The 125,520-nt window shown below is 44.6% G+C and overlaps 1 protein-coding gene, 2 long non-coding RNA genes and 2 pseudogenes across 3 annotated transcripts; all 5 read right to left on the bottom strand.

The window, feature by feature from the left end:
• Window positions 1-7,133: 7,133 nt before the first annotated feature.
• On the bottom strand, window positions 7,134-10,890 carry LOC131401954 (uncharacterized). Its single transcript, XR_009218147.1, has 3 exons — window positions 10,841-10,890; window positions 8,548-8,698; window positions 7,134-7,198 (listed from the first exon to the last, which is right to left on the bottom strand). It is a non-coding gene; the product is annotated as an uncharacterized LOC131401954 (long non-coding RNA).
• A 1,775-nt stretch (window positions 10,891-12,665) lies between these two features.
• LOC131401955 (uncharacterized) lies at window positions 12,666-15,690 on the bottom strand. Its single transcript, XR_009218148.1, has 3 exons — window positions 15,620-15,690; window positions 13,083-13,118; window positions 12,666-12,712 (listed from the first exon to the last, which is right to left on the bottom strand). It is a non-coding gene; the product is annotated as an uncharacterized LOC131401955 (long non-coding RNA).
• A 12,490-nt stretch (window positions 15,691-28,180) lies between these two features.
• On the bottom strand, window positions 28,181-31,936 carry LOC131401944 (ral guanine nucleotide dissociation stimulator-like). The gene is made up of 4 exons (XM_058536994.1): window positions 31,901-31,936; window positions 28,921-29,042; window positions 28,619-28,719; window positions 28,181-28,312 (listed from the first exon to the last, which is right to left on the bottom strand). The coding sequence occupies exons 1-4, from the start codon at window positions 31,934-31,936 to the stop codon at window positions 28,188-28,190; spliced, it is 384 nt and encodes a 127-aa protein (XP_058392977.1). The 3' UTR covers window positions 28,181-28,187.
• Window positions 31,937-43,563: 11,627 nt separating this feature from the next.
• LOC131401943 (olfactory receptor 2V2-like) lies at window positions 43,564-66,023 on the bottom strand (annotated as a pseudogene).
• On the bottom strand, window positions 65,254-117,749 carry LOC131401951 (butyrophilin-like protein 9; annotated as a pseudogene).
• Window positions 117,750-125,520: the final 7,771 nt, after the last annotated feature.

The raw sequence follows: 125,520 nt of genomic DNA, 5'->3' as shown, positions 1-125,520 counted from the left end.
TGAGATTCATGCTTGTCATTGCATGTACTATGAATTCATTCCTATCCCCAACCCTTCCCTGGCAGCACTGTACACAAGCCCGAGCACTTTCCAGGTTGGCGTGAGATCCAATAGTACTGCTGCATCCCCAAAAGTGGGAATGCACCTTGGTGCAACTCTGGGAGGGGTTGGCGGCAGCCCTGGACCCACACATGAATGCTTTCCTGGATGGCTGGAAAGCCCACCGTGCCACTGGAGTCCCAATGATCGGCCAATGCTCAGACCCGTGAAGAAGCCCCACCCACCAAGCACAGAGGCTGCCATGAGCATAAGAAAAGGCAGCAGCAGATACACGCGCACATGCAGATGCTTTCCCAGATGCACACACACCCATAGCAGTGCTGCGCTCTCACAACTGGGTACTTGCCTCCGTGTGGCGGGAGCTCTGAGCCCAGTGTGAATGCTTTCCCAGCTGGCTGGAACACCCACTGTACCCACACAACTTCCAGCATATGGGGGGGATCAGAAACACAGCTCATGCTTCCCCCACAGCAGTAGCAGGTGGAATCTGCGACCTGATACTACCACAAATACTCAGGCAAAAGATTAGTTCATCAAACACCATAAGAAACTACAGTAACAATTCAGAGCAGAAGGAAATGACAAATCTCCAGAAACCAACCTTGAAGTCACAGAAATTTACAATCTAAATGACAGAGAATTCAAAATAACTGTCATAAAGAAACTCACCAAGTTACAGGAATGTTCAGACAGTTCGATGAACTCAGAAATAAAATTAATGAGGAAAAGGAATACTTCATCAAAGAGACTAAAACTATTAAAAAAAAACAAGCAGAAATTCTGGATATGAAGAACATAATTAGTGAGATAAAAAAGAATCTAGAATCCTTAAAAAATAGATCTGATATTATGGATGAAAGAATTAGTGATTTAGAGGATAGAAATATAGAAATGCTTCCAGTGGACAAGGAGAGAGAAGTCAGATTTTTTAAAAATGAAGGAATTCTTGGAGAAATATATGACTCAATTATAAAAGCAACATAAGAATTATACGTATTCTGGAGGGAGAAAAGAGGGAGAAAGGAGCAGAGAGCTTGTTCAAAGAAATAATAGCTGAGAACTTCCCAAACCTGGGCAAGAACCGGAGTTATAAATACATGAAGCCAACAGAATGCCTAATTACATCAATGCTAAAAGACCTTCTCCAAGGCATATAATAGTAAAATTGGCAAAAGCCAATGACAAAGAAAAAATATTAAGGGAAGCGAGACAGAAGAAAATAACCTACAAAGGAACCCCTATCAGGCTTTCAGTATATTTCTTGGCAGAAACTTTACAGGCAAGGAAAGAATGGAATGATATATTAAAAATAGTGAAAGACAGAAACTTTCAGCCTAGAATACTCTATCCAGTGAAACGATCCTTATGATACAATGGAGAAATAAAAGTTTTCCCAGATAAACAAAGTCTGAGGGAGCTCATCGCCACTAGATCTCCTCTACGAGCAATGATCAAGAACGCCCTCATACCTGAAACAAAAAGAAGGCAAATGTCTACAAAGCTTTGAGCAAAGAGATAAATAGACAGACAAAATCAGAAAGCTACAGCTCTGTTTCACAATAGGGTAGCAAATACTTAATTATAACTTAAAAGAAGAAGGGAAGGGAAGCATCAAAAGTAACTATAAACACTTCAGCTTAGTCACAAACGCACAACACAAAAATGAATAACTTGTGACAACAATAACTCAGAAGGAGAAGAGGAAAGGGATGGAACCTGCTTAGACTAATGGAGACAAGAGGCTATCAGAAGATGGACTATCTCATCTATGAGATCTTCATACAAACCTCACAGTAACCATCAAACAAAAAATCAGAGCAGAGCCATACATCATAAAAAAAGAGAAAACCTCCACAGACAACCCCCAAAATGAAATGGCAGTCAGAAACACAAAGGAAGAGAAACAATGGAAATATAGATTAGGTGGGATTAAGTCCTCATGTATCAATAATCACTCTAAATGTAAATCGATTGAATTCTCCAATCAACAGACACAGAGTTGTGGGGTGGATTAGAAAACAAGACCCAACAATATGCTGCCTCCAGGAAACACATCTCAGCTCTAAAAACAAACAGGCTCAGAATGAAAGGATGAGAGACAATACTCCAAGCAAATGGCAAATAAAAGAAAGTATGTGTTGCCATACTTATATCAGACAAAGCTGACTTCAAGATAAAAAAGTCTATGAGATACAAAGAGGGGCGATATATAATGATAAAGGGGACTTTCCACCAAGAGGACATAACACTTATAAAGATATATGCACCTAACACAGCAGCACAAAAGAATATATAGCAACTATTAATAGACCTAAAGGGAGAAATTAACAGCAACACAATAATAGCAGGGGACCTGAACAACCCACTTACATCCATGGATAAATCATGCAGAGAAAGACAACAAGTAAATAGTGGAATTAAGTGAAACATATGATCAGATGAACTTAATCGATATATATAAAGCATACCCGCCCAAAACAGCAGAATACACATTCTTCTTCAGTGCACATGGAACATTCTCAAAGATAGACCATATGTTGTGAAACAAGGCAAGCCTGAATAAATTTAAGATGGAAATCATATCAAGCTTCTTTTCTGACCACAATGCTATGACACTAGAAATCAACTACAAGAAAAAAGATGGGGAAGTCACAAATATGTGGAGACTAAAGAACACACGACTGAAGAACCATTGGATCAATGAACAAATCAAAGGAGAAATCAAAAAATACCTGAAGACAAATGAAAATGAAAAGACAACAAAACAACTCTTATGGGATGCAGCAAAAGCAGTTCTAAGAAGGAAATTCATAGCAATACAAGCGCACCTCAACAAACAAGAAAAATACCAAATAAGTAACCTTAAACTACACCTAATAGAACCAGAAAATGAAGAACAAATGAAGACCAAAGTCAGCAGAATGAGGGAAATAATAAAAATTAGAGCAGAAATAAATGAAATAGAGACTAAAAAAAACAGTAGAAAGGATCAATGAAACAAAGAGCTGGTTCTTTGAGAAGATTGAAACAAAATTGACAGACCCTTAGCCAGACTCACTAAGAAAAAAAGAGAGAAGGCTCAAAGACATAAAATTAGAAATGAAAGAGGAGAAATTACAACAGATACCACAGAAATCCAAAGGACAATCAGAGAATACACTGAACAACTTACATGCCACCAATTTCAATAACCTAAAAGAAATAGATAAATTCTTCGATTCATACAACCTCCCAAAACTGAATCAAGAAGAAATAGAGAAAATGAACAGACCAATCACAAGTAAAGAGATCAAAATGGTCATCAAAAACCTCCCAAAAAACAAAAGTCCAGGACCAGATGGCTTCTCTGGAGAATTCTACCAAATATTCAAACAAGATTTAATACCTATGCTTCTCAAACTATTCCAAACAGTTGAAGAAGATGGAACACTTCCTAATTCATTCTATGAGGCCAACATCACCCTGACAGCAAAAGCAGGCAAGGACAGCACAAAGAAGGAATATTACAGGCCAAAATCACTGATGAACACAGATGCAAAAATCCTCAACTAAATATCAGCAAATCGAACACAGCAATATATTAAAAGGATCATATACCATGATCAAGTGGAAATTATACCAGGGATACCGGGATGGTTCAACATCCACAAATCAATCAATGTGACACACCACATTAAGAAAATGAGGAATAAAAATCACATGATCCTCTCCACAGATGCAGAGAAAGGATTTGACAAGATCCAACATCCATTTATGATAAAAACTCTTAATAAAATGGGTATAGAAGGAACGTACCTCAACACAGTAAAGGCCATATATTACAAACCCACAGCCAACATCATACTTAATGATGAAAAATTTAAAGCCATTCCTCTGAGAACAGGAAGAAGACAAAGGTGCCCACTCTCGCCACTCGCATTCAACATAGTACTGGAGGTTTTGGCCAGAGCAATTAGGCTGGAAAAAGAAATAAAAGGAATCCAAATTGGAAAGGAAGAAATGAAACTCTTGCTGTTTGCAGATGACATGATTGTAAATATAGAAAACCCTAAAGAATCCATCAGAAAACTATGAGAAATAATCAACAACTACAGCAAAGTTGCAGCGTACAAAATCAACTCACCCCAATCAGTTGCAAGTCTATACTCTAATAATGAACTAACAGATAGAGAACTCAAGAATACAGTCCCATTTACAACTGCAACAAAAAGAAAAAAGTGTCTAGGGATAAATTTAACCAAAGAGGTAAAAGACCTATACAATGAAAACTATAAGACATTATTAAAAGAAATCAATGATGACCTGAAGTAATGAGAAGATATTCCATGCACATGGATTGGAAGAATAAACACAGTTAAAATGTCCATATTACCTAAAGTAATCTACAGATTCAATGCAATCCCAATCAGAATCCCAATGACATTCTTCATAGTAATAGAACACAGAATCCTAAAATATGTGTGGAATAACAAAAGACCTCGAATAGCCAAAGCAATCCTGAGAAGAAAGAACAAAGCTGGAGGCATCACAATCCTAACTTGAAAATATATTACATAGCTATAGTAATCAAAATGGCATGGTACTGGCACACAAGCAGACTCATAGATCAATGGAACAGAACTGAAAGCCCAGAAAGAAAACCACACATCTGTGGTCAGTTAATCTCTGACGAAGGAGCCAAGATCATACAATGGAGAAAGGAAAGTCTCTTCAATAAATGCTGTGGGGAAAACTGGACAGCCACATGCAAAAGAATGAAAGTAGATCATTATCTTCCACCATACACCAAAATTAAAACGAATTGGATAAAAGACTTGAATCTAACACTTGAAACATAAAACTCCTAGAAGAAAACATACGCAGTACAGGATTTGACATTGGTCTTAGCAGCATCTTTTCCAATACCGTGTCTACTCAGGCAAGGGAAAGAAAAGAAAAAATATACAAATGGGACTACATGAGACTAAAAGGATTCTGCAAGGCAAAGGAAACGATGAATAAAACAAAAAGATAGGGCCGGCCCCGTGGCTTAGTGGTTAAGTGCGCGCTCTCTGCTACTGGCGGCCCAGGTTCGGTTCCCAGACGCACATAGACGCACCTCTTGTCCGGCCATGCTGAGGCTGCGTCCCACATACAGCAACTAGAAGGATCTGCAACTATGACATACGACCATCAACTGGGACTTTGGGGAAAAGAAAAAGGAGGAGAATTGGCAACAGATGTTAGTTCAGAGCCGGTCTTCCTCAGAAAAAAAGAGGAGGATTAGCACGGATGTTAGCTCAGGGCTGATCTTCCTCACAAAAACAAAAAAAAATGAAAAGACAACCCACCAACTGGGAGAAAATATTTGCAAATCATATAGCTGACAAGGGGTTAATCTCCAAAATATATAAACAACTCAAACAACCCAACAACAAAAAAAACAGATAATCCAATCTAAAAATGGGCAGAGGATATGAACAGACATTTTTCCAAAGAAGATATACAGAAGGCCAACAGACACATGAAAAGATGTATAACATCACTAATTATTAGGGATATTCAAATCAAAACTACAATGACAGATCACCTTACACCTGTCAGAATGGCTATAATTCCCAAGACAAAAAATAACAAATGTTGGAGAGGATAAGGAGAAAAGGGCACCCTCACACACTGCTGGTGGGAATGCAAACTGGTGCAGCCACCAGGGAAAATAGTATGGAGATTTCTGAAATAATTAAAAATAGAAATACCATACCTTTCAGCTATCCAACTACTGGGTATTTATCCAGAGAAATTGAAATCAACAATTCAAAGAGATTTATGCACCCCTGTGTTCACTGTGGCATTATTCACAATAGCCAAGACATGGAAGCAACCCAAGTGCCCTGCTACAGATGAATGGATAAAGAAGATGTGGTATGTATTATATACAATGGAATACTACTCAGCCAGAAAAAAAAAAAAAGACAAGATCATCCTGTTTGCAACAACCTGGATGGACCTTGAGGGTATGATGTTAAATGAAATAAGCCAGACAAAGACAAATATGCATGATTTCACTCATATGCAGAAGATAAACATACACAGGGATAAAGAGAACAGATTAGTGGTTACCAGAGGGGATGGGGGCTGGGGGTTGAGTGAAAGAGTTAAAGGGGCACATATGCATGGTGATGGATAAAAGTCAGACTACTTGTGGTGAGCACGATGCAGTCTATACAGAAATTCACAAATAATAATGAACACCTGAAATTACACAATGTTAACACCCTTTATAATTTCAATAAAATAATGAAAAAAAATAATTCATTCTTTTTTATGGTTGAATAGTATTCAATTGTGGGGATATACCACAATTTGTGTATCCGTTCACCAGTAGATGGACATTTGGGTTGTTTTCAGTTTTTGTCTACTATAAATTGGTTGTTATCAACATGTGTGTACAAGTCTGTGTATAGACATACGGGTTTATTTCCCTTGGATGGATTCCTAGGGGAGGAATGGCTGGGTAGACGTACGTAATTATTAAAGACGCATCCAAGCTATTTTTCACCAGCACTCGATGAGAGTTTCAGTGAATTGACATCTTCAACAACACTTGCTATAGTCAGTCTTTTTAATTTTAGCCATTCTCAAGTATGGTGGAATCTCATGATGACTGTCACTTACATTTCCCCAATGACTCATGTTGTGAAGGAGAAGGCAAGCCACACACAGACTGGGAGAAAACATCTGCAAAACATATCCCTAGAAAAGGACTTGTATTTATAATATATAAAGAGCTCTTACAACCCAATAGTAAGAAGACAATCAACACGTCATGGCTTACCAGCAGACAGCAGATCAGGCCTGTGATGAGCACCAGGATTCCCGCCAAGCAGATGAGGATGAGGGCCCAGACGGGGTGGTCTGGGGAGACAAGTGCTGGGGTGAGCCACCTCCTGTCATCGCCCCAGGGCTCCTGCTGACCCCACTGTGCCTCAACCGTCCTTGACAAGGGTTGGCCAACTTTCCTCATCATCCAAAACCCTGTGTGCATGGTTCTCTTCGATGAGGCACAGCATCAAGATACTCGTCCCCTATCATGGGCTGGGGCTTCCTGCAGGTTTACTAGGCTTCTCAGTCAAGGTGTCATCTCTGTTGGCAGAATATTCTGGAAGTGAATGAAATGGAGAATGCATGTGAATGTGTTTCACTCTTTTTAATAAAACTTTTTAGACACAGAAAAATAAAGGGAGAGTCTCACAAACATCCATCATCTAATTTAACCATGTATATTCCATCCAATTAAAACAATATTTCATCAATGTATAAATTATTAACACTTGCCACCCTTGATTCATCCCATGTTTTCAACGAAATATTAAAGTCAAGTAAACATCATCATGTTTCACCCCATTTTACTTTCCATCTCTAAAAAGTGAGCACACTTTGCTACAAAATCCAAGACCATTATCACAGAACAAAAGTTTAATAAATTAAACCAAATTCATACCTCTGGGCACAGAGGACTGAATTTGGGGTGGACTATCTTATGACGGCCGGGGGGAGAATGGGTCATCACAGTTGGCAAGCCTATGGGATCTCTCTAAATTTGTAAATTCCCACTCAAAATTGTTCTTCCGTGCCTAGAAACACATTCATCCCCTTCTCCTTTATCTATCTGCTTAATATTCATTTTCTAGGATTAACCTACAATGTAATATCCTGCAGGAAGTCTTCTCTGATTTCCACCTGCAAGTATGAGTTTGTTCACATCAAATAATTGATAATTTTCAATTTTCTATTCTTGTTATTGCCAGCTACAACATAAACTCCAGGAGGGTAGGACACGCAGCACCCAATGGGCATAGGAGGAGGGGTGCAGGTCCCCCTACTTGTACCTCTACCCAGACAACCTCTTAGAGGAGTGCTGTCTGATATGGAGCAGCAACAAGTCTCTTTTTGAATTAAAATTAATTTTAGTTAAATAAAAGAAAAATTCTAGTACCTCAGTAACATTAAAAATCAGTAACAATAAAGACCAGTCACAATACCATCCTTCAAGCACTCAACAGCCACATGCAGCTATGCACTGGACAGCACAGATAGAACATTCCACCACTGCAGAAAGTTCTAGCGCATTGCTGCTCATCTAGAGCGGGACTTGGCAAACTATAGCCTGTGGACCAGAAACCACATCCACCCCCAAACCTGTAAGTCTGCTTCACACACAGCTGGAGGCCCTCACTGACCATCCGGCCAGTGGCTCTCAGTGCAGAGATGAGGAAACAAAAGTCCAGAAAGAGGAGGTGACTAGTTTGAGGTCACAGAGCTGTCTAGGAGAAGGTGAGGGCCTCCCATACTACACTGGTGTCCTTTTCTCTCTCTCAATGGTGGCTAAAGACTGGGGGACTATGCCACCTCCTGCCAGCCTGAGCAAGTTCAATGTTCTCTCAGCCCCAGGCCTCCAGAGTCCCCAGAAAGGCCTCACTTCCTTTCCCAATGACCAGGGAGCCTTACCATCCCCAAGGACACTCTTCCTGTCCAGGGTCAAGTTCTGCAGCTGGGTACCATTCTGGGTCAGCCACAGGAATTCCTCATAGATGGCAACTCTGTCCAGTCTCTGTGCCAAGGCGGCAAGGTACACAGGGAGTCCACTCCAGTGTGGTTACTGTGGGGGACAGACCTGGAAGGGCACAAAGGATAATCAAGGGTGTCTGGAATTCTACCCTGAATCTAGATTCCCTGCTTCTGGGTCCTGTCCAAGAGAACTTTCTGCAATAATGTAAACATTTGTCTGCACTACCAAATACACTCATTATTAGCCTCATGTTGTTATCGAGCACTTAAAATGTGGCTAGTGTGTGTGAGTGAGGAACTGAATTTCTCATGTAATTTCATTTCAAGTAATTAATTTATAAATAAATAACTACAGGGAGAACATTTTTAAAACTTTGGAGTAAGGACTTCTGCAAATGCATAAAAACAATGAGAACACTGGTAAAAATGGTCGAAATCATCTTTTCAGAAGTCTAGAAATTAATCAAAGGCTTGTAAGAATCTGAGGAGGGTTTAGTGAAGACACACGGTGGAATCTTGATACAGGGAGCAAACTTTGTGGCACTATAACTTGCACTATTCCCATCCTGCTCTCACAACATCCTCCATGACTGTGAAAACCGTCAGTCTCAGAACCATGGTGGCTGAGACAACCCGCAGCACAGCAGCCATAGTGGGTGTGGAGCTCTGAAAAGACCCCTCCCCACCCAACTGCAACTAGCTGACCTGCCTGGCAGCTCCCCGAAAACGCCCCATGTTCAGGGCTTGTCGTTACTTGAGTCAGAGCTTGCCCAGGATGGAAAGTCTGTCCCCAAGGCACTTGCTAAAAACAATCAGGGCTAATTGTTTTCTATTGTAGTTGCCAGAGGGAGTGATACCAGGAGAGGCAGGCAAGAGGTGAGCCAACAACTTAGAAGAAAAATTGGGGGAATGAGATGTCCACAGGGGGCTTTGAAAAGCTCCAGTGTATTTGTGGGCCTCTAGAAGGCCACAAGGGCTCAGGGATGTGGCACGCCCAGGACAGACTTGAGAACGTCTGAATCTCTCACCTCTAGTTGGAGGGGTGGCTTAATATCTGAAAACTGATTATGTAATACACCATATTAATAGAATAACCGCCAATACCACGTAATCTCGGCCATATACATAGAAAAGAATTTCACAAAATACAACACCCTTCATGCCTAAAAAACAAAACACTCAACAAATTAGGAATAGAAAGAAACTTTCTCAACCTATAAATAGCATCGATGAAAAACCCACGGTTAACACCATATTCAATGGTGAAAGACTGAAAATTTCCCCCTAAGACCAGGGACAAGACATTGATGTCTTCCCTCATCTGATATGTTAATCACAGGTACTAGAGGTTCTGATGAGGGCAATTAGGCAAGAAAAAGGAATAAAAGAAACCCAGATTGGAAGGGAAGAGGTAAAACTATTTGTTTTGCACAGGAGAAGATATTGTATATAGAAAAACCTAAAAAATACACCCCCCGACACACACACAATATGTGAATCGTATCCCAAGAGGTGTGTAAATAATTTAAATTGCCCCATGTGGTTAGTGGCTCCACTATTGGAGAGCACAGTTAGACTGCTGATATTTGTTGAAAGTCTCCAGAAGAGGAGGAGGAGGAGGATGCTGGAGGTTGGTGGCCCCAAATGTTAATGCTTTTCTCAACTCCCGAAAACCTATGGAAGGAGATGGTAGGATTAGCTGACAGGGATGTGGGGGAGACTGGGCACCATGTCAGTGACTTCCAGATCAAGGATATGTTACGGGAGCTCAGAGCCATCAGCCACCAACTCAGCCAATGCTTCCAATCTCCTCAACCTACACCAAGTCGGTGACCAGGCAGGAGTGGAATATGTCTCACAGCTGGCTGCATCTGTAGAGCTTGGTGACCTAGAACAAACGCGAGGGAGAGTGGGTGAGAGGTCTCCTGGGGATGCAGGGGGCCACTGGAGCCAGTGAAAGATCACAGATCTTGGGGCAAGGGAGACCTGACTTCAAATCCTGGCTCTGCCCCTAACACATTGTGTGATCTTAGGCACAATACTCCCCTTTCTGAGCTTCAGTTTACCCATGTGAGAAATGGGGAAGGCAGCTAGGACATCACCTCTGGAAACTGAGAGAACCCAGACACGCAGGGAAAGTGAAGGATTGAAACAACCAGGTAACAAACGTAAGTCAGGCGGAGGAATGAGGGTGCCTTCAGGGCAAGGAGAGACGGGACAGGGGAGACCCTACCTGGTCCTGGGTGTCCCTCAGCAGGGCGGCGTACTCCGAGGATGTGGGCTCCGGGTTGCTGAGGTTCCAGCTGATGCTGGGGAAATGCAGCTGGTGTTCTCTCTGCATGCATAAACTCCAGGGTGCAGAGCCTGGAGCCACCGAGAGGAAGAGCAGACACGTGGAGACTCTCAGCTCCCAGCACAGAGGCATGGAGGCCCACGGGGTCAGGGCGGTGGGTGCAGACAACGTCCACACCGGTGGCTTCCCCATCCTTCTCAGGCCTGGGGAGAGAGGGACGTGGGGACTCTAGAGAGAGGTCCTGAAACCTCTGGGGTGGGGGCCAGAACAGGAAGGAGGAAATGGGAGGACAGGGGGGAGACAGAGAGGGGTGGTCACAAAAGTGGTCATTAGGGGCAAATGCTCAGGGGAGGGTCTCACCTGAGGGAGAACAGTCTGCAACTCAAAGAGAAGAGGCCCAGGCTGCTCTTCTTGAACAAGGATCCAGCTGGGGAGGAAGGAGGAGGAGGAGCAGGAGGGACAGGGGTTGGGGGAGGGGCTGGTTGGGATTTAACCCAAAAGGAGCTGCTGGGACCAGGGTCTCCCCAGGCTCTGCAGGACCCTCTCAGTGGAGTGGAACGTGGCTGAGCCGTTGCTCCTGTCTGATGAATACCAGAGGGTGGAGATGGGGAAGGTGACTGTGAGGGTCTTCAGGTTGTGCCCCAAAGCTGCAAGACGAGAGGGAGAGCGATGGCCATCACTGAGAGCTGGCCTGAGACCACACCAGAGTCCTGCACTCATTATCATCTGTCATCTTCTCTCCCAGTGGCACCACCACCCACCCGTGTGGTCACCCAAGTCAGAACCAGCACATCTGCTCAGCTCCTCCTCCCTCCCTGTAACACAAATTCCAGTTGCACACTGGTCCTCACATACACTCCCTCTCCATCCCTGTCCCAGCTTAGGTGTTAACTTCCTTCACCTGGACCAACACCCCAGCAGGCTCACTGGATGCTCTGTCTAAAGGATGTTCTACATGGACTACTAGAAGGATCTTTCTGAAATGAATACCTCACTAGGACCACCACTGCTCTAGTACCACCCGTGGCTCCCTATGGCCTTCAGTGTTTAGTTCAACCTTCTTGACCTGGCACTCAAGGCTCTACTCAATCTGTCTCCTGCTGACCTTTCAGTCTCATTTTATCCATGTACTGCGGGTTAAACTTCATGCTTCATGCAACCCAAATTCGTTTCAATTCTCCCCATATGCCATGTTGTTTCTGGCTGGAGCCTTTGCTCATGGAATCCCCTCTGCCAGGAAAACTCTTCATCCTCTATTTGCCAGGGTCCCTCCTAGTCATTCTTAAAGACTCCATTCAGGTGAAACTTTCTCTAGCAAGCTCTTCCCCTACAAATGATGCCAGGTGCCTCTCCCCGAAACCTCCCACATTGTACTATAATGGTGTGTTAATTTCACAAGGCTAGGGGCTCTCTGAGGGCTGACCTTAGACTGAATCGTTGGTATAATCTATAATCTATAATTTGTGATCAGCATGATTGCCCTAAAACCAGAATTTCACACCCTGGCTTCCCAGCTCCTGGATCACAACTGGCTGGTGGAGGAGTGGGGCCGGAGAGCTTCTCTTGGGAAGGAAAAGGGGCCCCCAGATACCTGTGGTGGCTTCTGGTGGCACAGGTGATGATGAAGTATGCAGGGACGTGGTGGCTGGCTCGGGAGCTGTGGCGAGGGCTGTCTCAGGGAGGGACAGAGTGGGAGGAGCCCCCAGGCTCACCCGGGCTCCAGCAGTGGCTGTGCCAGGACCACCATTCACAGGTGAAGCATACATGAGAGTGAGGGGAGGGGTGACTGTGTGAGTAGAGGGATGAGCAAGCCTGTGGATGAGAGGAGCCCAAGAGAGAGAGATAGGTGAACAAGAGAGACTGAACACAGAGGAGAGACAGATGGACGGGAAGAAAACTGGACAGACGGATGGGATACCTGGAAAAGGAGGACCAAGGGCGGGGCTTCAGGAGAATTAAAGTGAAAACCACGTGGGGTCAGAATGTGGTGGAGAACACGTCTGTGTCTAAGGCTTTCTCACACTGGGCTGGGACTCTCAACCAGAACCCGGGAGGGAGAGAAGGGATGAATTAGGGCCCTTCCAGGTGCTTCCCTCACCAAGGACAGTGGGTGCAGGAGAACAAGTGCTCCCCAGCCCCAAATGCGGACGGGACCCAGGATGTCAGGGCCAGGAATACTCACTGGTGGTAGTCGGGGCTGCAGCTCCATAGGTGTAATCTGTGGAGAGAAGGCGAGAGGAGCTGAGCAAGAGTTGGGGTGAACATAAAGGATTAAGGGAGAGGGAGGATGTAGGGAGCTTGGTGGGGAAAGCAGAGGGGAAGAGGGGAGTGGTGTTCAGGGGGGGAGGCAACGAGATGGAAGGTGCCTGGACCCAGTGATCACACAGTGATGAGAAGACTGATCCCAGACCAGGAGCATAGAGAGATGGATCATAGCTCACTTTAGAGCAACGGAGGCAACACAGAACTCTGACTGGGAGAGAGAGTGTGGCTGTAGCACAGCCCCTCACCACTGATGTAGAGGCTGTCCCCGTCCAGGGTGAGGGAGCCCAGGTGGGTGACGCCCTGGGTCTCATGGCTCGGCTCCCAGTAGAGTCACTCTCTGTCCAGCCCTGGACCAGCCACCTTCCATCTCGTTGCCTCTCTGAAGTGGAAGGTGCAGATGATGTCCACCCCAGTGGCTGCCCCACCCTTCTCAAGCCTGGGGGAGGGAGAACCTGGGGACATGGAATACTGAGCAGGGGTCCTTCTGGGTGTGGAAAGCGAGAGAGTGGAAGGGAGGAGTCTGAGGGAGAGGCTGAAGGGGCTGCTCTGATGTCTGGAGAGGCTCTCCTCGGTGTCTCCCATGTGAGACAACCCCCTCACAAGTAAGGCCTGACTTCCTGTAGGATGTGGAGCGGGGCCTGTGAGTGACAAAGAGGGGTGAACACACAGACCTGAGTGAGGGGGCGCCTGCAGGTCTGCACGGACAGCAGCAAGGAGCACAGTCACTGCCCTGTGCCATCAGACACATGCAGGCAAGAAAGTACCGTTACGTTCTCTCGGTTCTACACTCCAAGGTCTTTTCTTTCTACTTCTTTCCTACTCCACAGCCATCACCCAGGCCTAGGGAACAATCATCTTATTCCTAATCTTATTCCCAGTACCTTGCATCTTGCCTCTTAAGTCTACATTTAAACATGAAGTCCATTTGAACCAAGGTGCTTAGACCAAACGCTAATCACATCATCCTTCTACTCGCATCTCTCCAGAGTCTTCCCACTGGTCTTAGAACAGAATCCCAAGTCACCCCTGATCTGGTCCTGCCTGTCCCCCATCGCCGGTGTGGCTCACACCCCTCCCCCTGTGTTGACTCGGCTCAGCCATCCCTCTTCTCAGTTCATGGACACACCAGGCTCTCTGCTTCAGGGGTGTCCTCATGCGGGTCCCTCTGTCTGAAACGCTCTCTTGAACACACTCCCACACCCTCACTCCAGTCTAACCCTCCAACTAGCTAAATCCAGTCCCAACTCTAGCTCTCAAGCTAAATATCAGTCCTTCTCAAGAGCGCTTCCCTGCCCCCTCAGGTTGAGACCCCTTGTGCCAAACTCCCACATCACTCTCATCATTAACTGTCTAAAATCCAAATTCCCAAATACAATATAAATTCCACGGAGGTGGGACAAGGTCTCTCTGGTTCTCCAGGTCCCCATGCATGTGGCCCAGGGCCTGGCTCATCAGATGAGGAACCATCCCGGTTTGTCTAGGACTGCCCTGGTTTGAACACTAAACGTCCTGTGTCCTGGAAAACCCCTCTGTCCTGAGTAAACAAGGATGGAGGGTCACCATAAATTATACACTCAAAGACTATCTATTGCATGACAAGCACACATTCCCCTCAAGAACCTCACAGGAAAGCTAGAATGAAAAAGGCACACACACATACACACACAATTAGTAGAGGCCAACAACTAAATACAAAATTACTTAACAAGATTCTCTGCAACGTGAATCACCAGACCGTTATTTCAGAAAAGTTTCAAGAAACAAAGTTAATTCCCTTTAGAAGGCAAGGTGATGAGGACAGTCTTTTTAGAGACTAGTGCCCTGCCCTTCAATCTACAGCGTTGCTTAGTACTCCTCCAAATGATTTGAAATGTCATAAAGAAAAAAATGTTCAAAATAAATCTGGCTACTGGCAAACTCAATGTTAAATTTGTTATTAATACAAAGAAGTTTCAATCATCTTTTTCCCTGAATGCTCCTATATTTCAAATTTTTGTGGAGGATTTATAGGACTTTAGAAGTCAAGTTGAATGGGTCTAAGGAATGTTGCTGAGTATCCCTGCTAATATTTCATGGGATGTGTTCTAATACTACATACACACGCAAAACTTTTCTGTATTTATATTATATATAAATCCTGACTATTGAGTATTATGCAATGCAAGTAAATCTATATTTTCTACTATAATACACATTTGCAGTTATTTACATTTGTTTTATGTGTTCTTATTTGCATATAACTGTACTTACTGAAATATTTACCACACACAACCACACACAGCTTACCATCTTTCCCTTGAATATAATCCATCCAACATCAATAATTTTTCTCAAGATACCCTCACTCTCAGTGTCCATGTGGTGACAACCTGAGCCCAGGAAAGCCCACTAGCAGGTCTTCTGCACAGCGGAGGCTGCCGGAACCTGTTGGTACCAGGTCCACAGGGTACTCACCTGGTCACACAGAAATCCATGGATCAGCGAGCACAGGTGGACTCTGAGCCTGCTTTCACCTCAAACTTGAGCTCCACAGATGCTTTTCGTGTCTGAGGGGGGAAAAAAAGCGCAAACAAGCTTTTGAAGCCTTTTATAGGGTGTTGGATGGAAAGGTCACCCAATTCACTTTTCTTTTTTGTATTTACTGATTTAACTGTAACTGTTGGCTGAGACTGGATTTTCCCGATTCCTATCCAGTCACCTGCTCCCCAAGATGGGAGGAAGTAGCTTCGTGCTGTGTGCACTTGTGTCGCTCAACTCACTTGGCTGGACAGAGACTTTTTGGTGACTCTGGACCCTTTAAACAAGCTTGTCCTTTAGGGACCCTGTAAGTGACTCGCTGACTTGTAAACAATTTTCACACTTCATTCAGGGCCCGGGAGATTTTCAGGCCCTGGAGCAGCTTTCCCAACCTCGGCACCACTGACATTTGGGGCCGGATGATTCTCTGTCGGGCCGTCCTGGGCCCTGGAGGACGCTGAGCAGCATCCCTGCCTCCCCCTCTAGATGCCAGGAGCGCCCCCATTAGTAACAACCCAAACACCGCCTCCAGACGCGGATAAGCCCCCTGGGGACAAAATCACACGGAGGACGGTGACGGGGACTCTGAGGAGGGGCCGGCGGCGCCCGGAGCCGGGAGGAACAGCAGCCTCGGGCGCCCTGAGTGAACAGCCCGGGGAAACGGGGCTCCGGGGGGACGCGGGGACGCCGGGCCCTGACAGGGCTGCCCGCGGCCCAGGCCCCTCCGTCGACCGCGACTGGAGACGGGACCGCCCGCCACGCACCGCGCATCGCCCCTTCGGCCGAAGGTCCACGGGAATCCCGTCCGCGCCGAGAAGACTGGACACACCGCGCAGACCTCCCGCTCCATCCAGGGCGCCGCCCGCGCTTCCGCTTCCGGTCTCGGGCGGGCGTTCTGGGAGGACGGACGTTTGGGGGCTCTGGGTTGAGGCGGCGTGGGGGGCGGGGCAGGGCGGGGCCGCGCACCCCAGCCTCGGGGGAGGTGTCTAGTTTCTAGAGTTAATGTGAGGCCGGGCCTCGGGCTGGGTCAGCACCAGGGACAGGGACCAGGTCTAGGGGCGGGGCTGTGGGTGGAAACCAGTTCTAGGGGCGGGGCTGTGGGCGGGGACAAGGGTGCGGGCGGGGCAAGGGGCGGGACCAGGCTGTGGGCGGAGCCAGGCCGGAGCCTTGTGTGGAGACCAGTTCCAGGGGCGGGAGGAGGCGGGGGTGGGGCTGGAATAAGTCAGGCCGACTTCACAGTGGGAGGAAATCAGCTCCAGGGGCGGGGCTGGAGGCGGGGCTTTACGTGGACCCTTGACTATACAGGTAGCTGGATGTTGAACAACTTTTCTTCATTCCTTTCCTCACGTTTATACAACCTCATAGAATGATGTACCCATATTTAGAATTACAAATTTTTTGTGCGTGTTTGCTGTTCTTAATTTCGTTAAAAAATTGGATCATATATTCACATTTCTCTACAACTTGCTGTCCCAAGCCAGTAGATAAGGATATAATGCTATTTTAATTTTAAAAATCTGGGGGGAGGGAGGCCACTACGTCGTAGATACACGTATAGGATAACTTCAAATAGTGGTGCAAAGTCAGTAAAATATTCTCACTCTACCACTGTCTCCCAGTCCTTTTGCACAGAGATAAACATCCTTTTCTCCTCTATCCTTCCAGACATACTGTGTATATGTGGGCCTGTGTATATGTTCAAGCCCAAGAGGGATGTCCCCAAGCAAAACCTGAAGCCCATGAATTGTCTCATGCGTCAGAAGTTACTGAAAAGAGATTTAAATTTCTGGTGGAAGGAGATGAACCAGTGATGAATCCATAGGAAGACAACAAAGAAATAAGAGAATTTTACCATTTAAAAGGTCAAAGGACAAAGTGAGAAAGAAAATGTGTTCATAATATCTGATGTAGCACATCTCTGGATAAGATTCGTATGCTATAAAATGGTAAACACTTATGTCATAAAACAGTAGACATTGAATTTTGATTTATCCTAATTCATTAAATAGTTATATTGGGCAAGGGGAATTATGTTTTTAATGTATGTAAGAACTCTTCATGCTGATTGTTTCAGAGAAGAAAGAAACTATAAATAGTCAAAAGATGAAAAATGAAAAAGTGTATGAGTAGCTAATATAGAAATATAGATTTTCAACCAGAAAATTAAAGTTGTTTTTGGAACCAGAGTCAAGAGTGGGGAAGGTAGATTTCATTATAAGGCTTGAAGTATTATTTGAGAGATGTGCGTATAGACACACACACACACACACACACACACACACACACACACACGGAAGCCTGAATTTGTATTCCAAAGTGATCATCCAACTCTACAAATAATTTGTAAAAAGGAATCACTTTACAACAGTAGAACATATTTTGAAAACTACCAACTTCAAGCATAAAAAAAGCTCTCATCATCCCGGTAGAAAAATGAGTGGGGCATCACTTTCCAACTGACATGGTGATAGGCATTTGACATATATTACTCTTAAGTATTTTCACAGCAACCCATAGGAAGATGGTATTATCTATCTCCATTTTGCAGATGAGGAAACTGATGACAGCATATTGCTAAAATTTTCATATAATTTCTCAATAGATGTTGTTTTATGTTAAAATTGTTTATTGAATTTTCTTTTCATTAATAAAACGATATATGCCATTCTTACAAATAAGCAAAGAGTGTGTAAAAACAATTTAGCAAAACGACAGTTTTCTTTTGATGTAATTAAATATGACAATCACTTTATTATTTTTCTGCTCTCTGCCTCACATCTAGGAAGATACTTCCTATCCTAAAGGCTTACTAGAAAACTCTACTAAAAATCAAGTATCAGGGAATACCCATATTATGCAAGGTTCCTGAATACATGCAAAAAAAGCCATTATAACAACTTTTTGTACAAAAATCTAAGATCATTCATGAACTGATAACAACACAAATCATGATTAGGCAAGGTATTTCTGTAGAATGACAAATATTTAAACTTTAGACACTTAGAAAGTAGTTCATTACAGTAACTAATGTGTAGAAGGAGAATTTTTTCAAACTCACTAAGTGCCAGGAAAACGTTTGACAAAATGCACTGCAATATTATTCACAATAGCCAAGAGATGCAAACTACCTAATTGTGCATCTGTGGGTGAAATGATGAAGAAAATCTGGGGCATCTGTACAATGGAATATTATTCAGCCTTAAAAAGGAAAGAAATCCTGTATTCAGAATTGCTTGCCCGGATCATTTCAGTAGTCATGTGCTTTCTTGCTTAGTCCCCTCTGGTCCATTCGCCAACCAGAAACCAGGGTGATCCTTTTACAATGTAAGCGCCACGACCTCTAATGGATCCCTAAAAGAGACTTTGGAGGTAGGCTGCCTGGGTACCAGCTGCGTGACCTTGGACAATTATATAACCTCTAATATTCCTCATCCATACAATAGGGGTTAATAGTATTGTCTCCATAGCATTGTTGTGAGGATTAAATGAGTGAATACATGTCAGATGCCTAGAATGTGCCTGGCACATGGTAAGGCAACATGAAAAATTTAACTGTAATTATAACCAAATTAAATATTGTGATGGCCTATTAATTAAGTTGAACCATATGAAATTTCTAATATTCACCCATTTTGACCCATTATTATTGTTGAATAAATGATAAAACTCAGTCTAGGCAGGTTGTGTAGAGTCCAAAAGGATTGGATAAATGAAAATATTATTAGAAAAAATAAGCTGAAATAGATGGCTTTGCAATTTACAAAGCAGTTTCTCATACTTTGTTTCATTTAATCTCTATAGAATGCTTTTCAGGGTATTATTACCACTGTCTGTGAAGGAGTAACTGACTTGCCCCAAATCACACCACATTAAATAACACAATTAGAGTGGAAACATCATTTCGAGTATAAATCCCATATGATATTTTGTTTTCCTTTCGTAATATCATCCGTCCTCTCAAGAAAGTGATGAAATAATGCAGATTCATAGGAACTTAGTCTTAAGGAGACATACTCTCAGATTATCAACACTATGTCTTTGAAACAGGGGTGTTGCGAGAAGAAACATGGGACCCATGCTTTCTGGGTTTTCAAGTCCATGCTTAGAGTTCTCGGAAAGAGTAAAAGAAGGGAAAGAGTGAAAAATAGTCCAGAATGAAAAATGTTTGACATATATATAACTTTATTGATCACCTCAGGATTCTCTTTTTGTTTATGGTCTGTGTCACCCTACTAGAATATAAATGCTCTTAGGGTAGATCACTGATATCTTGCAGCAAGTGGTAGGCGCTGAGTAAATATTTATCAAAGGAATGAAAGTGGCCTTGAATACATCTGCTCTTGACTCACCAGAGAACAGCCCATACTAGGCAAATGGCATCATTAGTAAAATTTTAAAAATCATATCTTTATTAACTCGTAACCATGGATTCAAGGCTCCCATTTATTTCATACTTTCAAAGTACGGAAGAATTCTGGTGTATTGGGGAATGTTTCCACAGCCTTGCTGTAAAAAAAAGCAAGACATTGCTTTAAAGCATTGATTGCTGGTTCCAGCAGGGCCCATCTCTATACTTACCTCTAAACAATTAACTATAGATTTGTTATCCCAATGAACAGCGATTTGGTATGGAACCTGTTTTATCAGTGTCATGCAAAAGTAGACATTTGATATGTCTTTAAGTGGTGATATGGATAATAATGTTGATGCAGAAGAAGACAACTAAAAATTCTCTCTGATCTTTGTTAAGTGTATCTGGGTGAAGGATATCTTGGAATCACTGGATTTCAGACCTCAAAAAGACTCATCCAACTCTTCATGTTACAGGTGAAGAAAACGAGGTCTAAAGAAGTTGAGAGATTTGACCAGGACTAATTCCTGGGACTAGAGAGAGATGCTCTGATTCTCAGCTGGCTACATTGTCATAGCATCTCCAGCTCCAAACAGCCAAGAGAAGCAAGTCTGTTGATTTCCAGATGGAAGTGATTCCCCTGCACGTTTTTACTTTCTCTCTCTTAGATGCCTGCTCTGCCCTGACAAGGAATTTATCTGGTGTTTACGCTACACTTAAGAAGAGGAAAATGCTCCTGGCAAACATTATTGTGATTCAGTGTGGCACTGGAGAGCACAGTCATGAAAAAATGAGAATCAAAAAGTAAGAGGTAAGTAATATTAGAGAAGAAGAGAAAATCTATTATTTGAGTGGGACATAACTTATAAAGTTTACAACTGGTAAATAAGTTGAGGAATGTGAAAGAAAGATATATTCCTATATGAAACATCAAAAATACTGTTATATGAGCAAGAATTAGTTTAAACACAAAGGAAAAGAAAGGGTGAGTCCACTCTCTCCTCCTGACCTGGGACGCCCATTGTTTCCTGCCCTTGGACATTAGAGGTGCTGGTTCTCAGGCCTTCAGACTTCAGCTGAGTTATACCACCAGCTTTTCTGGTTCTCCAGCTTGCAGATGGCAGATTGTGGGACTTCTCTGCCTCCATAACCTCGTGAACCAATTCCTGTAATACATCTCCACATCTCTATGTTTATATATATTCTATTTCTATTTCTCTAGACAACCGTGACTAATACATGTGGATGACAAAGTCCATAGTAGGTGCACGGAGAGGAACTTTCCCAAAGCAAAGGAGGCTCCCCCACCCCACAGGAGAAAGCAACTCATCCTATCCTGGCAGCATGCATCAGCACATGCACGCGCGCGCACACACACACACACACACACACAAACACAGCTAGCCTTGAAAATGTACTCAAGCTCAAACTCTCTCTCTCTGCCCTATTGTTCATCACAATGGTTATTTCCACATGGCATGTTATAAATTCTTTGCAGTTTATTATGTCTTTCCTCGCGTTAAGACTAGGTCAAACAGGGGCGGTGAGTCTGTTTAGCTTTTTTGTAGATCACAGGTTTTACACCAGAGTTTTGCATGTGGTAGGTGCTCTATAAATAGAATGACCAAATAGTTTTCTCTCCAAACTGGAACATATTGAGGAATGAAAAGGGTAGTATTAATAATTATGATAGGACAACAGGAAAAATATCTGCTGAAGACAGAAATTGAGGATTTAAAAGGTAAGGTGAACTGATCAGTTTTACATTTTAAACAGATCACTGTAACTAGAATCTCGTTGGCTGATTACAGGGAGAGAGGATTTGGAAATCTTAAGCTGTAATTGCCAATTTATTGCAGTATACCAAAAAAACTTGATATCTTTGCATAAATGTAGTTAAGTGGATGGGTTTAAAATATTTCAGGAAGTGAACTTTTAGTATTTGAATTAGATAGGTAGGTAGGTAGGTAGATAGATAGATAGATGGATATAATATATGAACTCTTTTTGTGTGAAAAGCCATATGAGAACACTGTGGAGGGAAACATCTAGAAAATCTACATTAGTCATGTCTATATGGAGTATCCCATTTAGTGAGAACTGAATATTGAAAGAAAGAGATGATGCACATATAAGTAAAGTGGAAAAAAATATCAACAAAGAGGAAAAATGGAGTTTTGTAATTTAGGTTGCTAGAGCAGGAGAGTTCACTGTGTGGGAATGGTATTTTGTGTCATTTCTGAAAGGTGATTAGAAATAATCCAAAAGTGAAGAATCTGTAGGAGGATTCAGGAGGGTGGATGGATGGGTCATTGATATGAATGTGGGGTGGCAGAGCGTCCAGAATGACACTCAGGGACAGACAGGATATTAGCACAAACAAGTGAATTTGGGAACACTGAGAGAGAAGTGAATTATTTGGGAATGTGTTTTTTTCAATTTGGAACCTGGACACTGTGAGTCGAGTCATCACTGATGGGCTGAGTGGGCAGGTAGATATTTGGGTCTGGGGGGCAGAGTCAGATCTGTGCTGATTCTTTGAACATTTTTAGCTCATTAGTGGTATTTGAAGCCAGGGAAATGGATATGATTGCCTAGTAGGAGGGTGCAGGTGGACAGCAGATGTCAGAGCAGGGCTGACTTCTGGGAAGCATCAGGCATTGTGGGTTGGTTATAAAGAGAAGCCAAGAAGTGACTCAGGAAGTTTGCAGCAGGAGAAGGACAGTGTAGCACTGGTGGATCCCAAGGACAAATGAGCTTTCTAAAGGAACTTGAAGGCCACAAAGTCACATGCTACTGCAGGACATGTCAGACAAATAATGAAAAGGCCACATTGGAATAGTAAGACCCCTGACCTGTGAGCTTAGCAAGAGAAGCATCCACAGAATGGGGACATGGGATCAGTTGCCAGTGTGGAAACAGAGGCATTGGGATGTAAGTGAACTTTTCACAATGAGTCCCTGGCAGGAGGAGGAGAGGGAGGACATCGAGGGTGAGGGGCATTAGGAACAATGGATGAGGGATTGGTTTGTAGATGGTAGAGATTTGTGCATATTTGAAACATGAGGCATGATCCCAGTAGGGAGGTGATTGAAAGTACTGCGAATATTGAAAGCATAAGGTCATTGAAATGGAAAGATGAGATGAAAATCAGAATGGTTTTACCTAAGAAAGAAATATATCTGTATAAAACAACAGAAATGCTGTGATAAATGAATTGCTTATGAGGAAAATTTCTAGATCTGATGACTAGAGTGTGAAATAGTTCTTGTGTGGTGGTTAACAATTTGTCTGTGAGATATGAAGTAGGTCAAGAGAAAATAGTTGTATGGAACTCAGGAAATGGAAAGAAATTAACAGAGCATTCAGGAAGCGTTAGAGAATGCATGGAGGCCCATTGGTTGCTGCTGATTCTCTGTTGGGACCCCCAGGCTCCTCGTGTGCTCTCTCTTCAGCGGCGATCCTCAGTGCAGGTGTCAACATGGCATGGCAGGAATTTGGAATCATCCAAAGTCAGAGGCTTGCAGGGCAGATATGATGAGAGTAAAGAATTAGGGAGCATTGTCAGTGGGTTATTGAAATGATGGACCACAGAATCCAAGATTAATAGGGAGGAGTAGGAAGAGAGAAGGAAGAGAGCCTTGTTAAGATACTCTAACTGGAGTAATCTATTTTCTTAAAGAATGGTTATATACAGTAGAGTTCTTTGTGTAAAAACTAGAAATGTGGAAATGTGTGGTGGGAATGTGGTGTTTCTGAGTTACTGATTTGCAAGCAGGAGAATTTTGGTTGAAAACAGGCTCTGGGTGTGGAAGTGAGTATCTAAGGGTGGAAGAGTGCGTGATTTCATTAGAGATGGGACACTCAAAGGAGTTATGGAGTCCTTGGATCTCTGTGTCCCAATAACGTAAGTTACAGGGTACCAGCATGTGTATAGTTGACAATGATAGAGAATGGAAGAGAATAACACCCTTAAGCAAGATGGAGGAGGCAAATTGGTCTGGATTTGCACTGATAGTGACACATCAGCTTGATAGTGTCCCAGAATCCCGTTCTCAACGTGTGATGCCTATATCAGCAGCATCAACATCAGCTGGGAACGTCTTAGAAATGAAAATTCTCCGTTGCCTCCCCAGACCTACTTGGGTTGAGTTCCAGCAATCTGAGTTATAAAAACTCTGCAATGATTGTAATGGACAGTATGATTTGAGACACATTTCTCCAGGGAGAGAAAGAGGGTGCAATATCCAAATGAGCTGCGAACATTCTCCATGGATGGTAGTCTTCATGCTCCTCTTTGTTCCAATTTTGCATTTTATTCTGTTTTTAAAGAGAAAGCTCAAAAAATATGTCCTAACTTCATAGTAGAAACAATGAGACCATGAAACTAAAACCAAGTAGAAAACTGAAGTTCTATACAGTCTGAAGGCTGAGCAGCTGTATATTCCAGATGTCAGTTACTAGAATCACTTCCCATCCTGGCAGTGAGGTCATGTGCAGTCAATGGGAGGAGACCTTGGAGAATCCCCAGCAAGTCTGTGGATACAGGGGTCTGCAGGGACTCCAGGCCTGCAGCAGTGAAGGAGAACTCTTAAGTCCTTTGGATTCACAAATACCTTAAAAACAGTTGCACTGGGGGGTCCAGGTGAATCCCTGGGCTGTGGCTGGAGCTGAGGGGTCTGCACACCAGCCCTGAGCCCACCCCTGGCCAGTGTCCATATTGGGCAGAGATGAGTCCTGGTTTGGGTGTGGGTCTCTCATAGCCCCTCTGCAGGCAACGAGCATCTTTTGGAGATATCAGGAGACAGACACAGAAAGTGAAGAAAAGCATGGGAGGGAGTGACTGTGGCCTCGAGGACAGACGAGATTGCCCAGGAGGCAGAGAGAGCAAGGAGCCAAGAAAGGCATCCTGAAAACAGAGTGAGGAAAGCAACAACGGTGCTGAAGAAAAAGAGAGTGATGTGGTTGAGAAATTCCCCATGAGACAGGCTTGACTTTCACAGCATCTCTTTGTAATGTCCGTCGTGATCTTAACCTTTCATGATAACATCAATTTTTATTTACCATGATTTTTCTTCCTTTTTATATTAAAATTGATAGGATAATTGATGCTGAGGAATTAGTGTTTTGAACTTATATCTGTTTTTTCATTAAGTGTTAACTCAATGAAGAGATGATACCTACTTGAATGAGATTTATCTTTTAATATATATTAAATCTGATTCCATAAATTATTCTCATTTTGCATGTAATTTTATTTTTTTTTAGCTGAGGGAGATTCACCCTGAGCTAACATTTGTTGCCAATCTTCCTCTACTTAGTATGTGGGTCACCGCCACAGCATAGCTGCTCAGTGTTGTAGGTCCACACCTGTGAACAGAACGTGGGCTGCCAAAGCAGAGCTTGCCAAACTTAACCACTAGGCCAGGGGCCAGAACTATGATTTTGCATCTAATTTTAACATAAAATCCATCAATCTTTCTCTTCTTTGTCACATGTTAATTCAGACATAGGTCATTTCTGTATCATGAATTAAGTATCTCTTGTTCGTTACCTGGCAAACCTGTGTAGCTTTGATTTTGGAATCTTAAAAATGAGCACACCCCCTGGGGGCATTATTTTCCCCGTAGAGAACCTTGGCAGCAGACTCATTGCCTTCCTTCCCACACGAGATCCAGAGTCGTGGAAATGTGTTCGCCTTGCACACAGCACAGAGCACATAGGAATTACTCCACAAACATGTGGTAAGTGAACAGTTGGTGGCATCATCAGGTCATTCACAGAACGAGACTGAGAGAGAGCTTCCTTAGGTCAGGAAGGAGAAGCATTCCTTTATATTTTCAATCAATGTTTTAATTTGTAACATTGTAACGTGAACACCGAGTATACTATTTGTATCAAAATTGTGTTCTGAAAGTTTTCAAAAATCTCTAAATCTCAGAGTAGAGAAAAATCAACCTCTGTGAACCTGTCACTTGCTTCAAAAATTGTCAACTCGTATACCATCTGGCTTCGTTTATCCTCACACCCACCCCGCTAGAGGTAACCAGCTGAGATGGCTGAGAGCACATCATTTCAGCCGTAAATATTTTCAGTTTCTCTTACAGATGAGGGATTTTTTGAACACAAACACACTAATGTTATCACACACAAAAATAAAAGTGTCATTCCTATAATCAACTATCTGGTCAGTATCCAAAGTCCCCCAGTTTTCTCAAGGTGATTTCCTGGTTTTGCATTTTATTTGAGTCAGGATCTTTAAAAAACCCTTTTTTTGCAATTGGTTGATGTGTTTCTGAAGCGCCTTTTACTCTCTTACTAGTTCATGCATCTTGATGTTTGGGTGGGATATGCCTGTGTGTGTTTACATGTCTACACCGAGGTGTGAATTCTTTCTTTCCTGGATGGCAGTGCCCTGGCAGGAAGGGCCTGGGCTGTGGGAACAAGGATTTCTACTCTGCATCTGGCTGAACTGAAAAGGCCTCCCTGGGTGACACTTGCAGCCTTCAGAAAGGAGAGGGAAGAAGTACCAAGGAATTCAAGACAATGGCCCTTGTCTTACAGGGTGTTTCCAGGGCATGATGTTCAAAATGCCGGGTGGTAACCCTTTAGCTCCTAGTCGTAGGGTGGGTTCTGGGGGTGAGCTCAGAGTAGTGTCTGTTTACCACCCATGTGGGAAGCGTTTCAGTATTTTAATTGGTAAGTTTGTGTCTGTTGTGTCTGTGTTGTCTAAGATGGGTTGCATTCCCCTGCTGGACCCACTCCTATACCTGCCGCTCTCGTGCCTCATCTTTAAAAACACCCAACAGGCGAGATTCACAGCCCTGTAACACACATCCACATAACCACAGCACAGACTGGGGAAAAGAACACAGTCATCCCAGGGGCTACGTGCTCTATGCGCTCAGGCCCAGCTGCCCCTTTGGGACAAGTCAGTAACAACACGACTGAGTGTGTAAACTAGTGATTGTCTGAGACCATGGACCTCAGAACACCAGGGTCCCAGATGTCACCCTAGGCAGCAATGGACAGTGTGGGTCATTCAGTGGCCAGGATTAAGGTCTGTTATCTTGGCAAACCAGAGCTCACCCCTGATCCATCAGGCCCAGCCAGGGAGGAATGGCCACGATGTACCTGACAGAGAGGCTGGGGGCCTTCTAGGGAATTTCTGCCCAAAAAGAATCATATAAGGAAGTGCGGGGATGCTGGAAATCCTAGTTCACGGGGAGTGGTGAGGTTTATGGAAGAAAGTCCTGTTGTAGGTTTAAAAGCTGCATCATGAATCTTTTCCTCTGGATATGAAACAAGTGGGAAAAGGACTTCCATGGCATGGGCCAGGATCCCAGGAGGATTCCAGTCTAGGCGAAGGGTGAACAGGGAGCCCTAGAGGCGTCCTGATGGGGATATCCTGTCGGCCCTTATTCCATCAGCACATGGTCTTCCTCTGGCCTTGTCCTTTCCACATGCAAACTTTTATCTTTTTACATTTTTTCCTCATTTAGTGTTGATGCAAATCCAGAGACTGATTAGAAAACGGTAACTTCCAATATTTGATCAAAAGAAACCTCAATGGGAGATGCAGAAAACATTCCTTCTTCCTGGAAAGCTGTAGAAAGACAGCCGCTGTCCTGGGGACGGACATGGTCCTGGCAAGTGGTATTTGAAAGACACCCACATTTCAGTGGTTGTTGCTCTGCCTGGGAAAGTCCCTCCAACCTCTACATCCAGGGAGATCTGAGGGGCTGTCTCTGCTCCTGGCCCAGGTGAACCACACTGAAATGCACCTGTCCTGTGAGGAAGGGGGACTTGAGAGTGTCATTCAGTAGCCAGGGAGGGGACTGGCCATCCTCCCTTCTCCCACATACCATGAGCTCTGACCATACATGAGTTCTTAACTCAAGGCAGAATGTGAGATTCTGTGTCTCATTTACATGAGCATGAGAAGTGAAAGAACCACACCACAACACCCAGGCTGTGACAGAAACAAAACTTACTGCAACATTCAAATCTGATATTTACTCTTAAACATATACTAATGCTCTTCCTCAATGGATAAACAGTCCCTGGGGTGGAGATGTCAGGGATTTGGAGGGGGGTCGTGCCCTCCATCTGGGGCTTTAGTGGAAACCAGGGAAAGTCGTCAGATGTCCTCCTTTACTTGGGATGGGGGGGGAAGAGCTGACCCGGTGCACCCCGAGGGTCCCAGTGGCCCTGCTGCTCAGGAGGAGCTGAACTTGTGGTCTCCAGAGGGTTATGGCTCATCGCCAAGGGCACGGTGGCTGAAGAGAAGAAACAGACTATTTTGGGGTGCCTCTCTGAGATTCACGGCACACCTCCCTGCCCCCCTTCACTCTTATCCAAACCCTGTGCCGAGTGCTCAGTCCATCAACAGCACCCTGTTTGTCCCTGATGCAGGAGGCATCATTTAGCATCACCCATTTAAGAGGAGGCAACCGAGTCCCAGAGAGGAGAGGGGAGCGGCCTGTCCCAGGCCTGCTCAGCACTGGAGCTGGGATCCAGGCCCATGCTTAGCCCGAAGCTGTACTGAGCCCCTGGATTCAGTCGCTGCTGCTCCTGACACTCACTCGGCCCTAAACTGGAGGATGTCCGGTTCCTCTTTCTCCTGAAGAGCCGCATTTTGCTCGCCTTCTGGTGTGCGGGCTCCAGCCGGCAGGAGACCCAGTAGCTACAGGACAGAGTGGCCTGTGAGCTACCAGGAGCCACACCTCAGGTGCCCCTCCCAGAGCCTGCCAGCAGCTGAGTCCTGGTGCCCCATGGGTCACCACGCTACGAGTTCTGAGGCTGATCAGCGATCCAGGCCACAGGCTCTGGAGCTGGTCATCAGAGAGAGTCTGGCCTGCCCTCACCCAACTCCTGTCCCCCTCACCTCTCATGGACACTGATGGGCTCCATGGCCTGGAACCAGGCCCCAAATCGCTCATCGGGCTCCAGGTCATATGAATTTGCAGCCTGCTGGAGCAGCTGGATCCTATGGATGACTTTAAATTTCTGGGAGGAAGGACAGGATGCAGACAGGGCTTGGGTGGGGAACGCTGCCAGGAACTTGTGCGGAGTGGGGATCTGGTCTGGGGTCTGTGCTCACTCGGGAACCCTCCTTCCTTCCCACTCCATTCAGGACTTGCCTGTCCTCACAGTTGGCTTGAATTAGTTCCTCATCCAGGAAGGTGTCCTTGATGCCAGCCCCTCCCGCACCCGCCAACGTGATGGGATTCCCAGCTTTGTGGATCTGACTCTCCCAATAAATGTAAGACCCAAGGGATGAGGCCAGAGAAAGTCTTGCCAGGGGAGGTCTCTGATTTCCACATCCCCACCCTCCCCATAGCTGCTCACGTCACACCATTTCTGGAAGTTGACCCAATTTCCCTGGAAGGGAGACAGCCAATGTCCATCAGAAACAGCCCCCTAAGCCCATAACCAACCCCCATCCCACCCCTTCTCAGGCTGCAGGAATGTCAGGGCCCAGCAGAGGGCAGACCTTCCACAAAGAGAACTTGACACTGGGCCAGGCTCTGGGCTCCAGGGCAGGAGGGACAGGGGAGCTGAGGCCAGAGACCTTATGTAGCACACCCTCTCTGATGACAGACGGGGAGACTGAGGCCTCAGGGAGGAAGGGACAGCTGGAACACAGAAGTGCTTCCTCACTTGCAGGGGCTGATGGCACTTCCCCAGGGGCAGGGCCCGAGGGGGAGGCTGAATCCATCTCAGACACAGCCTCCTGCAGCTCTGCAGGCAGGCAGCTATGAGCTTCCCCAGCCCAGGTAGACTGGTGGGGGGCTTATGCGGAGCGTCTATTCACGCATTGCTAAGATGGGCCTGACTCCCCAGCTCCCAGGGGTGGCTATGGGGCTCTCATGAGAGGAGGTTTGCCAGATACTGAGAGCTCAGGTCCCAGTGCAGGGCTCTCGCCACCCAAACCTCAGGATCCTGCTCCCTGGCCCCACCTCCAGGCTCACTCACTTCCAGATCATCCTCCATCCCAATGTCCAGCAGCTTCAGGTGATTGAGGAACGTGCCCAGGAAGGGGACGACACCCTGTGAAATCAGGGTGGGAGTGGTGAGATGAGTCCCACCTCTCAGGTGCCCCCATGGACCCTCCCCCAAATCCCTTCACCCCAGCCTCCTGCCCACCACAGACTCCCACAGAGAACAGCCTAGGACCCTCAGCGGCCTCCCCCCAGTTGCCCCCTCCAGGACCACCCAACTTCCCCAGTCACCTCCCAGGGGCGGCTTTTGGCAAATCCCAGGGTATGTGGTCCCTGCCCCTCCCCTCCCTAACACATCCTGGGCCCAGCCCTTCCAGGCCTCCTCCTGGTCACTTCCAGGGCAGGCATTTCAGGCTCTTGGGCTCCTGGAGCTGGGCTGGAGGAGGAGGGACCCCTCTCTTAGGGAGGCCTCCAGCCGTGAGGAGAGTGACCCCTCCTCTGACACCTGGACCCTCCCCCTCAGGCCACCTCACCTGCTGCTGCTGCCTCTCCTGGGCTCCCTGCGGATCCATCTCATGGGTGGCCTTCACAGATGACACCTCCTGCAGGGTCAAGGACAGGCTCAGGGAGGCCATGTTCCCTTCCTCGTGTCTCCCAGGGCCCTGATCTTGGACCCTGGCCATCTGGTGTCTATGGCTGCTCCCATTCCAGGGTGCCCTGATGCTAGATCACTCCCAGCTCCAACACTCCCTCCTCTGTGCCCTTAGGCCTGCCCAGGCCCCTAAGCCTCTCTCCTCATCAGGAAAGTGTGACAAGGACTCCCCATGCCTCCCAGGGTCCCCTGAGGACTCAGTGTCATCTGACTGTCACCAGTGCTGTCCCCTCCCCCATCGAGGAGGAGGAGCACAAAGCTGCTGTACATTCCTCTCCCCCTTGTACCTCATCACCCCTGTGAGGCCTGCACCACAGATCATCTCCCTCCATTTCCCAGATGAGGAGACCGAGGCCCACAGAGGGGCAGTGAATTGCTAAGGGGCCCACAGAGGAGACCGCTGCCCCTCGCAGCCAGAGGCCCTGGCCCCCGGCCTTCACTCCTCCTCCAGACACACCTCTGACCAATGTCCTGTCCTCTGGACTTTCGGGGTGTGTTGAAGCCCTCAGTCAACCTGAGCCATGGATGGAGAGGCACAAGGTTTCTCGGTGTCCCATGCAAGTGGCTTCTGTGTTTTCCAGCCCCCAGGGATTTTCTGACACCAGGCTGGACCTGAGGCCATGCCAAAGGCCTCAGCTCCCTAGAATCCCCTCAGGATGGTCCCTGCACAGAACTCCTCCTTCATTCACTCAGGAAGGGGACCCCATTGTGCCACATCTGAGTGACAGTGTAGGGGGTGACCATGGCACTGTGTAATGGTGACATTTGCATCCTTTTTCACTTGGAAACTTCTAATGTCCCTTCTCCTTTCTCAGGTCTCATGTTTGAAGTCTGTGGTCTGAGCCTTTGCACAATCCTTAGGCCCCTCCTGCCAGGGCCTCGATGGAGGCCATTAAGAATCTGTCAGGAAGGTCCATTAAGAATCTGTAGGTTCCCTGATAATTCTCATTGCCATCTGGGGCGTATCCTTGACGACAACGCCCTGGGGGAGACTCACTGGTTTGTCAGCAGTGACCACTATCGGGCTAGAGTGCACAGTCCCAGAGAGCACACAGTTCTGTCCCAGATCCACCATTTGGCCCAAGGCTGTGCAGCCCCTATGTTCACAAGGCCTGTGTGACCTCACAGTGCCCATCCCTGGGACAGGCAGAGTGCCCTCCCCTGTGAGGTGCAGTGAAGACAGAAGGAGCAGCAGGGGCCTGGCTTCCTGAGGACAGACTGGGCTGCTTTAGGAAGAAAGGAACCCCCACCCATTCCATCCACCCGCCAGCCTGGAGGATGATGAGGGTCAGCTGATGGGTTCCCATGGAAGCCAGACACCTGCTCATTCTGCCAGCTCCTCACCTCTTGGAACAGTCCAGGCGACACCACTGTATCCCGTGACCAAGGCCTCCTGCCCCAAACAGTCCCCACCTGCCCCTGCAGCTCACACCCCCGCTTCCTGTCCAGCTGGACAAGACAGACCATTATTTCTCGGGGAACCTTAAGTGAAAAACTTACCAAAGCACATCCTGCCTGGTCCCTCCCCACCTCACCTCCCGTCCTTCCAGATTTCCAGCCTCCACTCACCTCCTTGAGAAGCTTCCTGCTCTCCCGGTGGCATGTTTGGAAGATCTTTTCAACTATTTTACAGTTCTTCCTGAGGAGGGAAAAAATGAAAGAAACACTGTGGAGTGGTTTTAGGGTAAATCCCTTTTATTTGAAAACCCAGAAGACCCAGAAAGCCTGGATGAGCATTTTCACTGTGTCCTCTGAGCCCTGAGGTGTCTGGGACTGGGGAGGGGCTCTCCTGTTGTCACCTGGGGCCTCCATTCTCTTATTTTCTCAGCAGATGTGTTTTAAACAGTCTTAATTTCACGTGGACAGAGAGTTCTGTTGCTGCAAACACTTGAAAATCTTCAATTTGGTTCAAGACATGATCTGTCACTTAGGGAAACTGATTCCTGAAGCAGAACCACTGGCCTAAGTTTTCAGAAAGACTTGAAGCCTGCCAACCAGGTCAGACCCTAACCCCAGGGTTTGCTGTCTCCCAGGAGGTCCCAACTGACTGAAGGGCAATGCCAGCCCTGTGGGGGGTGTCTGGTCCACCCAGGTGGTGCTCGCATGGAGAGAGGCCTACCCACCTGGACACCTGTCTCCACGACTCTTTTAAACGTTGAATGGAGGGGCCCTCCAGAGCCCAGAAGATTGCATGGAGAGAGGAAAGGTTCCTCAGTCCGTGGCATTCCTGGGGAAGGGAAGAGGATGAGCTGTGAGGGGGAGCTGGAGCCCTGCTTCTTCTGGCTTCTGTCCCCTCATTGACATCTCCTGTCCTGGATGAGACAGCGGCTCAGGGAACCCGGAAAAGGCACAGCTGGAACCTGATGAGGAATACTTCCAGGGAGGAGGATTTTAGCTCAAGCCAAGAAAGGAGCCCAGGAAGAGGTGAGCTTCCTACCACTGGGACCAGGAGTCAGGTCATCGAGGCCTGGCAGGAGGGGCCTAAGGTTTGTGCAAAGGCTCAGACCACAGACTTCAAACATGAGAGCTGAGAAAGGAGAAGGGGCAGTTCCCCCGACTCCAGAGAGGGGCTCCCAGGGCTCCCACATCTTACCTTGGCCACCTGGATCCAGAGCTCCACCACCCTGGCCCTGTCCTGGGCCGTCATGCTCGGGTCCCCAATGCAGGTGGTGATGATACATTCGACCACTCTGTTAAAGTGGGTCATGGTGGCATGGATGGTCGGTGCCAGGTGCTGAATGCCCCTGTTGTCACCCTGGGACCAGATGGAGTCCAGGAATTCGTGGGGCCTCACTGTCTTGAACAGCTCCTGGGGAGGACAGGGAGTGTCACCCAGCCCTGCCACAGCCCAGCTCAGTGTCCACAGCCCCCAGTCCCAGGCTGGGTCAGTGGTGAGAGCTGGAGCTCAGGAAGCTGAGAATGTGGCCTGAGGCTTGTGGGAGTCCCTGGGTGTTGCCTGTGTTCCCTGAGGGCACCCAGCACAGGATGACCCAGGAACCGATACTGTGGCGCGGGATAGTGACATTTGCTCCCAGCCCAGTCTCACTTCCTCCAAACACCAGAACTCGGCTCCTGCATGACCATCTCTAGGGGCATCTTCCACCCATTCTGACCATCCTAGGGTCTGACTCCTCTTTCAGATGCACATTCCCCCAAGGCAGCAACAACCAGGGGCTTTGTTTGTCTGCCTTGTAGTCATGTACACATTAAGTGCCTAATTAGTGTTGAGGCTGTTGAGGCCTCCTGGGCAAATGAGTGAAGTACCCAAGGACAAGACAGCACTTCAGTGTGCTCCCCTCCCCCACCAAAGCGCAGACTCTGCCCAACTTCCTCTCTGCTCCACCTCATCCATCTGCACAGCCACTCTGCATGGCAGCTGCTCTCAGTGTCAATCTCTCCTGTCCACATGAGGACAGCAAAGGCTCGAGAGTTAAGAGGGCTGCTCAGGTCACATGAGGGTATGTGGGGAAGCAAGAGGTTGGACCGAGATCATGGGATTCTGGATCAGGAAATGGCAGGTCTGGGGCAGCTGATGGCACAGGGAAGGCCTGCCCCACCTGCCCTGAGAGCCCCGCTGCTCACCACATCCATCAGTGTCAACTGCTCTGCCACCAGCCAGGGAGGGAACTCCAAGAAGTCAGGCTTCTCCTCCCTCAGCAGCTTCTTGGTGGTCACGTCCCAGGGGCAGGCGGGCTCTGGGACTGGATCTGGCTCTGCTGTTATCTCTCCAGGTGGAGGGAGGATTCTCCCTGGAGCCAATGGTGCAGCTGGCTCCAGCTCAGGAGCTGGCACTGGGGCTGGAGCTGATGGTGTTGGTGGCTCTGGCCCTGGAGGGACAAATGGAGGTGACACTGGCTCCAGCTCTAGCACAGGTGGTGGAACTAGAGCTGGAGCTGGATCTAGCCGTGGAGCTGGCCCTTGCTCTGGCGCTGGAGCTGGAGGGAGCTCTGGAGATGGTACTGCAGGAGGAGAAAGAAACAGTGTCACTCAAGTAGCTGACTTCCCCTGTGCCTGTCAAAGCCAGGAAAGACCCCACTGCCTTGAAGTGAACCAAGCCTCTGAACATTCTGCAAATTGTCATCCGAGACTGCAGTCGCCTCACCTTCCAGCTCTGCCTCAATGGGCCGTGGATGCTCCAGCTGGACCTGGAGAAGGTAGGCGTGGCCCTGCAGCCCCGAGCCAGGCAAGCTGAGATGCAGAGAGGCCAGCTTCATGCTGAAGCAGAGATAGTGCAGGAGCTCGCAGAAATCCTGCCCTGGGTCCGGGCAGGTTCCCACCAGAGAAGAGATGGCACTGGGGGAGGCAATTGGGCAACAGAGTCAGAGGCCTGGCCTTTCCCTCCACGCTTCTCACCCAAGGCACCCTGGCTTGTGACTGGACCCTATGCCTGCCCCTCTCCATCCAGGTGAGAGCCACATGGCAGCCCTGACCCCTGTGAGGCTGTCCTGGCAGTGGCAGGCCTGCTTATCCAGCAGGTTGACACAGAGTCTGTTGTGACTCTCTTCCCACTGACACTCTTCTCCTGAAGGTCTGGGACACAGCCCACCCCAGCCCTCCATGCACTTGTGCAACTGGACTGAGCACTGAGACAGATGTGTGACCAGGTTGCTCACACACCTCCTGTTCTGGGCCTGGAGGCGGTGGTCAGAAGAGGTAGATGTGGAGAAGGGGAGGCAGATTCAAATGGGTCTGTGGTGGGAATGGGTTTCTAGGGGAGAACTCAGCCCAGCCACCCTTCTGGTTCCCAGGGGTCCTGGCACCCATCCATAGCTCTTTGACTCCTGTCCTCCTGGAGTGGAAGCCACCGGGCCTCTGCCTTCCCATGGGAATCAAAAGATGCGTGAGATGCGGCTGCTGACAGGCTCCCCTCAGCCACAGCCTCCATCTCTCCCCCCACAGCTTGTTCTTTAGAGACAGGAGGCCGTCCTTCTACACCCAAAGACCACTCACTTTTTTAGGTGGTCCTGCGCTCTGCCCTCCTGGCTGGAATAAGGGGAGATGCCTTCAGAGGTAAAGGAGGCTATGAGGGCATCCCTTGGGATGGACGGTGGATGACAAGACCTGCGAATGATGTCGAATGTCAATGTCTGACTCTCAGATGGAAATTGAGGCCACACATTGTGTCTCCTTCTTTCACTGAGTTTACTGTCTCCAAATGTCCTGCATGCAGTAGGTGCTTAATCTACATGGTTGAATGAATGTAATCCACCCAGAACCATCCGAGACACCTGAGTGGGCCTAGGGCCTCTCTGCTGCCCCAGAGATCCTTGACTGGCTACCCCAAGGAAAAGGACCAGGACCAGCTGGATGGAATCTCCAACTCCTTGACAGGGTGGTTTCCATGTGCTTTTCCAAACTCAGAAAGGCCGCATCTCAGACATGGGTGAGGCAGACTACTTTTCACGGGGAAGAGAGAAATAAACACCATGAACAACCACAGCACGTCCACAGTCCTCTCTGCAGAGCCAGGCACCAGGTAAGCACCCACCATGGCTGATCCCATTAGTTCCTGCAAGATCCCCATGAAATTTATCCTCTCCCACCCCACTTTTCAGAGGAGCAAACTGAGGCTCAGAGAGATTTGGTGACACTCCCAGGACATACAGCTGGCAGGGGGCACAGTCACCACTGTGTTGAGGAGGGAGTGGGCACTCACCTAGTAAACAGCTGGTCCAGGACCTGGTGGGATGTGTCTAAGGCTGAGTAGTTGACCATGAAGGTGGTGAAGCTAGAGATGTTCCTCCTCAGGAAAGCTGGTGCGATGGACTCTGTCAGCTTCTCCATCACGCCTGTCTGAAGGGCCCGCATCCTGCAGGCCTCATTTAAATTCACGGTGGACTCATCCTCGCACTGAGGGAGAGGAGGAGGTACATACACTCAATGACATCATGGTGAACCAGCGGGAGGATTGAGGTGACTTTCTACCCTCCTGTGTAGCTGGTGGGAAGGAGTGGAGGTCCAGATTCCTTTGGGAGTGGGACTGTGGAGCACTCTAATGAGAAAACCCTGGGGGGTTCCAGGGGAGACTCAGATTTGAGTCTGCATTCTAGTAGTGCCTTGGTCATCTCAGAGTCCTGGGTATGAAGACCCCTCTGCACCCACACTCACCTCAGACCAGCCCTCTTCATTGATGGACTGGTGCACCTGTGTCCTCTCCAGGGAGATGGCGAACTGGAAACCATCTACCAGCTCCTCAACCATCACTTGGGTGCAGCTCTGCAGTGACAGTGCCCAGAAGTCAGGCCAGGAGGCATCAGGGGCCTGCCTGGACTTCGTCACAGAGGGAAACCCCACCACAGTTCAGGCACAGAGGGGCATCTGCATAGTCTCCATCAGGGAAGGAATGTGAACACCTCAATGGCCTGGGATTCACATGTGGGTAGAAGAGCTTGGTCCCCAACACTCATCATCCTCTCCTGCAGCCAAGATCTTCAGTGTGAACATGACACACAACCAGATCTCCACCATTTAGCTACCTGCTCCTGCTCAGAGTGGTTCCTCCTCATACTACCTTCTCTAACTCCACCTCCCACATACACACACACACACACACACACACACACACTGAGGGTCAAGGGGTGTGGGGCTGTCCATTTGGGATCACAGTTGTGGCCTGATCTAGAGTGGCCTGCCCTGGGTTACGCTGTTACCTGATGGTTCCTCCTGCCAAAAGGCCACAGACATTCGAGGTGAGGGCTGAGCCAATGTCTAAAGCGACTTAACATGCTCTCATTCTTGGCTTTCCGGGAGCCAGAGCCTCGGAAAGTCACGGGACAACACGAGAACATCCTGCTGTGTCGAGTGTCTCCACTCAAATGAACTGGACAGGAGGCTGTGGTTACAATGTGAGTGCCTGGTAACCAGAGTTCTAAGTTCTGTTGGGGGCTGTCACCAAGGAAGTGAGGTCACTTCTTCAAGGTTCTATTACTTGGCCCCTTCCTTCAATCAGACCCACCCAAAGCCCCCGCTAGGCTGTTGGCTGCTCTCCCTCCTTGCCCATGTCATCTCCATCACTGTACACAAATATCCATCACCACCCTCCCCACAGCTCCTTGGGAGTGGAACCAGTGGCCAGCTTTGAGGAGACAGAGCTGAAGTCACACCTCTTTTATCCTACCAGTTCTGTGTCCTGGAAAAGCCACTGTGCCTCTCAAGATCTCCCCAGTCTCCCAACCTGCACAATGGGGATGGTGCTAAAAACAGCTTTCTAGGAACATCGTCAGGTGTATATGAGATAATACCTACGACACCTGTGGATTGGTGTCACATGTATCTAATGCTGAACCTCCCATCTATGTCAGTTCCATCTGTGCAGCCTCCACAAACCCCCACTCCATACTTCTTGTCACACATCATTGGCCTGAATTTGGTCTGGTCACTCTTATCTGCAAGAGGGGTTAGGAATTTTATCTTTTAGTTTGTTGAATTGACACCCAAAATAAAACTGATTCTCTGTTCTGAATATTAAGGGAGAAGGTGAACAGTGGAAACTACCCGTGCTCTCGCCCTACACTAACCTTCAAGTTGAAGGGGAGGAGATGAGCTTTTCAGATAAATCAATCAGTATTTACCTACCACAGGCTCTCTTTTCTTGTTGTTTATTCATCCACAGAGAACAAGTAGTCTTGCTTCCAAACCAGAATGTATGAGACGTCCACTGCCCTCTGTTCCCAGCAGAGTAACCAGAACCAATTTGTTGGCTTTTATTTGCCTGGCCCTTGTAAGTAGATCTGAGAACATTGTTTCTATGTCCTTCATAGAGTGGGTCTGGGAGGGTCTGAGGTTGTAGAGAATTGTAGGCAAGTAGCAGGCTCCTGAAAAACTGAGTCAAATTTGAATCTCTGTAATTCGAAGAAGGAGAGTGACATCAGCATCATGGTGGAATAAGACACCTCCTGTTTTTCTACTCCTGCACTAACAATGCTTTGGCATCCATCCATAGACAAAAGTGCCTTTGTGGGAGAAGTGGGATCCAGCACCATATGCCAAGGGACCCAGAAGGAGTCTCACCCACTCATGCATCTGGTAATAGGCAGACAGACCTCGGTCCCAGCTCTGGACCCTGCAGTGGCCCGTGAACCAGCTCAAGCTCCTTTCAGCTGCTGCACAGAAACCCCTGAAAACACTGTCTTAGATCATGACACACAGAGGAGAGGGCCTTTGTGGAAGTCCAGGTTTCAAGAAGAGAAGTTCCAGCCCTCTGTTGGAGCACAAAAATATGAGTGTGGATGGGTTGAAGAGTTTGGGGGCATTGGCAGATAGGTACTCTTAGAGGGCTTTAAAGGATGTGGATCCTGTAACTGCACTGAGCACTCCATCAAGAAGTCACCCATGACTTGTGGGGTATGCCTCACCCATGGATCTCCCCAGCTGGCCTTTAGGCACCCACAGTGCTCTGCGTGCCTCACATACACACACCTCCACCCTAGGGCTTCTTCCCTGTGTATGCTCCCAACAGTGGTGGTTAGAGTGAATTTTGGAGGACAAAGCTAGTGAGCACGTGCAGAAACATAGTCCAAATCCGCAGGCCAGAGAGAGACCACAAACTTGAGTTTTGTGGAATACAAAAGGGAGGCTGTCAGCGCCCAGCCTATTACATCACAGCATCAAGAGAATGCATACAAGCTGGAGAATTCTGCCATTAATGAACAAATTAAAAATGCTGAGATTATACTGGTATAACACATTAAAATACAAATGTATTATTGAAACATACATTAAGTTTAAAAATTGACATTTCAAATGTTGGAAAAATTAAGTTTGAGAAACCTTGTAGGTGGTCAGTAAACATCTGTCCCTCCCTCCCTCGCCAGAGCAGCCGTATGTATATGTATAGATACACACACACACACACATATGTACCCCCTATAAGTTATATATATAGAGAGACGCATATGTGCATGTGTGTCCACAAACACTCATACATATATATAATGCATGTACCTATGTATATCATATACATCTATGTATACATGATAGAATACTCACATGCACATGTGTGTATCTCTACAATTTCACCTTCAATAAGGTAAGTTTCCGGTTTGTATTGACTCTAAATATCTCTGCTTTTTAACTTGTTAGGTCTGTTTCGGTTTGTTTTCCCCAAACTTTCTGGTTAGTCCTCTGGGCACTTCTCAATTGGATAACTGTTATGGTTTTCATTCGTTGTTGTGCTTTCATTTTCTCTTTTTAATAAACATATTTGTTGGAATATGACATACAATCAGAATAGAGCACAAATCCAAGTGTAAAGTTTGATAAGTTATCAAAAAGTGTACACATGTGTTAACAACACCCAGGCCAACAAACAGAACATGACCAGTTCTATTTACAGTAGATTATACATGATGTATATAATAGATAATAACCACAGTTACCCAGATTATTATTTCTCCTTTTTCAGGAAGTAGCACACTGAATGGCAATGCATAAAGGAAATTTGGTCATGATGTGGCCTCCTTCAAAAATATAGCTGGATTTGGAAGGTTAATTTTTTTTTAGGAATACATGAGTTTAGTTCCAGAAAAAAAGAGGCTTGTAAATTTCCTTTCCTGTAATGACCTTGTAAAATTTTTGTAGCAACGTTAAGCTATTCTCATAAAATGAATCAAAAAGTTTTTCCCACTTTTCCTGTTCTGTGGAAGAGCTAGACTCAATGTGTATTATTTCTCTCCTGAATGTTTGGTGGAATTTGCCAGCAGAGGTGTTGGCCACGATGAAATGTGGGAATGTTTTAAACTATGGATTCAGTTTCTTCTTTAGATATGGGACTATTCAGATTTCTCATTTCTTCTTGAGACAGTTTTGGTAACTTTCATTTTCCTGGCAATTTGTGAATTTCATCTAATTTTCAAATGAATTGACATGTTATTTATGATGACACGTGTGTTGTCAGGGAAGGTCTGGGGTGACTCTCCTGGGGGCAGATGTCAAGCTCAGCTCATGTGTCCCCGAAGCTTCAGGCACCTGGATGCTGGAGGGAGAGCTTGTTCTCATTGCAGGACGAGAGGCTGAATGCTTTTCTTCTCGCCTTCTGCTCTCCATTCACACCAGCTCAGGAAACCTTGTTCCTGGGCAAGTTGGCGTGCAGGCAACACCCCATGTAAATTCTTCCAGGCCTGGTTGATATTTGGAATTTTTTTCTCAGATGTCCTCTTGAAGCCACATGGCCACTTTTGTATAATATTTTCTCTTTATGTTATATTTTAGTCAGTTTTTGTAATCACATTTTCAATTTTTACACCGTACAAGGCTGTCTCTTAGACTCCTAAGTGTTTTCAGTTTTAACTCCTTCATACTTCTCCCGGATGTGCCTGCCTTACGGTGATTCCTCCTTCATGGGAGCTCTGAAGCTCATCCTAGCTGCCTGGTTGTTGATGGTGGCAGATACACAGGTTTGATGGGGCCGAAGGTTAGGCAGTTTGATTGCCTGCCTTCTGCTGCACCATTCTCAACCCACAGACGCCATGCTTCTCTGCTTGTCCCAGAGCCTTCAGGTGTAATTACTCTTCCTCCCCAGCGCTACCTCCAATCTCATGTTGATATTATTGCTGTTCTCTGAAGCATTTGATGATGTGTTCAAATGAACAAGCATTTTGGATCCTGAACCAAAGAACCATTTACAAACCGCACTCTGAATGTGATCTGCTTTTCCATTCATTAAACTTTTCTCATAAACTTAATCACTTTTCTCCATGTGTGTGGAATTCACTAAGGATGTTCCAGAGCCCCGGTGATGTTACTTGATTTAGCTATAAATGCTAAGGCTTCAGGAGAGCTGTTGCCACAGATGGAGTGAGTTGGCTGGGCATTCTTCCTTAATTAAGTGATTGCATTGGATTTGAAGATAATTGTGGTTTGAGTCTGTTCCCTAAGGAGCCCCATCCCTCTCAGCAGGTTTCAGTACAAGAACTAGCAGTATGTTCTGGCCTTGGTTTTTGCCATTGAGGAAATCAACAGAAACTCCCATCTTTTACCCAACATATCTCTGGGAGTTGATCTCCATAATGTCCTGCACAGTGAACAGAAGGCACTGGAGAGTTCCCTCATTTGGGTCTCAGGGCTGCGCAAAGACAACCCAAATTACACCTGTAGGAGAGAGAGCAAGTCTCTAGCAGTCCTTACTGAAACAACATGTGCAATTTCTGCCCAGATGGAACACTGCTGGAACTGTACAAATTTCCACAGGTAAGGCTGTGTGGGATGGGGAGCCATGAAACCATGTCTACTTTGATGCCATTCTCAGGTGCCTGAAAAGGAAGAAAGGAGGAGACTGTGTTTATGCATCTCTCACAGGATGTAATCTCCAAGGACGAGTGTATAGAGTCTTGGTGAGGTATGCACATTTCCTTTATTTGGCAGCCCTAAGCACTATGATTTCATCCGTGTCCAATGATAACAAGGTTCCAGGGACCATCTGCTCTTGGCCAGGTTGGGTCCCAATCCTGAGTCAAGTCATTTGCATGAACAACATTTGCAGTGATGCAAATGAACTGCATCAGAGGAGGCAATGTCAGGTGTAAGGTGCAAGTGTCAGAAAGGGCCCATGTCACTAAGGGCTCAGACAAGAACATTCCAGCATCACAGCCTCCAAAGTGCAAGATAAGGAGGGACAGCCTCACACACCCAGGGCCCAGGGCAGCCACAGGACATTCTATGTGTGACCCATGCAGGGCTGCACACCAATCATGAGTGCAGAAACACCACAAGCCCATGAGGCCCTGCCTGGGGAAGCAAAAGTCATGCTGAATTTATAAGATTCCAAATCAGTAACTCAAGATCAATGCAGAAATAAAGTTGCATTTTTGATTTTCTAAAAATTGACCTCATTTCCTTTTCCTCAGTTCTTTTAACCATGCTCATTCCGGGATCAATATGTTGTGATGATCCACTTCTGCACCCTCAACATTGGTTTCCTCCATTATTAATGCCGTTGTGAGAAATTCCTCCCTTTCCTCACCCTAAAGCAGAGGATACTAGCTGGAAGGAATCTTTGTATTCACCATCACCCCAAACATCTATGACTTTGACAAAGGTCACACACACCTCTATGGCCCTGGAGCAAAGGGGATTTTAGGGCAGTGAAACCATAGTTCTATATGAATCTGTAATGGCGGATACATATTACTATGTATTTGTCAAAACCCATAGAATGTACAACACAAAGAGTGACCCTAATTCATTCCCTTTTAAGCCTTGGTATTCATTTGTTGCAATTTTTCTCTTTTTTTGAACATTATTACTAGGATTTTATTGAGTATATTTGTCATTTATTAGAATCTAATTTAGTTTTATTTATCCTTTCGATGTTTGTCTTTTAGTTTGTGAAGCCTTCCTCTAATATTTATCATTTTGTGTCGTCTATTTTCTTTGTGTTTAATTTTCTGCTCTTTTTCTAGCTTGTGATGAATGCTTAGAACTTAGAAATTCAACTTTTCTATATTATACACAATAATATATAAATATATATAATCTAGGATTATACATTTCTCTCTAAGGATAGTTTTAATTCCACCCCAAAAGATTTGATGAATAGTATTTTTAATTGGAAATACATTCTAATTTCCATCGTAGTTTACTCATTAATCATGGGTTGTTTACAAATGTATTTATTAATCTCCAAGCATGTAGGAATTGACGTTAGCAATAAGAATTAAGAAGTTAAGCTCAGGGCATCCTCTGATAGCAGATGTAGTTCCAATTTTGAATAATAAGTAATAGCAATCCCAATGCGTTACTTCTGCACAGATCTTGAGTTCACAAAGTCCTGTATTCCATTTTAATGTATTTTACAAAAGAATTAGTCCAAAAAAGACTGAGGGGAAAAAGCTGGTTTTTCATCAGAGCTATAGAGTACTGCTTTAGGGTTTAAAAAGACCTCTGCAAGTCTTGGGTGTCATAATCCTGATTATTAATGAGGAAACTGAAACTCACATAAAGTAGATTACTTACCCAACATCACATAGCCAGGAGGTGGCAGCACCAGGCACAGGATGCTCTGGACCTTCAGGCCTGCCTGCCAACCCTGCAATGGTCCAGCCTCTTCTTCGGGGTCCCCATCACCTCCCGGTTCCTCAAGCTATAAATGAGAGGATTGAGCATAGGAGTAAGGTCCGTGTAGAGGATAGAGACCACCTTGTCATGGCAGGGGGCCCGGTAGCGCCTAGGCCTCAGGTAGATGAACATGGCTGCCCCATAGAAGAGGGAGACAGCTGTCAGGTGGGAGGTACAGGTGGCCAGAGCCTTTTCACCATCCTGAGCAGAGTGCATCTGGAAAACAGCCCTCAGGATGCGAGCATAGGAGGCCAAGATGATGGAGAAGGGAAGGAACAGCATGAAGACACAGCAAGAAAATATCACATTCTCAAAAAGGGATGTGTCTATACAGGCCAGCTTCAACAAAGATAGCATCTCACAAAAGAAGTGGTCCACCTCCCTCAAACCACAGTAGGGAAAGGTCATTACTACTACCGTCTGGATCAAACTGTCTATTATCCCAAAGGCCCAGGAGCTCCCAGCAATCCCAAACAGATTCTCTGACTCATGAGGATGGGATAGTGAAGTGGGTGGCTAATGGCCACACAGCGATCATAAGCCACAAGTCCCAGCAAGAGCCCCTCCGATCCCACGAGACAGACAAAGAAGCCAATTTGTATACCACAACCCACAAAGGAGATGGACTTCCTGCCAGACAGGAAGTTGACTGCCATCTTTGGCGCATTGGTACAGACCAACATGAGGTCCATGAGGAAGAACTGAGGAAGAAGTACATGGGTGTATGAAGTCAAGCATCTGTGTAGATAAGGAAGATGAGGAGGACATTCCCACAGAGGGCCACTGTGAAGACTATCATGATTGCTGAGAAAAGTACAAGGTCAGTTGGACTGTGGGAAAAGATGCCCAATGGGACAAAGTCATCTGTGGATGATTGGTTCAACCACGTCTCCGTGGCTCAGTTGATGTTTCCGGTAACCTGTGAACATGGACAAAAAATATTGGTTGGACTGACATTTCTTTAACCTCTGCATTCCACATCTTCAGCTAGCTGTTTTGTTTGTAACTCATGAGGCCTCAGCAACAAAAGCTTTGGGACATAGAAGAGGACACTCCTTCATATCTCTATGACACAGCAATAGGAGTTCTCCCAGCTCATGGAATTGGACCACATATCTGGACTGGTGTGTATCCTTATCTAGATGAGTAGAAACTGAGTTATTTTATGTGTCATGGGACCTTTGGAGAATCCCCTTTAGCAGGCAAAGTCTTGGCTTTACTGTATGATACAGAGTCTACTGTCTGAGACCACATGGACTTGGTAAACTATCTCTAAGAGGGCTTAGGCCATTTCACTCCCATGAGATAATTTATGTGTTACAGAAAGGGAAGGGAATCAAGCATAATTTTCTCTTTAGTCTGTATATCTTTCTGTATGTGCTGAGAGTTTATCATGCTGGCCACTCTGTTATGTTTGTAATATCAATTATGGAAGTGCTCTCTAGTGCCCCATATGAGAAAGAAGAGCTGCAGTTGGATGCCATTGTTGTCAATATTGGGTTGACAAAAAGTCACAATCCAATGGGGAGCAACAGTGACTTGGTTCCCAAACCTCTTAAGAACAGTGAGGTCTTTAATTGTGCTGAGACTTTTAAATAACTCCAGGATCAAGGCTTCAGTATAAGTGGGCTGGAATCAAGTACAGTTAATACCTACTTACAAAGTTACTTTTAGTAGAAATCAAAGAGCCTTCTTTATAAAAACCTTCTGACTGAAAACTTGCACCTGGCTTTCTGAACCTTTTACTCACTGCCTTATAAAAGTTTCAATCAATTTATTTGGAGCGTGTCACTGAAAAGGGATTTTCCTTGATCTTTGGTCAAGAATTTTTTCTAAATATGTTACTATGGAATGAAACAGGAGGCATGGCCTGATTTTAGACGGACAAAACTAAATCGAGGAATAAAAGTCATGCATATTAAAAAAGATAAAACTCCCTTGATGATATGATAGTTGCAGTATCTGAACCCAAGGCAAATAACAGAATAAATAATTATAAACAACTGAGTGGAAAACACTGCCATTATTTAGGCACAACTGTTTTATTGTTGTCCTCACACTCACCCAGTGAACCTTGTTTTCACTGTCTAAGGCCTTTACGGTTTTTATAGGATTCTCTGTCTTCTCTCTCATCAGCCTCCTTCTAATTTCACTTGTCTCATGATCCATCCAGGGCTGAACTATCAGGCATTTTCATGGTTCTGAAGGTAGCACAGCAGTGAATATTTTTTCCTTAAGTTTGTATGAGCTATCTACTGCTGTGGAACAAATAGCTCCAAAATTTAGCAGCTTGGAATAAAACAGGGAACATTTGTTATCTCACAGTTTCTGTGCATCAGGAATGTGGGTGCAGCTTAGTTGTTTGCCTCTGGTGTTATGTCTCTCAGGAGGTTACCGTCAGCTGTTGGCCAGATGATAGTCCTCTCAGGGCTGGACTGGAGGAGGCTCCACTCCAAGATCACTCGTGCGGCTGTTGGCAGACTCAGGCCCTCTTCAAAGGCCCCTCACAGCATGGCAGTTGACTTCTCCCAGGGTGAGTGATGGAAGAGAGAGGGAGAGCAAAAGCACCCCACACAGAAGCTGTGGTCTTATAACCTGGAATTGGAAGTGACACTCTGTGAGCTCTGCTGAGTTCTAGTCTTTAGAAGTGAGTCACTAAATCCAGCCCATGCTCACTGGGAAGGGAGCCCACGAGGGCATGAATACCAGGAAATGGGGACCAATGGGACCATCTTAGAGGCTGTCTGCACAGCCTTTCATGTTCTAGTCTCATACCCTGATTGCTGATATAAATAAATGGGACTCAGATAATTTTAACAAGTGATCTTGTCATGTAAGAAAGGTGGTGCCATGCAAGTTGCCTAGAAAACAAAGAATCAAAGATTTTGAGTTTGTCAGTCTGTTTCTCATCTGCCTGGTCTAGTGACAGGCAATACACAATCAGTAAAAATAATGTTTGACTTTTGCATCGCACAGTGCTCATACCTATTCCTCATTTGACCTCATAGTGATCCTGCAATGAAGGTACAGTGATTATTAAATTAGCCCCTCTTTTACAAATGAGGAAGTTGAGGCTCTGAGGAGCTGGCTGAATTGTCCAAGGTTACATGGTGAGTAAGTATGGGCCCCTTCCCAAAACTTGAGAAGGGGCCTTTGGAATGTAAGTTCCAGATACTTTATACCTGGCTGTTTGAGGGAAAAATATCTTTAGAAGGGCAAGCTACCTTATCTTGGAGAAATTCTCAGATAGGAAATTACAGTTCCCTTTCTGTAATTCTTAGCTCTCTCAGCAGGCTTCTGATCCATAATCTGTACTCTTAAACATTAGAGATCCTTTTACTGAAGGGCAGTACTGGTTTCCTTTCGGATATAACTCTCATCACTGTTAAATTAATTAAACAAGGAGGCCAATAGGCTGAGTGGCTTTAATGCCTTACCATCCTACCAAGCAAACCCAAACCTAAGCCTGTAAATGTCTCAAGACAAAGATATCAAAACCTAAGGACAATCAACCAAAAATAGCCAACTAGGATTTCCAATAAGTCAAATGCTTAAGTATAGCCAATCAGATAACTTCCTTGCTTTTCTTCTGCCTTTTCTCTATAAAAGTCTTTCCCTTGGTTCCTGTCAGTGGAGCACTCCTAAGCACTTCCAGTTTGATGCTGCACAATTGGAATTGCTTTTTGCTCAAATAAACTCTTAAAATTTTTAATGTGCCTCAGTGTATCTTTTAACATCACAGATGAATACATGATCATTTATGGTTAAGTTTCTGTTTTTTGTGTTGGTTAGTAGAAGTGGAATTCGTAATCATAGATGAAAATCACAATTACATTTCTGGCCCTGTGAAACTCAGGGAAAGATCTCAGGGTGATGACCATGAGGCTGAGGTGGAGGAGTCAGAGAATCTTTCTGTCCTCCTGTCTCTCCAAATGAGACCAAAATCCCCATTGGATCCCAGACACCCCTCCCAAGCCTCAGCCCCAACTCCAACTTCCAATTGCCTGCCTGAATATATGCAATCACATTTCTTGCTGACACCTCAAACAGAAAACAATTTAAGCTTTAATTCTTACCTGCATGTCCCAGAAAAACAATATTTCCTATTCCCATCTTATTTCTTTAAAATGATACCTATTGCCCCATTCAAGCTCAATAAGATCCATGCTGGCTACCCCATGTACCCCAAATCAAACACTCTCCTGGTCCTGTTGGTTTGTCTTAACACAGACTCTTGCTTCTTACAACCAGCCCTCTGTTTTCATCCTTGGTGTCACCACTGTGTTCAGAGCATCACCGTTGCCAGCATGCATGTAATGGCCCTGACTGTACCTCTCCTTGCGTACTGCAGCGTACTGCAGTGTGTACTGAGAGCCTCTCTGTGGGTCTCTTCACAGGTCAGACTTTGAGCCCACGTCCACCTCTAACGGATTGAAGTTCCCATGTGGTCCCGCTCTCCCTTTTCAGCTTTTCATCCCCAACTCCCTCTAAACAAGCCCTATATTCCAAATGATCTGACACCTGCAGCTGCCAAATACAGCTTTTGTTTGACCTTTTTGGTTTGCTCATGCTGTTCCATTCACGTGGCATATCCTCCTCCAAAGTCCTCTAGTCCTCTGATCGGGTAAAACTTGATTGCATACAACCAAGAAACAGCTTTACTTTTAGCTAGGACCACCATAGAATCTCCTTCCCTACCTATTTGGTTTTTTTTTTACTTAAAGACACTTTATGTATATTTTAATATCTGATAAGTCTACTCGTCCTTCATAGTTTTTCTTTTTTAGTATTATTTTATTGAGGTCATATTGGTTATAACATTGTGCAAATTTCAAGTGTACATCATCATTATATTTCAGTTTCTGGGTAGACTGCATTGTGTTTACCACCAAGAGTCTAGTTCTTAATTTGTCACCATACATATGTGCCCCTTTACCTCTTTCACCCTCACCCCACCCCCTTCTCCTCTGGTAACCATGAATAGGTTCTCCTTATCTACGTGATTGTCTATCTTCCACGTATGAGTGAAATTATATGGTATTTGTCTTTCTCTGTCTGACATTTTGCTTAGCATAATACCCTCAAGGTCCATCCATGTTGCCACAAAAGGCATGATTTTGTCTTTTTTTATGACTGAGTAGTATTCCATTGTGTATATATACCACATCATCTTTATCCATTCATCGGTAGATGGGCACTTAAGTTGCTTCCAAGTCTTGGCTATTGTGAATAACGCTGCAATGAACACAGGGGTGCATGTATCTTTACGCATTGGTGTTTTCAAGTTCTTTGGATAAATACCCAGCAATGGAATAGCTGCATCATATGATATTTCTATCCTTGATTTTTTGAGGAATCTCCATACTGGTTTCCATAGTGGCTGCACCAGTTTGCACTCCCACCAGCAGTGTATGAGAGTTCCCTTCTCTCCACATCCTCTCCAACACATGTTGTTTCCTGTCTTGTTAATTATAGCCGTTCTGACGGGCATGAGGTGATATCTCATTGTAGTTTTGATTTGCATTTCCCTGATAGTTAATGATTTTGAACATCTTTTCATGTGCCTGTTGGCCATCTGTATATCTTCTTTGGAGAAATGTCTGTTCAGGTCTTTTGCCCATTTTTTAATTGGGTTGTTAGTTTTTTTGTTGTTGAGATGCGTGTGTTCTTTGTATATTTTGGAGATTAAGCCCTTATCAGATATATGGTTTGCAAATATCTTCTCCCAATTGTTAGGTTGTCTTTTCGTTTTGTTGATGGCTTCCTTTGCTGTGCAGAAGCTTTTTAGTTTGATTTAGTCCCATTTGTTTACTTTTTCTATTGTTTCTCTTGCCCGGTCAGACATGGTGCTTGAAAATATGTTGCTAAGACCAATGTCAAAGAGCGTACTGCCTATGTTTTCTTCTAGAAGTTTCATAGTTTCAGGTCTTACATTCAAGTCTTTAATCCATTTTGACTTAATTTTTGTGTATGTTGTAAGGTAAGGGTCTACTTTCATTTTTTTGCATGTGGCTGTCCAGTTTTTCCAACACCATTTGTTGAAGACACTTTCTTTTCTCCATTGTATGTTCTTGGCTCCTTTGTCCAAGATTAGCTGTCCATAGATGTGTGGGTTTATTTCTGGGCTTTGGATTCTATTCCGTTAATCTGTGTGTCTGTTTTTGTGCCAGTACCATGCTGTTTTGGTTGCTATAGCTTTGTAGTATATTTTGAAATCAGGGAGTGTGATACCTCCAGCTTTGTTCTTTTTTCTCAGGATTCCTTTACTTATTGGGGGTCTTTTTTTGTTCCAAATAAATTTTAGGATTCTTTGTTCTATTTCTGTGAAAAATGTTGTTGGAACTTTGATAGGGATTGCATTGAATCTATAGATGGCTTTAGGAAGTATGGACATCTTAACTATGTTAATTCTTCCAATTCAAGAGCACGGAATATCTTTCCATTTCTTTGTGTCTTCTTCAATTTCTTTCAGCAATGTTTTATAGTTTTCTGTGTACAGCTCTTTCACCTCTTTGGTTAAGGTTATTCTTGGGTATTTTATTCTTTTTGTTACAATTGTAAATGGGATGGTATTCTTAATTTCTCTTTCTTCTACTTTGTTACTAGTGTATAGAAATGCAACTGATTTTTGTACGTTGATTTTGTATCCTGCAAATTTACCATATTTGTTTATTACTTCTAAAAGTTTTCTGGTGGATTCTTTAGGGTTTTCTATATATAAAATCATGTCATATGTAAATAGTGAAAGTTTCACTTCTTCCTTTCCAATTTGGATCCCTTTTATTTCTTTCTCTTGCCTGATTGCTCTGGCTAGGACTTCCAGTACTATGTTACATAAGAGTGTTGACAGTGGGCATCCTTGTCTGGTTCCTGTTCTTAGAGGGATAGCTTTCAGTTTTTCACCATTGAGGATGATATTAGCTGTGGGTTTCTCATATATGGTCTTTATTATGTTGAGGTACTTTCCTTCTATACCCATTTTATTCAGAGTTTTTATCATAAATGGATGCTGTATCTTGTCAAATGCTTTCTCTGCATCTAGTGAGATGATCATGTGATTTTTATTCTTCATTTTATTGCATAAGCCTCTTTGGATTGTTGATTTCATGTTCATTGGATAGATTCCCAGTAATGGGATGGCTGGGTCATAGGGCATCTCTATTTTTAATTCTTTGAGGAATCTCCATACCGTTTTCCATAGAGGCTGCACCAGTTGGCATTCCCACCAGCTGTGTATGAGGGTTCCTGTTTCTCCACATCCTCTACAGCACTTGTTTTTTGTCTTGGTGATTATAGCCATTCTAACAGGCGTGAGGTGATATCTTAGTGTTGCTTTGATTTGCATTTCCCTGATGATTAGTGATGTTGAACATCTTTTCATGTGCCTATTGGTCATCTGTATATCTTCTTTGGAGAAGTGTCTGTTCATTTCCTCTGCCCATTTTTTGATTGGGTTGTTTGCTTTTGGTTGTTCAGTTGTGTGACTTCTTTATATATTGTGGAGATCAACCCCTTGTCAGATGTATGTTTTGCAAATATTCTCTCCCAGCTGGTGGGTTGTCTGTTCATCTTGATTCTGGATTCGTTTATCTTGTAGAAGCTCTTTAATCTGATAAAGTCCCACTTGCTTATTTTTTCTTTAGTTTCCATAGTCTGGGTAGGCATTTCATCCGAAAAGATTCCTTTATGACCAATGTCAAGTAGTGTGTTGCCTATATTTTCTTCTATGAGTTTTATTGTTTCAGGTCTCACCTTCAGGTCTTTGATCCATTTTGAGTTAATTTTTGTGAATGGCGATAGTAGATGGTCCACTTTCATTCTTTTGCATGTGGCTGTCCAGTTTTCCTAACACCATTTATTGAAGAGATTTTCCTTTCTCCATTGTATTTTCTTAGCACCTTTGTCGAAAATTAGCTGTCCATATATGTGGGGTTTTATTTCTGGGCTTTCAATTCTGTTCCATTGATTGGTGTGTCTGTTTTTGTACCAGTACCATGCTGTTTTGATTACTATTGCTTTGAAGTATGTTTTGAAGTCAGGGATTGTGATGCCTCCTGCTTTGTTCTTTTTTCTTAGGATTGCTTTAGCTATTTGGGGTCTTTTGTTGCCCCATATAAATTTTATTATTTCTTTTTCTATTTCTGTGAAGAATGTCATTGGGATTCTGATTGGGATTGCACTGAATCTGTAGATTGCTTTAGGTAATATAGACATTTTAACTATGTTTATTCTTCCAATCCACGTGCATGGGATATCTTTCCATTTCTTTATGTCATCATGGATTTCTTTCAATAATGTCTTGTAGTTCTCATTGTATAGGTCCTTCACCTCCTTGGTAAGATTTATTCCTAGGTATTTTATTCTTTGTGATGCAATTGTAAATGGTATTATCTTTTTGAGCTCTCCTTCTGTTAGTTCATTATTAGCATACAGAAATGTAACTGATTTTTGTAGATTGATTTCATACCCTGTGACTTTGCTGTAGTTGTTGATTATTTCTAGTAGTTTTCCAACGGATTATTTAGGATTTTCTATATATAAAATCAAGTCATCTGCAAATAGTGAGAGTTTCACTTCTTCGTTGCTTATTTGGATTCCTTTTATTCCTTTTTCTTGCCTAATTGCTCTGGCCAAAACCTCCAGTACTATGTTGAACAGGAGTGGTGAGAGTGGGCAGCCCTGCCTCGTTCCTGTTCTCAGAGGAATGGCTTTCAGTCTTTCCACATTGAGTATGATGTTGGCTGTGGGTTTGTCATAAATATCCTTTATTATGTTGAGGTACTTTCCTTCTATACCCATTTTGTTGAGAGTTTTTATCATAAAAGGATGTTGTATCTTGTCAAATGCCTTCTCTGCGTCTATAGAGATGACCGTGTGGTTTTTATTCTTTGTTTTGTTGATGTGATGTATCACATTGATTGATTTGCAGATGTTGAACCATCCCTGGGTCCCTGGTATAAATCCCACTTGATCGTGGTGTATGATCTTTCTAATGTATTGCTGTATTCGGTTTGCCGATATTTTGTTGAAGATTTTTGCATCTATGTTCATCAGCGATATTGGCCTGTAATTTTCTTTCTTTGTATTGTCTTCGTCTGGCTTTGGTATCAGGGTGATGTTGGCCTCATAGAATGATTTAGGAAGTGTTCCATCTTCCTCTATTTTTTGGAATAGTTTGAGAAGGATGGGTATCAAATCTTCTTTGAATGTTTGATAAAATTCACCAGAGAAGCCATCTGGTCCTGGACTTTTATTTTTTGGGAGGTTTTTTTTTTTCTATTTCTTTTTTTAATTTTTTGTTTGTTGCAGTAACATTGGTTTATAACATTGTAAAAATTTCAGGTGTACATCATTGTACTTCTATTTCTGCATGGACTACATCATGTTCACCACCAAAATACTAATTACAACACATCACCACACACACGTTAGGTTTTTGATTACTATTTCAATCTCTTTACTTGTGATTGGTCTATTCAGATTCTCCATTTCTTCTTGGTTTAGTGTTGGGGGGTTGTATGAGTCTAAGAATTTATCCATTTCTTCTAGATTGTTCAATTTGTTGGCATATAATTTCTCATAGTATTCTCTTACAATCCTCTGTATTTCCGTGGTATCCATTGTAATTTCCCCTCTTTCATTTCTAATTTTATTTACTTGAGCCTTTCCTCTTTTTTTCTTAGTAAGCCTGCCTAAAGGTTTGTTGATTTTGTTTATCTTCTCAAAGAACCAACTATTTGTTTCATTAATCCTTTCTACTGTTTTTTTGGTCTCAATTTCATTTATTTCTGCTCTGATTTTTATTATTTCTCTCCTTCTGCTGACTTTGGGCTTTGTTTGTTCTTCTTTTTCTAGTTCTGTTAGGTGTAATTTAAGGTTGCCTATTTGGGATTTTTCTTGTTTGTTAAGGTGGGCTTGTATCACTATGAGTTTCCCTCTCAGGACCGCTTTTGCTGCATCCCATATGTTTTGCTATGGCATATTTTCATTTTTGATTGTTTCCAGATAGTTTTTGATTTCTCCTTTAATTTCATCAATGTTCCATTGGTTTTTCAGTAGCATGTTGTTTAATCTCCACATTTTTGTCACGTTCCCAGTTTTTATTCATGGTTCATTTCCAGTTTCATAGCATCATGGTCTGAAAAGATGCTTGTTATGATTTCAATCTTCTTAAATTCATTGAGGCTTGCTTTGTTTCCCAACATATGGTCTATCCTTGAGAATGTTCCATGCACGCTTGAGAAGAACGTGTAGTCAGCTGTTTTTGGATGGAGTGCTCTGTATATGTGTACTAGGTCCATCTCATCCAGTTTTTCATTTAAGTCTACTATTTCTTTATTGACTTTTTGTCTGGATGATCTATCCATTGATGTAAGTGGGGTATTAAGATCCCCTACTATTATTGTGTTGTTGTTAATGTCTCCTTTTAGGTTTGTTAATAGTTACTTTATGTATATTGGTGCTCCTATGTTGGGTGCATATATATTTATAAGTGATATGTCTTCTTGGTGGAGTGTCCCTTTTATTATTATATATTTCCCTTCTTTGTCTCTCTTAACCTGTTTTATCTTGAAGTCTACTTTGTCTGATATGAGTATGGCAACACCTGCTTTCTTTTGTTTGCCATTAGCTTGAAGTATCGTCTTCCGTCCTTTCATTCTGAGCCTGTGCTTGGCTTTAGTTCTGAGATGTGTTTCCTGAAGGCAGCATATTGTTGGGTCTTGCTTTTTAATCCATCCTGCCACTCTGTATCTTTTGATTGGAGAGTTCAATCTATTTACATTTAGGGTAATTATTGATATATGAGGGCTTAATGTTGCTGTTTTGTCACTTATTTTCTGGTTCTTTTGTGTTTCCTTTGTTTCTTGTCCCATTTGTTTCGAACTGCCGATTCAGTTTGGTTGTTCTGTCTTATGACTCTTCTAGTTTTCTCTTTGTTTATCATATGTGATTTTGTTTTGATTATTTGTTTAGTGGTTACCTTGAGGTTTGTGTAAAAAATCTTGTGTATGAGATGTTCCATTATCTGATGGCCTCCTAGTTCCTTATACTAAGTCAATTCAATCCCTTTCCTCTTCCCCTTCTAAGTCGTTCTTGTTATACCTTATTTTATCTTGTGTTGTGGCTGTGTGTTTACAGTGATGAGGTTAAATTTATTTTTGGTGAATTCCTTCCTTTGACCTTGATTTTAGTATTTAAATGGTTGCTAACCTATTCCAGTAAAGATCTACTATTTTTCTGAGTTTGTCTACCTATTTTTCTCCTTGCTCCAAGCTTTGTATTCCCTTTCTCTTCTTTTTTTCAGACCTGAGGGCCTTCTTGAGTATTTCTTGTAGTGGGAGTCTCATGGCCATGAACTCCCTTAGCTTTTGTTTATCTGGGAGAGTTACTATTTCTCCATCATATTTGAAGGATATTTTTTCTGGATAGAGTATTCTTGGCTGAACGTTTTTGTCTTTCAGTATTTTGAATATATCATTCCAGTCTCTCCTAGCCTGTAAAGTTTCTGTTGAGAAATCTGCTGAGAGCCTGATGGGAGTTCCTTTGTACATTATTTTTTGTTTTTGTCTAGCTGCCCTTAATATTGTTTCTTTGTCATTGACTCTGGCTAGGCTTACCACTAGGTGTTGTGGAGAGGGCCTTTGTCTATTAATATATTTAGGTGACCTGTTGGCTTTGCTTACTGGTATTTCCTGCTCCTTCCCCAGATTTGGGAAATTCTCAGCTATTATTTCCTTGAATAGGCTCTCTGTCCCTCTTTCCCTCTCTTCTCCCTCAGAAATACCTATAATTCTTATGTTACATTTCCTAATAGAGTCAGATATTTCTCGGAGACTTTCTTCATTTCTTTTTAGTCTTAGTTCTCTCTCCTCTTCCATCTGGACCATATCTGTATTCCTATCCTCTAAAATGCTAATTCTTTCCTCCATATTGTCAGCTCTGTTCTTTAAAGATTCCAGATTCTCCTTTATCTACTCCATTGTGTTCTTCATCTCCATCAGCACTGATTGGTTTTTCTTTATGATTTCAATCTCTTTTGTGAAAAAACTCCTAATCTCATTGAATTGTTTGTCTGTGTTGTCTCGTATTTCGTTGAGTGTTTTTATGATAGCTATTTTGAAATCTCTGTCGTTTAGATTATGGATTTCTATGTCTTCAGGGTTGGTTTCTGGGTGCTTGTCATTTTCCTTCTGGTCTGGTGATTTCATATATCTTTGCACTGTGGGTCCTGTGTTGGCTTTGTTTTTCCTCATCCTGGAAATCTCTGGTTGCAATTTCCACCTGCCACCACTGTGTGGTGGTAAAAGGCTGTGTAATCTAAGCCCCCTGCACTCTGCCTCGGTTTTTCTGCTGAGATCTGTGGGTCAGATCGCTTGGTCTAGTCTGCCACGGATCGCTTGGTCTGGTCTGGTCAGCTGAGCTGCAGGTTCCAGTTTGTGGGGAGGGGGTGGCTCTCTCTTTTGCCCTCTGGGTCCCTGGTGTTGGAGGCTTCTCGTTTGCCCCTCATTATCCGCTCTCTGGGGTGCTCAGATGTTGATGGTAGCCCTGTGACTCTTCTGAGTCCTCTCTCCCCACTTCCTCCGGGGGCCCAGCACGTTCCACTCTCAGATGTGCGGTAGTGTGGATCTTTCTGATCTAGCTTTTCACTGTCTGGGATTCCATTGTTGGTCTGTGACTGTTCCTTCTGTTGTATCTTATCGGGGGAAGAGTTCACGGGAAAACTCACTCCGCCATGATGCTGACGTCACTCTCCTAGCCTCTTTATTTTTTACCATTGATCTGTTTGTCTATTTCTTTGCCAATACCATGCTGTCTTGATTACTGTAGCTTTATAGTAAGTCTTGAAGTCAGGTAGTGTCAGTCCTCCAACTTTGTTCTTCTTCAATACTGTGTTGGCTATTCTGAGTCTTTTGCCTCTTTTCTAGGTAAACTTAGAATTAGTTTTGTTGATATTCGCAAAAATAACTTGGTGGGATTTTGATTGGGATTGCATTGAATCTATAGATCAAAGTAGGAAGAACTGACATTTTAACAATATTGAGTCTTCCTATCCATAGACATGGAATATCTCTCCATTTATTGAGAATTTCTTTGATTTCTTTCTTCAGATTTCTTCATATAGATCTTGTACCTATTTTGTTAGATTTATTCCTAAGTACTTCATTTTGTGCGGTGCTAATGTAAATGGTACTGTGTTGTTTTTAGTTTCAAATCCCAATTGTTCATTGCTGGTATACAGGAAAGCAATAGGCTTGTGTATGTTCACCTTGTATCCTGTAACCTTACTATAATCACTTCTTAGTTCCAGGAGTTTTTGTCAATTCTTTGGGATTTTCTACACAGATAAACATGTCATCTGTGAACACGAACATTTTTATGTCTTCCTTCTCAATCTGTATGCCTTTTTTTAAATAATTTTATTTATTTTTCCCCCAAAGCCACAGTAGATAGTTGTATGTCATAGCTGCATGTCCTTCTAGTTGCTGTATGTGGGACACGGCCTCAGCATGGCCGGAGAAGCAGTGAGTCATTACACACCCGGGATCCGAACCCAGGCCGCCAGCAGCGGAGCGCGCGAACTTAACCGCTAAGCCATGGGGCCGGCCCTCTGTATGCCTTTTATTTCTTTTTTCTTATCTTGTACTAGATAATTGCACTGGATACAGAATTTTAGGTTGACGATTTTTTTTCTTTCAACACTTTAAATATTTCACTTCATTCAATTCTTGCTTGCACGGAATTCTGATGAAATTCTTATCATTGTTCTTCTATAGGTAAGGTGTTTTGATCCTCTGCCTTCTTTCAAGATTTTTCTTTTTGTCTTTGTTTTCTGCAATTTGGATATGGTATGCCTAGGTGTAGATTTTTAGTTTTTTATCTTGCTTAGTGTTCTCTAAGCTTCCTGGATTTATGGTTTGCTCTCTGTTATTAATGTGGGGAAATTCTTAGTCATTATTACTTTAAATATTTTTTCTGTTCCTTTCTCTCTTTCTCTTCCTTTTGGTATTCTTATTATGTATATATTGTATCTTTTGTAATTGTCCTACAGTTCTTGAATGTTCTATTCTGTTTTGTTTTGTTTTCACTTTTTTCTCTTTGTATTTCAGTTTGGGAAGTTTCTATTGACATATCCTGAAGCTCAGAGATTTTTTCCTCAGCTGTATCCAGTCTACTGGTCAGCCTAGCAAAGGCATTCTGCATTTCTGTTAAAGTGTTTTTGATTTCTAGTATTTCTTTTTGTTTCCTAGTATTTCTTTTTGATTCTTTCTTAGAGTTTCAATCTCTCTCTTACATTATCCATTGTTATTGCAATGTTGTCCACTTTTTCCTTTAGAACCCTTAGCCTATTAATCATAGTTATTTTAAATTCCCTGTCTAATCATTCCAAAATCATTGCCATATTTGAATTTGGTTCTGCTGCTTTCTTTTTCCCTTCACACTGTTTTTCCTTGCCTTTTAGCATGCCTTGTAATTTTGGTTGAAAACTGGACATAACGCATTAGGTATTAGGAACCAAGGTAAACCGGCTGTGATTAAGTGTGATGATTTATGTTGACCTGGCTAGGAGTTACACTGTGTTTGCTGTGGCTGTAGCTCTCTGAGAGCTCAGGTTCCTCTCGTGTCCTTGTTTTTATCTACCCCAGAAAGTCCTTCATAAATAGAGTTTGAGCCTTGCAGTCTTTTCAACTGCAATCTGCTGTTATTGTGCGGGGGTCCTGTTGCTGTGTGGTGAGGTGTTGGGAGGGGGAGTGGCCTATGGTTCTATGATTAGGTCTCAGTCTTCTTATGGGCCAGTGCCCCTGAGATATGACCTTCACAAATGATTCTCAGCTTTTTTCCTGCCTTACATATGACAGGAAGGCTAGAGGCGGCTGGAGTTGGCTAATCGCTCTTCCCCAGGTCAGAGGAAATAGTTTCCCTTGAGTGCTGGTCTTTGTTACAGAGAACTGGAGGAAGAACAGGGTGCTCCAACATATTTCAAAATGGTGGCATTTCCTCTGTCCCTGCTCATAGCAGGAGGGGATTTTCCTCCAGTCTTCACAGTGAGAACTCAGTGAGGCTCCTGAAGGTAAAACTCAAGAAAGTGTAGGGGTCCCCTGGAGTTTGGAACTCTCCAGCTAGTCCACAATCTGCCTCCAGCAGTTGAAAAACTACAGTTTGTGTTCCTGCTGGTACTGGGTCCACCAGCGGACTTCTCCACTTTGCTCTGCTCCTGGTAACCTGTGATTCTCTGTATCCACCTCTCTCCAGTGTTCAGGGTAGTTGTCTGCCCTGTGACCTCAATTCTCTGACAGATCTAAGAGGAGATATTGTTTTTTAGTTTATTCGGTTGTTTTCTGTTGTAAGGATGGGAGTGATGCGTCTAAGCTTTTCATGTTGCAGAGCAGAAACCTGAAGTCTAGGTTACCTTTCTACTGTGCCTGAGGTTCTCTCTCATGCTGCCAACAAAGAGACTAATTCCACTTAAATGACCCATTTCCTTGCATTGACTTGATTTTTTTCATGCTATTGGTCTCTTCTCTTGCTTCTTTGACCTACTGAAAGCAACTTGTCCAGCAAGAAGGTGACAGTTGAAATCGTGGTCAGTACCTGGCCCCACAACGAGGTTGTAAGCTTCCAGGTTACTAGAAGGCAGATGACAGCTGGGCCCCAGCTTGTGTGGGGCTTATCTTGCCAAAACCAGCTCCAGGCTGAGCAAAGACTCCGCCCAGCGCCCCCATCCCACCCAGGTCACCTGCTGCTTCTCTGTTTCCCAGTCCTAGGGCTCTCGCTGACTGTTCTTCTATAAATCCACCCTCCAAGGGAGGTTTGGAGAGCATCCCAGGGAGGCAGCAGCAGTGAGAGATACACAGAGCCCCAGAAATGACATGGTTTTGGACCTTGGTCTACAAAGTCTTCTCCAAATTGTTGCTGGGAAAGAGGAAGACTGTAAGAGTTCCTTGGCCTCATGTGGACTGTGGCAGCCAGTACACAGGGGTCCGGTGGCTGGAAGAAGAGTCCCCCAAGTCTTATCAGCGGTGGGAGGGGGGTTCCAGGACTGAGTTCCAGGCCAGGACTTTGGAAGTAGGCATCACCACCAGACAGGACATGGCCTGAAGTCAGTCCAGAGCTGCTAGTGGAAGAGCCCAGGAAGGAAGCAAGTGGAGTGTTGGGAGTAGGACGAAGGCTGGGCCCAGGGCCACAGATGCCAAACCAGAGATGCCCATGCTGGAGGAATGCTGGGAGAACACCAGCATCATTAAGTTTCCAATAATTCTTTTAAATAATTTTTGAAAATACTTTAACCTTTAAGAATCAAAATGGCTACATTTGGAACACTATGTATCAGTCAGTTTTTTGAGGTTAGAAACTGGTAGGCCATGGTCTTCAAGACAAAAAGCAAGCATTGCTGTCCTTTGAAACAGCTGGTGAATCTCGCGCTGCTGTGTGTGCATGAAAGAACCTGCTTTTATACTTGTATTTTTTGTGTTGAATATCTATTTTTAATTTGCATAATTATGTTTTGATTCTTCATGCTTTCTCATTTTATAGAATTAATTTGCATTGACCATAAGCTATAAATAAAAGAAATAAATGTGTGAAATAAGTGGCTAAAAGAGGAGCGGATTTCCTTTGACGAATGGGGGCGGGGTGGGAAGAAAACTGTAGATGGGGTGGATGTGGGGGTCTCCCAGGCCTTGGGAATGTAATGCTCATGAGAGGCAAGTTCCTGCCCTCCACGGAGAGGAGGGGGGTACTGCCACTCCCCTAAGCCAACCCTAAAAGAACATTAGGTAACTTTGGGGGATACCTGTAAGAAGAGCTTGGCATCTTATTTGATAAGACTGTTGATCTGCCCAAAGGAAAACTGGGGGTTTAGCCCTTGGAGAGAATCTGCCCAGCCCCCCAACAAGGCACACACAACAAGGTGTGAGTTTCCTGTGGGTCAAAGAACATCTGGAAAGCTGGCCATATTGAGCCATTTTGCTGCATCCTTTCTTTTTTTTTTTTTTAAAGATTTTGTTTATTCATTTTTCCCCCCAAAGCCCCAGTAGATAGTTGTATGTCATAGGTTCACATCCTTCTAGTTGTTGTATGTGGGACTCGGCCTCGGGTTGGACGGAGAAGTGGTGCCTTGGGGCGTGCCCGGGATCCGAACCCGGGCCGCCAGCATCAGAGCGCGCGCACTTAACCGCTAAGCCACGGAGCCGGCCCTGCTGCATCCTTTCTAAGCACGCTGTCTGCTCGGTGACAGGTCCAGCATCACAGGAGCATTGGGGTGTCCTGGAATGAAAAGGCAGAGCAGAGGTTAGGGGTTCAGCCAAACCTGCAGGAACTGAGGAATGGGGAGGATCCAGAGGAGGCTGTGGCTGCACGATGTTTCCCTCATCTCTCTCTCTTGCCTCTGGTGCTGAGGGAACAGCAAGAGCCTGTCAGAGGGAGGGAGGAGAGGTTTCTGGAGGCAGAACAATCCCTCCCCATTGCAGGCCCCCAACCTGTCAGGGGTCAGAACTGGATGTGAGTTCAGTGTTTGCAAACTGGACAGATCATTTAACAATTAAATTTATATGAACACTGTGGGCCCTGCCCAAGATGCTACTGAGGGACAAGAAAGAAGGATGCCACAGAGGCAAGCAAAGGTAGTGATGTGAAAACGCTAAAAGACATAAAAACATGTCACGTCACTACTTCGTAGGAAGACTGTTAAATCAGAAGGTTTCAACTGTACATTTTAAAAAGATTTTTTTGTGATTGTTTCCCATCGACATGAGGCAGAAAGAAAAGAAGCATTGACTTACTTTTTTAATTACAAAAGCAATACATGATCCCTGTAAAAATTTATGTACACCACAAAAATTTACAGTGCCACAGTACCCCATACTTTATTTATCTGGTTTCCTAGTAGCATGTAGGTGGTTTCCAACCATACACTGCTGCAGTGAGCAGCCTCAGTAACTTTAGGTACCGGTGTGAATATTTCTCCAGAACAGATTCCGGGATGTGGAACTGTTGGGTCAGGAATGTTCACATTTATAAATTGGTTGACATTACCAAAATTGACCTCAATATGGCTGCACCAATTTAGAAGCCTGCCAAAAATGTGTGGGAGTGCCTAATTCATGGGAATGTTTGTCTTCTCATGTAAGATTCCTGTGTGGCCAATGATGACTTGACTTGCACCTGCAGTGGAGGTTGAGGTCCTCTCTCAGCCTTTGTGAGTTAGTGTCCCCAGGCTGCCTCAAGCAGGAGAAGCCTCACAAGCAGACTCGTCACAGGTGTGTTTGTTCACTGGACTGGGATCCACCCATAAGTGCTGGGTTCACCGGTTCCCAGTCTTGAGGGATAACGGCATGGAAAATGTGAACAGTAGGGAGGACTAAACATATCATGCCCTGTTTTTAGAAACTTGCAAAAGGGTCATGGGACATGGGCTGGAAGGAGATGGGTGTCTACTCTGAATGTTCTGGCCTCCTGAACGGCCTCCAGCACAGTCTTTGTGGCTCACAAAACATGTAGCTGAATGTCTAAGATCCCTTCCAATTTAAGGCCAGGCTTCCGATCATTTAAAATGTGCTGATGGAGCTACTGGTCATTTAAAAATGATTTAATGTTGCCTTTTGTATCAGCTATATGTTTTCTTTTCTCTTTTTCTTTTCCTTTCTTTCTTCTTCTTTTTTTTTTTTTTGTGAGGAAGATCAGCCCTGAGCTAACATCCATGCCAATCCTCCTCTTTTTGCTGAGGAAGACCGGTTCTGAGCTAACATCTATTGCCAATCCTCCTCCTTCCCCCCACCGCAAAGCCCCAGTAGATAGTTGTATGTCGTAGTTGTACATCCTGCTAGTTGTTGTATGTGGGACGCCACCTCAGCATGGCCGGACAAGCGGTGAGTCGGTGTGCGCCCGGGATCCGCCAGTAGCAGAGCACGCGCACTTAACTGCTAAGCCCCGGGGCCAGCCCCTGCTTTTCTTATTTAATGCACAAAAATGATCTCAAAGGAATAGATAATGGTCGCATACAGTCAAGGAACATATCTTTAATGTTATCACAAAAACATTTGTGAGTAGGATCCCAAAATATTTGCAAACTAATGCAAATCATTACAGAAAATGAAACTTCATTTTTCTGAATATCATACACAATATGTTAATAAGGCTATAATTTTATCATAACAGGTGGCCAAGCATACTTTCCTAAGTTCAAAAATGCATTTATTTGATTTGTTAGAGAAACAAATCACAATAGATGGCCCAATGCCCTGTTTGGAATTGTATAAAACGAGTCCTGTGCGGGAGCTGGTGTCTTCCGAGAGCCAACCATGTGCATCTCCTTCCAACTCCACTAGCAATGTCACATTGGCAGCCAGAGGTCAGCCACGGTGGGACTACTTACACCATGGAAATCAGCAAATGCTACAGACTTTTTTCCCCAGACAGCCAGTTATTAAACATTTTCCAGACACCACTGCATTCCTTTATCATTCTCTTTATATATTACTATATTTTGGAATGAACCATTTGAGAATAAGTTACAAACATCAGGTCCCATTACTCCTTAATACTTTTTTTGTGTGTGTGTGGGGAAGATCAGTCCTGAGATAACATCTGTTGCCAATCCTCCTGTTTTTGCTGAGGAAGATTGCCCCGGGCTAACATCTGTGCCCATCCTCCTCCACTTTATATGGGACGCCAACACAGCATGGCTTGACAAGCAGTGCGCCAGTGCGCGCCCAGGATCCTAACCTGCAAACCTCGGGCCACCGAAGCGGAGCGTGCGCACTTAACCACTGCACCACCGGGCCAGCCCATTACTCCTGAAGAGTGTATTTTCTTAAAACAAGGGCATTCTCCTACATCAAAATCAGGAAGTTAACATTTGTCCAATATTACTATCTGATCCACAGCCATTTTTTAAAATGTCTCTTTTTCTCCAAATAATGTCTTCTATAGGTCTAGGGTCCCACCCAGGGTCACCTGTTGTGTTTACCATCACCTGTTCGTCTCCTTCAATCTGAAATAATTCCTTAACCTTGCCTTTATTTTCTATGACCTTGACATTTTTGAAGAGTATCAGTCAGTTTGTCTGATGTTTCCTCATGATTTATGAATGTTGGGGGCAGGAATACCTCAAAAGTGATGCTGCTGTGTTTTTTTCACCGCATTGTATCAGGAGACACATAGTGTAAATTTATGTCATATCTGGTAATGTTAACTTTAGTCACTTGGTTAATATGGTGTCTGCCAGACTCCTCCACTATAAAGTTGATTGATAAGTGTTTTGTACTTCTAAATTAATAAGTAATTAGTATTTTGTGGGGAACTATTTCAGACCTCTATTGTAGGGTAGAGCTTTCTCTTCTCCTTCATTTATTCATTCATTTATTTATGTATATCAGTGTAGATATAGATACTCTTGGATTCCTATTTTGCTTAATCTGTAACCCCCATTCATTATTTGATGTTCAAATTTGGCCAGTGGGAGTCCTTTAAAGCTGACTTTTCTGTACAATTGGCATCTCCCCATCATTCCTTGAACAGTTCCTTACTTTCTGGTAGAGGATGTTGGAGACTCATTCCGGTATGTTCTTTTCAACACCACCAAGCTATTAACTCAATTCTGACACCATCTACCTAGAGATAGTGTCAGATCCGACAGGTGAAGGGCTCAGTCCTACAAGATTGCCCCCACTTCACACACCAACTGCAAGTCCAGGTTGTTACCTGTGCTTTTGACCAATGCACGATAAATCAGAGGTTTCCACAATCCACTCCTTGGGTTCAATTAATTTGCTAGAGCATCTCACAGAACTCATAGAAACAGTTTACTTACTAGAGTACTGGTTTATTATAAAAGGATATAACTCAGGAACAGCCAGATGGAAGAGATGCATAGGGCTAGGCATGTGGGATGGGGTGCAGAGCTTCCCTACTCTCTCCAAATGCCACTCTCCCTGCATCTCCAAGTGGTCACCAACCTGGAAGCTCCTCTAACCCACTCCTTTTGGGTTTTACGGAGGCCTTATTACATAGGCATGATTGATTAAATCATTGGCCATCAGAGATTGAACTCCATCTCCAGCCCCTCACCCCTCCAGGGGAGGGGAGTGGGGCTAAATTACAACCCTCTAATCACATAGTTGCTTCCCCTGGCAACCAGCCCCATCCTTAGGGACTTTTCAGAAGTTATGGCATAATTTAAACTCGGGTGTGGTTGAAAGGGGCTTGTTATGAATATGAAAAGACACCCTTATCACATAGGGAATTCCAAGGGTTTTGGGAGCTCTGTTCCAGAACTTAGGTTGAAGATTAAATATATATTTCTTATTATAAATGAGAATATCACACCCATCTTTTCTCTGACCCAGCCCTGGAGTCCTTCATTTCTGTAAGGAGCCTTGGTTCCTTTCAGTGGAAAATAATACTAAAAACCAAGTTCTGGGTGCTAGGAGTGCTCATTGGTACAGGGGTATTGTTTCTAAGCTCTCAAAGCAGCTAGAGCTAGCAATCATCTGTATGCACACATATCCAACTCCCTATCTATCTATTTATCTATCATGCACCATCTACCTACCTATCCATCAATCATCTAGCTATCTATCACGTGTGTGTTCCATCTATCTATACAAAGTAAAAACCACAAGGTCACAGAGTTATTCTTTCATTCTCTCCTTTCCCCTGTCTGCATTTTTTGTAATTTCCTTTCTCTGACAGAGAAACTTGACTCTCAGCACACTTGGTGAATTTTCTTATTTGCTTGTTGAGCAATTCTTGTCATTCTTTACTTTAATGTTCAGATTGCCCCACAATTGATGAGTTGGAGCCTCTTCAGCCCAGCCTCTCTGTCCTCTTGCTAGACCCCATCAGTTATGAGCACATCTGTGCTTTCTGGCACAAGATGCTCCAGATGCACACCGTGCTTTCTCTGCCCCAGCCCCGGGATCAGCTTTCTCCAAGTTCATTTTAGTGGGGACTGACATTTAAGACTAGGATCTGAGCCCTAGATGAACTCACTGCTTAAGAAGTGACATTGCTTCTAGATGTTTGTAGAGCTAGAAAATATATAAAAAAAATATACAAATTAACTGATACCTCTAATCCAATCCAATCAGGTTTCTCCCTTTTCCCCCCATTCCAGTTTCCTTCTCCATCTTCCACAGGAACACCCCGGCTCCTGGCAACATCAATCTATTTTTACTCTGTTGTTCATTCCTACCATACACACAAACAAGCCTTGCAACTGCCTCTTTTTCTTAAAGAAGGTCTCACACACACACACACACACACACACACACACACACGTCGACATGCGCACAGGCGCCTCTGGCCCCCTGCTGCGCTGAAGTCTTTAGCTTTTGCTGTCATTTTGGCGGGACACTCGGGTGGTGCACTAGGTCACTCTAGACAAAGCCGGAGAGCCAAGCGCTGGCCGGGCGTCCAGGAAGCTGCCCAGGACCCAGCCCTGCGGCCGCGAGAGCGCTTCACCACAGCCCCTGGGCGGGGTCTGAGGGCTCATAGGGGTGTAACCACGTGCCACTGTCGTCCTCTTCGGGGACGCGTATCCCTCTAACCGGCAACGGGCAGATGGTGAGGGGATCCGCGTGTTCACCGCCATCGTGGCCTCTGGGCCTGAAATACGTGCAGAGCGAGCCCGAGAAGCTGTCTGTGAAGGTGAGATGTGGGAGCTGTCCGACACATTGAAGAAGGAGAGCCGCCCCGCCTCGCAGTCCAGGAAGACACCCACGCGCCGGGGCGGCACGCGCAGGCTGAGCGCCACGCGGTGCGGGTCCAGGACAAAGTACTCGCAGCGGTTCCACAGCCCCATCACCAGTAGCCGCTGGCCGGACTCAGGCGCGCCGGCCCCGCGCGCGGCCCCGCGGCCAGACACGCGCCCAGGAACCAGCGGCTGCGCCGGCCCACGTGCACCTCCCAGTAGCGGCGGCCGGCAGAGAAGCGCTCACGGCTTAGCACGCACGTCTGCTCCGAGAACCGCTGCAGACCGACCGGCTCAGCGGCCAGGCCGGGGACCGCCGCGCGGGAGGACACGCTCTTGCCATCCTCAGAGACCTCCAGACTGGGATGCGCCGAGGCCGGATCCAGGGTCACGTCCACTGCGCAGAGGCGTGGGGTTAGTGCCCACAGAGGACGGTTCTGGGCCCCACCTGTCCCCTCCCCTGACAAGCAAACCTCTGATTCTCCTGGTAGAGCAATCCGTGGAATCCTCACATGCACCCCTACCCCAAACACCCCCTGAGGCTGAACTGGCCTGCAAGTCACTGCCCAGCATTTGAAAGTGTTAAGAGGAATCCTATTTCCTGCCCAGACAGGAAGGTTCTTCAATTCCATACTAGGTGCCATGGAGAGCAGAGATAGCAAACAAGGTAGATTCGTGGGGATAGAGGCGGGCTCACTTCCCCAAGTTCTGGTCAAGGAGGAGCTCAGGGCTGGTTCTAGTCCTGGCCGGTGCCACCACCCTGTGTGACCTGGAGATCACCACGTGAGCTCTGGGCCTCGGTTTTATGGCAATATTAGGATTTTAAAACTGAAAGAGACTGCTGAGGTTATCTAGTCCAGTGCCAGGTAGTCCAACACCCCATCCCCCAAAACACACCCATCTGATGGATGGGAACCCCAGGGATCCTTCAGTCAGATGAGAGGTTCCTCACAAACTCTGTATTCTTTCCTGCAAACAGGCCCTGGTAGCAGCCTTCCGACCAGATGGAAACAAACCTAGTGTACTAAAACCCAGAAAGCAATATGCGTGCCTGTGGGAGCCTGTGAGTGCAATCACATGCACGCGTGCAATGCGTGTATGTGTAAATGTGTGCACACGCAGAAATATGTATCATGTTGTGTGTCTGTGTGTGCAGGCCCCATACTCGGCTCTGGACAGGCCCTCTAATCTCAGATCTTTCCACCTCCCTTCTGTCTGAGTCACAGTTCCTTGGCTTCAGTTACCTGCAGATTGTTGGGCTGCTCTCCACTCTGAAACCAAACAGAGAAGAAAAAGCAGGTCAGAGATCTGAGTCAGGAACTCTGGAACCTCGAGGAGGCTCAAGATGCATGAGGGGTGCCTGCAAACTGAATAACCCCATTCTCACCATGACAGTTGGTTTGGATCCAGGCGGGTCTGGGCCCACCATGGAATTTTCCCGGGTATTTGGGATTGGGTAGGGGGCGCATTTCAGTGCTGGGTTATACCAAGGCTGCACACAGGCTGAAGTTGTGCTGGGCAAAGCAGGAGAACACAGCATGTGGGAAAAGAGAACCAATACATGCGGCTGGGATGCCCTGAAGGACAGAAATGAAGCCTCAGCTCTGACCAGTTCAGTCCCCAGGAGACTCAGCTGAGCATGGCTCCAGTCTTAAGATGTCCTTTAGATATCTTGTCTTGCCTCCTTCCTAACGTGAGCCTTTCTAAGTGGATTTCTGTTTCATTTTATCTTGTTCTGTGTTCGGGCCGGCCCTGGGGCTTAGCGGTTAAGTGCGCGCGCTCCGCTACCGGCGGCCGGGGTTCGGATCCCGGGCGCGCACCGATGCACGGCTTCTCCGGTCATGCTGAGGCCGCGTCCCACATACAGCAACTAGAAGGATGTGCAGCTATGACATACAACTATCTACTGGGGCTTTGGGGGAAAAATAAATAAATAAAAAAAATTTATCTTGTTCTGTGTTACAATAGAGAGATCACCAAGTTGTAAAATATAGTCATGCACCACACAACGTTTTGGTCAATGAGAAAGCGCATATATGACGGTGGTCCCAAAAGATTAGCACCATATGGCTTAGGTGTGTAGTAGGCTATACCATCTAGGTTTGTGTAAATATACTCTACGATGTTCACACAATGACAAAATCACCTAATGAGGCATTTCTCAGAATGTATCCCTGTTGTTAAGCAACATGTAGCAAAAGCAATAGAAGATCTTTTCAGAGCTCCATAAATTTACAGCAAGGCCTTCCAACCCTGCTTTTGCATCAGAATAACCAGTAGACTTTAAAAACATACAGCCCTTGCATAGAATAACTCAATTCTATAAAGATGCTGATTCTCCCTAACTTTATCTATAAATTCAAAGCAATTCCATGTAAAACTACATTTAGATTTTTTTTTAGGAACTTCATAAATTTATCCTAAAAGTTCTATTTTAAGGAGGTCCATTAATCTTAAAAAGAAAGCGGAAATGGAGGACAACTTGTACTTGCAGGTACTATAAAAGCCACACCAGTACAAACAATGCAGTGCTAGGTGCCCAATGGACAGACTCTTCTCGACATGGGAACTGAGTATGCACTGAAGGTGACCCCACATCAGTGGGGGGATCACAGACAGCAGAGCAGCTGGCTTTGGGAAAACTGACTCACCATATGGAGAAAAATCACTGGAGTCTCACCTAACACCAAATAAAATGGTGAATTTCAGATGGATTAAAGACCTACACATAACACACATAAAGTGAATAAAAGAAAGTGTAAGAGAATATCTTTGTGACCTAAGAGTGAGGAAGCTCCTCTTCAACAAAACATCAAAAACACAGGGTACAAATTTGATGAATTAGATTTTATCGAAATTAATGATTTCTTTTCAATAAGGGGCAACACAGACAAAGCAAAGAGCAGATGACAGAATAGAAGAAGGAATTCACAATGTTTAATATCAATGAGGGATTAATATCCTATATATATATATATATATAAAAGAACTCATGTGAATCAATAAGAAAGAGACAGCATCCCATAGGAAAAAAGGGCAAAGGCCACAAACTGGCAATTTTCAGAAAACGAAGCCCCAAAACTAGCATATAAAGAGAGGTCCAGACTTCTTAGCGTTCAGAGGAGTGTAGACTAAAAGCACAACGAGAAATCACTCATCCTCATTGACTGGCTAACTTAGAAAGCAGGCTCATGTGGCATGTGGGCACGTGGAGCCTCAAGGCACTGCCAATGGCAGGATAATGGTGCTGCCTTCAGAGGGTCCCTCTACCCCACTTGTGACACATCCCCCATGGGCCACCAACTCCCCTCCTGGGCATACATCCCAGAGAAATCTCCACACACAGCCAGAAGACTACACAGTTGAGGCTACTCATTCAGCGTTGTTTGTGGTGGTATGGAGTAAGAGGCAGGCTTGAGGTCTCCAGGAGAGTGGCTGGCTAAAATGGGTGCTCTGCAGCAGGAAGGAGAAACAGATCAGATGTACATGTGGAGGAAGGTAAAACATAGTGATGAGTGAGAAAAGCAAGGAACAGCATGAGACTATAAATGTTATTTACAGAAACTAAAATGTATGTGCACAAAACAGCAATTCACGTTTTGCAAGAATACAGTCATGCATCACTTAACCATGGGGATACGTTCTGAGAAATGCGTCATTAGACGATTTCATCATTGTGTGAACATCACAGCGTGTACACAAACCTAGATGGTACAGCCTACTACACACCTAGGCTGTCTGGTACTAATCTTATGGGACCACCATCCTATACGCGGTCCATCGTTGACCAAAACGTCATTATGTGGTGCATGACTGTATATACAAAATAAAGATACACATTAGTCTGTATGCTGTATGGGGGGAAAGGAAGAAGGTACAGGGAGAAATAGTTACATACAGGGTAACATGCCCACTCCAGACCCATGAGTCAGAGTCTTTGAGAGTGGGCACCAGGAATCTAGATGACTCTGATGTGCAACCAGGATTGGCACCAATGATTTACAGTATGCTTACACCTCAGGACAATATAAAAGTAAATGCAGAAGTAAAACTCAGATATAACCTCTACCAAGTGACATAGATTAATATATGCCATGTGGCTGTGGAATAAACCAGAATGAAGCATGTTTGGTTAATCATAGCAATGACTGGGATGCTGAGATGTAAAGTGGACAGTGGGAGGGACATGAGCTTCACTCACCGGCGTGGCCTTCAGCTCTTCTCCAGTCTGAAGCAGCCAAGGGAAAATGGAATCAGAACACCAGGTCCCTGCAGCTTCCCTGCTCACATGATGCATTTTGCACCCACCCCTGCCCCTCTCCCCTTTCTCCTGCCACCCATACAGCCAGCAGGTTTCCAGCCTGGGCATCATACCTAGTTGGGAGATGAGAAGAACACACATGGATACCCAGATGCTAAAGAAGAAATAGTTCTAAGAACGGTCACTTACCAAGTTGTGTCTGAAGCTTCCCTGTAAGCAAAACGCAGGGAAAACATCAGCCTGGGGATAAATGGAGACGCCTTCCCAAGGCAGTAAGGCCACTGGGAACCACTACTCACCCCAACCCCATCCTTGTCTCTGCATCACCCTAAAAAAAGAAGCCCATCTGCAGGATTCTTACGCCTCATCCTATTCCTTGCTCTAAAGCAGAGATCTGCACAGGGCCAGAAGGGACAACACTCTTGGTACTCAGGAGCCTCTTCCCAGGGCTCATGGCTGAAGGGGCTACTGCTCTTTTGCCCTGAAATCACATGCTTTCCTGGGGAGGAGGTCCTGCAGGAGCCTCAGCGTGGCTTCCCGGGTACATTATTTAAAGGACTGGGAGGACATCACACACAATTATTTCCCCTGGCCAGATACCAAGACTGATATTTTGCCATTAGAAACGCATTCCTTTGATTTTTTCATGCTAGGTCCTCTTTTTTTTTTTCCTGAGGAAGATTGGCCCTGAGCTAACATCTGTGCCAGTCTTCCTCTTTTTTGTATGTGAGTTGCTGCCACAGCATGGCTGACCAGTGGTGTAGGTCCACACCGGGAACTGAACCCTCGAACCCTGCCAACCTAGGCCACCAAAGCAAAGCAGGCCAAGCTTAACCACTACACCACCGGCCGGCCCCCCAGACCCTCTTTTAAAACTAAATGCTCCTGGGAAAGGCAACACCATACACTAATTCCAACTACAGTGTTAATGACTTATTATAGTTGGTTTTTTTGGGTTTCCTTTTTCCCCTTCAGGACTGGGTAGGCTGCAAGACAAACTTCTCCAACCTCACAATTTTGTCTGGAGTTTTACTGGAGCCGGCAAGGTGGTTCTTTAGGTCTTCCTCCTACCCATAGCGGCCTTCTCCATTCCCCTTCCTTTGGATTCACTCTCCCCTCCTCTGTACACACACACACACACACACACACACACACACACACACACGCACCATGGTTTCAAGGTGCTAAGTCCCTGTAGGTAGAAAAATGAATCTGATAATTCACTCCACTTTGGTGCAAATTAAAGGCGTTCCTTGCCAGTGGCACTTGTATTCAAGAGAGAAGGACATTCCAGGACGATGAACAGGAGGGAGTAGACGTGTAATTGTAACTGAAGCGTATAATTTGCAGGTGAGGGGCTGGCAGGGTCTGTCCACAGGGTCTCAGGCCAGACCTCCTTGGCAGCTGCGCTCCAGGCTGGGAGTGGAGAGGTGGGAGGCACAGAGGGATGGGTCGTTGCCATCCATCGCTCTTCAAAGGGAGCCTAAACTCATTGAACTCTTTCTTCCACTGTGCGCAAGCAGGGTTACCCCACTAGCCCGCAGGCCAGCACCGTGTGCGCGGCACCCAGAACTTACCCAGTTCCGCTGTGAGTTTCCCTGGAGAAGAAATGAAGAAAAGAGGGAAATCTCGACGATGAACACCGAAGCCTCGTTTCCCCAAAGTGCACAGCCTCGGGCCCCGGCGTTCTGGGGAGCAGGCTGGGGTGGACGCGAGGGAGGGGCGGGCCCCGAGGCTGAGGAAGCGGAAGAGCACCCCTCGGCCGCCCCCTATCTGCCCTGCCCGAGGGTCTGCAGTACCGGCCTTCTGGACCCACCGCCCTCCCTTCTGCTGTCAGGGCTGGGAGCGAAGAGCGCGCCTCTCCCTTGGATACCTTTGTCCTTCTCTGCCTGCTCCTTCAGCTTTTCTGCCAGGAGGAAGAAAGGGGAGAGGACGTGAGTGCGCGCTCCCGCCTGTCCCCTCCCGCCTCAGCCCCGCCCGCGGGGGGACGGCGCCCCCACCGCCCCTCCCGGCAGGGCCGCCTGGTAGCTCGGGCCCTCCGCTGCTCGCGAGAGAGGTGCAGCGCCAGCGCCCTGGGCAGAGCCGGGAGGAGCGGCAGCGCCGCCAGAGTCCCGAGGAAAGCTCTCTTCCAGGGGGAGGTTCCGGGTGAAAATACGTCTGGAAAACACCCCACAGGGAGTTGTCCCGATTTAGGCGCCACGAAGACACTAAATGACACTGTTCCGGCCCCTGCGTGCCGGAAAACCTTCCGAGGGACCTGTTGGCGCATTCAACCCCCTTGGCCCCACCGAAGCCATCTGTAAAGTGGGACTGGGACCTGCTCTCGAGGGGTGGATCCCGAGGAAGAGCGGCGATCTTGAAGCTGCTCGGCGGAAAGGGGGAAGTGCTGCCAACTGCAGGACGTGCAAGGACAGGGGCTGAGCGGCCGCCCACTCCCCCGGCTTGACGCCCCTGCGACCAGTGCCCTGGCCTCCTCCGCTTCTTCTACTCTCGCCCTGCACCTGAAGATCAGGAGAATCCGAGGTGTGTTGTTGATATCTGGAGCCCAGTGAATTATTGCTCTCTACCCTCACCATGGAATCCACAAGTCATCCGCCTGCTCCTTGCAAATACTTGGCTTCTACTTTTCTTCACACCGTTGGAAGAACTGATAGCAAAGCCCCTCTGTCCTCTCCAGGCTCCCTGGGGAGGATCTGCCCAGAGGCAGGATGTGGCTCAGGGCAGATCCACAGTGGCTACACAGTAAAGAGATAGGTACAAAAATGGAGAGTAACCCTTTAGAAATTCTTGTGGCATTTTAAGATAATAATTTTGTGTCTATTGAAGACAATTATAAAAAATTGGTGCTTTTATCTCAGTGGTCTTTTTAAAAAATATATTTTCCTTTTTTATTGTGGTAAAATATACATAACATAAAAACTACCATCTTAACCATTTTTAAGCTTACAGTTCAGTGGCATTAAGTACATTCACATTATGCATCCATCACCATCAGAACTTTTTTCATTTTCCGAAACTGAAACTCTGTCCCCATTAGACTGTAACTCCCCATTCCTTCCTCCCCCAGCCCCTGGTAACTTCTCTTCTTTCTGTCTCTATGAATTGACTGTTCTAGGTGCCACATATAAGTGGAATTATACAGTATTTGTCCTTTTGTGTCTTATTTCACTTAGCACAACATATTCTTTTGTTTTTAATTTTATTTTTCTAGCAATGCATTTTTATTGTCTTGTACAGAAGCATTGGGCCACAATGGATTGGTCTTTCACCACAAATGGTTTGCAAAGCACTGATCTAAGAGTTAAGAGCTAGGGCTCAGAGTCAGATGCCACCCTGACCTGAAATCTCAACATTGTCCCTCTGTCCAGCCTCTCCTGCCTCCTCCCTGCTCCTCCAATAGCCACCCACATTCCCATCCCAGGACCTTTGCACTTGCTATTCCCTCTAGCTGAATGACCTCCTTGCAGATATCTGTGTGACTCACACCCTTTCTAAAGGATAAACAAATCTAAGAAGGAAAAAAACGGATTTTCTCTGGTGCAAAAAGGGAAAGATACTCCCCCTTTCCCTTTTCTTAGAGTATTTCCTTTAAAAAACTTGTAAATCCTTTCTCTACCCCTTTGAGATTGTACGCAAATCCTTTTGAAAGCTGAATTAGCCTCTGGCCAGCACAAGCTAGAATTTTTTTCTTTTTTTTTTTAAGGAGCTCAGAGCCATTTCTTTGGAATGTAAACATCCCAGGAGAAAGTGTCCCTAGCTCCATGCCATAAGTTTTACTTCCTAGCCAGGTTCCAAGTTGTAACTACTGTGCTTGTCATAGAGATGTAAGGTGTTTTATTTTTCCTTTGGATAAAAACAATTAGCTAACACAGATGGCCACTCCAATTACTAGGTGAATTTCAGATGAACTATGTGTAACACATGGTGTTGTCAAGTCCTCTTCCCTGAGGTCAAGTTATCGCTTATAAGGGTGAGGTTTCTTTCTTATGATAATGTAACTATTGATTTGGACCAATGTGAAAAATGGCTCATAGGTTAGGTTTATACTCAAGATTTAAAATAATTGGAGCCATGAACATTAGACCCTTCAGTGCGTGTCTCATAATAACACTTTGATCCTAGATAATGGCCTCACCTTGAACTTACTGCCCAAGCAATTTCTTTCCTGACCTGTCAATCCACATACACACCCCACCACGCCTTCCAGCGCTCCCTGCTCCTTTGTTCTCTATACACCAAACACTCTCTAAGCTATGATGTAATCCACTCTTTTGCTTGTTTCCGCCACTGGAATAGGTCAGCTTGAGGGCAAGGGTTCTGCGTACACTGTGGTTTTGGGTACTCAATAAATATTGTTTGAGGGATGACATCAGGAACACACGGGCTCTCATGATGACCCCTCATGAGGAGAGTTATTTCAGGGTCTGACGGCACGGCCTTTGGTACATAAATGTTGGCTTTCTGGGGCCTCGCCCATTAACTCTTTGGGTTATCAATTGCACTCTTAGTAGGTTCCTGATATCCAAATTGCTGACTTTTTAGGTGTCAAAGTCAGCCCACCCCCAACACAGCCAGGACCTAGTACCACTGTGTCCTTAAAGATGGCCTTTGGGACAATGGACATGGAGGACATGATAACTGCGAGGATAGGGTGAGCCAGCATCCACTGACCTGCTATCTGGACCACGAACTCTTTCTTCTGGATCAGGAGGGGGTTCTGGATGGAGCAGGACACGTTGCTGTGGGCCCCCTCTCGGACGACCACATATGTTTCCAGACTGAAAATGCCCTGGGCGTCCTGGATGATGGCTTCCGTCTCTGGAGGCAGGCACTGTCCCTGATGGTCTCTCCATTGAGCCTTGGGCTTGGGGTATCAGCCACTGGAGCTGCACCTCAGCTGAATGCCTCCCTCCTTGAAGCCCTCAAGGGAGATATGAGGGTCTGAGCCCAGCCCTGGGAGAGGCAGGAGGAGTGGGAAAGATCAGGCTCCTTCCCAGAACTTGTACGTGAAGTTCATGCCACTACTCAGCATTTGCAGTCACCGTAAGGCATCACAAACTGTGACTGCTCTTAACACACATGTGGGCTCACAGCCCCCACCCGTGGACTATAATAACAGTCTAAATCAGTTGTGCTGTGTGGGACATGGGGACAGTACTACCCTTGAGGGGCATTTGGAAATATGAGGGGGGCCATTTGGCAGGGAAGGACTACTGGCATTTAGTCATATTATGCATGGGACAGTCCCTTAGAATGAAGAATAGCCTCACCCCAAATTTCAATAGCTTGTTTTCTGTCTCTTGGATCCCACCAGAGCTCAAGGGCTTGTGTCATATGCATTCCTTTATCTCCCCATCCTTGTGGAGTTAGCCTTCTATTTTGAATTTGCAAAACATTAATATGGTTTAAACACCAATACTGTAAAAAATGTATATCAAGACAGCCCCAGACCATTCTCTATCTTTTCATCCCAATGCACCCCCCTTCTTAAGGCAGCAGTTTTGTTCGTTTTTAGTTTATCCTTCCTGTGTTTCTTTTGTGCAATGTTTCTCCATCATCCTTACACAAAAGTGTACACGCTAGAGAACCTCTTTTGCAATTTGCTTTTTTGTCTTAACAACATCTTAGAAATCACTCCACACTGGTTCATGGAGCCCCTCCTCATTTTTCCAGCTGCACAGCATGACTCACTCCATTGTGTGATGGACCATACTTAGCGTCTGTGCCTGGACATTTCAGTCATTTCCACTGTTTAACAATTACAAATAAGGCCACAAAGTGAAACTTATACATCCTCCTCTGTCACACTGGAGGTGTGGGAGGTGTATGTTCAGCGGAAACTCCTAGAGGTGTGACTGCTGTCCAGAGGGTGGATGCACAGACAGTCCTGTTAGCTATTGCCAAACTCCCCGGCACCAGAGCCTCTGAACTTTGAACTCTGTCCATGTCTTCAGAGCAGAGGGCCTGCTTCCCAACAGCTCCACCAAAACGTGTGGTCCAGCTGTTGAATTTTTGCCAATCTGATAAGTAAAATAACTGCATCTCACCTTTGATTTGCCTTTCCTTCATTATGAGTAAAAGTGATCATCTTTTCATGTGTTTAAGGGCCATTTGTGTATCTTTTTTATGAACAATTCTTTTGTTCGTTTTCTAATGAATCTTTCTTTTTAATCTTTTTTTTTTTAATTAGAGATATTTTTCCTTTTCACTGTGACTCTCTACTCCTGAGCAAAGCAGTTCTATCCAAATGGACCCCTCCTCCCTCTTCCCTGCTGAGGCTTGCCCGGGTCACGCACCTGCTACCTCCGCTCCCAGACCGCTACCCCAGAGAAGTCGCTGGAGAAGAACTGGCACCCATATGGGCCCTGGTCTGCGGGGACGACGCCGCGGAGCTGCAGGATCATGCTGCCATCGGCCATCTCGTCCGTGACGAGTTGGGTCCTGTTCTGGAACTGCGCCATCTGCCGACCGTGGAGCTCCTGCCCGTCCTGGTACAGGTGCACCACGTCGGAGGGGCCGCTCTGGAACCAGCGGATCTCCATGTGCTGGGTGTCCAGGTACGGCGACAGGGGGCACGAGAACTCCACCTCCTCCCCGACAAGCGCCAGGATGGATTCCTCGGGGCCTACCACCTTGACCTCCTCGTCGAGCGCCTCTAGGACGAGAAGCCAGAACAACGGACAAAATCAGCCCTCCTCAAACATGTTTTTATCACGCCCCTTTGCAGCTCAGGAATTGACAGTAAACCCTTCAAATGAGGAAGATGAGACACACTACAGGACGACTGGTTCGGTTTCTTGAACAAGTAATTGTCATGGAAAATGTGAATGTGCCAGATTAAGAAATACACAAGGCACTTTACAAACAGATACAATGTGTGGTATTGGACTGGTTATTGGTTTGACCCAACCAGCTGCAAATGCTACTTTGGGGACAATTATATAAAAGTGGCCAGGGCATTCGATGAAATGGAATCTTTGACCAAAAAAAAACCAAATGTCAAAAAAATGTTACTATTCTCTTATTTGACTAAAAAAATACATATTTGCATAAATGTGCAGAGAAAAAGATCTGAAAGGAGATATACCAAATTGTTGATGGTGGTAACTTCCGCATGATGGGAATAGATGTTTTCTTATTTTTCCTTTGTCTGATTTCCTAATTTTTGTATAATGCATAAGTACAGCTTCTGTGATAACAAAGGGTATCAGAAATAATCTGTGGGCTCCCTGCCTCATGGGTTTTCCTATCTAAAGGCTAAATCCTGCCTTGGGGAGTTCTGTTTATGACGATCTTTCATTTGGTCGTCGTCTTCGATGGTGTCTCCATGTGGCCCCTCTACTCCCCCAGGCTAGTCTGTTTTCTGCAGTTTCCATGAGTGTTGCCATTCCCGCAGCAGCTCCTTTGCACGTGCTGTTCCCTGCCACCCGGCATGCCCTCGCTCTTTTCTCTGGCTTCTGTGCACTTCATTTCCTTCCTTTGAAGTTCAGCTAAAACCCCATCCCCAAGTTCTCCCTTCATGGATCCCACAGATCGTGGAGGTGCATTTCTGTGTTCACGCCATTTGGGACCCCTTGCTGCCCACTGGGCATAGCCCATCACCCTTCCTACCAGCTTCCCTCTCCGGCTTCTCTCCAGCTGTCTGTCCCCCACACCTGATGCCCGGCCCTCTCCTTGGGCACACCCTGCCTCAGTTTCCCCATCTGTCATCTTGCTGGAAATGTGCTTCCTGGAAGGCTCTGCTCAAACACTGCCTCCTCTCCATGACTCTTCTTGGCTTTCCGGAAAAAACAAATTGCTCTCTTAGCTGTGCTCCCAAATCCTTGGATAAGTTTCTCTTGCAGCCCTGGTCACACAGCTGGACAGCCAGCTGTTGATATCACGTCCGTCTCCCTCTCTTGACCACAAGCTGCTTGAGGAGCTGGGCTGTGCCCAGTCACCTTGGTATCCCTGGTTCCCAGCTCAGGGAATTAGGGAATTGCATTTGCATAATTAGTTGATACTCTGTGTTGGCTGCTTCTTTCATGAGAGATGGTAGTCCCGACGTCCTTCCTGCCCTTTGAAAGCTATGGCTTATATGCAGGAGTGGAGTTAAAAATATTTACCAACTGGTTCAGCCCAAGCACAGACCAGCAAGAGTTTCTTTGTACCCTCTTGCTACACCCCTGCCATGCCTGTGAGCTGTAGGGTCGTGGACAGTGTGTAAGGGGTGCCAGGTGGCTGGAGAGATGGTAGAGGAATACTCTGGGGCTGGATGGTGCTCAGGGCCAGTGGCTCTTTAACAACTGGAATGGAGATCTTGTATTTTAGCCACTGGTGTGGTGTGGTACAAGGCTACAAGATCTTAGCCTGGGAGCAGCTGGCAGGAGGGCTGGGCAGAAGCAGATGTGCTCTCGTCCTGGCTGGCTGGGCTGCAGATCAGACACCTACCTGAGTTCAGCTCCCCAGGCTGGAGGAGAAGGAGGAGGTTGGTGAGGAAGAAGAGGCTGCTGGGCAGAGGTGCTCGCTGGGACGAGTCCAGGGAGACTGGGAAATCCACCATCTCCTCAGCAGTGGGGCCACCTCGAGAAGGACAAAGAGACGGTGGAGTGACGCTGGAGAGCTGGCACTCAGCCCGTCAGGCCTGAGGTCTGTTGATGTCTCAATTATTTTTTATTTAATTCTTACCAGGCCCAGTGACTGGCTTCTTTTAAGCCACAGTCAGATGTGGGAACTCCTTCTGATTTTACCAGGCAGCACTGCTACCGGCGTCGCTGGCCTTGCAGGACTCACGCAGCTGTGAAGGGACAAGGCTAAAGGGTCCCAAAGGAGGCGGCTCTGAGCTTTGTATTGTTTACAGCCAAGAATAAAGCCACACATTGTGTGTGGGCTCAGCTAAGATTCAGTGGCTTTCCCCAAACAAAGGGAAATCTACAAGGACTCTCAGATGCATTTTAATTCTCCCTGCCCCACCTTGCTCCCATTTCCCTTTGGCCTGGAACATCAGGTCCACAAAACAGAAGAACCAACACAGAGCTCTGATCTTTCGGAAGTGGTACGCGTGCCTGGAAGCTGCCTGTCAACTCCAGCCACATGTGGGACACCTTCCTCCAGTCCTGGGACCTCAGGTGGAGTCTCTAGAAGGTCAGCTGGTAACTGCCACTCCATCTACAGCATCTTAGAGGCCACAGGGATGGGGTGGTCCCTCTAGCCATGCCCCCCGATCTGTGGTCCAGGAGACCCAGCCCCAGCACAGGCGGGGCGTCCACTCGCACCCCTGATGCCCCCTGGGCCCTGTGGTCATGTCCGGCAGGCTGACAGGCAGGGCGTGGGGGTGGCTGACACATTGTGGGAGGTACGAAATGCTCTCCACATTTCTCCTCTGTTTAGATGTGCCACATTAGGTAGATTTTTTAACTGGCTAAACCTCAGTTTCTTTGCTGGAACAGTGGAAGAAAACACTGCCCACTCAGAAGGCTGTTAAGCCTCCCTCGGGCTGGCTGGGTGCTCTTTATAATAAAAGCCAGCACCTCCTCCCTCGTCCTCCACCTTCCAGACATCTGCTCTCTGTCTTCTTTCCGAGACTGCACCCCTCTCCTTTCACTCCATCGGAGACCCCCCCATTCTACTCTCCAGTACCTCAGTCTCCCCTCTCCGTCCTTCTGCCCCCCACCCCTTTGCTTGATTTTCCTTCTCCTGCAGACCTGCCACACAGCGCATGTTCCTGAGGTCCTGTGGCTGCAGAGCCCCCAAGATGCCATCAGCAATACTACCAGCAGGGAGTGGACAAAGGACTTTAAAAGCTGCTGGGTCATGCAGGAGAAGAGTGGTCAGAGGAGGTGTGAGAGTTAGTTAAGCGGCGGGGGTGGGGTCCCTGAGTGACTGTGAGCTGGAAGGCCCTGGGCTGGTGGAAATACAGCCGGAGGGAGGGGCAAGGGCCTGCGAGGCAAGTGGCCAGTGTCTGGGGGCCCTGCCCTCTTGTAGGCAAAGGGACAAGTTGGGTGGCTCCATTCGTTTTTCAGGAAGAGCCCCTTTAGGGGAGGAGGCAGGAGTCTCCTCTGGGGAGACTTGGCCATTTTGATGGCTGGAAGCTATTGGAACCACTGTTTACCCAATAGCCAGCATAACAGAAGCCCTGGGTCGGAGTCCAGGCTCTGGCCCAACAGTCCAGCCTCTTGCTCTTTTGGTTGATGGTAGGAATGTGTCTGTGACAGGCCTGGAAACCGGCAACAAAGGACTCCAGAGCAGGGGTGCACGCGGCTTTGCATTTTCTCTCCGTCTCCCTGTCCCCTTCTCTTTTGTGTCCCAGTCTTTTTTCTGGACTCTCACATGGAGCCCAGGAGGGCACAGCCATCAGGGCTATATCAGCACCAGCTAACGCCTTCCAAAACAAACAGGGCTCACATGGATCCATTTGGATCGGCTAGATTCTCAGGAATCAGTCAAGACTTGTGTTAGGTGGTACTCAGGTCCTCCCACAAGGCAGCGAGGGGACGTTAGGCCTCATGGCTGGGGTTGGGGGTGCCTCACAGGAGGAGCACATGCTCCAACTTCCCTGGGCCAGGGAATGGTGCCCCCTCCTGGGGGGAAGTCAGTGTGTTCCAGACCGTGGAATTACTAATGGGACTGCAGTGCTCTGTTGTGATACACTTGTGTGATTTCCATCACTAAGGTGCAGGGCAAGGAGGTTGTAAACACAGGCACACACATACGTGTGCACATGCCCACAGCAATAAAAACTAACATGAATTGAGCGCTTACTATCTACCAGGTGCTTACCTATACCAGAAGTATTAATATTATTATTACTAATAGATCCAAATTACAGACAAGGAAACTGAGGCCAGGGAGGCTAAGTGACTTGCCCTGAACACACAGCTAGGAGGTGGTGGAGTGGGGGTTCCTCTCAAGCTCAGCGCTTCGCTGGACACAGAGTCCTCAGCAGCTGTGCCGTGTGTCAGGGCTGGGTGCATTCTCAGTCCTCCAGCCCCCAAACCATGACCCTGTTAGGGACTTCCTGGTCACAGACCCTGACGCAACACTCACCCTGATGGCATCTCACATGCTCTGAAGAAGTGCCTTGAGTCCACAGGTGTCACCCACAAGACCAACCAACCAACCAACCATCAAATGAATAAAAATCTAAAAACCCCACTGCTGATAATACAACTTAAAACTGGAATCTCTCTCAGACTTGTCAACAGCATCTTCTTGGATAGGAGACAAATGCCCCATGGTCCCTTTCTCCCAACACACAAGGACACGGCCTTGAAAGCCTTTAATCAGAAGGAGACAGTCTGGCAATTTCCTGAAGTGACTTCAGAGGGGCTGAATGCCCTTCTTGCCCTCCTTCCCACATGCTGCCTGAAGTTACCCCTCTTCCAACCTCACTCTGAGGTTTAAAGGCTCTGATCCTTATCAAACAAGTACCCTTGTGAGTGGAAACACTGTAAATGGATTTCAGAGTCTATTTCTGGTGGGGAAAGGTGAGAGACTGGACATGCTGGATATTTGGGGAAGAAGGAGGGCCCAGTGAGGAGAGGGATAGCCAGAAAGGGGGTCTCAGACTGGAGCTAAGCTTTGCTGGTGGGGTATGTTCTCCCTGCTTTCTAGGGGCCTCTAGGTTGTTTCCTCCTGAAGACACAGAGGGAGGAATAAGGGTTGTGCACACTAATGCTGAAGAGATCCAGGGGAAGCCCATTTCTCCTCTTCCTCCTCATTTTCTCCCTGGCCCCACTCCAATCCCATTCGGTTTTCTCCTCCTGCAGCTGCAATTCCTAAACAACGCTTGACGTTCTCTTGATTTCCAGCCCTTCGGCTCCTGGACGTCTCTTTATTTATTTATTTAATTTTTTATGAGGAAGATCAGCCCTGAGCTAACATCTGCCAATCCTCCTCTTTTTTTGCTGAGGAAGACTGGCCCTGGGCTAACATCTGTGCCCATCTTCCTCTACTTTATATGGGACACCGCCACAGCATGGCCTGACAAGCAGTGCCTCGGCGCGCCGGGAATCCAACCCCGGGCCGCTAGCAGTGGAGCACGTGTGCTTAACTGCTACGCCACGGGGCTGGCCCCTGGGTGTCTCTTTAAAGATTATTATTTTTTTGCTTTTGCTACTTGGTGAGCTTGGGCTGCATAACAGTGGTGTGCATTGCCCTCCTCCCATTCCCCACGTCCGAAGCTGTAAGCTCCAACGGGTAGGGCTTCTGCACTCTTGCACCTTCTCCCCATCCAGCGCCAGCTGCGATGCTTTGTCCCCGTAAAACTGTCAGTTAATGCCCACTGGCTTGTTTTTTGTTTGATTTCAATAGGCCCACAAGAGGATTTCCACCCCTAGTCTCCTCTAAGAAAGATGAACCACTCCAAGAAGGAACCTTCAGGGCCGGCCCGGTGGCCTAGCGGTTAAGTGCGTGCACTCTGCTGCGGTGGCCTAGGGTTCGCAGATTCGGATCCCGGGCGTGCATACCGAAGCAGGGCCTGTCAAGCCATGTTGCGGTGGCGCCCCATATAAAGTGGAGGAAGATGGGCACGAATGTTAGCTCAGGGCCAATATTCCTTGGCAAAAGGAGGAGGAATGGCATCAGATGTTAGCTCAGGGCTGATCTTTCTCACAAAAAAAAAAAAAAAAGAAGGAACCCTCAGTGAGGCTTGAAATGGCTTGGGGTGGAAATGGGATGTGTCTGAATCCTGCCTCCTCAGTGGAACTGCCTGAATGGGCATCTCCCCTTGGCCACACTTGAAACACCCTGTCCCGCAGCCAGGCTCAGCTGACAAGAAGGTGCCAACCCATCTTGCGCTCTCTCCAAAACCTCCTACTGTCATTTTCTGCTTTCCATTTCTGAAAGGTGGACATTTAGGTAGGCAGTGAGAATGAGCCACATACCTGACAGGTAGCAGCAAAAGGTCTAAAATGACAGATGAGTCCTGGTGATCTCAACTCCCCTGCAAAGGAGACAACTGTTGTAAGGGTCTTGGTCTCAGATGCTAAGATCCCCTAGACACAGGCTGACAGTCGAGTCAGCTCTGTCACAGAGGGGCCAGCTCGTCTGTGACAGAATTATCCGCCCACCTTCCACCTTAAGACACACACTGCTTGCTCTGTCCTTTGCTATAGAAATCGAGATGGAGAGAACAAAGTGAGGAAGTCCCTGTCACATCCTGTCTCTGTGAGGCAAATCATGAATTGAATTTCCATGGAAAGTGTCCTGCCAAAGTTTTAGAAGGAGAGCAAAGGTATCTGGGGGCTTTGCAGAAACTGCAAACTGCAGAGGCTCAGAGCAGGAAGAAAATGCTCCAGCTGGCTGCCCAGGATCTCTGGGATCCAGGGAGGCAGGATGGCCATCCCTGACTAGCCCTTCTCTCTTAACCATCACAGGGAAAGACACAGAGACTGGACTGGAATATCCGCTAACTAAGGGTTGGGAAAGGGCTGATGCCCAGCTCTTAACTTGCCATGCTCTCCCCTGCAGGGCAAGAGCAGGAAGGAAGACAGCCTGGGAGCGTTGCCATAAGTAAAACCCACAAGAGCTGTTCACACACAACTTGGAAATACAGTGGGGCACTGTATTGGGATTACTCTAATGGAGTGGAATTCAAAAAAGAAGAAGCAACCACTACCCTAACCCACCCCATTTTGACATAGGCCTCGGTGCAACTTTGATATTAGTGGGAGAGAAGTACAGTGGACCAAGGTGCCAGCCACCTGGCTGCACCCCACAATGACACCCTCCCTAGGGGACAGATCAGAGCTGTGGCACAGGGTAGCTAAAGCACATGCAGGACACCCCCAGAGACTCTCAGAAATGCCTGATGTTTGGGGTGGGGCCTGGCAGGTGCTCAGGCTCTGGGTGAGCAGGTGGAGGTGAGAACAGTGAGCTATGGGGCACTGACTTGAAGGTGACCCTCCATGTTCAGGCAGGCTGGTGCATATATCCCGGGCTTATGCATGCATAAAGATGTCCTACACAGTAAAGGGGGCTAAGTGGTGAGCTCAAATGGTGGGTGCAGGTCCTTGGGGCTGGAGAGACACAGGAGTGCTCAGGGACAGATTGAACTTAAAATGGACACTGAAGAGGATCAGGGAAACAGGAGGGTGAGGGGAGGGGGACAGACATTCTGGGGGGGGGGTTCCTGTGTGGAGATGAAAAGTCTACAGGCTTGCTGAGAGAGTTTATGAAACGCACCAGTGGAAGGGAAGGCTAGACAAAAATAGATAGGACCCAATTCCAAAGGACCTTTCATGCCGCACAGGGAAGTGGAGAGACATCCTGGGCAGCTGAGAGCCATCTGGGAGTTCAAAGGATCTGAAATGATTCAGGCTAGAGAAGGAAAATGGCGGCTGTACCAAGGGGCTATTTGGAAACGTTAATCCTTGCTTTTCATTGCCCTTTACCTGAGGTCCTCCACACTGCCTGGGGAGAGGTGAGACTGTCACAGCAGGAATGCAAAGGCAGCAGGCAGAGTCCACTTCTGTGATCCCAGGCACAGCCCTGCTGGGATGTGGGAGGGAGACCCCACCTAGCACTGCCTGCACACCAGGGTGCTCACCCAGCAGGAACAGGACCCCATGGCCATCTCACCAGCTGTATATGGGCACCTACAGTCCAAGGCCTCAGGAAAGGTACAAAGTCCTGTACTCAAAAAAAGAGTAAGCGCTGGACTCCTGGTGGGTTATAAGTGAGACAGGAAGGACCCTCACCTGTCCTTGGACAGTGGAGAACCCACCACGCTTCAGCCTCTCCATCAGGTCCGTTAGGACAATTCTGCTTGGTGGACACCAGCCCTCACCATGACACGGTCTGAGGGAATTCCCGGGCAGAGGAGCGGGAGAGTCCCTTCCTCAACACAAAGGCCATTCTCACACACAGCTGGGACACCAGAGGCGATGGAATGGAAGTCATATCCAACTCACAGGTAGGTGGATTAATCCTTCTCTTCTGCCAAGGAAGGATGGCAAAAGACAGCAGTAAGGGTGGCTTAAGATAAACTTGTGAGCACAGAGGCAGGCTTGAGAGGGAGGGGAGTCATCTCCCCTCCTGAGTTTGAAAATAAAATGTTTCCCTCATCCTGAGTCCATGCAGGAATTTGTGTCACCTCTATCTCCCCACTCAGTGACCATCCTAGCTTTCCAGGCTTCTCTCTTTTTATTCTTGGCCCCTAATCTTCACCAGCCCAGCACGTGCAGCCTTCACATCCACGCCCATGCTTTTGCATGTGGTGTCCTGCTCACTTCTTCTCTCTGCCAATCCATGTTCTCTTTCGCCAAGGTCCTCACAACACTTCTTCTTCCGATGTCTTCATGGGTGAACTCTGTGCACAACCTCTTCCTTGTCACTCTTCAAGTTGCTACCTATAGTTTGGACTTGTGAAAATATCTCATGAGGCACATTTGCAAATGTCTTTATGTGACTGTATTTTCTTTTCACCTACAGTTTGGACCCCTGGAGTTCAGGGATCAAGTCTCCTTGGCCCTTGGCATATTCTCAGGCACCAGCAGATTCCACCTGGCATAGGTGAGTCACATGGGTTGACTCACAAAGGAAGAGACAGTCATTAAGGCAGATGGTTTTTGGTCTACACTGCACAGGGGCTGTCTTGACATGAGTACAGCCATGTTTGGCCGCTCCATTGACCTACAGCCACCAGCACACAAAGAAATATAAAGCTGCTTTCTGTGTGGTGGGGACTGGCCTTTTGCCGGGAACTGGCCTTTCTCCCATGGAGAGAGTTGCAAATTGTAACATTTCAAGGCTCTTGGAGTGTCGTAGCACGGGATGGACTGGCCATCTGTGCCAGGCTAGGACGATAACCAAAGAGAACAATGCACGTACACAATTACTGGGCTGGGACATTAGCCAGGGGGCTCAATGAACGCACGCCACTGATAACCATTTGTGCATGGAAACACTAAATGCTTGCTCTGCAAACTCTGTAATTGCTTACTCAAAAAATTATTGATGGTATAAAAACTGCTGGAAACTGAGACCTAGTGAGAGTTCCACCTATGGAAGGGACGTCTCGCCCAGGACGTGTGATCCTTGCCCAGCCGCGTTGATTGACAGGACTCTCCCGGCAGTGGGGTGTGAATATTGTGAGTAATTGATTTGATGTGAAGTAATTGATTTGATGTGAAGTAACTGATCTGATGTGTTCTCTTTTCAGTCAACCTGGTGTTTCTCTTTCCGGTTGATTTGTGTCATTTCTCTTCCGCTGATATGGATGTTTTCCCTTTCCAGTCGAGCTGATGTTTTTTCCCTCTTAATATTTGACCTATTCGGATCTGTTTGCAGACTATCGCCTTTACTATCCTCTATATAATAAAATATACCTTCAGTCCATTTGTTTGGAGTGGAAAGTGTCTTTTACGTCTCCGATCGAATCCCCGAACCTCTCGTAACAGGGGCAGAAAGAATGGATTGGATAATTTCACATCAACCTCCCCCCGAGCCCAAAGCATTGCTCCCGAACCTTCCTCATTACATACTTTCCTTCGTTTTTCTCCAAGGAACTCATACTGAAAATTCCTGTGCCACCATTGTGCTTTTGTCACACAGGCGGTGAAGCACACACACACTGAGAGAGAGGGAGAAGCACATTGCTCTCTGAGCTGCAGGCACTCATCTTTAGCTGGTTCCCGGGGGATGTCAGGGGCTGCAGGGGCTGCACATACTCTTCCACTGCCTAACCAGCCTGAAGTCTCCAAGGTCAACAGGCATTTCTGGGGTAACTTGTAAAGTGCTACCCAAAGGCATCAGCACTGGATACTCACACCTCAGAGGAATTCCTGTGTAGTAAAGAATTAGCCAGCATCCTCTCCTAGCATGCAGAGCCGTATAGAATGAGAGTTGGTTGTGAAGGAGCCACCAGTTCAATGCAGGCCCTGTGAGAACAGTGCTCACATGAGTGCCATCCATTTGGAGAGGCAGTGGATGGGCTCTGGTGGATGTATCTTCATTATGCTTTTTCAGAGAGCCAGCCCAAACTTAGAGTTTGACAGAGATTGAGTTACGAAAAGATTGTAATGGAAGAAAAAGTGATAAGGCTGTTTCTTAAAGATGGTGCTCCACGCCCATGGGCATCAAACCTGTGCTTCCTTCCCCGGCACGGGCGGGCTGCACAGTGTCGTCCACTACCTCTCCTGGCTCCTCTGGCGAACAAACAGCACCTGTTTGTTCTGTTCGGGGCAACCCATTTTAAGGAAAATTATTTACAATTTCTAAATAAGGCCAAAAAGTGGCCAACATGTCCTTCCAATGTCATATGGGGGCACTGGCACAATAAGGATTAATTATTTATTAGGGCACTTGGTTTGACTATTGTTTAGTATTACTTGAAGGTCCCAGACTTAGTGCACTTGCATATTTAACTTGTAGATTTTGTCCAACAGAGTTGCGAATAATTTCTGTCTAACGGAGAAAATAGTCTCAAAGGTATGGTGTCCCAAAAGGTGGGACATTAACCACTTCATATATAAGCTGGTAATCTTATCCCAACATTGCTATATTAAGCTGCCTCGATGTACCTAACTTTTCAAATGCTCTTTGAACCACTCTTTACCATATTATTGATTCCCTCAAGAACTAATGGGTTGAATAAAATCTTTGACAGAAGTTCATTTATATTTGAATGATTCATGTTTAAATTTTTTTAAAATTATACTTTGTTTTTAAATTATGAGAAATTTTTCTCATAATTATATAATATATAATAAACGTATATAAAATTATACGTTTTAAAAATTATGAGAAAATAAAAACACATTTATTATTGTTTTAAAAATTATACCTTGACAAGTCATTAGCCTAGAAACAGCTTTTCTGGAAAGTGCCCTGACCCTGGCCCTAAATGAGCAGTAACTGGCAGGACGATCCGCCCGGCCTCCTCAGCACCGTGCACTCCTCACTGTCGTGATGAGCCTCAGTCCATCCCTGATGGAGCCCAGATAAAATGGGATCATCTGGAAAACATTGCCAGAAAAATCAGCTTCAACAGTGTCTTCTCCCAAACACTAGAGGTCCTTGTAGGAGACCCTTCTGCCTTCCTCTTTGTCCTTTCAGGATTAGGTTTCTAAATGTCTAAGTAAAAATGACAATGTCATTACAAAGACTTTTAAAAAGGAACGTTCACAGCCTTAGTTGTGAGAACATCCGCTCACTGCTGTACTTACATCATTGGGCCTAGGAACTAGTAAGGACGCAAATCCCCAGCTAAAACTGAGCAGCTATGTTCCCGTCACAGGGCCCAAGAGGGCAGATGGTGGCCCCTTCTGAAGTTTGAAACTAAGAATCAAGCTGTTTTCAGTAATTGCCTGAGGGAGAAATAGGGGGGTAACATGGTTCAGAGTTGACCTCTGGTGACTACTAAAATGTTTGTCCAATAGTGGGCTGGGGGAGGGGAGGGGCTGCTGGGAGGTAGAGAAGCCTGCAGTGGATTTGGTGGCCAGCCAGGGCCCTTCCACTGCACATGGGCCACCGTCCTCAACAACCACAGTTGAGACAACACACCAACTCCCAGGAGGAAAACGGAGGCAGCAACAAAGAGACTAGAAATAGAGGTGAGCTCCTCCACAGATGGAAGAACACGGTGAGACCTTAGGGATCATCTCGCCCAAGGCCCTCACTGCGCAATCCAGAACCAGAAGCCCCGGAGTGTGAGGGACTCCAGTGACCTAACAGGGAGGCAGAGCTTCTAGGACACCACACATCCTACGGCCGAGTGCAGCTCTGAGAACCTGCCCCAGATGGGCCAAGAGCTAGTCATGGACACAGTGTCCCTGTTGAGACTTGGTTCTGAAGTCTGCAAGGGACGCTCCACAGGGCCGCACTCCCATTGCTCTGTGCACTGTTTCCATCTTGTCCATCTTGGCATCTGATATGCAGAAATTCATTGTTACAAAAAATGCTTCGGTGAATGTGTTCTGTGCATTTGTGTAATTATGTCCTTAGAACAGAAGAAGATTGCCGGATAACAGGGAACATGCATTTAAGGTTTTGATGGCTACCCTGCAAAAATGCTGTGCCTATCAGTACTTCTAGAAGCAGGGTACAATGGTGCCCATCTCTGTACACGCTTTTTAATAAACATTGATGTTACAAATCTTTTGCATTTTGCTAAATTTATTTTACTGCACCCTTTCCTATCCTGGTGAAGTTGTGCATCTTTTCATGTTTATGGTCTGCTTGTATTTCAGGTCTGTGAGTTGTCTGTTCTATCTCATGCTTATATTTATACTCGACTGTTTGCCTTTTCTTATCCATTTGTAGGCATTCTTTAGATATTTTGGATATTGACCAGAATTATTGTCTGTAATCATTGAGGCAGATATTTTACCCATTGCTTGTGTTTTTACTTTATTTATGGTATCTTTCATCTTAGAGAGATGAAAAATTTAATGTAGATAAATATGCCAATAATTTATTTTATAGCTTCTGGGGTCTGTGTCATGATTGAACATAAATTTAGTTTTAAATGATTAACATATGGTACAAATATTTCTAGGATCTTCTTCTAATAATTCTATAGGTGTTGTTTCGTTTATATTCATTAGGAGTGTGTGTGTGGTGGGGGAATATAAAGTCTCCCATGCGAAGCAAATATCATATCGCCTGTTAGAGAAAACCTGTTTCCCCGACTGAAGCGGCCTCTTCATACTTACTGCATTTCCGTACATTGTTAGGTCTGTTTCTACAGGGCTCTGTTCTGTTCCATTGACCTACTTATCTCTTCCCATATCAGTAACACACTGTTTTAGTGACAATTTGATATCTGAAGGGCATCTCACTTCTGATTCTACTTCCTTTTCTAAAGTGTTTGAGCTATATTTACGTATTTGCTCCTCCATATGAACTTCAGAATCATCTCCTGTATTTTTCAAAATCAATATCTTGGGGTTTGGATTGGAGTAACTGACACCTTATAACATGTTAGTCTCCCACCCAAGAATATAGTCCACTTTTTGTCATTCAACACAGTCTTTTAGTTTTCTTCTTCAGCCACATTAGTTGTTGAGACTTTTTTCCTGGGTTTTATTTCACAGATTGTGTGCTATTATGAAAGGGATTTTAAAGAGTGTTCTACTTTGTTATTGCTAGTGTCTGGGGAAAATCATTGCCCTGTTGTTTATATCTTGTACCTGATCACCCCTTAAAGCTCTCTTATCAGTTCGAATAGTTTTTCGGTTTATTCTCTTGGGTTTTCTAGGCAAACAATTTTATCATCTGCAAGAAATACATTCTTTCTTTTGTATTTCAATATTTATGCTTTTAAAAATTGCATTGTTGGGGTTCTCAAGAACACTTGTAAGTAATAGCATTGATAGCAGACATTCTTGTGTTATTCTGGATTTTAAAGCTAATGCTGCTGGTGTTTTTAATATTAACTGCGGTGTTTGCTACATGTTTTCTAAAAGATACACTATCCAGTCTTTTCCTTCTATTCCTAGGTCACTGAAAGGAATTTAAAAATATGGAATGGTTGTCTAATTTATCAATTGCTTGTTAAACATCTATTAACTTGATAGTTAATAATTTTTGTCCTTAGTGAAATGAGTTTCATTAATAGAATTCCCAATGCTGAACCATTCTTGTAGTCCTACAATAAATTCTGCTCAGTCATGGGTATTACTCTTTTAATATTCTGTTCTGTTTGTATACTAATATTTAATTTAGGGTTTGTCTTCCATATTCATGAATGAGATAGGTATATAATTTTATTTCATTTATCTTTCTTTTTTTCTCCCTCAGTGTTTTCTTTATCCAATTTGGAATAAAGATTGTGCAGTCATCTTAGAAAAAGTAAGAAAGCTTTCCATCTTCTCTGCGAAGTTTTTTAAATATCACAGAACTGTTTGTTTGATCGAGTAACTTAGAGAACCATCTGGACAAGCCCTTTGGGAGAAGCAGATGTGTAACCACTGTAGAAGTGTATTCTAGTCAGGTTCTCTGCCTAGACAAACTTGCCAATTTTGGTCATTTAGTTTTTCTGGAAATTATTCATTTATGTTTTCATATATAGTTCATATTTATTGGTTTAAACTACGCATGATAATCTCATAATTTTTAGCCTCTATATCTGGTGGTATATTCCTTTTATTGTTTATGATATTACTTATGTGTTCCTCCTTTTCTTCCTCCCTTCTTTCCTTCTTTCTTTTGAAGTCTTGCTAAAAATAGTTTATTTTTTTACCATTTGAAAGAAAAAGCTATTGTTTTTATTTAACAAATCTATGTATTTTCCTAGTTCTTTGATATCTGCTTTTGTCTTTTAGATTTTTCCTTCTACTCTTTTAGAGGTCATTTTATTATTCTGTTTTGGCATCTGATTGACATGCCTATGGCCTCATTTCCTTTGTGTCACTCTAACAAATTCTCTCTAACAGAGTCTTTAAGGTTCATCCTTATTCACTGTGTATCCCCTAGAGCCCATCCCATGTAAGGTTTATTTATTATTGTTTATTTCCAAGTAGTCTGTCATTTTAGTTTCATTTTCCTCTTAATGAAAGAATGACTTAGAAGAATACTTTTTGTGTGCTTGATCACATCCCTTTGTTACAAGCCTTCTCTGTGATCTTGTTTTAGATATATCTCTAGATAAATAAGTGTCTATATATAAAGCATTTAGAACGGTGTCTGGCATATAGTTAGTGTTTGCTCCTTTCATCCTTATTGTAATCTATTATAAGAAGCATAAGACTTTTTTTCTGCCACAAGATAAAGTTTCCATATTTTAATAGGAGAATGTAATTTGTCACATTTTTTGTGGTTACTGATTTGCTTTGACTTCTTCTTCTCCTAACTTTATGTTCCTATGAAAAGCGATTTCTTTTTGTTGTATGTTTTCTTTTCTGACTGGGTGGATTGTACAGTTTTCTTTCTTTGTGTGCCCTCTAGTGGTCTGAAAGTTCTATAACCCAATCCATTCCCCTTAGAAATCCATGAACCTGCACTTTCTCTCAGTGGCTAGACGTGCTGGTCACTTCTGAACGAGACACAATGCTGAGTTTGCTTTCACATCTCTTCCTTCCTTTCTACTCCTCCCTCCAGACTCCCAGGCTTGGCGGAAATCACCTGGACGTTTTGTTTCAGATGCTTTTACACACGAGTTTTCCCTCTTCTATTCTAGGAAGTATTCTCTGGACTGGTATTAGAAGTCACAGGTGCGTTAGCAGCGGTCATCACAGCAGTCACCACTTTTGGCAACTTTGTGGCTCCTCACTGTCTCTTGTGTGACATGTCTCATCGCTTTCTCTCTTCTTGGGGTCATTTTGCTTGAAAGATCCTCCAGCATTTCATCTCATTAAATGTCCTTCGGTAGTCTAATTTCTCTGACTCCCTTCATTTCTGAAGATTTTCTTGTACTTTCTCAGTTGAAAGATAATTGTTCAAAAATGTAAATATGACCACGGGAGGCAATGGGATTGTAACAGAGTCACGTGGGAAGAGCGGGTAAGGACGTAGAGGGTGGCGTAAATGAGTTAATCCTGATCCCTCAGCGCAGGGAGTCAACAGAGGGTGATGGTGATATAAACAGGATTCAGACATCAGGAAGTAACTGCAGAAAAACCAAACCCAAAGTCACACAGTTCTCCCTCGGGCAACAAGACTGGGGTGGGGAGGGAAGAGATGAAGAAGGGAGGGAGATTAGGGGGCTGTTGCTTTTCATTACAATGCTTTTTGTTCAGTTTTACTCTTTAAACATGAACCTGCTTTACTTTGATGAGAATATATGCATTTTAAATATAAGGAGCTTTTTAGTTCTGACCAGATCTGAGATGTAAAGTCAGGTTTTATGTGAGTAATTCAGCTATTTTTCTGGCCACATAAAGAGAGATTAAACCACATAGGAGCTCACAAAATGAATCTCTCTTTCTCCTGCTATGTCACACACACACACACACACACACACACACACACACCCACCCCTCTACGTATGGGTGAGTGGCTATGTGCATGTGTGTAGCCAGGCCCTCCCTGGTTGTCCCAGCCCCTCGCCGGCTCTCTCTCTCCTTTCGTACCAGGAGGTAAATTTCTGATATCTCCTTCCACAGTGTCCTCTGGGCTGACCACTTTGTTTCTAGATAACAACCCCTTGACCCAGCCCACCACGTATCCCTCATGACGGTCCTCTGCCAGTTCTTGGCTTCATATTTCTTACTCCCTTCAGGACACACAGGGAACCAGCCCTCACATGTGCCACTCACCCAGTGCTCTGAGACCCCCTGCTCCCTCCGGCCCCCTGGACTCCGTCCATCTTCTGCAACCCAGTCTGTGTCCTCTCCTTAAGGCTCCTCAGGAGACATGCCTCCTCCCCAGGCACAGTCGGTGGGCCTCGCTGCTGACTCAGGACCTCCAGCGCTGCTCCCCACCACTGTCCTGAGGCGGGAAAGCTCAGAAGACTGCCGCAGAAGGCGAGGTCTCCTGAGCCTCCAGCAGCCGAGGTCTGCGGTGGCTGGACACCGACACCATCCTGGGCTCCAGTAATAGCCCCTGGGGCCTACCGTCCTTGCCAGGGCTGCTGGTTTTGTTTTATTCATTTTTATTATGAAAAGCATGTGGTGGTTGGGATTTTTGGAGGGAGGTGCACATTAGCACCCATTTTTCTAATCTGACTACCATGTTGCATTGATGTTAACTTTTTCACCTATTCATATGAAGTTTTGACAAAGATTCCTTGACAAAAATCAGGTGCCTTTGAGCCCTATTCTTCACTACCATCAACCTTGGCCTATAAAGACTGCAGTTTCCCAGCACAAATGATTTATTTTACCACCCTACCTAAGAGACTTGAACAAACTCTGGCATCATTTCTAACAACTCAAGGCTGTGTCCCTGGGATGACCCATTCTCCTTTGAAGTTCCTACCTGGGAAAACTCAGAGCTCACAAAGGAATTTACCATCTGTGTCAGCCAACACTTGACGATAGGGTCCCTGTCTCCCAGTCTCTCTAGGAGAGTGGGAGCCAGTGTCCACAAGCAGTTAGCAAACCCAGATAGCCTAGTCATATGGACCAATCCTCCTCCTTGCTTTTTGTAAATTTCCACTTCCCTGCTTTCTCTCCCCATTCCCTCATCCTCCCTTTAAAACATGTAGTTACCTCTGCACTAGTTGAATTTGGGCTGAACTTACACTAGACTCTCTTCTGTCAACTGAAAAAGGAAATTTGCCTGTTATTTTATCTCAAAATGAATTTATTTGGGAATAGCCAAAAGAATTGCAATTTGGAATCTGCATGCTATGGCAAACTGTAGGCAAATCCAGAAAACACAAAAGGCGAGCTCCTTTTATAGAGAAAATGGGGGCAGCAGGGAGGGGCTATTGTAAAGGAAAGTCCATTAGGGGAGAGTAACAGTTCAAGGCAGCAATGGCTTCTCATTGGCTGAGCTGTGGCATTTCTCATTGGCTGGGCTGTTGCCAGGTGGGGAGAGAAATGTTCCTCCAATAGTAAAGTAGTTTTACTTGCTGTCCAATATGCAAACATCTCTTCCTGTTTGGTTTAATTGAGGATGTGTGATAGGGTGTGAGAGCTCCCCCTACAGGCCTTAACACCAATTGTGTTAAGATTTCTACTATTAATTTCCACACTTCCATACTGCAATAGTTATTACTGAATAAAATCTGTCTTGGTTGCTTGGGCTTCTTATGAACCCATGCAGAAGCTCCCTGATGGGCATCTGAAACCATCAATTCATGGCCTAAAATGAAAATACCCACTACCTGAGAACCTAGAACTTGCCCTTTCAAAGCCGCCTTTCCCTCTATCCCCTCAGTCTAGCCACGCTGCCGTCTCTTACCATAAATCCTCCCTCTGGACCCCCAGGACATCCGGCTTACCTCAGAGTGCTCCTTGGACCCTCAGACTAGCTGAATAACCCATACCTTTGCAGGCCTCTTAGAGCCACTGCTCCATGCCACTGTTATCAAAAGGAGAAAACATCACAGTGGAAGGCCCAACTCCTACATTATACAGACAGGAAACTCAGCCACACAGGCACATCCCCAATTCTGTGCACAGAGGATTCAAAAGAGCATAATATCTGTAGTACATCTTTCTGGAGCATCAATTTTACTATAAGATTTGGAAGAAACAAAGCTATTTAGAGTTCTAGGCAGCTCCCACAAATCCATCAGTGTCGGCTACAAGATCAAAACTGTCCTCAGATAGCAGAGTGGAAACTGGCACCAGCAGCTGAAATGGGAAAAATGGCTCTCAAGAAGAACAGATGATCCACCCATGCCCTTGAATTCTCCTGAAACCTCTTTTTTGAGCTGTAGGAAGATTACTGTACCCTATGATAGACTACCAGAAATGCTTGTGACTCCTACTCTTCAGCAACCAAACGCTCTTTTGGACTCTTGAAGCTTGGAGGCTGAACACAGCAGAAACCTGCTCCTGCACATGGAGCTGCTGTGAATGCAGAACCAGAGTCAGCTGTTGAAAGTCCTTGGTGAAGCTAACTCCCTTCCAGCTCTTCCCTAAGGCCGAGGAGTAATGAGTCCTTCCCCTATGGGGTCATTCCACTGTGTCCTCTCAGTTGCCTAGCAGGAAACCCTGAACCATCTCCTCTCACCCATAAACACGGAAGAAAAGAGGGACAAGAGTAGAAGGGAGAAGGAAAAACAACTTAGTCTCTGAAGTTTTGCCCAGGTGAGGGTGGAGGGACTGGCCTGCACCTAGGTCCAATGGACCTCTCCTCTTATCTTCCAGGTGGATCCTGGCCATCCTTTAAGCTCAGCAGTTATTTTGGACACAATGCTTTTGAAGGTCATGGAGGTGCCAGATAGCGTCTTAGTCTGAAAACCATGGAGAGAATGTCACAGTATTTGTACGCCTCCATCCTCCACTGTACAAAGTCCTCTCAGCTGGGCTTGCCATGCACAAACAGCAGCATATATTTCTTGCACTGCTTCTACCCACACTATTTGTGTCCCACACCTGGTCGACTTCCTGCACCATGTTGTTGGGCTCCATGGAGCTTATGATATTCATGCTCCACAAAGTACAGGAAGCATGGCTTGAATTCCCCACACTGTTTCTTGTCTTAGCTGACCACCACTGGATGTTTGATAGCTTCACTCTCTTTGAGCTTCCTGCCTGGTCTTTCCGGCTGACCTGAAACACAGATGTCTTCCTATGAAGGCCACTGATTTTCTGAAAAGTGATGCTGATGAACTTCAGCCCTGACTCCTGGCCCTCCCCAGGCTGTTGATTTTCTGTGTTGCTTCTCTTATAGTAGCCAGCCCTGGTGGGCTAGTGGTTAAGATTTGGTGCACCACCATGGCTCATGTTTGTTTCCCAGTCAGGGAACCCAGCACCCATCTGTCAATTGTCATACTGTGGTGGCTGGGTGTTGCTGCAATCCTGAAAGCTATGCCACCAGTATTTCAAATATCAACAGGGTCATGCATGATGGACAGGCTTCAGCAAAGCTTCTAGATGAAGAGAAACTAGGAAGAAGGGCCTGGCCACCCACTTCTGAAAAAATTGGCCATGAAAACCCTATGAACAGCAGTGGAGCATTGACTGATATAGCTCCAGAAGGCAAGAGTAGGGTGTAAAAAGACCAGGCAGGGTTCTGCTCTGCTGTACACAGGGTTACTAGGAGTCGGAATCCATTCAACATCACTAACAAACTCTTATAGTAGGAATTAAAGGTGGAAATGGCTTAAACTCTCTGCTTTGGATTTGCAGACACCCTATGCTGTGGCTTGCAGGATGGGAAGGACTGCAGCTGTTGGCTGGCCCAGCTGATGGCAGGGGTTTTATGGTGATGGTGTAGCCCTCCAGCTCTAGTCTTTTGTAGCCCAGGAGCAGATAAGTGGCCATCACTTCATCATACTTCTGGCCCATCAATGAGTCCTGGATCTCATCTCATGTGTAGCCCATAGACACCATTGTGGAAATTAATTAATGGAAACCTCATTACAATGGAGTCAGGAGGTCAAAAGGGGGAGCTCTCACACCCTATGTTGATAGCAGAGCCCAATAGGAAGAAAAGAAACTTCCTTTCTTGACTGGCAAGAAGCTCAGCCAGTGAGACTGTCACAACTCAGCCACTACACTTCACACTCCCAGTCTCCTCCAATGGACTCTTTGTTTACAATAGACCTCCCAACTTCTTCTTCCCCTCTATACAAGTTTCTCCTCCCTTTGCTGCTGGAGTCTTGAACATGGCTTGCCATGGTTGCAGACCTCAAATTGTAATTCTTTGCTGATTGCGAATAAACTCATTTTTGCTGGAGACATAACTGGCTGCCTCTTTGGATAAGGTCAATGCCATCAACTCAGCCAGGGGTCCCTATAGTCAGGAGGTGGCTTGATATGAGGCTTCAGTTCCTCTTCATGGTCCCTATTCATCTGCGGGTCCTTCGCAATTTCTGCTAAAGTGCCTCTCTCACTAGGGTTGAGGATCAGGAATTTCTTGAGCAGATTTTCACACTCCATGAATATGAAGAAAGAAATATGGTATATTCTGTTCAGTACCCACTAGTGCAGCTCCCTGAAGTTCTGTCCATTGAAAGGCAGGGACCCAGTGAACGTGTAAAGAAGATGACTGCGGACTTCACACATCCATCATTCTAGGGCAGCACGAGGGGGACTGCCACAGAAGGAATCCAGTTTGTTCCAAAGGTAAACTCATTGCTTAAGCCAAGGTCTGGCATTTTTATGATCAGGTCAGCATCGAAAAGCAGGTTCTCTGCCATTAGGTCCCTGTGGGCAATGCCCTTCTGGTGGTAGTACTGCACAGAAGACATTATCTGCCAGAATTTGCCTCAGGCCTCTTTCTCTTTCATGTCATCGTGGTCCAATAGATGATGGAACACCTCTCCTTTGCTAATGTACTCCATGACCAGGTATAGCAATTCCACTGAATCAATCACTTCACATAGTTTTGCCATGTTGAGGTGATTCACAGAACAGTCTCTGGAGGCTGAAAGAGCTCTACTAACTCTAGTTGATAACCTTCATGGCCACCTCTGTCTCAGTCAGGATGTATGTGCTGGGCCAACTTCACTTTAGCAAAGTTGCACTGGCCAATGTCTTGAGGCACCAGTAACTGTCCATATGGGTCTCCTTATCAGCAGAGATGGCCTTGAGGCCTTGCAGCATGGTGACCTACTGCTAGCACTACTCACAATATTAACTAACAATACTAACAAACTATATAAAAAAAGAGAAAAAGAATAAAGAAAAATAAACAAATGAAAAAAAAAGAACAGAGGAAATAAGCCAACTATGATCAAAGTCCCTGAGGTCACCAAAAACCACTGTCCTGGGCTAAAAGAACCAAAAATGTAGGCCTAGCCAGGGACTTACATACGGGTTTGGGATTCCCTCACAATGGGTCTTTATGAGCTCAGAACAAGAAATGGACCTATCATGCCTAGGCATTATTAGCAGTGGTTTTCTCACTTTTTGTCTCAAGATCTCTTTTTTAAAAACATAAAGGGACCCCTAAAGAGCTTGTTGTTTATGTGGGTTGTAGAGATTAATATTTACCTTATTAGAAATTATAACCTGTGGGATGCTTCATTAGCCTTTTCATTTCAAGTTTGAAAATCTACAGTAATTTCTGGCTTTAAAAGAGCTCCTAATGCATGCACTTAAAATAATTCAATTCCTTTTTCTTTAAACTCTGAGCAGTGTCAAAATGATACCACAATTTTACTGGCCTCACAATACCATTGACAGAGACTCTCTCCTTGACTAAACTCTAGTCAGGCTCCTCTAAGCCCTCGAGGCCTCAACCTTGGCATCTGTCAGTGTCTGGCCTGAATTGTCCAGTTGTAGCAAGAATCTTGCCAAATCAGTTTAGAGAGAACCCCACACCCTTGATATCTGATCAAACTCCTCATCCCAACCCTTGGTATCTGATCACCCTGGTCTGCCTCCAGCAGGAATCCTGTTGGGTCTCTTTAACCAGAACCCCTTATCCCTGATGTTTCCTCTTAGTAATTTCCTTCCAGTGTCCCGACCCTGCTCCTTGGCTATAAATCCTCATTTGCCTATCTTTTATTTGGAATGGAGCCCAGTGCTAAACTGAGGTCTCTTTTCCTGTATTGCAATAGTTCCTGAATAAAATCTATATTTACCATTTAAAAGACATAAATAAAATCTGTCTTTACCATCTTAACTAGTGTCCAGCTTTGTTTATCTTTGACAGTTTCTTGTTCACGACTTTAATCCTCATTTACTTTGAATGGCACAGGATGGCATCCTGCAGTTTAGATAAGCTGAAGTTATTTGTTCTGATGTTTGAAGCTAAAGGGATTTTTTAAATTATTATTTGATGTGGGCTAACACTAGTTGAATCTCTGAAACTGTTTAACATTTCCTTATTTTAGTTGTCATATATGATGAACTGCAACTCAGCTGATCACTGCTTTTTTAAATTAAACTTTTTATTTTGAAATAATTGTAAACTTAAGCTGCTTTTTTAAAAGGTATTTTTTATTTTGAAATAAGTGTTGACTCATAGGAAGTTGCAAAAATAGTACAGACTCTTGAGTGCCCTTCAAGCAGCTTGTCCAGTGGTGACATCACAACTACAGTACAATGTCAAAGCCAGAGACTGACACTGGGACAACATTGTTCCTAGATTACAGGCCTGATTCTCTCACCAGTTTCTACATGCAGTCATTTGTGTTGTGTGCGCATGTGCAGCCGCAGGCAACTTATTCCAGTTGTAGATGTGCACAAGCACCGCAACAATCAAGACACTGTTCCATCACCTGCCTGTTGCCCCGTTATTGTCATCCCTCCCTCCCCTTCCCCAAGCCTGGCAACCACTTATCTATTCTCCATCTCTATAATTTTGTTATTTTGAGAATGTTATGTAAGGGAAATCATACAGTGTAATTTCATTTTGAAACTGGCTTTTTTTCACTCAATGTAATGTCCTTAAGATCCATCCAAAGTGTTGCGTGTATCAGTAGGTTGTTCCTTTTTATTACTTAGTATATCCCAGCTATAGCTGCTTTTAGACACAATGGTACAGCACTGGTGGTAGTGGGGGGGACTGGATAAGGTTCTGTGGATTTGCACTCCTGGCCACCTTGTAACTCCCTGGGCAAGGCCAGAAAGTTTTGAACAGTGACAGCTGATGGGCTGGGCACCTCCCCCCACATAGGGCCCTCTTGAGATGCTACATTAAGGAGCACATCCCTCTTCCCCTCTTCAAAGTGTCCACACTCAGGTACACAGGTGTCCTCAGACTTGACTGTGAAAGAAAATCATTAAGTAAACAGTAGTATATCAAGCACAGAGCTGTGGTAAAAAATGTGAATGTTCATATCATTAAGTGAAATAAGCTAGTCTAGAAAGGCTACATACTGTATGATCACAACTATATGACATTCTGGAAAAGACAAAACTATGGAGACAGTAAAAAGATCAGTTGCCAAGGGTTAGAGGGGAAAGAGGGATGAGTAGGCGGAGCAGAGGATTTTTAGGGCAGTGAAACTATTCTCTGTGATACTATAATGATGGACACATGTTATTATACATTTGTCAAAACCCATAGAATGTACAACACTAAGAGTAAACCTACACAGAGAGAGAGAAGTCAAGATGGTGGCATGGGCAGACTCTGAAACCACCTCCTCCCACGGACACAGCCAATTTACAACTACTTGCGGAAAAATTACCCCTGAGAGAGAACTGAAAATTAGATAAGAGGAACTCCTGCAACAAACCACAATCCTGACTGAGGTGGAAGAGGTAGAAATTCCATTCTGGAGAGAAAAAACGCCACCTTCACAAGCTGCAGCACTTCATGGCCGCCGGGGAGCAGCCCAAAAGTTACCGTATATGGACCCCATGGTAATCACAAACCAGAAACATATAATAAATACACAAAAAACTATGAGAAAGGAACCCAAACATAACACTAAAGAAAGCCATCAAACCACAAAGGAAGAGAGCAAGAGAAGAAGAAAGGAACAGAGAAGGACTACTAAAACAAAGAAAAAAGTTAAAAAATGGCGGTAAGTACATACTTATCAATAGCTACTTTAAACATCAATGGACTAAATGCTCCAATTAAAAGGCATAGGGTGGCTGATTGGATAAAACACCAAGACCCATATATATGCTGCATACAAGAGACACACTTCAGACCTAAAGACACTCACAAACTGAAAGTGAAGGGATGGAAAAAGATACTCCACGCAAATGGCAATGAAAACAAAGCTGGGGTAGCAATAATCATATCAGACAAAATAGACTTTAAAACAAAAACTGTAAAAAGAGACAAAGAAGGGCGTTACATAATGATCAAGGGAACAATCAAACAAGAGGATGTAGCACTTGTAAATATCTATGCACCCAACGTAGGAGCACCTAAATATATAAAGCAATTATTAACAGACATAAAAAGAGAAATAGACAGTAACACAATAATAATAGGGGACTTTAACACTCCACTTACACCAATGGACAGATCATCCAAATAGAAGATCAATAAGGAAATATTGGCCTTAGGACACACTAGAACAGATGGACCTAGTAGATATATACAGAACATTCCATCCAAAAACCAAAGAATACACATTCTTTTCAAATGCACATGGAACATTCTCCAGGATTGATCACATATTAGACCACAAAACAAGTCTCCATAAATTTAAGAAGATTGAAATAATACCAAGCATCTTTTGACCACAATGGTATGAAACTAGAAATCAGCTGCAGGAAGAAATTCAGAAAAGCCACAAATAGGTGGAGATTAAACAAAATGCTACTGAACAACGATTGGGTCAACGAAGAAATCAAAGGGGAAATCAAAAAATACCTGGAGACAAATGAAAATGAAAATACGACATGCCAGAATTTATGGGATACAGAAAAAGCGGTTCTAAGAGGGAAGTTTATAGCAATACAGGCCTATCTCAACAAACAAGAAAAATCTCAAACAAACAATCTAAGAGTGCACCTAAAGGAACTGGAAAAAGAAGAACAAAGCCCCAAATCAGTAGAAGAAGGGAAATAACTGACATCACTTCTCACAAGTCTTTCTTAAGCACGTTTATGTTCCTGGGTCTGTGCTAGGAATTAGGAATATGGTGGTGAATGAGGTCTGTGCTAGGAATTAGGAATTAGGGAATTAGGTCCCTACCATCCTGGAGCTTGTGGTCTAATGCCTTCCCTATCAACTGAAGATCTACTCCTTGCCCTGACTTCATGTTCTCCATGGATAAAAGCTTTGGGGCTTTTAAGTCTGTATTTGAAACTGGGCATGAACTTCTGGGACCAGTTATCCCCCGTCACCCTGGATATTGACTGAGGATGCTTGCATTTTTTTTTCTTGGTGAAAGATAGTTTTACTATATTTGTTAGAATTTAAGGATAATTGTACTGCTGCTCCTAAAGTCACACCTGCTCATCTATAGAAGTGTAGGCCTCAGTTCCATGGTGAGGCTTCTTGTCCCATGCAGAGTCCCCTACATCATATGTCTTTTCTCCATGTATAGGAAATCAAGTTGATAAACCTAGTCTGCTTTCCGAATTGGAGCAAGAAGATAAAGCGAGGACAGAGGAAAGAGGAATTCTCCCAGGCACCTGTCCAGGTGAGCACTAGGTATATATGAGTCTTTGTCAGGAACCTCTCTGGCCTGTGGCTTGACAGTTTGGAGTATTACATTAGGAAATGTCCATCAGAGACATTTGTAAAATGCCCTTTTTTTCCGACAAGAAGGCCAAAAACGTTTAGTATGAGCCTCCTCGTGGACCTCCTTTTCTTTTTCTTTAACTTTCTGTTCATTATCTCATACTTTACTTTGGCCTCAGAGGGGGGAAAAAAATCTCTCTCTTCCTTCTTAAATTTAAGTCTCATATGAGCTCTTTGTCTAGTTCCTTCTCACTTTACATTCCTGACAATTCCTTCTTTCCATCAGCATCAATCTCAATCTTTCTAGAGTCTTCTTTAATACAAACCTAAAATTTTCACACTCGTGTCCCTTTCATTGTAAACCTCCTGAAAATCTCTAACCCCTTCGGGTCTACCTTCACTAATGTGTGCATTTTACCTTTTCTTTACTTCATCAACTTAAATTTCTTTTCAATTTGTTTCGCATTTGGAGACTCTACTTAAAGTCCAAGGGTTAACTTCTAAGCAGCATGTTTTTAGAGAAGAACAATCTAAAGGTTTAAAAATGGTAAGATTTCTGATTTTCCACAGTAGGAAAATACCATAAATTAGAAAAGCCACAAAGTTACCAAGGGATTCATTTTCCCAAGAAAAAGTTGTCCCTCTGGAGAGATACCCTGAAACTCTTGTGAATTTGGAGAGAAGCATAAGTTATCTCCAAAATTTTTTCTTCCCTGAGTGTTCACACAAGTAAATGTTTCCATAAATGTGACTCAGATATTGAGTGTTTCAAACATAAATTTGTCTTAAACTTATCAGAAGATGCTCTGTGAATCTGATAAGGACTTATGGCAAAGCATCCATCTTTTTTAACTTCTGAGAACTCAAACCAGCAGAAATCATATACAGGCACTCAAAGTGGCAAAAACACCAATTATAATGATGTTATACATAGCAGAATTCCTGGAAGAAAAATTCCTATGATAGCATTGAATATTAAAAATATTATAAATTATAGTTAGCATTCATTTCTTAATCAACAGGAGAGAAGTCATCTTGGAGTGAAACTCAACAAGTGTAATCAGTGTTTTAAAGTCTTCAGCACAAAATCTAATCTTACTCAGCACAAGAGAATTCATACTGGAGAAAAACCCTATGATTGCAATCAATGTGGCAAATCCTTCAGCAGCAGTTCTTACCTCACTGTTCATAAGATAATACATAATGGGGAGAAACCCTATGAATGCAGTGACTGTGCGAAAGCCTTCAGTAATCCCTCATCCCTTAGACTTCATGTGAGAATTCACACTGGAGAAAAGCCCTATGAATGTAACCAGTGTTTTCACATCTTCCGCACTAGATGTATCCTCAAAAGGCACAGGAGAGTTCATACTGGGGAGAATCGTTACAAATGTAATCACTGTGGAAAGGCTTCAGCACGAGCTCCTCCCTTACTGTCCACAATAGAATGCATACAGGGAGAAACCTTATGAATGTCATGATTGTTGTAGAGCCTTTAGGAAGAGCTCACATCTGACACAGCATGTGAGAACTCATACTGGAGAAAAACCCTATGAGTGTAATGAGTGTAATGAGTGTGGGAAATCCTGCAGCAGTAGCTTTTCTCTTACTGTGCACAAGAGAATACATAACGGAGAGAAAGCCTACGAGGGCAGTGACTGTGGGAAAGCTTTTAATAATCTCTCATCTGTTAAGAAACTTGTGAGAACTCACACTGGAGAAAAACCATAGGAATGCAATCACTGTGGGAAATCTTTCACCACTAACTCTTACCTTTCTGTGCATAAGAGAATTCATAATAGGTAGATATGAATATAATAACTGTGGGAAAGCATTCATTGATCTTCCATCCCTCGGGCATCTTCGGGACTCACATTGCAGGTATAAATTATTTGTCGTGTAATAAATTATCCCTAAAATTTAGTGGTTCAAAACAACAAGCATTTATTATCTCTCAATTTCTGCAGGTCAGGAGTTCAGGAATGGATTAACTATGTAGTTCTAGCTCAGGATCTCTCATGAGAAACAAGATGTCAACCAGAACTGCAGTCATCTAAAGTCTTTGGGACTGAAGGGTCCACTTCCAAGGTAGCTTACTCACATCCCTGGCAAATTAGTGCCAGTTGTTGGCAGGAGTCCTTCAGTTTCTCCTTATGTAGGTCTCTCCATGGTGCTGAGTATCATCACAATATGGAAGCAGGTTCCCTCCAAAGGAAGTGATCCAAAAGAGCCCATGCAGAAGCCATAAGTCTTTTATGACCTAGCCTCAGAAGGCCATATTCTCTCTTCATCTGGATTGTGTTGGTCACCCAGACTGATCCTGCCACAGAGTGGGAGGGAACTACACAGGCTATGAATACCAGGAGACAGAGATCACTGGGAATCCTCTTGGAGTCTGGCCTTCAGTGAAGAAAAGCCTTCAGCACACCCTCATCCTTCTAATCTGACAATATGGAGTAGCATTCAATAACCCACATGTTAACTCACTCTGGAGAGAAGCCTTCTAAGTGCACTCTATGTAGTAAAACCTTCAACACAAACTCTGACTCTACTGTGTGCCAGAAGATGACCTACTGGGGAGAAACCTAAAGAATGCAATAGCTATAGGAAAGCCTTCAGTGATAGCTAGCCTTCGGGAGTCACGTCACAATTTACACTAAGGGAAAACTCTATGAATATCATCAAAATGGAAAACCCTTCAGAGGACCCTCATCCCTAAAGACACACATGAGAAATACACTGCAGAGGAACACTCTGTATATAAGGAATGGCAAACACTGGCACTCTCCCCTCTAGTCTACGCTGCTCTGTGCTTGGGGAGGTTGATGGACTATATCAAAGAGCTCATTTGCCTTAGGCTTCTGTTTGGGTTGGTCAGTGGGGAGCCCAGATAGGAGATCAGAGGGATGGAGGAGAGTGACTCCATGCCGTGACTATATCCCTGCAGGAGAACTGGGGTCCAGATGTTACCCTTGAGCTCTTCTCAGCCCCTGTGGTGCAGCTGTCTCCCCTCTGCCCACTATGACCCCAGACTCACCCCCCTCCCCTCACCTTTTCTTCCTTGCTCTTCCAGTGACTGAATATGCAGTATCCCTCTTTGGTTTCCCTACACCCTAGTCCTGTTAACATGAATCATTCTGGCCTAGTGACACATCAGTGCATGGAGAGCATAATGGAAAGTCTGTACCATTTCCTACAGGGCCCCCAAATAATCAGGATTCATCACATCACTGACCTCACCTTCCACCACTCCCCTATTTGCTCCATCCACTGTAGCCATACTGGTCTTGCTGTAGCTCCCTCACCCCAGCACAATTCAATGTCAGGGTCTCTGTACTGCCTAGACTGATATCCCCCAATGTAGCCACATGGCTCACTCTCAGTTCACTTAGGTCTCTGCTCAAGTGTCCCCTGAACAGAGAGGCATTCATTCTCACTCCAGATAAATGAGCAAGTCTCCAATTCCCACATTTCTTATCATTATTGGGAGATATTCATCTCAATAGCACATATCACCATCCAATTAACTCTATATATACTTATTTATTTGACTAATATTTATTCCATCCCAACCCCCACTAGGTTGTAAGCACCATGATGGCAACGACTGTGTGTGTGATCCATTACTGTAGATCTTATGCCACAAATCATACCTGGTACTCAGGCAGTGCTCTGTAGCATAGAGTTTAAGAGTATGGACTCTGGAGAGAGACCATTTGCGTTCAAGTCTAGACTCTACCACTTAATAACCTGCTCACCTCAGGCAAGTAACATGTTTTGTGCTCCAGTTTCTTCATCTGTAAAATGGGAACATGAGAGTGCCTACTTCGTAGACTTGTATTAAGGATTCAATTGGTTGATATATGTAAAGCACTTATGAAACTTCCTGGTATATAGGAAAGACTGTATATGTATTTCATCTTCTACTGTGAATTAATTAAAATTTTTTGTAGGAATATGCCAAGCAAAAGAAGCCAGACAGAAAGGAATAAATACTATATGATTCTATTTATATAGGTTTCTAGAACAGGCAGAAAATAATCTCTGTTGGGGTAAAAAATCAGAACAGTGGTTGCATCAAAGTGTGAGGTGAGGGAAGTGAGGCAGTAGCTGGGATTGACTGGGAAGGGACAAGAAGGAACTTTATGGGGTGAGAAAAATGTTCTATATCTTGATAGAGGAATAGGTTACACAGGTGTATGCATTTGTCAAAATGCATTAAACTGTACACTTAAGATCTGTACGTTAAACTGCATGTAAATTATACCTTAATTTGCATCAAACTCATTTTGCTAAGCGAAAGAGACAGAAAGCCATATGTTGCATGCTTCCATCGTATGACATTCTGGAAAAGGCAAAACTGTAGGCAAGGACAACAAATCAGTGGTAGCCAGGAATCATTCTGACAGTACTGTGGCGGAGAATAAATGATTCTATGCATTTGTCAAAGCCCACAAAACCGTGTAGCACAGAGTGTATGTAATACGTGCAAGTTTAAAAAAAATCAACCCATGTGACTGAGTATCCCAGGATGGAATGCAAACTGTGACAAATGAATCTAACATTATTATAAATTTATGATATCATCATACTGAAGGGGGTTGGGGGGCAGAAGCTAACTTGAGTAACTTTGGAAAACGGGTGTTTTGACTAGAAACCGTAAGGCTAAATATAATAGGAACTGTACACTGTACGTAAACACTGTATTCTAGTTGATAAATTTGTTTCTTCTGTGAGAAGAGCCTAGAAATTCTGCAACTGCTTTACCCATATGCTGAGGGTGAAGAGTATGGATGGCAGGTAGAGGATGGTGGGAACCAGGTTTCTCTGTTGGAGATAGAAATTATAAAGGAGCAAGAAAGGAAGGTTAGGATGAATCCTGTAGTTCAGGATTATAGCTGGAGACATCAGTACAAACTCAAGTTTACCTTAATATGTATACAGATGGACAGACACAGAAAGAACTATAGATATGCCGATATACGTGGTTTACTATATATACATATGTTACTAGCTCTGTCTGCTTTGTCTGCTGAGAGAGCCTAGAAGTAGTGACACCTGAGTAGCAATGAGCATACCCAGCACCCAAATCTGCTTTCTAATACCCTTTTCTCCAATAAAAGGGACCAGAGCTCTTTGGAGAAATGAGTGACTCGAGGGCAAAAGAATGGGAATGTGTAAAAAGGACACAGAAGCCAACTCGAAAGAAAGCTCACAACGGGCAAGGCTAGAACAATTTGAGCAACAAAATAAATTTATTGGATTATAGCCCAAAGTATAAAATACATGTACATAAGTCCATGCTTATATAAATGAATGAGTGACTAAACGGGGGAGCAATGACTTCTCTACAGAGGAATTCCATTATAATATATGTAGACACTCCCTCCCAGCAGGAGATGGAACTTAATTCCCACTCCCTCCACCCCCTTGAGAGTGAGCCAGACACAGTCACTTGCTTCCAAAGAATACAGCACGGAAAGGGAAAAACAAACAGTAACTTTACAGTGGAGAAACCTGGCAAATACTACCTTGGCCAAGTGATGGACGTTATCATCAACAGTAATGTCACGTGGATATTATGCTCCCCATACGATGTGACTGGAAGAACACTTCATCTCTGTGATATTCGTGCTAAAAACTGATAACCCTAGTTTATCCTAACAAAAATATCAGACTAATCCAAACTGGGGGACATTCTACAGGACACCTAGCCAGTACTTCTGATGACTGTTAAGGAAATCAAACAAAGGCTAAGAAACTCTCACAGAACAGAGGACACTGGAGAGAGCTGACAATTAGACATAACATGGTACCCTGGGTTAAATCCTGGAATAGAAAGAGAGCATTAACGGAAAAGTCAATGAAATCCAAGTGAAGTTTGAAATTTATTTTTTTTTTGGTGAGAAAGATTAGCCCTGAGCTAACATCTGCTGCCAATCTTCCTCTTTTTGCTGAGGAAGACTGGCCCTGGGTTAACATCTGTGCCCATCTTCCTCCATTTTCTGTGGGACACTTGCCACAGCACGGCTTGATAAGTGGTGCATACGTCTGCGCCCAGGATCCGAACCTGCGAACCCTGGGCCACGGAAGGAGAGCATGTGAACTTAACCACTACACCACCAGGCTGGCCCCAATAGCTTCTTTTTTTTTATTTTTTTTAATGGTCATAAATCTGGTTTCTCCTTCTAGAGAATGGGACTCATAATACTGTGAACATCACAGGAGTTTTGTGAGGATGAACTGTGAAAAATTCACATAATGCACCATGTACTGTGCACCGTGCCTGGCTCAGTCAGAGTTAAGAGCTCAATGATTATTGGTTGCATTATTGTTTCTAGAGCAATGAAATGTACCCAGCCTCTTGATGGCAGGGCCTATGACACCGTTCTTTGGGAGTTCCCAGAAAATAAAAACGATGTATAACAACATCAGTAACAAAAAAAGCGGCAAGGTGCTGAATGAACCGCTTCATATATATGCGTATGAATTTAATATGAAGACGAATTACTGGAGAATCTTGTTAAAATGAAGATTCTGATTCAGAAGGTCTGGGGTAGGGGCCAAGGTTTTACATTTTGAACAAGCTCCCAAGTGACGCCAATGCTGCTGGTCCAAGGACCGAAATTTGGGCTGCAACTTTTCTATTTCTGCATGTTTTTAAATTTTCCTTAAAAAAATACAAAAAAGTTTTCTCCATCTATTCTTTATCTCTTCACCACAAAAAATACTCTTATTTTTAAACCCAACTATATCATATGTAACCCACCAGTCGTCAAGATCTTAAATAAGCAACTATTTCAACAGTACAGTCTTCCCCGCTTATACGCAGTTTTGCCTTCCACAGTTTCAGTTACCTGCAGTCAACTGTGGTCTGAAAATATTAAATAGAAAATTCCCAACTTCGTAAGTTTTAAATTTCGTGCTGTTCTGAGTAGCATGATGAAATCTTGCTCCATCCCACCTGGGACGTGAATCATCCCTTTGTCCAGCGTATCCACGCTGCATAAGCTACCTGCCCATTGTCACTTAGCAGCTATCTCAGTTATCAGATTGACTATCGCAGTATGACAGTGCTTGTGTTCTAACAACCATGGACATCATCTGCTTATGACATCCAACCATCAACATCATCATGGCTGAATGATCCTCCTCATGTATTGTCAGAAGGTCAATATTAACCTAGCGCTACATCACAATGCCTAGATCATTCACCTCACTTCATCTCAACATGTAGGCATTGTATCATCTCACATCCTCACAAGAGGAAGGGTGAGTACAGTACAATAAGGTATCTTGAGAGAGAGAGACCACATTCACAGAACTATTTTTACAGTATATGGTTATAACGGTTCTATTTTATTATTGTTGTTAATCTCTTACTGTGCCTAATTTATAAATTAGACTGTATCACAGGTATGAATGCATAGGAAAGAATATAGTATATACAGGGTTCTGTATTATCCGCAGTTTCAGGCATCCGCTTGGGGTCTTGTAACACATCCCCCGTGGATAAGGGGAGGCTACTGTACAAAAAAGGGGTAACTACACATTAATGTTTGCCCCCACGTGATCTCATACCTATGTAGATAAAAGTAATGTCTTGCAAAGTCAAGTCATATACAATTCTCTTAGCCTTATCAGTTAAAAAAGCCTAAATACTTTACAGTAACCTAGATTAACCACAATCCTAGGAAATTGTGTGAAAATTTTAATTTGGTAAATTCTATTTGGAAACAGAGTATCCTATTACTAAGGCTCCTGCTTAACGATTTATTGAGTTTTCAAAGGATAAGAAGCGATCTTAGATGATCTTAGATTTAGTAGCATATACAGGATATTTGAGAGAAAAAAGAGGAAAAGATGAAGAAAGCACATGCTGAACTGAGAAATAGGGAATAACAAAAAATGAGATGTAAGAGAGTCATACTTTCCTGCAATTAATGACATCACAGAAAATTTTAAAAACCAGTTTCCTTAACTCAATGATTTCGAGCCATTCTGGCTTTGTGATTTCACTTTCCCATCCTCCTTAAAATGTTTCTTAACACAAACTTTGGAAATTTAAAAAACGACATTTTTTTTAAAACTCTGAGATAACTGCAAAATAAGCTCAGCAAACACCATTTTAACTGGTATTGACTTTAAAAATTGTTCAAATTTATTTAGTGAAAGAAACTAACTGATTTTGATGGCAAGAAATCTTTCTGGTATGTGTATACATAAATACAATGTTTCCAAACACAGTATACCATAGTAGAATTCAACAGGACACTAACAGATCCATGGTGCAAACTGTGCCCTGTGTTCAAATTCACTCTGAACTGGTTTTCCTTAAATGTCACAGGTCATTGAGGCTCCAGGGCTTCTCAAAGCCTCTAAAAAGCCTTTAAACTCTGAATTTCTAAAAAGGAGGTTTCCATTGAGAACATTTCCAGTGATCATAGTCCCTATTCACTGCCTACCCACAACACTTTACAAGCTGAGATCCAAAGATTCTTGAACCATAAAACGACAATTAAAATATTTTCTATAAGCCAAGGAAATTGCAGTGTTACAGTCAACAAAGCTCCATTGCCAGCTAGAGACTAATTCTAAATGGTTGAGACCATTACAGCACATCACTAACAACCTGCCTCACCCTGTAAGAATTTTTCAAGAGCATAATAGACAGAGACTAATTAAAGGGATTCAAATAAATTCTCAAATTTACATGGACAAACATATTATTAAAAATTTAATCTACAGGCAAACAGCGAAATTCTTCTGAGTATTAAGCATGTATCAATCATCCAAAAATGAGCAAAATATGATAATATATTTCTGGTCTTTACCCATAAATCTAGTCCTGGAGTAAATCATCACTCAAGATAATTTTAAAATAAAAAATATCTACCCAGGATTTGAAAAATTTGGTTGCAAATAACAACACATCCACACAGTGAGGAACTGATGCTCTGAAATCTTCCCATAGTATCTTCAGAAAGCTTAACTTCAGTTACATAATAAACTTTGTGCTGAGCTGAAACTGATGTACAGGTGCATCCTGACCCAGATTTCTTAGTAAATAAGTTTCAAAACTGTCCCTTATAGCATAGGCCAAGAGACATTTTCCTATGTATTCTTCTTCCCTTCAGTCAATGGTTATAGAGAGCTTTCCACATGGAAAGAATCAAAAAACCATTTTTTTTAGTAGAAAGCTAATTATACCAACCAAAAATGCTAAATGACTTCTTAAGTCTATTTCATTTCATAAACTTTATTTTCATAAAGGAAAAAAGAAACGCTAAAGCAAAAATACATTTAAAAATTCTAGCCAATAAAAATCAAATTTTACTTTAAAAACTATTTACAATGTATATTAATTTCAAAAGGAGAGCATATTTCTCCTCTCATCACTCTATATTAACATTCGTAGTTACTGAAACTTTTGCTGTTTGCAAGAAAATCCCTATGTCTATAAAGTTCACCTCCTCACTCTTTTAACTAACTAGGCACAATCTCCCTTCTCTGTACTGCCTTGTTATAAAAGCTTTGGGGAGGGGCTCTCAGGGTTAGTAACAATGACAGTAGAGCAAAGGAAAAGATTAGCATAACAGCCGTGAGGAAGAAAATGAAAGCAAAATAGAAGCAGGTCTTCCTCCTCCTGATAAACAAACACCAAGGCAGTTGAAAGAATTAGATAACTCGACAATCACACTTCTCAGAAGCACATACCTTGTATGGTAGAAATGATGACTCAGAATAATCACAGAATATGCTTTGCAATTATTTTAAATGAGTATGCATAATAAGACTCCTGTAAGCAAATCTGCTTTCACAGGGTTTAACTTTTTTCAACTATACCATCTAATTTGACTTACTACTCACCTTTGCTTTAGATATGGCAGTAAAATATATAAAAGATTACTGGAACAGGTAAGCGGTCAGAATATAACAGCACGCGATCTCTCCGCATACTCAACAAGAGGATTTACTCTCAAGAGGCTTACTTCCTATTTTCCAGGTAGCTTTGTTCCTGTGTCTCCTCTAGGTATTTCTACCTATCAACCATTTCATTGCTCACTAATGAATAAGACAATGCGGGACAATGTGACTCTCCTATTCACTTACTATAGTCAATATACCTGTAGAGATCTGAATCAAAACTGAGATTCAAAAGTCTTCTAATTTACCTCTCAACTCTGGAGATTCATAAAGTTTTAGATAACAGAGTTTGACTAGAATCACCAGAAACTCTGTTATCTAAAATTTTATTACACGTTGTAAAAGTGATAGGATGAAACTTCAAAATCATTTAGTTCAACTCAATTACTTTACAGTTGAGAAATCATTCAGAGAACTAGTTAGATGGTGTCAACTCAGGTTTTGTAACTCCAGACCAACACTTGTTCTGCTAAATCATGCTGCTTTCCGTGTAACTACTCCTTCTTCTCTATGATGTTCTTGTTATCCAAACAGTGCACCTGTGAAAGCTGATAAACTCAAGTATTCCTAGAATGACCAGAAAATCCCAAGTCTCAGGTCAAATACATATACCACTGCTTCATTTTCTACCCCAACATTTTTTCTGAAACCCTCCTAACTGCCAAAACTTTCCTGTTTCTTGTCCATCACATTTCTCTATCACTATAATTAATGTTTTAGTTATCTAGTACCCTATGTTACATAAAACATAATGCTAATCATAATAAGCAAATATTGAGTGCTCATTATATCAGCAACTATATTAACACCTTTAGATGTAGCATCTCACTTAATCTTCAACTTCAAATAAGATAAATAATACCGTAATCCCCATTTCAAAACTGCAAAAATCAAAGCCTCAGAAGTTAATTTTTTCTTTTTCTCTCTCTCTCTCTCTTTTTTTTTTTGCTGAGGAAGATTGGCCCTGAGCTAAGATGTGTTGCCAATCTTCCTCTTTTGGCTTGAAGAAGATTCACCCTGAGCTAACATCTGTGCCAGTCTTCCTCTATTTTGTATGTGGGTCGCCGCCACAGCATGGCCACCAATGAGTGATGTAGGTCGGTGCCCAGGAACTGAACCCGGGCCACTGAAGCAGAGCACACCAAACTTAAGCACTAGGCCATGGGGCTGGCCCCAGAGGTTAAATAATTTGTCCTAATTCACAGAGCTAACCAGAAGTAGAACCAGGATAAGTAATCAGGCAGTCTCACTCCAATGTCCATATTCCTGATCTCTACATACAATGAGTATATATAACTACACGGACTTTATTATTAATATGCAGATAACTTAAAATTTGGGGGCTACAGAAGAATTTAAAGAGTCTTTGTATTTGAAGAGGCTTCTTTCACATTAAAATAGCTTAATATGGCTTAATCCCATAAACTATATCTTCCTTAAAAAGACATGGCCCAAGTAAGAACTCTTAACTCACTCATATATAATTAAAACTCAAATTAAAGAAAATAGGAGGAAAAAAGAGTTGCAACAATACTTTAACAAATATCCAGATCAGCATTGTCAAAAAGAACTTTTTGTAGTGATAGTAATGTTTTCTATCTGCACCGTCCATCATGGTAGCCACTAGCCACATGGGACTATTCAGCATTTGAAATGTGTCTAGTGTGACTAACTGAATTTTGAATATTGTGCAATTTTAATTAATTTACATTTAAACAGCCACATGTGGCTAGTGGCTACTATATTGGACAGCACAGGTAGAAGATAAAATGCCAGAAAAAGATGAGGAAAGAAATTCTTATTGCCCTTATTTAGAGAGTGCACTAACAGTCAAATCAATTTAAATCTCTTTTCCTACTTGTTCTAGCTTCAGTTATTAACCCAAACAATATATACCTCCAAGGAGATTTAAGTAACCCAAACTTCTATACTTAAATTCTTCTTTGTGTATCTCAAAGGAAAAAAATAATTAAAACCTGTATTATCAACAAAGCTCCTTATATTAGAAACTTTTTACTGTTTGGATACCTAAGAGGAAGAATTTGAACCTGAAAACTGCCATCTACTAAGAAAACTAAAAAGAGTCACACAAGTTTTCCATTCTCTTCATAATAAATACTTGATAATAAAGTGCTTACCTTGATTCTCCACTACTGTTTCTAACACTTTCTTCATCACTGTGTCCATTCATTGTAAATATCAAGAAGTTTTAAAATAAAATATATATCTTCCCAGTTTAAAAGATGAATATAAATACGACTCCTCCTTGAATACCAAAATTTCACAGACGAATTTTCTTCAACATTCACAGGTTTCCTGGGACCCTTTTTGATTCACCTAAAGAAAACATATTAAGAAAATAAGAAAACTTCCTGTAGAGAAAAAGATAAGTCTATTTAGAACTTATACAAATCTACCTAGGCCAATCAGAAATACCTAGGCTTCCATTAACTACATTCCTGACTACTTACTAGAATTTATAGCACACCAGTGCTTATTTTTGACAGAAGAAATCAGAATATCTGCTGAGTGATAAAACTTTTAGACTAACTGCAGCTGTGTAGCGATACATATACACACATTATGGATAACTAGCTAACTAAAGAATAATGGTAATATATAACATATACATACACTCCAAGAATAGAAAACGGAGTCTTATTAGATACTTTGTCAAACCAAGTAAGGGGGGAAAAGATTACCTTTAATCAAACACTAATTCATATCACCAAGAACTTCATACACTTGAATGAGACAAAGTTTTGAAAATGCTCACATAAGAACAGAAGAATAAAAGGGTATCATACAATCTTCGCAAAAACTGTACAGGTCAAAATAAACGTGTACTTTCACAGGTAAGCCGAGAGTGGAATGATAAAATTTAAATCATATTTATCCAGGTTGGACTTGCGGAGATTCCATTAAAAAAAAAAAAAGGTAATGGAATACACACTATGATTTTTTAAGTAACAGGTTTGGGGCAGAAATCACTGACCAAGACACAGCATTCCCACCTTTTAAGATTTCAGCACAACACTGGAGAGTCACCTACAAGCCATCCACGAATAAACCAAGGAGATCTCTGGCAGCGGAGGGAGAGGAAGAAGCGGGGGAAGGAGACGTCAGATCCTTCCCCAGCCAGAAAGGACCAAGACAGCCGACTGAGAGCAGAGCTGTCCTCCGACCTCAGCAAAGAGAATTCAGTCCTACGATGATTTCCATTCCACAAAAAAAGAGGAGGAAAACAGGCTGTTGCCAACTTCATCACAGCAAACTCTACATCTAGATCGAGATTTTAATTCTCCAGAGACTAAGGTCCAGTAGACTCTTTGCAAGAACTGGTTATCCAAAAAGTAACTGTTCCACACAACATTTATTCCTCATGTTAAATATTAATTCCAACCCGTCAAAGAGCTTTACTGTTCAACAAGTCTTAAAAATCTAGGGACTCTAACAAACCGCCTCTTTCCCGAAAGTCTCTCTGCGTTGAGAAAGTTCACTCCTCTGTTCGTTCTTTCCTTTCCACCTTCCTTTCGCTCCTCAAAACGGCTTTCTCTGGACATTCTAACTTCCTTTTTCCCCCTCATCTGCCTTCCCCGAGTCAGTCCTCTTTCTGAGGCCCTGCTCACAGCCCTGAGTGCTGAAGCTCCAGGCGCACGCAGCTCTCTCCAGCCTTTCCCGCGTCTCAACAATGAAGTCAAACCTCCCCAACCCTCCTCCCCTGTGCCCGGTCCTCGAACAGCTGCTCTGCTCCTGCTGAGTTTCCCAAGCGGGGCTCGAAAGGAGGCTGGAAGCCTTCCTCCTCCCGCCTCCGTCCATCGCAGCTTCGCTCCAGTCAGTCTCCCGGCCGGACGCACACTCCCACCCCCGTCCCTCCCAGGGCCCCCCTCTCGGTCCCCGAGTCTCTCTTCCCGCCTCACACTTCCCGCCGCCCCGCTCCGCGCCCTCCCGGGCTCGCCTGGGCCGCCGCCCCTCCCCCTCGCCGCCGCCCCCCACGTGCCGGGAGGCCGGGTCGCGGCGTGGGCGACGCGCCGGCCAAGCGCTCGCCGCTCGCGCTCCGCGGCTCTGCCCTCGCGGCCCCGCCGCGCCCACGCCGAGGAGGCCCGGGCTCCGCCGCCCGCCGGCGCTAGGACGCGCTCCGCGGAGCCCCCCGCGCGCCACTCACGCGCCCCCCGCGCGCCCAGCCCGGCCGCCGCCGCCGCCGCCGCCCTCGCAGAGCCGCCCCGGCCTTCGCCCGGAGCCCCCGCCCCCGCCCGGCCGGCTCCCGGCCTCCCCGCCACGTCCTGACCCGCCCGCCGCCCCCTTTCTTACCGGCGGCCGTGCAGGCTTCGTGGGGGCGGAAGGAGCCCACTCAGGTCGGCGGCCTCCCCCGCGCCCAGCCCGCGGTCTCCGCCGCCGGGTGAGTCCTCGGGCTCCGGGCGTCTCGGGGGAAGCAGGAGTCCGTGAGGGGGAGGGGGAAGCCCCAGCCCGCGGCTCCCACGCGCGACCCCTTGCGGAGCGGATCCAACAATCCATTCATGATGGAAGCACCAACGGCCAGGGCAGCCAGAGCGAGAAGGAACGAGCCGTCGTCGTCGCCGCAGCAGCCACGTGCGCGCTCCCGCTCCCGCCGCTTATCCGCTCCCGGCAGCCGCCAGAACGCCGAGAGAGCAAGCGCCGCCGCCGCCGCCGCCGCCGCCCGCGCAACGAAAGCTCCCTGCTGGCTCCCCTTCCCCACTGGGCGCGAGGAGGGATTTGTTGATGCAATTGGATTCAAGGTCAGGAGGAGGAGGGAAGCTGTACATACAATGGAATGGGATGGAGCTGATTGATGACATCCGTTTGAAAGGTAATGTGTTTGGAGATGAGTAGGTGTGGAGATCATTGGTGTAGGACTTACTGAGTTTCTGATGCCTTTGAGTCATCCAAGAGGCTTTTGGATAGAAGTCTAGAGCTGAGAAGTAAGATCTAGACTGAAAACTAACTGTTGAGTATGTAGGGAGAAATTAAAGTCTTGAGGATACATGAAATAGACTTAGCAGACAACCTAGGAGTGTGCAATGAAGAATTTAAATTAATTTTTGGCTAGGTAGAGGAAGATGAGCTGGCTAAGGAGTTGCAGATATCGGATGGGTGTTGTGCAATGGAAGACAAAGGCATAAATGATTCAAGGAAGGAGTGGTGAGTAGTGTCCAATGCTGTTGAGAAGTCACGTGAACTAAGGCCTGAATAATATCCATTAGATTTAGTAACATAAGGGTCATTTACCTTAGCAAGAACTATTTTGTTGGAATAATAGGACCAGAAGCCAGATTGGAGTGGGATGTGATAAATGAAGAAATGGAATCAGTGAGTCTAAATTTCTCTCTCAGACAGTTTGACTTTGACTTGAGAGTGAATATGAATTGTTCTGTTTGTTTTTTTTGGGGGGCTTGTGGATTTTTGTTTGTTTAGGTGACAGATTTAAGGTGTTTCAAAGACAATGGGAAATATCCCTTTGAAAGAGAGGTTGAATATATTAGAGTTAGCTGTAAGAATTAACACACATATCTTTTTTTTCCGCAATCGGGAACTGAACACTAGATATCACTGTTTATTGTTATGGGCTATAGACACTTAATTGGTGTAGCTTGAGAATTTCTGTGAGTCTTTTACTCCCCAGATACATGCCTCATGCTCTACTAATGTTTGAAAAGTCTTGGTAGAAATCTATTTGAATATATTCCCATATATTCCTGGGAAGAGTAATATGTTAAGAAGGTAGTTCTCAGCTGTGCCGAAGTTTAGAATTATCTAAGGAGCTTTAAAATAAAAATGCTCAAGGGGCCGGCCTGGTGGTGTAATGGTTAAGTTCGCGCAGTCTGCCTTGGTGGCCTGGGGTTCGCAGGTTCAGGTCCTGGCTGCGGACCTATGCACTGCTCATCAAGTCATGCTGTGGTGGCAAACCATGTACAAAAATAGGGGAAGATGGGCGCAGCTGTTAGCTCAGGGCTAATCTTCCTTAGCAAAAAGAGGAAGATTGGCAGCAGATGTTAGCTCAGAGCTAATCTTCTTCACCAAAAAAAAGAAAAAGAAAAATGCTCAAGACATACCTTAAGAGATTTCATTCCATTGTTCTAAGGTGGGGCCTTGGCATATGCGTTCTTTCAAAGCTCCCCTTTTAAAAAGATGATTCTAATGTGCCATTAGTATTGAAAAACTATGGACATCATTGTGTTAACACTGCATTCACTCATGACATTTGGTTTAGATGAAGTGTGGAGAGGCCAGAATATTTATTTAGAAAATAGTGGTTATTAACAGGGCAGTGGTGGGTGGAGATTTTGCACCTCAGGGGATATTTGGCAAGGATCTGGAAACATTTGTGGTTGTCACAATTACTTGGGTGGGGGCTGCTACTGATATATATTGGGCAGAGGCCAGGGATACTGCTAAATATCCTACAATGCACTGGACAGCCCCCCACAACAGAGAATTATCTGGCCCAAAATGACAATAATGCCATTGTTGAGAAACCCGGCTATAAAGGATGGCAAACTAGGTAGTATCTTTTAGTGAAATCTCAGTGGGTGGGGGTTGTGGTTTGGTAAGGGTGCTAATGAATGAGGAGGATCTATTCTATGTGACAACTTAGCCTAAAACTAAGCCTTGCTTGTAACCAGCAACAAAAGAGCCTCAAATAAAGATGGAGCTTGCTGACAGAAGAAACAGCTTTCATAGCTGAAAAGTGTTTGCCTCTGGGAAACAGGGACCAGAGATGGAGAGAAGAGAGATGGCGAGAAGAGAGACAAGGCACAGGACTTTTTAACTGTTAGCCTTTCAAAACTATTTGATTTCTTAATGAACTTTAATTATTTAGACTTTTTCAAAACGAACCTAATGGAGATTAGAATTTTAAATTGAGTCCATTTTAAAAAATTATTTCTTTAATTACTGTTTTAATACAAGCAACTTAAAAATTAAAATATGTGGTGTTCTAGATGTAAAGAATGGTAATAGAGGAGTGGGATACATAGATAGATTTAAAAGGAAAGGCAGGTTCTTAAAGGACAAGACGTTTGAACTTGTTTTTGTTGTTTTAAGTGCCTAATGGCTAGTATCTTTAAATGTAGGTACTATGAAAGTATTGAACAACCAAAAAAGTACTGGATGCTTGTTTTTTAAGATAGGTTTCTTAAAATAAAATAGACGTTTTATACATAAGGTTATCATAGCCCATTTCCAAGTGATAAGAATATCATTTTTTTCTTTTTCTTAGATTGATATTGATAGTACGCTTTCTCTGAATAATATTATGGCCCTGTGTTCCACTTGTAAAATATTTCCCTGTTTCAATGTGAAGCAAATTTATTACTCCCGAATAGATTTTCACAGTCCTCTTATGTTCACTCTGCATAAAATTCCAGATAAATGTTTGATTCTTTGCTCTTCTTACTACAAATTTCATTTGGCATCTTCTCTCATCCAGATTTCAAATGTCATCTGACATATATTTTAGTAGAGTGCTTCAGTATCTTCCACAACCACTTAATTTTTATACAGGATAAATAGTTGGAGACACATTGAGTACTTTTCTCACTATACAAAAATGCCCATGTGAGGGAAAGTGGTGGCTGAAACCCAGCTTGTGTCCACTCGCTGTGTAGTCTGCTAGGAAGAAAGGGCACATGCTGTAATTCACACAAAGTTTCTATATGTATTAGTGGTGACCAAGGTTGGAGAGGAAAATAACAACAACAATAGGGGAAGGTCGTAGAATATGTGATCAATTTCAACTAAGATTTTTGGAGCACCCACTGAGTGTTAGGCACTGAGATCACAGAAATGAGGAAATCAATGGGCCTACAATGAGCACGGTGACCATAGGCCTGTTTACACAGAACTACCCCAGTTTGTATGTGTTTTCCCATTGTCCCATCTGGTTAGTGTCCCCTTTCATTCTCAAATGTGTACCAGTTTGGACAGCAAATTATGTAGTCACCCTAAAAAGAAGGAAAAATTCATTCTAGTCTGAGTGGCAAGGTCATGGGTAAGTGAAAGAGCATGATCTCCTCTGGTTCGGCATGACAGGAGGGTTGGTGGGGGAAATGGCACGAGGTAGATATATGACTGAAAAGTTAGGGAGTCTGAGGTGGTGAAGGGCCTTATACACCACTTTTAAGGAGTTTTTATTTGTCTTGAAGGCAGTGGGGACTGATGGTGGTTTGGGAGCAGGGAAATGATAAGATCAGATCTGTTTAACGTTGACAAGAACAAAAGAGCAAAAGTACATTTGTCTACCGTCGCTGCCCCCCCGCCCCAGTAGACACATACAAACACACAGGGCTGGGGAGAAGGAGAGGAGAATCTTGTCCTTTCTGAGTGTAAACACTTACAACTGAGCTCCATTTAATCTTAAATCCACCATAACTCCTTAGAATGAAGGACCGACCCTCCCCATTCCATCTCTAAAACACACTGCTGTCGTTGGTATGCGGAATCTCTAACAGCTTACAGCTGGCAAGCTACTCTAGCGCAACATACATTTTTGCTCCTGTGAGTTGAATTGTATATTTTAAGAGATGATGTGTTTGTTCTTAAGCCTGTTAATTCTAGTTGTACTTGTTATTTCAATTATGTAATTGAAAAAAATTATGTAAATTGATGAACTAAGAAGGTAAACAGTTTTTTCTGTGAAAATTTTGTGGAATGCTTTTGAAAAACTGAAAGATAACTAGCTAAAAATATTCAGATAAATGAGGTGTGGATGAGACAACTGTAAAAAAAAAAAAAAAAAGAAAGAAAAAAACAAAGAAAGAAAGAAGGAGAGCCAGCCCTGATGGTCTAGTGGTTAAAGTTCAGTGCGCTCCCCTTCGACAGCCTGGGTTCAGTTCCCGGGGGTGGAATCAGACCACTTGTCTGTCAGTAGCCGCGCTGTGGTGGTGGCTTACACAGAAAAACTAGAAGGACTTACCACTACAATATACAACTATGTACTGGGGCTTTGGGAGAGGGGAAAAAAAAAAGAGGATTGGCGACAGATGTTAGCTCAGGATGAATCTTTCCCAGCAAAAAAAAAAAAAAGAAAGAAAAGAAAGAAAGAAAATAGCATAAACATCCAGAAGGTTCTGTGCTCAGTTTGCTTTACCCCAAATTGTGAGACTGAAGCCATAGTAATATGCTCTAATAAAGAGACAGGTTGAGTCTGACACCTGCAATCAGGGCTATTACTTGGTTGGGCTTGCAGTAGTCTAGGGTCATTCTCCAGAATTCATCCAGTTTTTGCAGGGGGCAGAGAGGTGAATTAAATGGAGATATGATAGGGACCATGTATTAGGGTTCTCCAGAGAAACAGAACCAATAGGGTATATATAAAAAGAAATTTATTCCAAGGAACTGGCTCCTGCAGTTATAGAGACTGAGAAGTCCAAAGATCTATGGTCAGTAAGCTGGAGACCCAGGAGAGCCTATGGTATAGTTTCAGTCCCAGTCTAAAGACTTGAGAACCAGGAGAGCTGATGGTATAAGTTCCGGTCCACGTCTGAGTCCAAAGGCAGAAGACTGATGTCCCCGCTTGAAGACAAGAGGAGAAAGCAAATTCTCCCTTACTCAGCCTTTTTGTTCTATTCAGGCCTTCAACAGAGTGGATGAGGCCCACCCACCTTGGGGAGGACAGTCTGCTCAGTCTACCAATTCAAATATTAATCTCATCCAGAAACTCTCTCACAGACACACCCAAAGTGTTTAACCAAATGTCCAGGCACCCTGTGGCCCAGTCAAGTTGACACAGAAAATTAACCATCACAGACCTCCACCCAGGCATTCTTGTGATCCTTAAGAGTGGCGCTAATCTCTGCCATGCACACCCAAAATATGATACATTGTTTTTGGTTTATTTTGGCTGAAGCAGGCTGGGTATCAATTTCCAAGACTTCTACTTGGCCTTCCCCACTGTAACAGCTCTTACTTCAGGAGCTAAAACCCAAAGTGGGGATTACTCCAACTGCCAAGTATGTTACTCACAGTTGTAACCTTCAGGGACTGAGGAAATGACCACTAGGTGTTTCCATGGACCCAGTGTACCTACTCTGAGCCAGGATTTGGCCATTTATTGCCTGGCTTCTGTATGTTCCTACTCTTAATGAGGAGACCAAGATGATAATCTGGGTCTCTAAGTATCAATGTCAACTCAGATCCTGTGTCTAATTTTTCCTGAAATGTCTAGATATTCCCCCTTTCTCAGTGTGCAGTCACCTGAGAAAATGGTGTAGGTCCCTTTGAGGAAGGACTAGAAGAATTATTACAGTATATACTTGCCATAGAGTTGTGGGGTCCTTTCCTCCAGGACTTGGCCACCTTTATAGTCAGTAGGTTCTGGGTCTGAAAATTGACTCAGATCTGGAAACTGGACAAGAGATCGTGACACTTTTTATTGTAGTGACCACCCTCATCCACTCTCGCTTTCTTTGATTACATATATTAGGTAGTACCTTTATTCCCTGCCCATTTATTTTTCCCCTAGGAGCACTGGGTTCTATAAAACATCTCCACAACTCTTTCTAGGTCAAGCTCCCTTGGCTATCACTCTGATTTTGCCAGTCATTCTGATAATTGTGACTACTCTGACTTCTGGCATTAAGTTCTGCCTCCTGGATCTACTATGCTTCTGGGCCCCATCATTCCCATTGCTATTAATAAGCCAAGCTCTGTGATAGCATCTCCTACTGTGAGCCCTGGCCCTCAGAGGTGAACTGTCACTGAACTTCGTGGTGAGGGTGGTGTCTCTTTTACCAGGATGTCTCTCTTACTGAAGGCCTTGGTGAATGATGTATCCTCTGGCCCCTCCCATAATCTTCCCTAAGGGCTTCTGGCCTCACATAATATATGCACTCCAGCCTGCCCACTCCCCTTGAGGTTTTTAATCCCGCCCTCCACTGACTGCCATGGCAATTTAAGCATTTCAAGATCTCTCAGCACAGGCTATTACTTTCTCCAGACTTCTAGGAACCATCCTAACGGGGAGTTTGCGCCTGGGGCCTGCCATGGTGTTACACCCCATATCTCAAGAGTGCCTCCAAGTCAATAAGCTCACCATTATCCAATCTTATATGCTAGGTCTCTTGACTAGGCACCCTCAAAATCCAGTCCTAAAAACTTCCCTTTTTCCTGCCAATATATGCTGACTCATTCTGGCAGCTTCTTTGGGGTATAGATCAGGCCTAGCACATTCCCATGTAGATTATGCTGTGACTTAACCCTAGTTATTGGCGTGACTGCCATGAGAGGAGGTGGGATAAGTTTCTGAGAGGGCTCTCTGTTGCTTTATTCAGAAGCACTCGCTGCAGTGGCTTTCTGTGTGGGAGGAGTGTTAGCTTTTAGTAAGAAAGGTGGGCAACCTCTGTAGGCTCTCAGTGTTCAGAGGGGTCTCAGGAGCCAGAATCTTTGCGGGCATCCATCCAGCTGTCCCCATCCCATGCGTCGGTGTCCCAAGTTTTCCAACAAGTTACCTATCTTTGGCTTCAATTTTTTTTTTTTTTTTTGTGAGGGAGATCGGCCCTGAGCTAACATCCGTGCTAATCCTCCTCGTTTTTGCTGGGGAAGACCAGCTCTGAGCTAACATCTATTGCCAATCCTCCTCCTTTTCTTTTTTCTTCCTCAAAGCCCCAGTAGATAGTTGTATGTCATAGCTGCACATCCTTCTAGTTGTTGTATGTGGGACGCGGCCTCAGCATGGCCAGAGAAGCGGTGCATGGGTGCGCGCCCTGGATCCGAACCCGGGCCGCCCGTAGCGGAGCACGCGCACTTAACCGCTAAGCCACCAGGCCGGCCTGGCTGCAGTTGTTTTGAAGCTTCTTGATAATGAAGTTCTGAGTCTGGTAGTCAAGCTTTTTCTGTTTCCCAGGGCAGGAGTGAAGGGCGTCTATGGCAGCTGCTCAGCAAGCCGTCTGGCCTGCTTTAGCAGCTTCACAGCTAGTGAAGTAGAGAGTTTTCACTTGTTTGTTAACTGCTCTCGGGTGTAACCGTCTAACCTAATGGCCAGCCAATCATAGCTTGCATCCATGGTTCAGACACGTACACACGCTTTTGAACTGCCTGTATATTGCCCCACACAGGGCATTCCTCTGCATCAGAATAATCTCCCAAGTCACAATTGGTGAAAGTTTTAGTAACCGGGCCCCCACATTCTACCAGGGACTATCCGTGCCCCAAATGCCACACGTGATGAGGTTCACTGACAGTGGGACAGTTCTGATCTAGTTCTCCAAACCCTATCTCACTTCCTGCTTTCTCAGACCCCTCCTTTGCCGACTGTGTCCCTTTGGGTGTTCCAAGAAACAGAAGATGACATGAAGTTAGGAGTACAAAAGGTCTATTGGAAAAAAGGTGAAGGGGGAGAAAGCAGCATTGGGAAGGAAAAG

This window comes from Diceros bicornis, assembly GCF_020826845.1.
Source record: "Diceros bicornis minor isolate mBicDic1 chromosome 27 unlocalized genomic scaffold, mDicBic1.mat.cur SUPER_27_unloc_1, whole genome shotgun sequence".
Taxonomy (NCBI): Eukaryota; Metazoa; Chordata; class Mammalia; order Perissodactyla; family Rhinocerotidae; genus Diceros; species Diceros bicornis.
Note: the sequence above shows the minus strand (reverse complement) of the source record. Positions and strands in the feature narration are given on the sequence as shown.

Excerpts from the sequence above, each read along its gene's own strand:
- LOC131401944 (XM_058536994.1), bottom strand. The coding sequence starts at position 31,936 with ATGGGAACCCATCAGCTGACCCTCATCATCCTCCAG. Across the intron at positions 29,043-31,900 it reads TGACCCTCATCATCCTCCAG|AAATTTAAAGTCATCCATAG; the intron begins GCTGGCGGGTGG and ends CCTTCCTCCCAG. Across the intron at positions 28,720-28,920 it reads CCCATCAGTGTCCATGAGAG|CTACTGGGTCTCCTGCCGGC; the intron begins GTGAGGGGGACA and ends TCTGTCCTGTAG.